This window comes from Giraffa tippelskirchi, chromosome 7 (genome assembly GCF_054371585.1).
Source record: "Giraffa tippelskirchi isolate mGirTip1 chromosome 7, T2T-mGirTip1v1.2.pri, whole genome shotgun sequence".
Lineage (NCBI taxonomy): Eukaryota > Metazoa > Chordata > Mammalia > Artiodactyla > Giraffidae > Giraffa > Giraffa tippelskirchi.
The window spans coordinates 78,675,210-78,815,141 of record NC_137281.1 but is presented as its reverse complement, the minus strand read 5'-3'; the positions used below and the strand labels follow the sequence as shown (position 1 = coordinate 78,815,141).

The following is a 139,932-nucleotide window of genomic DNA, read 5'->3' as shown; positions in this document are numbered from 1 at the left end:
ACCTCCTCCTAATCCCCTTTCACAGCCCTCCCCTCCCCTCCTCCCCACCCTGCCCCACCAAGAGTTTCCATCTCTTGGCCTTTGTTTGTTTTTGCTTTTGTCAGTCTCACCTCTGGATGGGTTTCTGTTTATTTCGAAACTGTCTGGGGCCATGCACCATGGAGACAGTGTCCTGGGCTGCCTCTAGCCCTGATCTGGTTAGAATAAGCCCCTCTCCTTCGCATGAATCTCCAACCTAACATTTGGAACATCCAAAATAAATCATAATATTCTGAAGTAAGATAGAAACCACCATCTCCACCCACTCCTGTTGGCACTCTTATCCACTTGGAAAGAATTTTTAGAAAATTTCCAGTATTCCACTGCAGTGCCCACACAGCACAGCCCTGAGAAGGGGAAGAAGCATTTACTGAATACCTACTGTATACCAATCACTGGGCTAGGCTTTGCTTCTATTAAAAATCTGGTGGTAAAAGTGATGTTTCCTGCACTAAAATTTAACTGCAAGATATTTGAGGGCAGGGCCAAGGTCATCTGTGTAAACCCAAGTATCTAAGATATGGTGGAAGCTTAAGAAAAGCTTGTTGACTGAATAAATGGATGAAAGGATGTAAGAAATTTCTTTGCCATAGTAGAGGGTAATGTCAGCAAAGATGACTGAGGTCAGACAAGAAAAAATTCACTGGTAAGCCAGTACAGATGGATGAGGGTTTCAGAGAATTTTGTGAACATTTTTCGGTTGATTTCAGAGTCTCATTCTCTGTCACCAAGAATACCTTTTGGGAGTAGATTGGGGTGGGGAGGACAGAGTCTTTTAAAAGTTTCATTTTTAAAGGCTCAGACTCAAAATGCAAATGGTCCTAAGAGAGATTAAATTATTGATTTGATATTTATTCATACACAAGTGTAAATGACTGAGGAGGAAGCCTTTCCTAAGAACAGGTTTTAGTAAGAGTTGGGAAAGTAGGGGTGCCGGAAGGGGCGAGGGAGTGGTGAGAGAGAAATTGCTGGAAGTTCAAGGGTGAGTGGAGTTTTGACCATGTGAGGAGGTAGGGGGAGAGGGCTGAGGCCACTGGAGTCAGACTTACTTGATAACTTAAAGCCCTTTGGCCCAGTGAAACCAGCCTGTGGTGCTGACAGGCCCTTCTGCCCTGGCAGCATTGGTCACTTCAAACTGCCTGCTGGTGGGGCAGGAAGGAGACAAGGCCAGTCCGAATTCCTGGCAAGTATCGACTGCATACCGTTTAAAGGTGTAGTTCTTACTGTTCTCAAGCATGTCCAGGCTATCCCAAAGAGGTCCGTAACACATCGCCTATCAGAGGTCTGTAGGGATTTAAAACTAGAACATCAATAATATTTTTAGAGGGTTTACATATGCTTGAAAAGCATTTATCATCTTAGTTTCTGACCCACTTATCTCTTTGGTTTGATATCTGTTCTTGTCCCCTGTGTTCCATATCACTCTACTGGTACCGAACCCAGCTTCCCCGTGGGGGACCAATTTCTTTCCACTCTCACTGGATTTTGGTAAAGCTGAAGGCCCCTCCCACCCACACACTCTGGGGGTGGAGCAGTGGCTGAGGCCGGAGCCAATCAGTGAACTTCAGCCCCACACCTCTGCCTCAGTTATTGGTTCAGACATGGGCATGTGACCCAATCAGACTCCCCAAGGAGATTTTTATCTAGGGCTGCTAGGAAAGAGACTTAGCATTCCTCCTGCTGCCATCTTGCTACCTTGGGAGTCTTCAGGCTGATGCCAACACAGCCGCAAAGCAAAGCCAAGAGGGGAAGAGGAACAGGGTCATGATGATGATGTTTGAGTACTGAATGCAGTTATGCCTGGAGCTGGATTTTTCACTTAAGTGACCAATGTGGTGGTTTAGTTGCTAAGTCATGTCTGACTCTTGGTGATCCCATGGACTGTAGCCTGCCAGGCTCCTCTCTCCATGGGATTCTCCAGGCAAGAATACTGCAGTGGGTAGCGATTTCCTTCTCCAGGGGATCGTCCCAACCCAGGAGTCGAACTTGGGTCTCCTGCACTGGCAGGCAGATTCTTTACCGACTGAGCTACGAGGGAAGCCCTGGTAGCTCAAGTGACCAATGAATTCCTCTTTATTTAAGAGTTTAAGATGGGCCTTGTGGGGAATACAAGGACGGAGTCCATAACTTATACCCATTGTCATCCCCAGTGCTCCGTTATTTTTGGTGTAAACCTTTTATTGAATATATAAAGATGTGGTTTTCAGATATGTGAGTCTGAATTGTTGAATTTTGACAGTTCTCACCCCTGGACTATACCCACAAGGCACTTAAACCAGTGCAAAATGAGAATTGGGCAACACACACACACAAAACACGATATTCTGGGATATTCTGCAGCCTTAGCATCAGGGTGTTTCCTTGGGTCACCTTACACTCTTCCAGAAAGTTTTCTGGCCTAGGAAAACCCAGAGTACTCTGAGGTCTGCAAGCAGCAGAGGGGAGATGAGACCAGGGCTCCAGGTTATAAATTATACTGGCACATCTTCAGTTCAGTTCAGTCGCTCAGTCATGTCCAACTCTTTGCGAACCCATGAATTGCAGCACGCCAGGCCTCTCTGTCCATCACCAACTCCCGGAGTCTACCCAAACCCATGTCCATCGAGTTGGTGATGCCATCCAACCATCTCATCCTCTGTCGTCCCCTTCTCCTCCTGCCCCCAATTCTACCCAGCATTAGGGTCTTTTCCAATGTGTCAACTCCTTGCATGAGGTGGCCAAAGTACTGGAGTTTCAGCCTCAACATCAGACCTTCCAATGAACACCCAGGATTGATCTCTTTTAGGATGGACTGGTTGGATCTCCTTGCAGTCTAAGGGACTCTCAAGAGTCTTCTCCAACACCACAGTTCAAAAGCATCAATTCTGCGGCACTCAGCTTTCTTCACCGTCCAACTCTCACATCCATACATGACCACTGGAAAAACCATAGCCTTGACTAGACGTACTTTTGTTGGCAAAGTAATGTCTCTGCTTTTAAATATGCTATCTAGGTTGGCCATAACCTTCCTTCCAAGGAGTACGCGTCTTTTAATTTCATGGCTGCAATCACCATCAGCGGTGATTTTGGAGCCCAAAAAAAAAAAGTCTGACGCTGTTTCCACTGTTTCCCCATCTATTTCCCATGAAGTGATGGGACCAGATGCCATGATCTTAGTTTTCTGAAAGTTGAGCTTTAAGCCAACTTTTTCATTTTCCTCTTTCACTTTCATCAAGAGGCTCTTTAGTTCTTCTTCACTTTCTGCCATAAGGGTGGTGTCATCCGCATATCTGAGGTTATTGATATTTCTCCCGGCAATCTTGATTCCAGCTTGTGTTTCTTCCAGCCCAGCGTTTCTCATGATGTACTCTGCATATAAGTTAAATAAGCAGGGTGACAATATACAGCCTTGACGTACTCCTTTTCCTATTTGGAACCAGTCTGTTGTTCCATGTCCAGTTCTAACTGTTGCTTCCTGACCTGCATACAGGTTTCTCAAGAGACAGGTCAGGTGGTCTGGTATTCCCATCTCTTTCAGAATTTTCCACAGTTTATTGTGATCCGCAGAGTCAAAGGCTTTGGCATAGTCAATAAAACAGAAATAGATGTTTTTCTGGAACTCTCTTGCTTTTTCGATGATCCAGCAGATATTGGCAATTTGATCTCTGGTTCCTCTGCCTTTTCTGAAACCAGCTTGAACATCTGGAAGTTCATGGTTCATGTATTGCTGAAGCCTGGCTTGGAGAATTTTGAGCATTACTTTACTAGCATGTGAGATGAGTGCAATTGTGCGGTAGTTTGAGCATTCTTTGGCATTGCCTTTCTTTGGGATTGGAACGAAAACTGACCTTTTCCAGTCCTGTGGCCACTGCTGAGTTTTCCAAAGTTGCTGGCATATTGAGTGCAGCACTTTCACAGCATCACCTTTGAGGATTTGAAATAGCTCAACTGGAATTCCATCACCTCCACTAGCTTTGTTTGTAGTGATGCTTTCTAAGGCCCACTTGACTTCACATTCCAGGATGTCTGGCTCTAGGTGAGTGATCACACCATCGTGATTATCTGCGTCGTGAAGATCTTTTTTGTACAGTTCTTCTGTGTATTCTTGCCACCTCTTTTTGATGTCTTCTGCTTCTGTTAGGTCCATACCATTTCTGTCCTGTATCAAGCCTATCTTTGCATGAAATATTCCTTTGGTGTCTCTAATTTTCTTGAAGAGATCTCTACTCTTTCCCAATCTGTTGTTTTCCTCTATTTCTTTGCACTGATCACTGAGGAAGGCTTTCTTATCTCTCCTTGCTATTCTTTGGAACTCTGCATTCAGATGGGAATATCTTTCCTTTTCTCCTTTGCTTTTTGCTTCTATTCTCTTCCCAGCTATCTGTAAGGCCTCCTCAGACAGCCATTTTGCTTTTTTGCATTTCTTTTCCATGGGGATTATCTTGATCCCTGTCTCCTGTACAGTGTCACGAACCTCTGTCCATAGTTCATCAGGCACTCTGTCTACAAGATCTAGTCCCTTAAATCTATTTGTCACTTCTACTGTATGCTCATAAGGGATTTGGTCTAGATCATACCTGAATGGTCTAGTGGTTTTCCCTACTTTCTTCAATTTAAGTCTGAATTTGGCACATCTTGGCCCTCCGGAAAACCAAAGGTTGAATCTGTAGCAACAGAAGGAATGAAGGAGAAAGGCACAACCATTTATTAAGTGCATCCTGCATGATGGGCATATTGAAAGAATTATTTGATCTTCACAATGTCCTTTCAAGGCAGATACTATCGCCTTTATTTTACAGGAGAAGAAAGAGGCATGGAGAGGTGACTGCCCAAAGTGAAATAAGCCCGAAAGAGGCAGAACCAAAGCTGACTCTAGAGCTGAAATAATAAGAAAGACAGGTAAATGCGAGACCACAGCTAGAGGAGCTGCCTGAGCAAAAAGGATCTGGGCTGATGGGTTAGGAGGCTGGAGTGGGCAGCACCAGGCTCAAAGTGTGCCAAGGGAGTTCACTTCCCAGACAAAGACTGTTAGCTCTGCAATGTCTCATAAGCAGGGTGCACCTGGATGCTGGAAGTGGGCACAGGGGAAGTCTCCCCCGACACCCACATATTAATGAGAGCTTCGGGCTCAGCTTCATTCACGTTTCCAGCCCCATCATTTCAGACCCAGTAGGTGAGCTCTGAGGGGCCCATGGCACTGCATGTGGGGCACAGAGGGACGGCCTCTCCTTTCCACCCCCACTGCCTACTCAGAGCTTCGGCCATCAGCCTGCTCTGATTCAATTGACTTCTTCTAAACCTTGCATCCAGGGGCTGCCAGCAGCCAAATCCCCCTGATTGTCTGAGATGTTCCCGACATCAGAGAATAAACAGTCTCCCCTGTCCAGCCAGCTGTGCTGAGCAGCATTCCTGTCTCCCAGCCTGCTTGGCCGAGTGGGGCTGCAGCCCTGTGTCCACCTCCAGCAGAGGCCTGGGAGGCCTCGTGAGTAGCTAGAATGGAAAGGGGAGGTGACCATCTGTGTTCAGACTGCACAGGACATTCCTTTGCCTGAGTTCCCATTTCGCCTCCCTGCCAGGCACCTCAGCCACTTCTGGCACAAGCTCTGTATTTGTAGTAATGACTCTTGTGACTTTCAGACAAGGTCAAGACAAGGCCACTGTCCCTAGGTTTGGAGCCCCTTCACCCTTGCCCAGAAAGCTGCCTGGGGAATTTGAAACTCCTACATCATTCTGGCTAGATCTGAAGGCATCACACCCATAAGGCTTGTTTTACAGAGGTGGGCATTGTGAGTCAGTGCAAAAGCAAGACAAGACCCCAGGCTTTTTTTTTTTTTTTGCTGTCCACTACGTTGGGATGTTGTGGCTAGAATGACGTGAGGGGCTCTGGGTGAGAGGGGCGGCCCCTGTTTTTGGAGAGGAGCAGAGGTGTTTTCATCCTACGCCTGTTTTGGAGATCAGTCTTGCGGCCGAGCCATTTCCTGAGGAAGCAAGGTCTCTGGAAAAGCACCGTTCACCCGCCCCTCCTAAATCATCCTGTTGGGAGTGGAGCTGGGGCAGCAGGACCTGAGTGGGGCTCTGCCACGTCCAGGATCCAGTGCCCAGTTGAGGCTTGGCCAGGGTATAGGAGGTGGCCAGGGCCAGAGGGCAGATTACTTGGGAAGGGGATGCCCCGGCCAGCACGCCATCTGCTTTTCTGCCCTAGGGCTCTGGCCTGGGACTGCGGGGGAGGAGAGAGAATACCTCAGCCTGTCTGCAGAAAGAATTCCTCTAGGAACCCCCTCTGGCCGCAGACAGTGTGGGAGCCCAGGGTAGCCCAGGGGTCTCTGGATGGCTATCTCACTTTCAGTCTGTCTTGGGCTTATTCTTTTGTCTTTGTCTAGCTGCGTGTATCAGTGTGGATTTATGTGACTGTTCCACATTTGTATGTGTAGGCAGCTGTGTTTCCAGTTGGAATTGAATTCCTCAGGGGGAAATTGTGTGCTTCTGTGTTTGTGTGCATGTGTATACATCCACATCTCTGTGTAAGCTTGAGGGAAAGTGTGGGCCTCTGTGTCTTTGCATAGATGAGTAGATCTGTCCCTGGTGGGAATACACATGAGAGCATTTAGGTTAGTTTGGTAAAAACATGCACTTGTCCTTGTTGATGTATTAAGCTGAGGTATATGTGTCTTTGAGAGCAAGGGCATATGTTTGTACTGATATGTTGGTGAGTCTCTGAAAGCGTGGATACTTGTCTGTTTACATTTACATTTGTGCAGAAGCATTCATTCACTTAGTCTTCAATTCATTCATAAAGTGATTTGCTCATTTACTAACAAACATCTTCCAAGTGCTTGCATTGTGACTGGCCCTTTGCTGGCACAGGGGATTTAGAGAGGTGTCTAGCTCAGGTCCTAACATTTGAAAGACCCCGGGGAAGTATACAAATGAAAGCTTATGTTCATGTCTAAATATTTAAATATTCTAAGTCAAAACAGCAAGCAGCTAAATGAGAGACTCCTAATAACTGGAGGGCTGGGTTTGGTTTGGAATTCCCGACTCCTGAGTTTTGTGCTGAAACTCAGCCACACAGAGCGCGTGGCGCCGGCCTCTCCTTCCCCATCCTGGCTTCACCCTGTAGCTCACATGCATGCGTAACTCTTCACACGTGTCCAGACTCCGTGTGTGTATCCCCCTTGGCCACCCTTTGCGCCTAGGGGTGCCCACACCACTGCCAAAGTCTACCTTATGGCTCTGAGCCGGAACTAATACAGTCTCATGTACCCGATTTGTAGTCTGGGAGTGGGGCCTGGGTTCCCAGTGGGCCCATCCTCTTGACCCCAGGGACTTCTCACTGTGTGAGATGGTGGGGGTCAGAATAGAGCCAGAGTGTGGCCATCTAAAAGGTAGAGCTGGAGTAAGGACCCTTCCTGCTTGTTTTCTCATAGAATTGTGGCTCTGCATGTCTTCCTGCGTGCTTGTCTGTGCACAGCTGTGGATGTGTTTTTCTGTTCATCTTTGTTTTGTCTTCTAGAGGGCAGAACCCACAGCTTTTCTCCCACTCTTCCCTCACCTGACTCAGTGAGGACTTAGGACTGTGAGACAGGCTGGGGTGGTGGGAGGGACACTGGCCTGATAGTCACCATTCTGTGCTCAGCTCAGACCTGCTCTGTGATCTGGCCTCAGTTTCCTCATCTGTTAGAATGGCGAGGTTGGATTACACGTCTTTAGTTTACAAGCCTTATTTGGTTTACGGAAAGAGTGGGATTGATTTCCTGAGTTAATTACTTTCTAGAAGTTCAAATTGGGAATGCTTAATTGTAGACTGTCTGGGTTCATATAGAACCAGGTTTGAATCCTGGCTTTGCCATATGTGCTTTGCCTCCTGTATTGTTACTCTCCCTCAGGGTTGTGGTGATGATTGAATAAGATAAACATGCGTAAAGGGTGGAGCATCATACCAGGGCCACAGTAGATGTTCAATAAACATTAGCTTCTGTCCTCATACAGGGTCTTTCCAGCTTTCTTACCTTATAAATTCTGGGCTAGTAGACATGTCTAATTGGGATAATTGGAACCTCATGTTTAGGGAGCTCAGGCACTATGTTGTTTGAGGGGGCACAGTTGGATGAGAAAGTCTGGCCCTTAAATGCCTTCTGAGAAGCTGCCGACTCGTATGTGTGTGAGCCTCTCCCTCCACTCCATTCTCTGATCTGGACCTTTGACATTTTCTTAGTTTTACGAAAAGCACTATGGAACACATATCCAACGCCCTTTTCTGACCCGATTCTACCCTGAGCCCATCCCTGATGCTGAGCTAAGTAGGATCAGGCCACAGGGAGGAGCTGGGTCAGGTAAGGCCTCAGGGTGCCCAACATGTCTGGGCCTGTCTGACACCAGCCCCAGTAGTGGGCAGCCCCAGCTAGGTGGAGGGCACCTGTCTTCCACGATGGATACTCCTGGGAAGGCATCACTCTGCTCCTGCGCACATGGCCTTAGGATCCTGGACCACTGAAGAGACTGAGGAGACCTCCATAGCTCCTGTTCCCCCAAGTCTTCCAGGATGGTTAAGTTCCAGCAGGAATGACACAGAGGGGGTTGGGAGAGGGCAGGTGACAGTGTCTCTCAGCCAGGGCTGGTGGGAGTGACCCTCTTGGGAATCCCCTGGAGCCTGTGAAAACTGGCAGCTCTTGGACTCTCCGGAAATATCCCTGACCTGGAGGGAATGAGGGAGGGGTCTAGGGCCTAGCCAGGGATTCTGAATTGAGAAATGTGCTGAGTATGAGCTCAGGGTAGCTGAGGTGCTGAGGGAGGCCCTCAAGGAGAGGGTCTGCCCTTGAGATCATCCTGGGCACCCCTCTGACTTACCCCTCAACACACACACATGGGTGATGGAGAACTGGTTTGCTGATCTCTCAGCTCCAGAGGTGACTGGACAGGTGGGAGCAACTTAAACTGCAAAAGCCCCTCTGGGAGTTATTCTGATATCCCCCCATCATCACTGGGCTGCTTTATTTGGAGCCAGAACTGGAAATTTTCCTCTTAAAAAAAAAAAAAAATGAAAACAAAGGCACAAGTGGGTTGAGCCCAAAATAATGTGTTTAAGGAAATTTCTGCTTCATGCCGGCTAGGACAGGGAATGTCTGGTCAAAGAGCTGCTGACAGCCAGGGTCTCTGTAAGTAAACAGACCGCCTCCGATGGCCACCCTGAGCTCATTTCCCTCACCGGTGTGCAAGGAGGGTGATGTCACCCGAGGAGGGCCTCCTGGTCATGCAGTTTGTCAGTGAGTAGGTTGGAGGCCCAGTGAGCGCCAGCGGTCTCGGTGCTGCTGTCCAGTTATCGCGGACAGCTGCTTCTCATGAAGGCAGTTCTGACACCCTCCTACACATGCTCATCTATGACAGGACTCCAGCCACATCCATGACCTCACAGCCGGGGGTGTTTCTGGGAAACCTGGGATTCATCGTGCAGTCCCCTGCTTCCAAGCAAGGCCCCTTCCTCAACCAGAGAGCTGGGGAGAGAGGCACCTAGGTTGGGTTCGGTTGCAAGGAGTGGCCTCTGGAAGTACAGGCCCGTGTCCTGCCCCTGTGGACAGCAGGCTTTGGCGGCAAGCACCACTGCCTGTCTCCTGGGGCCAGACAGCCAGGTCTACTGGGGGAGTTTCCATGAGCAGAGGGCCCAATTCAGGGAAGGTGGGGTGGGGAAGAAGCCACAAAACTCTCTGTGTCTCCTGAACAGGCTCTGGCTAAGCACAGCAGTCGCCAGGTAAGACTTTTATGGAGTTTGGAAGCCCTGCAGCAGTTGTTGAGGACCCGCTGCCAGAGGCTGGGTCATGCTCTGTAGCCTTCTCCCTAGTCACTCTGTACCATCCTCGCTTTCCCTCCCGGCTGAGTGGTGGGGAGCTGTGAGCCTCCAAGTAGACAGGTGGCCAGAAGCTTCTTGGCAGTGAGCCTCAGCTTTTCATTTCTTTGTGTCCCCCAGAATCCTGACCTTACAGGGGACTCATCAGTCACACAGCCCTGCCCCACAGAGCAACCCGCCCACTCAAAGCCTACCTGACTTCCTCAGGCTGACTGAGAAACTCAGACTGGCCAGCTCACAGAAGACTCACTGCCTGCTTGATGTGCAGCCTGATTGACCAATAAATCTACTTATCAACAAATAGTAATTGAGCACCTTGCTTGTGCCCACTGTTAGGCTGGGTGCAGGGGATATAGTAGTGAACAAGACAGACAAGATTCCTGCTCTTAGGGAGCTGACAGTAAATAAAACAATGACTGAGTGATATGTGTGTGTGTGTGTGTGTGTGTGTGTGTATTTTTGTGTTTAAAATTTTAAAAAGAAATTTTTGGCCATACCATGCAGCATGTGAGATCTTATTTCCCCAACCAGGGATTGAACCTGCATTGAAAGTGCAGAGTCTTAACCACTGAACTGCTAGGGAAGTCCCAAGGGTACATACATACATTTGTACATACGTATGTATGTATTATGAAGAAAATAAATAGGATTCTATAGGAGAGAGTAGCTATCAGGCCCTACCCTGGGTATAATGGTCAGGGAAGACCTCCCAGATGCATAATCTGAGAATTGGGGAATGAGAATGAGAAGGAAAAAAAGGAAACATGCAGAGAGCCTGTGGAAGAACTTTCCAGATAGAGTGAAAAGCAATGCTGAAGCCTTGAGACAGGGAAGAGCTTGGTGTTGTCTTGGAATAATAAGAAGACTGATTTGATGGAACATGGTGTGTGAGCAGAGGGCGGCATGAAGCTAAGGTTGGAGAGGAGGCCAGAGCAGACCAGACACGGCCTTGTAAGCCACAGTAAGGATTTGTAGGTGTGAGGGGAAGGCCCTGAGGACTTTAAGCGAAAGTGTGACACATACTCAAGAAGAAATAGATAGGGACTTCCCTGGTGGTTCAGTGGTTAAGACTCCATGCTTCCAATGCAGGGGCATGGGTTTGATCCTTGGTTGGGGAACTAAGATCCCACATGCCACATGGCCAATTAGTAAATAGCACCTAATGCTGGTTCTGAGGCAGAAAAGAAAAAAAAAAACAGATAACCTGGATAACACACTATCCACTAAAGAAATTGAATTTGTAGTTTAAAATCTTCCACAAAGAAAACTTAAGACCTGGATCCCTTTACTGGTGAATTCTCCCAAACATAAGGAAAAATTACCAATTTTATATAAAATTCTTCAGAAAATTGAAAAGGAAGGAATAGTTCTTAACTAATTCAGAGACTAGCATTACTCTGATACCAAAACCAGACAGACATGAACATAAATGCAAAAGCTTAATAAAAATTCTAGCAAAGTAAACCCAGCAATGTATAAAAGAATAATTCATCATGACCAAGTGGGGCAAACCCAGAAATGCCAGCTTGAAGAAACATTTGAAAGTCAATTCATGTAATTCACCATATTAGCAAACTGAAAAAGGAAAAAGCAAACAAACAACATCACCTCAATAGATGCAGGATTTGACAAAATCCAACACTTATGTTTGATAAAAAACCCTCAGCAAAGTAGGAAAAGAAGGGAAGTCCCTCAATCTGGAATCTATGAAAAACTAAAGGCTAACACATAATAGTTAATGGTTAAAGACTGAGGACTTTCCTTCATGAGACAAGAGTGTCTGTTCTTACTACTTCTGTTTAACATTGTACCAGAGGTCCTAACCAGTGCAATATAGCAAGAAAAATTAATAAAAGGAGAATAAAAGGAGAAAACAACTGAGTCAAATCGTGTGTTTCATTTCTGAGAAAGTACCATAATGTTTTCCAAAGTTTTTACACAATTTTACATTCCTACCAGTAGAGTAGGAGAATTATAGTGTGTTTTATATAGCAGATGCCATATGCTCTCCAACATTTGGTAAGGTCAGTCTTTTAATTTTAGCTTTCCTAAAAGCAAATGTGTAGTGGTATCTCTGTATTTTAATTTACATTTCCCTAATAGCCAAGGAGCACTTTTCGTGTTCTTATTTGCTGCTTGTGTATCTTCTCTGGAGAAGTGTCTGTTTAAAACTCTTTCTCATTTAAAAATAAAATATGTTTTTGTGCCTTCTTACTGAGGTGCATATATTTTTTTCTTTCTGTTTTTTTAAATATATTTTTCTATCGAAGGATAATTACTTTACAGAATTTTGTTGTTTTCTGTCAAACCTCAACATGAATCAGCCGTGGGTATACATATATCCCCTCCTTTTTGAACCTCCCTACCATCCCCCTCCCCATCCTACCCCTCTAGGTTGATACAGAGCCCGTTTGAGTTTCCTGAGCTATACAGCAAATTCCCATTGGCTATCTATTTTACATATGGTAATGTAAGTTTCCATGTTACTCTTTCCATAAATCTCACCTTCTCCTCCCCTCTCCCCATGTCCATAAGTCTATTCTCTATGTCTGTTTCTCCACTGATGCCTTGTAAATAAATTCTTCAGAACCATTTTTCTAGATTCCGTATATGTGCACTAGCATACGATATTTATCTTTCTCTTTCTGACTCACTTCTATTTGTATAATAGGTTCTAGGTTCATCCACCTCATCAGAACCGACTCAAATGCGTTCCTTTTTATGGCTGAGTAATATTCCATTGTGTATATGTACCAACATATACCACAACTTCTTTATCCATTTGTATTTTTAAATATATTCTAATACAAAATTCTTCATGTATTCTAGGTCTATTCTTTCTTAATATGTTCTAGATCTATTATAAATAGGTTTTTGAAAAGTATATTCTAGATACAAGTCCTCTGTAGGATATATTTTACAAATTTTTCTCCCAATGGTGGCCATTTTTTCATTTTCCTAGTGGTTTCTTTTAGATAGCAAAAGTGTTAAATTTTAATCAAGTCTAGTTTTTCACTTTTTCTTTTATTGTTAGCACTATTTGTAACATATCTGAGAACTCTGCCCAATTCAAGGCTATAAAGATTACTGATAATTTCACAGATGTATCCAATATGTCAAAACTTATCAAATTGGATATTCCAATTGTATCCAATTGTACATGTAATCGTATGTTAACTATACCTCAATAAAGTTGCTCAAAAAACTGCAACCTGATCTAATGTTTAAAATTCATTCTGGCTGCTATGAGGAGAAGGGGCTAGGGTGGGAGAGTGGGTAAGAGTAGGAACTGTGGGAGTTTAGGAGACTGTTACAGTCATACTGGTGAGAGATACTGGTGACAGTGGAAATGAAGAGGAGGGGCTTCCCTGGTGGCTCAGACAGTAAAGAATCTGCCTGCAGTGCAGGACACCTGGGTTCAGTCCTTGGGTCGAGAAGATCCACTAGAGAAGGGAATGGCTACCCACTCCTGTATTCTTGCTCTAGGAAATCCCATGGACAGAGGAGCCTGTTGGGCTACAGTCCATGGGTTGCAAAGACTGTGCAACTATCACTTTTCAGGCATACTTGAGAAATATTTTGAGACCTAATAACAAATGCACTAACAGATTTATAAGATGTGAGAGAAATGGAGAAGTCTAGGATGGCTACCAAATTCCCAGCTTGAGTGCTGAGTGGCTGAGGATGCCTGGTTAGGAAGATTTAGGGGTAGAGATGGGAATGGAACCAGAGTCCTCTTTTTGTCTCCCTATGAAGATGGCTAGACTTCAAGAGAAGGGTCTGAGTGGAGTAATAGTCACCCTGAGAGAATAGACGAAGAAGAAGCTTGAAAATAGCCTTGGGCATTCCAACACTTGGAGATTTCCTGAAGGAGCCAGTAAAGCTCATCAGGAAGGAACAACTAGAGAACTACCAATCATATTAATTTCCTTTGGCTGCTGTGACAAGTTACCACAAACTGGTGGCTTTAAACAACTAAAAGTTTATTGTCTCAGTTCTGGGGAGCCAGAAGTTCAAAAATCAGATCCCTGGGCTGAAATCAAGGCATCAGCAGGGCCATATTCCTTCTGGAGGGTCCCAGGAACAATGCATTCTGTCACTCTTCCAGCTTCTGGCAGCCATTGGTATTCCTTGACCTGAGCCTCATCACTCTAGTCTCTGTCTCCGTGGTCACTTACTTCCTCCTTTCCTGTCGATGTCAAATCTCCCTCTGCCTCATTCTTCTAAGGACATTTGTCATAGGATTTAGAGCCCACCCAGAAAATCGAGGATGATCTCCTCATCTCAAGATCTTTAGCTTACTTATATTCATAAAGATCTTTTCTTCCCCTAAATAAGGAGATTAGCCTGTGAACATATCTTTTTGGGGTCATTATTCAACCCACTGTACCAACTGATTGACAGACTAAAGGAGTGAATAATTAAGTAATAAAAGATGGCAGAGCTCCCTATGCCTGGGAAGAGGGACCGAGGAGGTCAAGTATAAGGTGCATAGGACCTAGGCTGCTGTTAGCTTGAGCATGTGTGTGGGAGACTGTCATGGAGAGGGGATGTACTGTGGACAGGAATCTCCTAGCCCTTCCAGACCTCACTCAGCATCTGGCAGGGGTCATCCATGCTATAGCCAAAGTGACCTTTATATTAAAAATCTGTTCATGTCCCACTCCAGTGAGTGACCCTTCAACAGCTTCCTGCAGCTTTAGGCCAAAGACAAATATTCTCACCTACCTACAAGGTCTAGGGGCCTGGTCTCAGCCCACGTCTGCAGCCTTGTCTCACACCTTCGTCCTCTGCTGTCTGCCTCCAAAGACACTGGCTGCCTCTCAGGTCCTTGCCTACTGTTGCAGGGCCATGGCTATGGTTACCTCTGTCTGGAAGGTTCTTCTTCAACTCACTTCATGGAGTTAGCAACAACTAATACTTTGGACCTCAACCCAAATAAATGTCTCTTCTTCAGGGAATTCATCCTTGAGTCCCTGGTCCAGGTCATACTAATGTGTAATATAATTTCTCATGGCTCCTCATACTCATCTTCCATAGTACTGTCAAAGTATACAGTTGTGTACATATCTGTAATATTTTATTAGTGTTTGTCTCTACCACTAGACCATAAGGGAGGGTTTGTATAACCTACCACTCTTATTACAAGTGCCTTGTACAGTGCTTGGCACACAGAAGGAGTACGTGGTAGTTTTGAAACATGTCTGCAAATTTTTTGATACTCTTCCCATCAAGAGATAGAGTCCAGTTGACCTCCCTTTAAATATGGGCTGGTCTAATGACTTGCCTCTAGTTAACAGAATGTGGCAGAAGAAATGCAGTATGACATCTAAGGCTAGGTCATGAAAGGTAGTATGGTTTCCTCCTGGCCTGATTTCTTTTTAGATGCTCCCTTTCAGAAACAGCTGCCATGCTGTGAGGATACCCACATAGAGAGGGCACAGGTAGGTGTTTCAGCTAAAAGCCCCACTGAGAACTTAGCCAACAGCCAATATCAACTGGCAGACATGTACTGAGGGAGGCTTAGAGGTGATTCCAGCCTCAGCTGCCATCTGACTGTAACTACATGAGAAACCCTGAGTGAGAATTGCCTAGCTGAACCCAGTTACTCCCGGAACCATGAGAGATGAAAAAATAACTGATTGTTGTTATTAAATATCTGATCATTGTTGCTATTGTTATTATATACAAGTTTTGGGATGATTTGTTACTTAGAAGTAGATTGGAACAGGGTCCAAGAAATACTCATTGAATGAATAGAGGTGGAGGGATCTGGCTGAGGGAATATTGCCTTTGCTTTAGCTCTGTATAAATTTTGGTTGGTAACTCTCTGATTTTCCTGCTCCAAGAGGCCTTGGAGATCCTGGAAGCCTCAGTCTAAGAGTCTGTACTCATACTTAGCCAAGAGAAGACTCGCAGAAACTCTGCCCAGAGCAGAGAGCATGGAGAGGTCATCAAAAATGAGCTCTGGCAAGAACCTCAGAGTGCATTCATGTCACTGTGGGTTATTAATCTTGGGCCATGCATGGTTTGAGGGGAGCAAAAACATACATTTCCCCTGTATGTGTATTTTCCTAGGGGGAGGGTCTCTAGGCTGTCATTTTTATCAAATTGTTTAAATGCCTATGTCCCCAAAGTGTTAAGAACTACTGATTTAGCACAGCAATCTTAATTTCTAGGTTAAAAAACTGAGAACACCTCATTTTCTAGTAAAAAGATGGACAAAGTACCCTAAATAAGCTTCCTTCTGCAAACAATTCTTGATAAAAGAGAAGAAAAACTTGTAATGCACTGATGAGCTGGCAAGAGAATGAGGAATACTCAGCCCCTAAAACTCAAGAATCCAGAGAGGTAAGTTGAGCTATTTTTTAACTAATTTGTTTGTTTATATTGTGGAGACCACTTCACCTCTCCCATATACATAATGAAATCTACATTCTTAACAAATTTTGTTTATTTATTTGGCTGTGTTGGGCCTTAGTTGCAGCACAAGTAGAATCTTCGTTGCATCACGAGGGATCTTTCATTGTGGCTCACAGACTCTCTAGTTGTGGCCCACAGGGTAAGTAGTTGTGGTGCATGGGCTCAGTTACTCCAAGGCACGTGGGATTTTAGTTCCCAAACTCATGTTTCCTGCATTGCAAGGTGAATTCTTAACCACTGGACCACCAGAGAAGTCCCCCCTCTTAACCAAAATTTAAGTATACAGTACAATATTATTAACTATAAGTACAATCTTGTACAGCAGATCCCTACAGCTTTTTCATTTTGCACAAGTGACACTTTATTATTTTTATTTCTTAACTCAGTAAACTTAACTTAGTCGTATATATTGGGGTGATATGAGAGAAATCAGTGTTGTAGTAGTAACTGGCTCTCCAACAAAACAAAGTACCCTATTTTTATTTAGTGTTTGCTGATTTCCAAGGTGTAAATATTCCTACCATAGCCAGTTTCAAGCTCTCAATGGTACCAGGAACTGACACTTGAAATTCCTAAGTATTTGGTTCTTCTGATTTGGTAGGAGCCAGTTCCAGCACACTACTGAGAGAAACTCAAGTTGTCTCTAAGGTGGGAAGTCTGATAAGACCTTTCTTGCATAAGATTGGGACTTCAGTGAATGAATGGACCAGATAAAAGCACCACCACCTCCCAACAGACTGAAAAGAAAAATGCCTATCTTAACTTCCCTCTTCTCAGGAGAAATAAAATAGCCCCTGCAAATTCACAACTGTAAGGCATATCTATGTCATTTGAAGCCCAAATTCACACTACTTGGGTGATCTGAAAAATTTCAGTCCAGCATTTAATTTAAAGTGGGCCCAGTTTGGTAACACCATGAGAATCTGGCAAATCAAATGCAAATACTATTGGAAAAACCCACCTTCACCCCAAGTCTGAAGAATTCCCACAGAGAAAGCTCCAAATAGTAGCTTCTAGCTGAAAATCACCAAACAACAGATGGTGGAAACAAGTCTGTGTTGTCTTTACATATTGGAATTATCAGACAAATAGTATAAAATGACATGTTTAAAATGCTGAAAGAGTAGAAGAGAAAGTTGAAAATTTGAGCAGTGAGCAAGATACCCTGAAAAAGCACCAAGTATATTTGAACAAGAACTAGAATGTCCCTCTAGAAACTTAAGATATCTTAACTAAATTTACAAACTCAATGGTTGTGTTAAATAGAAGATTAGACACAATTGAATATATCAGGCACAATAAAATTATAACTGGAAGATAGAACTGAAGAAATTCTCTAAAATGAAGCATAGAGAAATAAAAAGATGGAAAATATGAAACAGTAGTTAAAAGATATGGAGGAAAGGTTGAGATGGTCCAAAATACATATAATCAGAGGTTTCAGAAGGAGAGCAGAGAGATTATGAGACAGAAGTAATATTGGAATAGTTAGTGGATGAGATTCATCCAGAAATCCATCAATTCATGCATTTAAGAAACTTGGTAAATCCTCAGAAGAATTAATCAAAAGAAACCCACAAGTAGACGTATCATAGTGAAAATGCAGATTGCCAAAGATGAAGTCTTAAATAGGAGATTATTTTCAAAGAAGTGACAATTAGACTAAAATAGGTGATTTCTTAACAGCTGGAAGACAGTAGAATTGTATTTTTAATGTGCTGGGGGAAAATGATTGTCATACAAGAATTCTAAAACTAGTGAAAAGATATTTTAAGAATAAAAAAATAATGATATGATGAGATGAACAAAAACTTTATTTGCCACTGGCAAGCAGAAAGAAAGTGATTCCAGATGGAAGGAATGAAAGACAAGAAGGATTGCAGAGCAAAGAAAGTGGTACCTGCATCAGTAAAAACAAATATTGTATAAATAACACTAACAATGTCTTGTGACCTTAAAAAAAGATAAAATTCAAATATATAAAAGCAGTCATATATAAGCTAAAAGGGGAGTGATTAGAATTAGTTCTAAGGTCCTTGTTTTATTTAAGAGAAAATAAAAGATATTGGTAATGTCAAATAGGCAAAATATGCACATTAAAGTTTCTAGTCTAACCTCTAAGAATAGCAAAAATAAGTATAATTCACAAACTAGTAAAGGAGAAAAATGGAATAAGAAAAAATAATCAAGAAAACAAGAAACTGTAGAAAAAGAAATCAAGAAAAGACATGAAAAATACAAATTAATAAAGTACATATACATTTACATACATACACACATATATATATGTGTGTGTCTGTGTATGTATCAGTATTTTAATAAATGTGCATGGACTAAATGCTTCAGTTAGATGAAAAATATTGCTGGGACTTCCCTGGTGGTCCAGTTGCAGGGTGCCCAGATATGATCCCTGATCAGGGAACAAAAACCCCCATGGCGCAGCTAAGACACAGAGCAGCCAAGTAAATAAATAAATATTTTTTAAAAAGAAGAAAAAGATTGCCAAGTTAGACAAGGCAAATGAATCCAGCTATAAGCTATTATAGAGGTGTATCTAAAATATAATACAGAAAGATTAAAAGTAAAAGGATGAAAAAATCTGCCAAATACTAAGCAAAGAAAGATTATATATTTTAGCCAAAATAGACTTTGACCAAAAAAAAAGCATTGTAAGAGACAACAGGGTCACTTCATAATGATTAAAAACTCCAACTCATCAGTAAGATGGAATAAATCTTACATTTATATGTATTTAATAATTTTAAAATAGATAAAGCAAAAAGAGAAATCAAGGAAAGCAAAATAAAAACAAATTCATAATGCAGTGGGAGATGTTAACACACCTCCCTCAGTAACTGGTGGATCAAGCAAACCATCAGTAAGGATTACGAAAGTGGGGTCCCTAGAGCGGAAGTGACAGGTGATCCTTCATCCTTCTACAAATATTGAGAGCCTGAATATCCAAGATACCACAATTATATGCTTTGCCAGAGAGAAAAAATGCTTTTATTATTTTTATGAGTGGGAATTCTAATCCCATTTTATAAATTGGAAGCTTGAGAGGCTTGGAGAAGTTAAATAACTTGGGTAAGATGCTCTTGCTTAGAAATCTTTGGCGTCAAATGCTACTGCCTAACACAGCCCTTGACCTTCCTACTTGTGGACAATCTTAACCCCTCTTCATCTCCTCCTTGACCTTTTTAAATGTCCTGGAGACCTCTGGCCCAGTCTTTTTGCCCCCTCTCATCATTCGTCCTTCTTTCCCAGTCTGAACCTCTGGAGGGTCATTTGAATCCCTCTCTCCCCAGCACTGCTGATTCCTTTGCACTCCTATCCTCTTGGGCTCAGCCCATCCTTGTATTACACCTGGAGTCCACCTGTTCTGCTCCTGTGATTGGCTAGGCTGCCGAGTCATGCTGGAGAAAGATGCCCAGCTCTACAAATTCTTCCCCATAATTCTGGGATCTTGCTCCATCACCTTTGTTCACTCCCATATCTATAATACCTCATTCTCTTGGCTTTTTCTCCTTAACCCAACAACTTGCTCAAGTCTCTTCCATTCCTTTTTTTTTTCTTTAAAAAAACAAAAAACAAACCCAGAGTCTTTTATTTACTTATTTAAATTTTATTTATGACTGCTCTGGGTCTTCATTGCTGCATGCAGGCTTTCTCTAGTTACAGCAAATGGGGGCTACTCTAATTTCAATGGTCAGGCTTCTAATAGTGGTGGCTTCTCATCATGGAGCGTGGGCTCTAGAGCTGGGGCTTCAGTAGTTGCAGCACATGGGCTCAGTAGTTGCAACCAGGGATTGAATCTGTGTCCCCTGCATTGGCAAGTGGACTCCTAACCACTGGACCATTCGGGAAGTCCTGAGTCTCTTCCATTCTAAAAAGAATCTTCTCCTCCCCTTTCTGGCCACCATGTAACCACTTCTCTTCTTTCCACGTCCAAAGAGTAATTAACAATGTCTTTCCTTCCTCACCTCCCAACTTTCCTTCTTTATCCTTTGTAGGCTGGCTTCAGCCCCTATCACCACACTGAAACTTCTGTTTCTAAAACTACCAAGAATCTACTAATTGCCAAGTGCAAGAGATATTTTTCATTCTTAGAACCTGGGCTCCCCAGGCCTCAATAGCCTAGGATATAAATGGACCTACATGAATAAAAACAAAACAGTAAGCACCAAATTTCACCCATTCTTTGCATCTACTCACTGAGGTGGGTGAGGACCCTCTCTGGTCTCTGCGAAGCCCAATCATGTATTTCTGGGTCCACAGGCCAATGCTCCCATGGACTCACAAATAGCCTCAGGGCATCCAGTAGGGCCTCTCCTGTGGCCTACTTTTTCCTGCCTTGATTGAGGCAAAGAGCTCTGTGGAGGAAGAAATGCTTCTCTTTGCTTTATGAGTCCCCACAGCAGATTTATCTGCTCCTTGAAATCCTACATTTTTTTTTTTAATCACACTATTTCCATTGGTAGGACTCAGACATGAGTTCAGTGGGCCAATTTAGGAGCTGAATCTGAATACAGACTCAGAAATGAGTTCAGATTCTTCTTCCTCCCACTCTCCTGCCTCCCCAAGCACTAAGGTGTTTCCTCTGGGTCAAGTTCACACACTTGACTTCTCACAGTGAAGCGGGCCCTGCTTCCCAACGGCTACCCAATGGCTATTCCCCCTCCCTTTTGCCTAAGAGCCCCTGACTTTATTCAGGTACCTACTTTACTCTGAGAACTAGTTTAGGGAAAGTAGTTCCAGGCCTGGCCTCATGGGGAGAGTCAACATTAGTTTATTGCCATAAAAGTGGTCCTAGGCCCCCCAGCTAGTGATGTAAGCATGGACTTCTAAATGTTGTACCATTTCCATGAGGCTGAAAAACTGAGGCTAAAGCTCACTAAGTTCAAACAATGTCTTCAGACTAACAGCTCATTTCATTGGTTAAATCCACTGCCCTCTCACTTTTAGCTTTGGTTTTTTTTCTGGCCTGAGTACAGTAAGTCCCCTACATACAAAAGAGGTCCATCCCAAGAGTGCATTCATAAGTCCAAATTGTTCATAAGTCCAACAATGTACCCAACTAATTGGCTATGTAGTGTTGTACTGTAATAGATTTATAATACTTTTTATAAAAATAATACACAAAAACAAAAAATAAAGAAGATATTTTTAATCTTACAGCACCTTGAAAAGTGCAGTGGTATAGTACAACAGCTGGCATACAGGGGCATGTTCACATCTTTGAAAGTTCGCAATTTGAAAGTTTGTATGTAGAGGACTTACTATGTATTCCTGATTTCATTGCCAGTCAGGATGTGTTTTCACACAAAATTGCACTCTTTCCTGGATTCTTCCCCTTCCCCTACTATCCTGCTTCCCCTTATCCCTAACTGGTTTCTCCTGGGAACATTTCTTTACTAAATCATCTTTATCGAATCTTCTCTGAGAATCTGATGAAAGTCATGGACCTTGTCCCCAGGAGAATGCAGATACACACATTCAAAATGGTATATATACCTTTTTGCTCTGTCAAAGTCATCTATGGACCCAAGCTTAAGAACTCTGGACAAAATGATCTTTGGAGGGACTTCTCTGGTTAAGACTCAGCTTCCAGTGCAAGGGGCACAGTGGTGGGGGATGGAGGTGTGATCCCTGGTGGGGAAACTAAGATCCCGCATGCTGCATGGCACAACAACAACAAAAAAAGATCTTTGGGGCACCTCCACAGCTAACTTTCTCTGCATTTTGCACCTTGGTTACCAGGGAGTGGGAGGCAGGCTCGTTTGGGGCTGAGCTGTTTCCCAGTTCAGCTGTCCCCTGTCCTCTCTGGCCTTGCTGAGGCTGTCCATGCTTCCCTGGAGGCCACAGCCCCAGCTCTAGGTGTCCCCGTGCCTACATGTAATATACCTTCAGTTGGAAAACAAACCTGGACAAGACAGCACTCCCCGAGGTGGTGGTCGTGGCCTCCACTCTTCCTCGACTCCCTTCTGGTGGGGCCCAGTCTGCCCACTGAGCTGTCCTCTCCTCCTTCCTGACTTTTGTGCTGGGCCCCCACACCACACTCCCTCCTTCCCTCCCTCTGGCCAGAAGCCTGGGACCCCGACTCTGAGGAAACCCTACAACAGGGTCTCTGGCCTCTTCGTCCCACAACTGAAGTCTCTCACAGGGACTCTAGCTCCCCCAACCTCTGGCCTGTTTGCTGCCCCCTTGAAAACCTGGGGTCCGGGGAGGCTGAGGGCTCTGGCCTCCACTGAGGAAACTGGACTCGGGGTGAAGCTCCCAGGCAGGGGCTGTACGGCCCTCGGAGACAACCTGCTGTCTTGCCTTTGTCCATGTCTGGGCTCTGGGGGATGCAGGCAGCCTTGGGAAAAGCTGTTCTCCACTTGGCCACTCCCACCCCCAGGCGCCTGGCTCTCCTGCTGTTTTCTTCCTCTGGACTCTGGAACCTTCTGCGGATCCTCTCTCCTCAGGATGAGGAAAGCAGATGTCGCTCTCCCCACCAGGCCCCCAAACATCCTCCCCCCAGCCCCAGGGCTTCTGGCTCTCTCCTCCTTCATTCTCCAGTGACCACGGCCCTTCTCTGCCGTGACAGGTGACAGAGCAGAGTGCCCTCCACCCCGGCCCTCTATCCGGGCTCAGGGCCTGTGTCTGGGAGGCGAGGCTGGGTCTCGCTCGGGAGGACCCGGGTGCCCAGCAGAGGGGCCACCAGGGCAGGTTTGTCCGTCCCAGCCTGTGGCTGGGCTGGGCTGGAGGCTCAGAGGCATCCGTCTGTGGGCAGGGCCAGCTGGAAAGGTCCTGTCTGCCCCTGCAGGACCCTCGCCTGCCTTTTCCAAGTGCTTCCCCTCCACTCTGACGGTGGGTCTCCGCTGTCCCTGGGGTCATATTTTCGGGGAACATGGGGGAGTGGCGCTCTTGCTCTTCAGAGCCACAGCTGAAGAGCTTTCCTGACAGAGCAGTGGTTCTCAGATACGACGAGAATCACCTGAGAACTTTACAAACCACTGCTGTCTGGGCTGCACCCACACCAGTTACAGGTTTTAAAGCTCCCGGATGATCCAAATGTGCGGCATTTGAGCCTCACAAGGACCCGGAAAGGCAGGGACTGTCGTCACAGTGGGGACACTGGGCTCAGAGAAATGAAACCACTTGCCTGGGGTCAGAAGGCAAGTGAAAGGGACGAGGGTCCTCTCCAGACCTGCACCCTGCTGGAAGCACCCAGGCCTCCAGAGGGGCTTCCAGTGGGACCACGAGGCCTCAGGCTGGCTCAGGAACTTGCCCTGTCTCCCCAGAAGTGGGGAGACATTTCTGCCCCCTCTTTCTCTGCATACTGGGCTGGGCCTCCTCCAAGCTTCAGACTGCGGTGGGTCACTTCTACTCACCCAGCCAGGTCCTCTCACTGGAGAGGCGCGCCCTTTGGTGAGGGGGGAGGATGCATTTTTGAGGTGAGATATTGTACAACAGCCAGGAACGGAAAATATTAAAAGCCCATGGGCGCCAGCAAGGTTCAGGCCAGGGCCAAAATGTTCAGAAAAAAAGGAATAAGGCTCCCTGCAGTGGAAACCCTGGGGTGGAGCGGGATCAGTCACGTCACCCACACCCTGTATTCCAGGCTGCCTCCATCTTCAGGGTTAGAGCAAGCCTTGCTTGGGGTGGAGATCCTAAGGGGAAAGCCCCACAGGTGTACTGGATTTGGTCTGCCCTGCATTGCAGAGATGGGCACAGAGAAGTGGGGCCACTGAGGATGGAGTATCTTACTGGGATACACAGGTTCCGAAGGTTCCAGGTGCTGGGATGCTGGCCATGGTCCTTGTCCTCTAGGGTTTTCAGCATAGAGATGGGGCAGGCAAGGAAGCAGACAGTGTCAACAGAATGCAATAAATGCTGTGTGGGAGGAGTGGACAGGGCACAGGGCTCCTGGAGACAGGAGAAGGCAGTTATCTCAGTGCTGGGCTATGAGGAAGGGTTCCCAGGGGAGGAGGGGGTACCTGGCTGAGTTTCGCCACAAATAGATCTTTGAAGAATGTTCACAAAGCTGGAGTGTGGGTATGTGCCCTAGAAGCCTCTCTCTGTGTTGGGAAAAGAGAGACATAAGCAAATGGACCCATTCTCCCCGGGGAGGGTGGGGCCCTGTCATCTCTCCCTTCCCCTCTCCGCATCGCATACACATTAAAGTGCAGACACACTCATAGCCACACAGTTACATATAAACACATATACATGTACAAGGTAGTGGAGAATGTACCAGCCTTCTTCTCGATGAGATAGCTGTTTCTATAAGAGAAAGGGTTTTAAAAAATATTTATTTTTATATACTTCTCTGACTGCACTGACCACCTGACCTGCCTCATGAGAAACCTGTATGCAGGTCAGGAAGCAACAGTTAGAACTGGACATAGAGCAACAGACTGCTTCCAAATAGGAGGAGTACATCAAGGCTGTATATTGTCACTCTGCTTGTTTAACTTATATGCACAGAACATCAAGAGAAACGCTGGGCTAGAGGAAGCACAAGCTGGAATCAAGATTGCCGGGAGAACTCTTACACTGTTGGTGGGAAAGCAAACTAGTACAGCCACTATGGAGAACAGTGTGGAGATTCCTTAAAAAACTGGGAATAGAACTGCCATATGACCCAGCAATCCCACTGCTGGGCATACACACCGAGGAAACCAGAATTGAAAGAGACGCGTGTACCCCAATGTTCATCGCAGCACTGTTTACAATAGCCAGGACATGGAAGCAACCTAGATGTCCACCAGCAGACGAATGGATAAGGAAGCTGTGGTACATATACACAATGGAATATTACTCAGCCATTAAAAAAAAAATACATTTGAATCGGTTCTATTGAGATGGATGAAACTGGAGCCCATTATACAGAGTGAAGTAAGCCAGAAAGAAAAACACAAATACAGTATACTAATGCATATATATGGAATTTGAAAGATGGTAATGATAACCCTATATGCGAGACAGAATAAGAGACACAGATGCATAGAACAATTTTATGGACTCTGAGGGAGAAGGTGAGGGTGGGACGTTCTGGGACAATAGCATTGAAACATGTATATTATCATATGTGAAACGGAACACCATTCCAGGTTCGATGCATGAGACAAATGCTCGGGGCTGGGACAATGGGATGACCCAGAGGGATGGGATGGGGAGGGAGGTGGGAGGGGGGTTCAGGATGGGGAACACATGTAAACCCATGGCTAATTCATGTCAATGTATGGCAAAAACCACTACAATATTGTAAAGTAATTAGCCCCCAACTAAAATAAATAAATTTATTTTTAAAAAAGTATTCTAAAAACAATACAGCATTGATTAAAGACTTTTACAAGAAAAAAAAAATCCATAATTCTTTCGCCTAAATAAAAATCTCTTCAGTTCGAAAAAAAAAAAAAAGATTGCTGTGAGAAATATCAATAACTTCAGATATGCAGATGACACCACCATTATGGCAGAAAGTGAAGAAGAACTAAACAGCCTCTTGATGAAAGTGAAAGAGGAGAGTGAAAAAGTTGGCTTAAAGCTCAACATTCAGAAAACTAAGATCATGGCATCTGGTCCCATCACTTCATGGCAAATAGATGGGGAAACAGTGGAAACAGTGGCTGACTTTGTTTTTTGGGGTTCCAAAATCACTGCAGATGGTGATTGCAGCCATGAAATTAAAAGACGCTTACTCCTTGGAAGGAAAGTTATGACCAACCTAGACAGCATATTGAAAAGCAGAGACATTCCTTTGTCCACAAAGGTCCATCTAGCCAAGGCTATGGTTTTTCCAGTAGTCATGTATGGATGTGAGAGTTGGACTCTAAAGAAAGCTGAGTGCAGAAGAATTGATGCTTTTGAACGGTGGTGTTGGAGAAGACTCTTGAGAATCCCTTGGACTGCAAGGAGATCCAACCAGTCCATCCTAAAGGAGATCCTGGGTGTTCATTGGAAGGACTGATGTTGAAGCTGAAACTCCAATATTTTGGCCACCTGATGTGAAGAACTGACTCGTTGGAAAAGACCCTGATGTTGGGAAAGATTGAAGGTGGGAGGAGACAGAGGATGAGATGGTTGGATGGCATCACCAACTCCACGGACATGAGTTTGGGTAAACTCCAGGAGTTGGTGATGGACAGGGAGGCCTGGTGTGCTGCAGTCCATGGGGTCGCAAAGAGTCGGACACAACTGAGCAAGTGAACTGAACTGAACTGACTGCACTGAGTCTTAGTTGTGGGATGTGGGATCTTTAGTTGAGGCACACGGAATCTAGTTCCCCAACCAGGGATTGAACTCGGACTCCCTGAATTGGGAGAGTGGAGTCCTAGACCCTGGGACATCCCAAGAGAAAGGTTTTAATAAGAACTGGAGGTAGAAGATGAGGCCCCCACAGCTGAAGACCTGTAGGGACAGGCTGCTGCTCTGCTGAAAACAGGAAGGAAGGTTCAGAGGGAGGGGTAAGGAGCAGTTGTGGAAGAGGAAGAGGAGGGAGCTCTAGGGCCCATCTAATCCTCTCATTTAACTGTGGAGGAAACTGAGGCCCAGAGAGGGAAAGTAAAATGCCTGAGGTCACATTGTACCTGGGGGTCAGCGCTGAGTGTGCACACGGGGGTCATGACACACCCAGGCGAGCTTGCAAGCCTCCGCACAGCCAGTTGTGGTACACACTCCCAGAGCAGGCACACAACCGAGGCTGCCATTAATCACACCCGAAGCTGCTCAGATCCCTCATTCAGCTGAGCAGCTGGGTCAGCCTGCCTGTCTGCATCCCTTTCGCACTCCAGCCCTCACAGATCACGGGGCCCATAGCGGGAAGTAGACTATTTGGGAACCTCGGGTCAGGCTACCTGTAGGTCTGTTCTGAGCATCCCCTGGAGGTTCCCTGAAGCAGTGCAGGATGTTCACCCCTAGAATGGACTCATCTGCTCAGGGGCCAGGGCTGGGCCTGCATCCTCAAGGGAAGATGTGCCTCAGGGCAGAGCCAAAGCCTCACCCGACCCAGAACTGGGACTGCAGACCCCTAGCATCACATCTCAGTGAGATGCCAAGGAGTCTACTGGAGGCAGAGAGGAGCCTAGACGTTTCTAGAGGAACCTAGAGGAACAGGCGGAGAAGGCGATGGCACCCCACTCCAGTACTCTTGCCTGGAAAATCCCATGGATGGAGGAGCCTGGTAGGCTGCAGTCCATGGGGTCGCAAAGAGTCGGACACCACTGAGCGACTTCACTTTCACTTTTCACTTTCATGCATTGGAGAAGGAAATGGCAACCCACTCCAGTGTTCTTGCCTGGAGAATCCCAGGGATGGCAGAGCCTGGTGGGCTGCCGTCTATGGGGTCGCACAGAGTTGGACACGACTGACGTGACTTAGCAGCAGCAGCAGCAGCAGAGGAACAGGAGACTTGGGCTCCATCATGACTTGCCCCTCTCTCCATGAATGGCCTTGGGTAAATCCCTTTCCCTCTTGAGGATCTATGAATTTATTTTATTTAAAAGATTTTACGATATGGACCACTTTTAAAGTCTTTAATTGAACTTGTTACAATATTGTTTCTGCTTTATGTTTGGTTTTTTTTTTTTTGGCTACAAGGCATTTGGGATCTTAGTTCCCTGACCAGAATATTGAATGTGCACCCACTGCATTGGAAGGCAGAGTCTTTACCACTGGACTGCCAGGGAAGTCCCAGATCTATGAATTTATCATATTGAACCAGGGGCTGGAGACACAGAGATAAGGCACAGGCCTTCCTCTTCAGAAGTTTACAGTTGGGTGAAGGAAGGCAGCATTTCCAGGTGGAGCAAAGAGCTCAACTCAGAGTGGGGCTAAGTGGGAAACAGTGAGGCTGGGGCTGGAGTGGGGGTGGGGGGTAGGCTGGAATGCTCAGGAGGCGCATCTGCCTGTTTCAGGTATGATGATAAATTCTCATATTGTGCTTGTAAGCTTAATGGTGCCACCACACCCCGGATCCCCATCTAGGTGTAACTGTGGGCCCTTCCCTACTCAGGAAGGCACTTGTTACACGGTGTTTGGGAATGGCCACTGATTGGCTCAGTCTGAGCATCTGACCTAAACCCAGCCTATCCACCCACTGGCAGGTGACTTGTGAAGTGCGCTTCTTGGGAAAGGCTCCACCCAGCAGGGGTGGAGATAGTAACTAGCTGAGCCAATCACAATGGCTCCTGGTAGAATGTGAACTAAGAAAATACAGGAGATGGACTTGTGAGGAGCAAGGTACACAGAGAAGCTGCCATAAAGAGAGACGCAATTGCTCCACTGGAAAAACATTCAGGCAGCATGTGAGAGATTGGCCAGCCTCAGCTCAGTTTCTGACTTCAGCTGTCTTTACAAGCTTGCTTTTTATTCAGACGGGCCTGAGTGAGTCATCATTCTTGTTAAACTGTGTAACTAGCTAAGGAGCCCCCTCATCTCCCTGGCATGCCAAAAAGCAGCCAACTCTGTCTTCCATCCTGTAGAGAGGCCACTGTGAGAAAACAGAAAGATCAGAGGATGGGAAATTAAGAGACTGGGCCTGGGTTCGAGGCTGACTCAAGTTCCCAAGCATCCCCAAGAGCCAGGCCTTGGCAGAAGTCTGGAATACCTTGCATAGTGTGCTTTCTCCTTCACTCTTTATGATCTGGCTCCAATGAAAATGACAGATGAAAGCAGCCAGAAAGGTAAAGGCAGCTGCTACCTATTCAGGGTATTCTCTTGCTGTTTGATGGAAGCTGATTAGTTGGGTGCAGAGGATTCAAAGGGCTTCCCTGGTGGCTCAGTGGTAAAGAACCCGTATGCAATGCAGGAGACGTGAAGACGTGAGTTCGATCTCTGGGTTGGGAAGATCCCCTGGAGAAGGAAATGGCAACCCACTCCAGTATTCTTGCCTGGGAAATCCCATGGACAGAGGAGCCTAGTGGGCTACAGTCCATGAGGTCGCAAAAGAGTTGGACACAACTGAGTGATTAAACAACAAGAGGATTCAAACTCTCTCTGTTCAAAGGGCCTCCAGGGAGATCTGACAGTCATTGGAGAGGAGGTGCAATTCTGGACACAGCACTGTGCTTGAAAGTCTTAGCCATCTCCTGGGACACTTCTCAGTAGACCCATGTCTGGGTCCTGGGGAGAACAGAAGGGCTGTAAGTAAAAGCTAAAAGAACTGTTCCACTGAAAAGTTTGCTTATCTGGGCATAAAGAGACCTGTTTTGGAATCAGGCAAAAGAGGCATTTGTTCCTGCTGTGCTATGGACCTTTGTACATGGAGAAAGCTCTATGGTGCTGGCATCAATGACTTAAGAGCTGCAGTATAGGGGAAGGGATTGGTCCATGGAGGAAAAAGTCTTTTCAACAAATAGGGCAAAAATAATTGGACATCCACATGCGAAAAATGTAGCTTGACTCAGACTTTGCACCATGTGCATAAGCTGGTTAAAAGTGAATATAGACCTAAAGGCAAAACCTAAAAATTTTAAAAAACTCCTAGAGAAAACACAAAAGAAAATTTTTGTGACCATGGTTTTGGCAAACATTTTCAGATCTAATACCAAAAGCACAAATCCATAAAATTAAAAATTGATAAATCAGACTTCAAAATTAAGAACTTCTGCTCTTCAAGAGACATAGGAGAAAATGAAAAGACAGAACATCCCTGGCGATCCAGTGGTTAAGACTCTGCAGTTTCACTGAAGGAGGCACAGGTTTGATCCCGGGTCAGGGAAGTTCTGCATGCTGTGCTTTGCAGCAAAAAAAAAAAAAAAAAAAGACCAGCTACAGAGCTACTGGGGGAAAATACTTTCAAAATACATCTGACAAAGGACCTGTATCTATGATATATAAAGTACACTCAGAATTCAATAATGAGGAAACAGATAACTTAATTACAAAATGGCCAAAATGTGTGAACAGACACTTCATCAAAGAAGACATAGAAATGGCAAATAAGAGTATGAAAAGCTGCTCACCATCATTGGTTACCAGGGAAATGCAAATTAAAACAAGACACACTACACAACCATTGGAAATGCTTAAAAACAGCCAAAGGTGTAATTTTAACAATATCAAGTGTTAATAAGAATGCTGAGCAGTTGGAACTCTCATATTGCTTGTGGGAAAGTAAATGGAATAATCACTCTGGGAAACAGTTTGGCAGTTTCTTATAAAGTTAAGCATACTCTTCACTTATAACCCAACAGTCACACTGCTAGATATTTACTCAAAAGAAGTGAAAAACGTGCTTATACAAAAATTGGTACATAAATATTCATAGCTAAAATATATTTGCTAAAAACTGGGAGACAACCCACCTCCTTCAACTGGTGCATGAACAAAGAAACTGTGGCATATCCATACAATAGAATACTACTCGACAGTGAAAAGGAATGAATTATTGACACACACAATAACATGGATAATTATACTAAGTGAAAGAAGGTAGACTTAAAAGGCTCATACCAAAGGATTCCATTTACAGGATATTTTCATAAAAGTAAAATGACAGGAAAAGAGGACAGATCAGCGGTGGTCAGCAGCTGGGGATGGGGAAGCGGGCTGACTCCAAAGGAAGTTTCTGAAGTGAGGGAAATATTTTGTATCTTGATGGTGATAGTGGTTACAAGACTGTCTGCATTTGTAAACAATCATAGAATTTTCTACTCAAAAGTGTGCTTTCACAGAATGAAAATTATGCTTCAATTTTTAAAAATGAGAAGTGAGGGAACTTTCCTGGTGGCCCAGTGGCTAAACTCAAGCTCCCAAAGCAGGGTGCCTGGGGTTCGATCCCTGGTCAGGGAATTAGATCCCATAGGCTGCAACTAAAGATCCTGTGTGCCACAACTAAGACCTGTTGCAGTCAAATAAATAAGTAATTTTTTTTTTTTTAAGAAAGAAAAAGTAAAAATGGGATGAGGGATTCAATTTTCTTCTTCCCTTTCTTTGCCTTTCCTGTTGCTGGCCAACATTCTGTCCTCAAAGCTATTGTTCTCCTGGGGGTGGGAGTGATTTCTCAATTTGGCCACCCTGAACACTGCTTTGTTTTGGAAACAAAGAGTCAACCCACCAAGGATAATCTGTGCAGGCCCATGTCTGTCTGTGTCCTTCTGTCCCTCCCTGTCTGGCTAAGCCTGCTCACCCAGGCCTTTCTAACTTCTATTCCCCTTGCTGCCTGTTCACCGGAGCCATCTGGAGTCCCAAAATCTTTACAGCCCAGGTGTTGTGTGGGCGAAATATTCTGCTTGGAAAGAGGGAGGCTCCTCATACTCAACTTTCTGCAGCTCTAGCCCATTAAACAGCCATGAGTCCTGGGCACGTACAGTCTGAGAGGACAGCCACCCAACATCTGCCTCGTCTCAGCCCTGATACAGGCCATGCCCATCACTGCTGCAGGCCCTTCTGGTCACGGGAGACAGGCAACTGTCAGGTGCTTCAGAGTGAGATTGATGAACACCTGGGGCAAACGCATCACACTGAGTGTGACTGGTCCAGGAGGGGAGTGTGAACACTCTTGCCATGACTCCCTGGTAAGTGTGAACCCCCTAGTCCTATACAAAATTGTGAATGGGGGTGTCCCTGAGATACACGGGGGTGGATTGTGGGCCACGCTGATGTCCCCATGTAGAATATGAACTCACTGATTTGTGCAGTGAACAGAGCAATGTCTCAGTGTGGGAGACACTGTGGAAGTGTGATGAAGACACCGTGGTGACTCTGAGCACGCCATGAAAGCTTGGGGAGCACCATGGTGACTCCCACAGTCAGTGGTGAAAACACTGGGGCTTCTGTGGGTGTGAGCACCTTGTGGGGTGCACTAGAGATGCCATGCGTGAACTCAAGGTTTAGACCATGGTGAGTGCACCATAGGACAGTGAGATGATCTTTTTTAAAAAATTATTTACTTGTTTATTTGACTGCTCTCGGTCTCAGTTGTGGCATGTTAGTTTTTCTTAGTTGTGGTCTTAGTTGGGATCTAGTTCCCTAACCAGGGATCAAACCCAGGCCCACTATATTGGGACCATGGAGTCTTAGCCACTGGACCACCAGGGAAGTCCTAAGGTGACATTTTTTTTAAGTTTGAGGAGCATGAACAGTGAGCATGTTACACAAGGTGGAGGGCTCTACTGGACACGTTTTGGGGTATCTACAGACCATGCCCATTCTCAGGGTATCTGCTCCCCACCTACAACCTTTGAAGAGTAAGCACACCCTCATAAGACCAGGTGTTGACCAGCAGGCCACAGTGTGTGCAGCTACTGCGTGACTTGCATAGTTCTGAAGGTTTCTTTTTCTTCCATTTTCTAAGCTGGACTTGTTATAGTTGTTCAGTTTTGCCCAGCTCTTTTGGGAAGCGCTGATGTGGTTATAGGGTGAGAGGAAGTGATTCATGGGTAGGTTTGCCAAAGAACAAAGGGAGGGTAAATGCTGAGGTTGACAGCTATTAAAGTGGTTTTTGATATCAAGATTCAACTACTGGTATCAAGATTAGTTAGTAGTAAGAGGGATTTCCCTGGTGGTCTAGTGGTTAAGAATTTGTCTGCTAATGCAGGAGACATGGGTTCAATCCCTGGTCCGGGAAGATCCCACACGTCACAGAGCAACTAAGCCCATGCGCCAGGACTACTGAAGCCTGTGTGTCTAGAGCCAGTGCTCTGCAACAAGAGGAGCCACTGCAGCAAGAAACCTGTGCGTTGCAATGACTAGTCACCCCTGCTCACCATAACTAGAGAGAGCCCATGCACAGCAACAAAGACCTAGAGAAACCAAAAATAAATAATTTTTTAATTAATTAAAGTTGGATTTTAATCTGGATTAAAAAAAGTTTAATAGTTAGACACTTCAAGTTGACTCCTACTCAACCTGAAGTAGGAGTTGTATTTTTTGGTTTGTATTTGTGGTTGTATTTTTGGTGGGTCTGTGTCATTTTTCGCTTCCTAACATCCATTCTTTCTATCTCTGGTGACAGCACTACTTTTCTTTGGGAAAAATCAGTCCTTGTGATTCCAGTGAGATGATCTACTCCTACCTCCAGAAGTGGACTAATCAGAGCTTTCCACCCCCATGGTTACAGGGACTGGGTCAGGAAGGGGCCAGAGAGAGCCTTTCCCAGGACTTCTGCTGGAACACAGAAGTCATGCTTTTTTGATTGGAGATTTGAGACATGCTAGAAAGGAGCCTGGATCTTCTGGAAGATACCACATGGGAACAGCATCTGTTTCAGTTACTGTTGCATAACAAACTACCCCAAATCTTAGCGGCTTAAATGATGATCATTTTCTCATATCCTCAGAATTCTATAGGTCAGGGTCTCATGTAGGGCTTAACTGGGCAATTCAAAAAACAATGACTTATTTTTTATGACTTGGATTGAGGCCACTCTGTGGCACTCATCTAGTAGATGAGCTGGTCTGGCCTGGAGGGTCCAAGACAGCTACACTCACATGGTTGGTGCCTTCATGGTGAGGGGTGGAAGACTGGGCTCAGCTGGGACCTCCTACCGTAACACCAACACCAGGCCTCTCCAGTTTGGTGGTCTCTGGGAAGTTAGCTGGCTTTCCCCAGAGCAGACATGCCAAGTGGAAGTTGTATGACCTTTTCTGACCTAGCCTTAAAATTTCACCTTGTTCTTGGTTACAAGTCAGTCATAGGCCAGCTGAGATTCAAGGGGAGGGAAATTAGATTCTACTTCTTGATGGCAGAGGAAGGCAATCACCTTGTACATGAACACGTGCAATGGGATCTATTGTTGCAGCCAACTTGGAAAAATACAGACTCTGCTACAGCCTCCTTGAGAAAAAAACCATCTCAGAGAAAGCAGTTGAGACATGGAAGGAGAACAATCCTGATGACGTTATTTGAGTCCCTGGATCCAATTTTCACAACCATCGGATCCCTTTTCTCTATAATCCAATCTGAGTTGTGCTTTGTCTCTTGCAGCTGAAAGCTCTTTTACTCTTAGCATGTATGTGTACATGTGTGCTGAGTTGCCTTAGTCATGTCTGATGCTTTGCATCAGCCTGTAGCCCACCAGGCTCCTCTGTCCATGGGATTCTCCAGGCAAGAATACTGGAGAGGGTTGCCATACCCTCCTCCAGGGGATTTTCCCAACCCAGGGGTCAAACTTTTGTCTCTTATGTCTCCTGCATTGGCAGGCAGGTTCTTTAGCAGTGGCGCCGCCTGGGAAGCCCCTTAGTGTGTATATCAGTTATCTATTACAGTACAACAAATCACCCCAAAACTTAGTGCCTTACGACAATGATTATCATTTCTTGTGATTCTGTGGGTGGCCGGCCATTCTTTTGCTGGTCTTACCTGGCTCACTTATGCAACTGCTGAGGTAGAAAGTTCAAGATGCCCTCATTCACATATCTGGCTGTTGGCTGGGGATCTCAGTTCTCCTTCACGTGGTCTGTCATCCTCTAGGAGGACAGACTGACTTCTTTACATGGTGGTCTCAGGAGAGTGTTCCTAGGGAGTGAAGGTGGCAAGATCTCTGGAGTATCATTTCTGTTATTCCTTTGTTCAAAGCAAGTGACAAAGTCAGTCCAGGTCAAAAGGGTGAGTAAAGAGACTCTACCTCATAATGGGAGAGTTGCAAAGAATTTGTGGCCATATTCAATCCACCACAGTATGATAGATAGCTGGATCATATTACATAGGGACATTTTTGAAATTAGTATGTGTATGGAAAGGAGGATGTATGTGCCAGGCAGGCAGAGCCAGAGTGTTCTAGCATGTTCTCACTGAGAAGCACACGGCTGGAGTGTATTTCACCTTTCTGAGCCTCAGTTTTCCCTCTGTAAAATGGGTGTCATCATTCCTGTCTTGAAGATCAGCTGTGAGGCTGAAGATGGGATGATGATCACGAATGTGCCTTGTAAATTACAGGGTGCTGAACATCTGAGACCTGAGAAGCAATAGTCAAGGTGGGCCTGGGTGGTCAGAGAAGACAGGAGCAGGGAGACTGAGATGGGGCATTGAAAGATGGGAGACGTTCACATGGGTGGAGAGGAAGATGGGAAGCTGAGGAATAGAACTGTAAAAGGCACTGGGTAGGAGAAGTGACAGACTGTATTTAGGACAGAGAAGAGACCAACAGGGTCAGAGAGTGAGCTCTCCCACTCCTGTAGACTCTGAATATCTCGACTCCCATACATACTGGGTCAGCAGCCCCTGAGGGTTGTTCAGAGCTGCAGTGAAGTCCTCCAGTCCCCAGGGATCAGCAGTGGCGCATCCCTACCCAGGCCTGCAAAGCCTCCTCAGGCCACAAGGGGGCGATGATGGGAGCATAGGGGAGGTGCAGAGAGTTGGAGATAGATCCCCTCCTCTGGAGCCACCAGCATCATGTCAGACCCCTCCCAGTATTCCCAAGTTTCTTTCCCCTCAGCAGGGTGGAGACCCATGGCCATAGGCTTGGGTCACAGATGGCCTGGCTAAACTGGATTCCAAGCCCCTCGGTCCCCTGGACAAGGGTGGGGGTGATTGATGGGTTTCCAGTATGTTCCAGGCGAGGGCTTGGAGCTGCAGCAGACTGGCCTGGCCTGAAGGAGCCCCAGGTGGCTCTGACCCAGCTAGGCCAGGCCCTGGACAGTCTGGATCTGTGGCCGCCTCCCAACCCTCACTATCCTGAGGTCCTGGCCAAGGAGAGGAGCAGCCTCTCCCTCAAAGGCGTCCTGGGAGCAAGGGGTGGGGGTGGGCTCAGATTCCACCAGTCTAGCCCTGTGCAGTTGGAGAAGGAACTGGCAACCCACTCCAGTATTCTTGCCTAGAGAATCCTGTGGACAGCGGAGCCTGGTGGGCTGCTGTCCATAGGGTCGCACAGAGTCAGACACGACTGAAGCGAATTAGCATTCATGTATGCATTGGAGAAGGAAATGGCAACTCACTCCAGTATTCTTGCCTGGAGAATCCCAGGGACAGGGGAGCCTGGTGGGCTGCTGTCTATGGGGTTGTACAGAGTCGAACACGACTGAAGAGACTTAGCAGCAGTAGCAGCAGCCCTGTGCAGTTAGCTGCTCAGTCCATCTTGGGGACAGAAAAGGATTCTTCAACAGGAGAGATGGCAGGGCGGTTAGCAGAGCCCAGGGATTCTAGCTCAGCTCTGTGCCAACCATGACAAGACCCTCTGGCCATTTACCCTACCACCCAACCCTTGGGGCAGGGTGAATGGGGCCTGAGATGTGAGTTCCTGGCCAAGCAAGGACACCTAGGCAGAAATCATGACCTAAAGGGCTTCCCTTTGCCAAGTCCTAGGCTTCCTGCCTCCTGCTATAGAAGAAGAGAGGCTGGGGAGACCGCTTTCATGTACTCTGTGGTTCCATAGAATAGAGGCCCCGGAAAGAAGTTGATTACCCTGGCTTTGACCTCTTGTCCTCTGGTTTACCTCCCTACCACCTTCCTCTCCTGTCTACCTTGCTCTCCTTATCCAGTCTTGGTGGTCAACTGACTTCTCTGGCTTCTGGCCTAACCTCTGGTGAGAGTTTTTGGAGCTATCACTTCTTCTGTTCTCTCCTTTCTGTTGTATTCATTGTCAGCATCTTATCAAACCTTGCAAGAGCTGATGGGGGGCCTCAGAGCTCTCTCAGTTTGAACTCCTGCTGCGTAGGAGGACCAGGGTCATGTGGGTCATTACTTGTCCAAGATCACACATCAGAATTAGCAATAGAACCAGTACTATACTTTTGGCTCCCAAGTTCCTGTTTTTCTCCTGGCCTCTGATCCGGCTATTGGGGCTCAGCTTTTGTCCACGGACCAGCAGAGTTTTTAGGGTCTTCACTTGGTTCACACTTTGCCTTCACTTAGTTCAGACTAAAGCTGCTTCATGGATTGGCTCTGACTATAATTGGACCAGACTTGGTCTAGCTGGTCTGGACCAAAATCTGGGGGCCAGGAGGGCCAGGAGGGAAACCAGGAGGCTCCAGGAGAAAAAACAAACCAGGTCTGTGCCTTGGATCTGCTTAGGGGCTGTCTTTACTCAACATCCTTCCTCCACCCATCCTCTTCTCCCCCAACAGCTCCTGTCCAGGATGATGCTCAGAGAAACAGAGCTCCTAAACCCTTGCTTACACCCACACCCATACCCCCCCCCCACACACATTCACACAGAGAGAAAGACATATATATATATGAGTGAATGAGTGTTAGTCACTCAGTCATGTCCAACTCTTTGCAACCCCATGGAGTCTGCCAGGCTCCTTTGTCCATGGAATTCTCCAGGCAAGAATACTGGCTCCCCTGGAGAAGGGACCTTCCTGACCCAGGGATAGAAACCCAGGTCTCCTCTTCTGCAGGCAGATTCTGTACCATCTGAGCCACCAGGGAAGCCCATATACATATACATACATATGGCACACACACAGGCACATGCCTGTAGAGAAAGACACAAACACACACGAGCACACACGCACAGCTGAATAACTGTGCCCTGCAGCACTGTGGGATCATTTCCATACTGGGCTTTTTCCTCTGAAATCACGGACATGTCTTCTCCCTATGTCCTCCCAGTACCGAGCCTAGAGCCTGCTCCAAACAGGTGCTTGTTGATAGTGTGTGGAAAGAGGGAGCTGACACTGATGTGGAGGGCCACATGGGCCAGGCCTCCATCTCCAGGCCCCGCCTAAGGCAGAAAGCCCAGCCTAGGCCCGATGAGCCTGGGATGTAAGGCAAACCTTGGCAACTCCTGCTGTCTCCCTGGTTCACCCCCTCCCCATCTTGTGCCTCCACTCCGGACTCTCTCCTTGGGTGGTCCATTAACCAGCCCATCAAAATCACCTGGGAGCTTGTCAGAAATGCAAAGTCTCAAAAAAAAGCAAAGTCTCAGGCCTCACTTCAGATCTACTGAACCAGAAAGCCTGGGTGTGGGGTACAGCATCTGTGCTTTCACAAGCTCTCTAGGGGTTTCTAATGCATGCTACAATTATAGAACTGCTGCCTGTGAGGAGAGGCAAGCTCATGCCGCGGGGGAGGCGGCTAAAGTCTGGAAACACTAGCAGGGGCTTACGCCACCTATGGGTAAGGTGGCTGCTCATTGCTGGTGGGTGCCCATACCCGACATACTCTCACACGCACACACACTTTCACACACACACACACACACTCGTACATATATGAGCATCTGGCACGATCTCAGAGAATCCATATGCAGGGATTCCTCTCGGATCCAATGAGTATAGGCAGGTACCCAAATGAAGGCAGGAAGGGGTAGGAAAGAACTGTTCTCCTCCTTGCCCCACAATCCCTCTGCTGCTTGTCCCTTTGGAGGGTCCCTGAGCGCTCCCTCAGAGCCACAGAAGCCAAGTAGTTGCCCAATCAGGCAAGGCAGCCCTAGTTGAGAGGCCAGGTGATCCGTGTGCCTCAGAGAACTCAGAGTATGTGCTAAGGGCAGCAAAGTTCTTTCTCTGCATAGGTGGGCCGGGGCCAGGGGAATGTTGGGGATCAGCAGGCAAAGCTTAGGCAAGAGCATACCACCCCCTGAGCCATGAAGCGCTGCCCACACGTAGAATTCCCCTTGGCCCCTCCCCAGGGCTGCTCCCCATGCCCCTGCCTCCCCACCCATCCCTCTGCTCTGGCCTATGGAGCCCTGGGCAGCTGCCCACCTGGCCCATCCCCAGGCCCTGCGGCATCTCCCCCTGAGGATCTGAAAGTGAAATCAGGCTTCTGGAAGCTGCTGGGGATGTGGGGAGGGGAGGAGAAGGCTGAGCTTCCTCAGGCTCAGATCTGGTTTCGCGGCTGCTTCCCGTGGCGCACTGCCACAGGCTGAGCCTCCAGCTGTGCTATATAAGGCCCCGTGGCTGGCCTGCTGGAGAGAGGAAAACTCGGACCCCCCAGCTGAGGAGTCCTGCTCAAGACACGGTGAGCCCCGCTCCTGTTCTCCTTAGCCTGTCCCTGCACCCCTCAGCCGGGCTCAGCTACTCTGGGCACCCCTGACCACCCGCCTCACCTCCCCTGGACAAGACTCGCCTTTCTTCTTTGGAGTTGGCCCCAAGTCTTCTCCCTCCCCCACGTGAGGATAGGGGCCCTCGAAGGGCCCCAGTCAGGGTCTCTTACCTCTGGATATGCTCCCTTTTTCCTGCGGTCAGCCAGTCTTCTTTGTCTGAGCGTTCTGAGACCTGCGGACTGGGGAGTCTCACCAGCAGAGCATATGCTGAGGAAACTTCCGTGGGCTGCCAGATGGGAAATGGTTCTTCCACAAGGTGCCTCAAGCCACCTTGGCTCCAGACAGTCCCAGAGCAGTCCCAGACTGAGGGCCTTGCAGGCCCTGGGGAGCGCTCAGCCCTCGGCTCAGAGCCTGGGAGCTTGGGGTGAGACCCACAAGAGCTGGAGACCCTGGAGACCCTGAAGACCCTGCACACCCTGCACTCCGTTCTCTGGGCTGAGAAACAGGTAGCAGAGTTAGTGGCCTTAGAGCTGGATGGTCTGCAGTGTGGGCTTGGTCTGTTCTTCTGGGACAACTAAGTGTTTTTGAATCTTTTTTTCCAGAAAGGAGGAATCTCCCTTTTCTCACCACACCCTGGACTTCGGAGGTTGAAGCGAATCCCTCTTGAATTTCCAGGCACTGGTCAGAGTCTGGGTTGGCCAGAGGTCTGGAGAGAGAGAAAATTGAGTGGGAGCCTGGGTCCTGGCCCTCTTGCCAGACCTCTTGGAGAACAGGGGAGCTCCTCTTCCTGTTCCTGCAGCCCCTAACCCCCACCCAGCAGTTACTGGGGGGCCCTGGCCTCTCCCTGTGGGTCCCCTCTGCTCGCCTGCCGCAGGCTCCTGGCTGTGTGACTCCCAAGCAGGACAGAAATGCGTTCCATCTGCAGCCTGTGCACATCTGAAAATGTGTTCATGGAGCTGGTGTGTCTGAAGCATCTGCACCCTCCAGCTTGCCTGTCCTGTGAGAGGCTGCTGTAGTCGGGACAGGGGCTGCCCAGCCTTAATATGTAGCCTTGCCGTGCAGGAATGTGAGTCCCACCAAGGGCAGCAAAACAGGTCCCAAGCCTGGGTCTTGGAAGTGATTGATGAGCCACCCAGAGGCTGCTGGGGGTGAGCCCAGGCACAGCCTCACTGGCAAGGAAACATCTCACCCAACTGTCCCTTATGCCCTATCTCAAGGTGGGGTCCTAGCACCTGGACCCGGGGTTTGAATCCAGGTCTGCCTCATGTGAACTGAGATTCTGACTCTGCCTCTCCCAAGCTGCCCAGATTAGCAATGTGGGCAGGTATCATCCTCACAAGACTTCATTCTGTCCACCTTTCACCTTTGATAGGTCAAGAAATAGTTCTAGGGACTTCCTTGGCTGTCTAGTGGTGAAGACTCCATGCTTCCAATGCAGGGGATGCGGATTCAATCCCTAGTTGGGTTACTAAGACCCCACATGTGGCAAGGTGCAGCTAAAAAAATGAATGAATAAAAATTTTTTTAAAAGAAAGAAAAGAATTAGTTCTGCTCAAAACCTAAGAGTCAACTCAGAATATGGAACCTGATAAGCTTTGTTTCTTTGCAGGTCACTGATCTGAGAAACTTCTCAGGGATTGCATTCCAGGGACTCCAACTCTGTGAAGGAACCCTCACTCAGCTCCTGCCACGTTCCCCACAGGACCGGGGAAAGATGGTGGGGATGAAGGCCTGCATGTTCTTCTTGCTGGTTCTGGAGATCACCTCCACGTTGGGTACAGGCTAAGTATCTCCCGTCTCTCTAAGCTGCCACTTGCTATAGGGAAGTCGCATTTGGTCTGGGACCCAACTCTGCACCTGCCTTAAACTATAGCCATGGCAGTAAGACCTGAGGCTGGTTTATCTATTTATTCATGGTTTATACCCTGCTTGTTTTCCTAAAGGGTTTGAGATAGGTCCCAATATTAAAACTCACAGGACAGAATCTTTTAAATGAGGAGAGGGATAAGATGTCACTCAGAAGGAGGAAAAAAGATAAGAGGGTTACCACTGCCCCCTGAGTGCTAAATTTAGCTCTGAGCTTCCTGATAGCCAAAGCAAAAGGAATCCCTGAGTTCTTACATCTGGATTTAGGGTGAGATCTGATTTTAGTTTCATGAAAATTCATTTAGACCCTGTAGCCAAATTTCACAGAGACACCAGAACCCCTTCTGGTCTCCTTGTCCTTGGACCCCATTCTCTGGTGACTCTGAATTCCCCAGGAAACAGGTGGAGAGAATTTGCCGGGTGGGCTCCCCAAGGCATCTGAGCATCAGAGCTCACAGCACCGGGCTGCATACACTCTCCTATCTCCCTTTCTTTTCCTGATTTCTAGCTACATACTCAGGTAAAGCAAAAAAAGGCTCAGAATTCTCTCATAGAGCTATGAGCACTGCAGGCTTTGTGACTGCAGATGCAGGAACAAAGGCTGTCTGAGCATCTTGCCGAACCCTCTAGATGCCCACCTCCTGCCTTGCTCTTTCTACCCTGACAGCTGTTGTTGATGAAGATGATTAACATTCAGCAATCTGAAGGGAAATCAGATTAGTTTGATTAAAAGAGCTACTATCACCCCCAGTTAAGCAGCAAAGACGGAGAAGGCAATGACACCCGACTCCAGTACTCTTGCCTGGAAAATCCCATGGATGGAGGAGCCTGGTAGGCTGCAGTCCATGGGGTCGCTAAGAGTCGGACACGACTGAGTGACTTCACTTTCATTTTTCACTTTCATGCATTGGAGAAGGAAATGACAACCCACTCCAGTGTTCTTGCCTGGAGAATCCCAGGGATGGCGGAGCCTGGTGGGCTGCCGCCTATGGGGTCGCACAGAGTCGGACATGACTGAAGTGACTTAGCAGCAGCAGCAGCAAAGAGAATACTAATTTGACTCTCTCATGTGAGAGTTAATTGCCTTTTGAAGCTTTTGCAGGCCTCTGCTCTCCTCTTACCTTTCTGTTTTGGAGCCTCCAACTCAGTCTCAGGTGGGTTGGGCCTGGAGGCTCGCCGCCTGTGGCTCAAAGATCCCATACCCTTCCTCAGGGAGACTTCTCCAGCTGCAGTCAGAAAACTAAAGGACTGGGACTTCCCTGGTGGCCAGTGGTTAAGACTTCATACTTCCAGTGCAGAGGGCACTGACTCAGTCCCTGACTGGGGAACTAAGCTCCCACAGGCTGCATGGTGTGGCCAAAAAAAAAAAAAAAAAATTAAAGGACCACTCCTCCAGCCAGATCCTATGAGGGTGAGGGTGGATTCCCAAAGTCAAACTTTGCCAGGAGAAGGGAGATGGACATCTATTGTCCAGGTCTTGAGCTAAATGGAGTTGCTAATACTTTACTTGGCAAACATTGTGTGCCAGGCCTTATTCTAAGTGGATTTTATGAAGAAGCTTATTTAATCTGTATAATCCTCTGAGATGGGTACTATTACTATCCTTAGTTTATGATGAGGGGTCAGATGAGTTAAGTATCTGGCCCAAGGTCACACAGTCAGGAAGTGGCAATGTCTGGGGCTCATAGTCTCAATCGCCATGTACTTCAGAGACTTTGTGTTTCCTTATGAAATCCTCATGCCAACTGGACCACCACATGTGCAGTGGGAACTAATATCTCCATTTCACAAGATGAGGAAAGTAAGGTTCCATTCTGCCAAGAAGGATGGGCTCAGATCCTACAGGAGGAGCCCCGGCTGCCTTGCAGCATCTCATGGTCCATTTCTAGAACAAAAGTGAAAAGAAAACCGAACTGGTTGAGCATGCACTGCATGCCAGATCCCTTTACCTTCACGATCACCCTGAAAAGGCACCATGACCCTGTGATGTGGTGATTGTTGGTGCAGCTCTACTTTTTAAAAAAAATTAATTTAACTGGAGGCTAATTACTTTACAATATTGTGCTTTTTGCCATACATTGACATGAATCAGCCATGGATTTACATGTGTCCCCCCATCGTGACCCCCCTCCCTCTTCCTTCCCCGCCCCGCCCCACCCTACCCCACCCTATCCCTCTGGGTTGTCCCAGAGCAATGGCTTTGAGTGCCCTGCTTCATTTATCGAACTTGCACTGGTCATTTATTTTACATATGGTAATATACATGTTTCAATGCTATTCTCCCAAATCATCCCACCCTAGCCTTCTCCCACATAGCCCAAAAGTCTGTTCTTTACATCTGTGTCTCTTCTGCTGTCTTGCATATATGGTCAGTCATTACTGTCTTCTAAATTCCATATATATGTGTTAATATACTGTATTGGTGTTTCTCTTTCTGACTTACTTCACTCTGTAAAATAGGCTCCAGTTTCATCCATTTCATTAGAACTGACTCAAATGTGTTCTTTTTTGTAGCTGAGTAATATTCCATTGTGTATATGTACCACAACTTCCTTATCCATTCGTCTGCCAATGGACATCTAGGTTGCTTCCATGTCCTAGCTATTGTAAACAGGGTAAAGCTCTATTTTATGAGGAAACAAATTTAAAAGAATAAAGCTTTTGAGATCATACAGCCAGTCAATGGCAGAGTGAGACTCTGAACCCAAGCCCAGCACTCACGTTCCATCCCCCACATCACCTTGCTTCCCTACGTCCTGAGAGGCTAGTAGCAGGACCCTGCTGGGCCCCTGTAACTGTCTTGGGTTCTCACTTCTCCTCCTGGCCCTCAGGGAGGCAGATGATGCTCAATCAGTCAGTAAGAAGAGTCCAGCCTGGGAAGAAGACCTCAGGTGTCTTTGCCAAGCCTGCTAACCTCCTGGACAGTGAGTTGTGGCTGGAGCAGGGACTGATGGGGGTGAGGGGGTTGGTATTTACTGAGCTTGTTAAGAGAATCTCTGCAGTCAGAGGACAATGTCAGGGTTCCATAGACAAAATGCTTTGCTCAGTTGTGTCCAACTCTTTGCCATCCTTTGGACTGTAGCCCGCCAGGCTCCTTTGTCCATGGGATTTTTCAGGCAAGGATACTGGAGTGGGTTGCCATTCCCTTCTCCAGGGGATCTTCCTGACCCAGGGATTGAACCCACATCTCCTGCATTGCAGGCAGATTCTATTACCCACTGAGCCATTTGGGAATTTCCATAGAAATCCACTTTTAAAAGGCATTTGAGGACTTCCCTGGCAGTCCAGTGGTTAAGACTCAGTGCTTCCCCAGCAGGGAGTCTGGGTTCCATCCCTGGTCAGGGAACTTAAAAAAAAAAAAAGGTGTTTGGCCAACATCTCTGTCCAGGCAGAGGGACCAAGTATATAGGAATGCTCAGAAGCATAAAGCTGCCTGATAGATCCCAGGAATGCTGTAGGGTTTGCTGGGGCCAGAGCACAGGCTGGCAGGGAGAGAGCAGAGAGAGAAGGGTGGAGATAACCAGCTCATTAACACCTAAATACCTGGCTAAGGGAATTAAAGCTGAGAGTGATGTGGCCCAGGCTGCATGGAGAAAGCTCACTCTGACTGTAGTGTTGAAGAGGGGTGGGGATGGTTTGGGGAAGCTGGAGGTAGAGACACCAGGCAGGAAGTTATTAACATGGTATAGCCAGACTGCTGAGAATGTTTGGCAGTAGGGTGTGCAGAAGGGTAAGAGAGTCTAGAAATGCTGCACAGAGAGATACCATGGGGTCTGAGACCAGTGAGGGGTGGGTGAGGGGTAGCGGGGATGACTCCCAGGGGTTGAGCTCACTCGGCGCTCTGGGGCCCGGTTGGCTCCCACCTGGCTCCCACCTGGCTCTCTCTGGCTCTCTTTCAGGTCCTGGGGAGTGGACGACCTGGTTCAACATTGACCACCCAGGTGGGCAGGGTGACTACGAACGGCTGGATGCCATTCAATTCTACTACGGGGACCGGGTGTGCGCTCGGCCCCTGCGGCTAGAGGCTCGAACCACCAGCTGGATACCCGCAGGCAGCACTGGCCAAGTGGTCCACGGCAGCCCCCTCGAGGGCTTCTGGTGCCTCAACAGGGAGCAGCGACCCGGCCAGAACTGCTCTAATTACACCGTGCGCTTCCTCTGCCCTCCAGGTGAGCCTGGCCAGCCCCCACGCCCTACTTCTCACCAGCCTCCGCACAGCGGGAGGCCAGGGCCTGCATCTGGCCATGGAAACTCTGGACGTCGCATACATACACGTGCTTCAACTCCATAATAACCCTTTAGTTTCATGAGCGCCATAATGTTCCCAACAGTGTTCTGTGTTGATGGATAGTTTCCTTTTAATCCACTTTACTGATGGGGAAGACCACAGGCTCTGGAGTTGGACTGCTTTGAATCTGGGCCCACTGTCTCTACTGTGCTCCTTAGGCAGATTTTCTGAAACTCTCTGAGCCTCAGGTTTCTCACGTGTGGAAGAGAGATATTAATATACCTTCATGGGGGGTTTTGGGCTTCCCTGGTGGCTCAGACAGTAAAGAATCTGCCTGTAATTCAGGAGACCTGTGTTCAATCCCTGGGTCAGGAAGATCCCCTGGAGAAGGGAAAGGCAACCCACTCCAGTATTCTTGCCTGGAGAATTCCATGGACAGAGGAACCTTGTGGGCTACAGTCCATGGGATCGCAGAGTCGGATGTGACTGAGCGACTAACAGTTTCACTTTATGGGGTTTTTTACGAGGATTAAATTAGATAGTAAATGCAGAGGGCTTAATGCAGGTGAATGCCCACTAAGTTTTCATTCCTATTTTAGTTCCTCTGTGCCAGACGCTGCTAGTTAATCTCCATTACTCAACTTTCACAACTAACTGTGAGGAATCTCTATTTTGACAAGCTATTCCAGGTTCAGAGAGGTTAGGGAGCTTCTTGGAATGACACAGCTGGTCAATGGAATGCTGGGATTTAAACCCAAGCCTGTGTTTGCAGAGTCCAAGAGTTCATGCTCTTTCTGTCCTTTCTCCCCATACTGGGTAATTCAGAGCCAGCTGTAGGCCTGTCCATTATTGACTGTGCATCTTCCATTCCTGGGGTTCTGCCAGTGCACACGGCCTGATCCTGCAGGCTCAGGTGGCAGTGGCAGTCACCTGGATCAGGAACCCAGGCTGGGTGATGTCTCAGGGTGAGGTTCGAGGCCCCTGTTTTCTTGCACACAGCCCTCAGATCAAGGATGAGGAGTGTAGGCAGAGGGGGCTTGATGTTGCTGAGGCCCCAGGTCTTGACTTTCCAGGGCCCCTTCTGCAGGAGCAGGGGCTGTTTGCACACTGGGAGAGAGTAAAGATGGTGCTTTCCTCCACACCCAAGGACAGCACATCAAAGTCCCAGCGCTTGGCCAGTAAGTCCCTTTCAGGGGCACCTATAGCCCATTTGGTGGTGTCATTGTGAAAATTAAGAGACACCACTTCCTCAAGTCTCTTGGTGTCCATCTGTTGGAAAAATCCTTGTAGGAAATATAAATATCAAAGACATCTAGGATGTACATGGAGGCCTGGATCTCTGAGAAAAAGCAGCCTCAGGGTCAGACATCCTGATGGGAGTCCCCTTGGGAGGGAAGTCAGACCACCTGCTGGTCTTCTTTGTAGGATCCTTGCGCCGAGACACAGAGCACAGCCTCTGGAGTCCGTGGTCTCCCTGGAGCAAGTGTTCTGCTGCTTGTGGTCACCCTGGGGTCCAGACCCGAACACGCACCTGCTTGGCGGAGTCGGTGTCGCTGTGCAGTGAGGCCACTGAGGAGGGCCGGCACTGCATGGAACAGGCCTGTTCAGGTACCACCCCTGCTCCTGGTACCAGGTAGGGCATGCGGCTGGGGCTGAAATAGCCTAGAATAGGTTAGAGGATCAGACTGAGACAGGTTCATTCATTCATTCATCCACTCATCAAGTAATTATGTGCACTGATGGGGGGTGTAGGGGATAATGTGGGAGCACAGAGCAGGGTCAATTATCATCACTTAGGGGAATCAATTAAGTCTTCCTAGAGGAGGTGTCCTGAGCTAGGTCTTGAAGGATGAGTAGGAATTAGTTACGCAGGCTGATGAGGGAGGTAACAAAGTCCTAAGGATGAGAGGGAGCATATGGGACTCCACAGGTGGGACATGGCTGAAGGAGGGCCAGAATCCATACATGCCTTCCTGATGCGGCCTCTTTTTCCACAGCCTGTGACCTTACCTGCCCCATGGGCAAGGTGAATGCTGAGTGTGACGCATGCTTGTGTCAGGACTTCATGCTGTATGGGGCTGTCTCCCTCCCTGGGGGTGCCCCAGCCTCAGGGGCTGCTGTCTACCTCCTGAGAAAGACACCTAAGCTACTGACCCAGACGGACAGCAGTGGGAGGTTCCGAGTCCCTGGGTTGTGCCCCGATGGAAAAAGCATCCTGAAGATCACAAAGACCAAGTTTGTGCCTATCCACCTCATGGTCCCTAAGACTAGACTGAAGGCAGCCACCATCAGGGCGGAGTTCGTGAGGGCAGGTACTTAAGTTCTCTGGGGTAGGGCTGGGGAGGAAGGCTGGACTTTTAAATAAAAGGATTCTAGTACTCAGAGCTGGCCTCCCAGCTTGCCCAGAGTAAAACTAAAAAATCCACAAGTTCCAACATCATCTGGCTCCCCACCCTCCACCCATTACTTACCTTCTCTTCTCTCCTATTACACTCCCCACCACCCCCACTGAGTCACTCTACTACAGTTGCAAAAGCTTCCTATCTATTTGTCAACTACACAAGCACACTCCTGCCTCAGGGCCTTTGCACTTGCTATATACTCTGCTTGGAGTATTCTTCCCCCAGATAGTGGCATGGCTTGCTCCCTCAGATGTATAAGTTCTTTCCTGCCACCTTATCTAAAATAGTCAATGATAGTATAGTGTAAGGCTTGGAGGTTATAGAGAGAGAGGCTGGGGAAATTCAGGAACAGTGCAGAATGGCCAGAAAATTCTGCTGGAATCAGAAGAGAAAGTACTGCACTATTTGAAACAGCCAGCTCTGTCTCAATGGCAATGCTTGGGAATCTTGCCTGGTACAGGGTCCCCTTGGCTCGCTGCTGCCTCACCCAGATACTGCCCAAGAGGCTATGGGAGCAGGTCCCATCTTAGTGGATGGAGGGAGTGGACTCCATTAGGACCCTTAGAAGGGGGCTAGGGTGTGTGTGTGAAATTGTACAATTTTAACACATGTCAAAATACTTGAGGGAGCAAGGCTCTGGAGAACCTGTCACAAAGAAAAACCCCAAACACCATTTCTCATCCCTGTCTCAGAAACGCCGTACATTGTGATGAACCCTGAGACAAAAGCACGAAGAGCTGGGCAGAGCGTGTCCCTGTGCTGTAAGGCCACAGGGAAGCCCAAACCAGACAAGTATTTCTGGTGAGTATTCTGCCAGCTATCTGGCCTAATTCTCCTCTTGGAAAACCAGAGCTTTCTTGCACCGGGTCTGGAGTTATTAATCATGACAATAACCAGCAGAATAAAGTTACAAGTAAGGCCCTAGTGTGGCTTCCCAGGCAATGCAGTGGTAAAGAACCTGCTGCCAGTGCAGGAAATGCAAGAGATGTGGGTTCGATCCCTGGGTCAGGAAGATCCCCTGGAGTAGGAGATGGCAACGTATTCCAGTATTCTTGCTTGGAAAATTCCATGGACAGAACAGCCTGGAAGGCTACAGTCCATGGGGTCACAAAGAGTTGGACATGACTGAGTGTGCGTGCGTGTGCGCACACGCACACACACACACACACACACACACACACACACACACAAGGCCCTGGTGCATCATCGGGGAATGGGCACTTAAAAGTGGGGGACGGTTGGGGACTTCTCTGGTGGTCCAGTGATTAAGACTGCAAGGGGTGTAGAGCAGGGAACTAAGATTCTAACACGCAGCATGGTTTAGCCAAAAATTTAAAAAAAAATTTTAAAAAGTGGGGGCCAACAGGATTGAGGCCACTCAAACAACCAACAAGCTCTGTTGTCCTGTTGAAGCTGGGGTCCCTACAGAGCAGCTGTGGTCTTAGGGCCCTGACTCTATATCTTTGGGACACAGAACCAAGTTTCCCAGTCCTAATTTCCCAAAGGCAAACAAGGTTAGAGTCCCCAGTGGCTGTCCTTTACCCTTCACAAACATTTTACAGCCATTATCTTATTTCACCCTCTCAACAATTCTACGGATCAGCTAGGAATCATGGCATCTATTTCATATGAATGGAACAGGAAGTTGAAGCTCAGAGGTGAAAGGATTCCTCCAAGGGTCCATAGCCAGTCAGCGGTGGGGCTGAGACCGAAAAGCAAGTCTCCTGACTCCCAGGCCAGTCAGTGCTCTTGAACGAGCCGAGTCAGTTGTAGAGTTGGCATCTGCAGGGTCCTGTCCGTCACCTGCCTGGCTCTGACACTGTCCTTAAGGATACCAGCCCTTCCATTGCCCCTCAGTCTGTCTCTCCATCCCTTGCAGGTACCATAACAACACACTGTTGGATCCCTCCCTCTACAAGCATGAGAGTAAGCTGGTGCTGAGGAATCTGCAGCGGGACCAGGCCGGGGAGTACTTCTGCAAGGCCCAGAGTGATGCTGGGGCTGCAAAGTCCCGCATCGCCCAGCTGACTGTCATAGGTAAGCCCAGCAGGGCCCCTGGAGAACCCCTGCCACAGTGGGCATAACCGAACAGTCAAAACTTGGGCTGTCCTGGGCTGTGCACAGTGCTGTGCTTTCTGGGACACAAAGATGGCACAGACCTTGATCCTATCCTCACAGATCTGCCACTTCAGGAGGGGTGGAGAAATAAGAGACAAGTCAGTAGAGAGAGAAAAAAAATGCAGCTGAAACAGGAGATAAGGAGTTGTGGATGTTACGGATGAGAAACAGAGAACTTCTAGGTGGGAATGACTGTTGTGGCTGGTTGCTGGAGGCTTAAACAGTGGTTTTTAGCTTTGGCCACCCACTGGGATCAACTGTTGCGTTGTTGTTTTTTTTTTTAACTTTTAATTTTGTATTGGGGTACAGCTGATTAGGGCTTCCCTGGTGGCTCTATGGTAAAGAATCTACCTGCAATGTAAGAGTTGCAGGAGATGCCGTTTTGATCCCTGGGTCAGGAAGAACCCCTGGAGGAGGGCATGGCAACCCACTCAGTATTCTTGCCTGGAGAATCTCATGGACAGAGGAGCCTGGCAGGCTACAGTCCATAGGGTCGCAAAGAGTCAGACACGACTGAAGTGACTTAGCATGTGTGCACAAATAACTGATTAACAATGTTGTGGTAGTTTCAGGTGAACAGTGAAGGGACTCAGCCCTATATGTACATTTATCCATTCTCCCTCAAACTCCCTTCCTATCCCAGCTGCCACATAATATGGAGCGGAGTTTCCTGTGTTATACAGTAGGTCCACCTGTTGAGTTTTTAAAAAATATTTATGCCTGGGTTTTACCTCCAGGGAGCTTGATTTTATTGGTTTGGGATGTGGCCTGGGAACACTCAGGTTAAAGCTCTGCCTGGTAATTCTAATTCATGGTCAGTATCATGAACCCCTGATCTTAAACAATGGCCAGGGTCTATGTGTATGGAGGTGGGGGCGTTCCAGATCAAGGGCCAGCGTGAGCAAAGTTTGAGAAGTGGGAAACTGAGGGGGCTTTACAAGAAAGGGTGACCTGATTAAAGCTGGCTTCTAGAAGTGAGCTGGAGGAGGGGAGACCGGAGGCTGAGACCAGTCAGGAACCTGTACTTGCAAAGTGAGGGGGAAGGAGGATAGCTTAGTAATCGGCCTAAACAAAACCAAGCAAAAGGCAGGAGGAAATTTGTTGGGAGGATTCTTGAATATTTCACAGACTCCAAGAAAGTTGAGCAACACAGCTCAGGACAGACAGGACACAGGGCGCTTGGACCTTGGCAGATGAGATGTGGAACCCTGTCAACCGTGGTTCCCAGCTCATTATACCAGTGCTCCCTGCTTGTCACAGTTATTCTTAATACTTTATATGTTTAGTATTTTAAACTAAAAAGTAGTTTACTATTCTCAAGTTAAATTTATAGGTAATAACTACATGTGATTTTAAGATATATATATGGACATGCTCCTAATGACATAAAATGGAAATAGAAAAAAAAATTTTAATGCAAAATCATATGTATTTAAATATGTAAGTGTTAATGACACAAGAACACCCACCAAGAAGTCAGACACTTGCACTTGAATCCAGTTACCATGAATGTGACCACAACTAATACTGACACGTAGAGGGTCACTGTTTCACATTCCTTGGGCAGTTGTAGGGAGGTGGTTTTTCTGAGACAAGAAGCAGTTCTTGGTATTTTACCAAGCTAAACAAAGTACAATCTTAGCTCAATTTATATGGTAGTTGCAGTCTTCAAAAATTCAATGCACGGTAAAACCATGTATAAAATACCAGGTTCTGATCATTTAAACTTGCTTTCCATGTACATGAATGTCTATAGAATATGTGAAAGCAGAATGCAGAAAAATTCTTTATGTCACACAGTGCCAGATACTGCAGAAAACAGAGCTGCAAGCCCGTCCCACCCACGATAAGCCAGTAGCCACTCCCAGTTTTGGTGCTAACTCAGAACACCCTCACAAATTTTCAAGATCCCTCCAATGAGAACCATTACTGTAGTGGTCTCCGCAAGGAACTCTGTTTCTCCAAGGATAAAATGGAATTAGTAATGGCTATCCATTCTCCCTCAGAGGAGTTCTGTGAGAGTTGGGACCATGCCAGTGCTTTGAAAACCTGAAAGCACGCAGAGAGGTCAGAGAGGTGAGGTTGAGGTGCCCTTTGTGTAGGAAAAGGACTTGCATTTAATGTCTGAACTATTTCCCTCCATAGCCCCTGATGAGATTCCTTGCAACCCAACCCCCGAGAGCTATCTTATCCGGCTGCCCCATGACTGTTTCCAGAATGCCACCAACTCCTTCTACTATGATGTGGGTCATTGCCCTATCAAGACCTGTGCAGGGCAGCAGGATAATGGGATCAGGTGCCGAGATGCTGTGGAGCACTGCTGTGGGATCTCCAAAACAGAGGAGAGGGAGATCCAGTGCAGCGGGTACACGCTGCCCACCAAGGTGGCGATGGAATGCAGCTGCCAGCGGTGTACGGAGACTCGGAGAATCGTTCGGGGCCGAGTCAGCGCAGCCGACAATGGGGAACCCCTGCGCTTCGGCCACGTGTACATGGGGAACACTCGTGTGAGCATGACCGGCTACAAGGGCACATTCACTCTCCACGTCCCTCAGGACACAGAGAGGCTGGTGCTCACGTTTGTGGACAGGCTGCAGAAGTTAGTCAACACCACCAAAGTGCTACCCTTCAATAAGAAGGGGAGTGCCGTGTTCCATGAGATCAAGATGCTTCGGCGGAAAGAGCCCATCACCTTGGAGGCCATGGAGACCAACATTATCCCCTTAGGGGATATGGCTGGTGAAGACCCTGTGGCTGAGCTGGAGATCCCATCCAAGAGTTTCTACCGGCAGAACGGGGAGCCCTACATGGGAAAAGTAAAGGCAAGTGTGACTTTCCTGGATCCCCGGAATATTTCCACAGCTACTGCTGCCCAGAGTGACCTGAACTTCATCAATGATGAAGGAGACACTTTCCCTCTTCGGACATATGGCATGTTCTCTGTGGACTTCAGAGATGAAGCCACCTCAGAGTCCCTTAATGTTGGCAAGGTGAAGGTTCATCTTGACTCGACCCAGGTCAAGATGCCAGAGCATGTGCCTATGATGAAACTCTGGTCGCTCAACCCAGACACAGGGCTGTGGGAGGAGGAAGGTGACTTCAAACCTGAAAGCCAAAGGCGGAACAGAAGGGAAGACAGGACCTTCCTGGTGGGCAACATGGAGATCCGTGAGAGGAGGCTTTTTAACCTGGATGTCCCGGAAAGCAGGAGGTGCTTCATCAAGGTGAGGGCCTACCGGAGTGAGAGGTTCTTGCCCAGTGAGCAGATCCAGGGGGTTGTGGTCTCTGTGATCAACCTGGAGCCCAGGACTGGCTTCTCCTCCAACCCCAGGGCCTGGGGCCGCTTTGACAGTGTCCTCACAGGTCCCAATGGGGCCTGCCTGCCTGCCTTCTGTGATGACCAGTCCCCCGATGCTTACTCTGCCTACGTCTTGGCCAGCCTGGCTGGGGAAGAGCTGGAAGCGGTGGAATCTTCTCCTAAATTCAACCCAAATGCAATTGGTGTCCCTCAGCCCTACCTCAACAAACTCAAGTACCGCCGGACAGACCATGAGGACCCACGGGTCAAGAAGACAGCTTTCCAGATCAGCATGGCCAAGCCAAGGCCCAACTCAGCTGAGGAGGGCAATGGACCCATCTATGCATTTGAGAACCTCCGGGAATGCGAGGACGCGCCACCCAGTGCAGCCCATTTCCGGTTCTACCAGATTGAGGGGGATCGGTATGACTATAACACAGTCCCTTTCAACGAGGATGACCCCATGAGCTGGACTGAAGACTACCTGGCATGGTGGCCCAAACCAATGGAGTTCAGGGCTTGCTACATCAAGGTGAAGATTGTGGGGCCATTGGAGATAAACGTGCGATCCCGTAACATGGGGGGCACCCACCGGCGGACAGTGGGAAAGCTGTATGGAATCCGGGATGTGAAGAGCACACGGGACAGGGACCAGCCCAACATCTCCTCTGCCTGTTTGGAGTTCAAGTGCAGTGGGATGCTCTATGACCAGGACCGTGTGGACCGCACACTGGTGAAGGTCATCCCCCAGGGCAGTTGCCAACGAGCCAGTGTAAACTCTATGCTGCATGAGTACCTGGTCAACCACCTACCGCTGGCGGTCAACAATGACACCAGTGAGTACACCATGCTGGCGCCCTTGGACCCACTGGGCCACAACTATGGCATCTACACTGTCACTGACCAGGACCCTCGCACAGCCAAGGAGATCGCACTCGGCCGGTGCTTTGATGGCACATCCGATGGCTCCTCCAGAGTCATGAAGGCCAATGTGGGAGTGGCCCTCACCTTTAACTGCATAGAGAGGCAGGTGGGCCGTCAGAGTGCCTTCCAGTACCTCCAGAGCACCTCGGCCCAGCCCTCCCCTGCAAGCACTGTCAGGGGAAGAGTGCCCTCAAGGAGGCAGCGGGCAAGTCAGGGTAGCCAGCCTGGAGGGGTGGCCTCTCTGAGGTTTCCTGGGGCTGCTCCGCAGCCTCTGAGCGACTGAGGCTTGTGGTACTTCTCTTCTCCTGCCATTTCACGTGACAGCCTTGCGGGACTGACGCCCAAACTGTCACTTGGTTAATTTAAGCCCATCTGTTCTGGTGCAACTTGCCTGTTTGTTTCTTCATTTCTTTACTTACTTATTGTCTTTGTCCTGTGATACTGATTGGCATGAAGCCCCTAAAATGTCAAAATAAAGCCCCGCTGTCCTGTTCTCTCTCTACAAGAAACACAAGAAATTGGCCATGGGCAAACTCTGTGGCTTCAAGTGTTCATTTAGTGCCGTACCTGGAGATGTCTTTCACTTTCTTTTTGGTGTGGTTTTGCCCACCTCTAATGACAATCTGATGTTGAAGATCAAATAACCAATATAAAGCATATTTCTTGGCCTGGCTCCGTAGGATGTAAGCAAGGCTTGCATCACAGTTCATACATATAAAAGGTGGTGAAATAAAGAAATAAACTATATTGTTACTTGAAATGTTACTAACATTTCTTTGCTGAATCTGGAACTCTAGTGCATGTTCAGTGTTACACTGTTGAATATAAGGTAATCATATTTCCTCTGCCAAATCTGGAAAAAACATCACCTGGTATCTACAACCGCACTCGGTTGCTAACTATACTAATGTGTTTCCTTTTATATTTGATATTGTTCTTGATAGAAGCCCAGTGTGGCCCAGAACAGATGTCAATAAATGCACATTTTGTACTTGATTTTGAGGTCACTGACCTGTCTTTAAACTATTAAAGTGAGCTAACTGCTCAGAGGGACAGAGGGGTCTCTGGAAAATGGTCACAAGGTGGCGTGAGGCATAGCGCCCCTAACCCCAAGTTACAGAGCTGGGTGACTAGGCACATGTTCTAGTGGTCAAGTTTGTTCTCATGGGTCATATTTTCCATTTGCAGAGAAGAGCAGAGATTCCTGGAGTTGAAAGCATGTTCTGGGCCCCTGAACAAAGCTGAAAACATGTCCTGATTTTTTTTCATCCCTTCCAATACTCAGGAGCTTATACAATGGTTTGGCCCAGGGTCTGGCAAGCTGGCCCAGTGGTCCTTTGGCAACCCCCCACAGTGTGCTGTCTTCTCCAGCTGGGTTGGCTGGCCTCACTCAGAAGGATGGGCTTTTTATTTTTTTCATTCCAAGCTCTTATAAAGATGCTCAGCTTTTCCAGACACCAGACCTCTGTTGTGTATAATAGCCTCTGTCCCTTGAGTAAAATGACTGGTCCAAATGGACAGTTTTTTTTTTTTTTGGAAAAGGTGTTTGGTTTAAAATAGTATATCAGAGGTCCTAGATGGTGCCAGAGTGATCCTGGAGGCATCAACAGCCAAGGTTGAGTAAGATGCACTGATTGCCTCTTTCCCAACCTCTCCAGAATCTGTTACGGAAGAGGCCAAGGGGTGAGGAGAGGGCATCACTTACAATCAGGACAAAATGCTCTCCCTGATCCCCTGGCAGGCCTGGTGCAGCTCCTTTTGGCCACCTCCAGTCTGGCCTGGATTTGTACTCTTGGATCAGCATCTGCCCAGTTCCCAGGGGTTTGGTTCATAATTGACTAGAAATTTCTCTGGCTAAGCACCCCACTCCCATGACCTCTGAGAGTGAGTGTATGCAGGGCTAGGGCCTCGTAGTTTTGTGATTGCTCCTTAACCTACTTCCAGGCTATACTTCCCAGGGAGTGGCTCCCACTGACTACACTGGGTGGGATGACAGGGGGAGAGGTTTTGACTGGAGCAGGAAATGGCAACCCACTCCAGTATTCTTGCCTGGAGAATCCCAGGGACAGAGGAGCCTGGTGGGCTGCTGTCTATGGGGTCGCACAGAGTCGGACATGACTGAAGCGACTTAGCAGCAGCAGCAGCAGCAGCCAAGGAATCAGTGCTCAGCTATCTATAGCACAACTGTCTCACTGCTTCAACCTGATCGTCCAGTTTCCTGCAAACTCATCAGAAGGGGTTGCTGGGGAAAGTGGGATGACTGGGCTCCCAATCCCTGACCTTCCCTTTCTGTTCTCCATTGAGGACCTGAGTAAATGGACTCCAGCAAGTGGCAGCTGCTGGAGTCCATTTTTTTTTTCTTGCTCATCAAATATTTACTGAGTGCCTATTCTATGCAAAGCCATGTGTGCAAGTAGACAGGTCTTCATGAGTATATAAAATATACTACGTGGACTTTCCAGGTGGTCCAGTGGTTAAGAATCTGCCTTACAATACAGGGGACGTGGGGTTCAATCCCTGGCCTGGGAACTGAGATCCCACATGCCACAGGGCAACTAAGTCTGCTCACCACAACTAGAGAATCCCGCATGCCGCAACTAAGACTCAATGCAGCCAAAAGGAAAAAAAAAAAACAAATGAGCAAACCTACGCATAGTGGCACCCGCTCTGGAGGGGGTGGTGGCCAGAGGAGGCTTCTTAGAGGAGGTGACGTCTACTTTGAGGTCTGAATGTTAGGAGCTGGCATGCTGAAGGTGTGGTTTGTCAGGAGCAAGGGCCAAAAGCAGAAACAGTTTGTGCAAAACCAGGAAGGTGGAGGTTGGGAGGGGAGGGCAGATACCTCTCTTTCAGACAAGGAACACTGTTGAGTTGAGCTCATGACACCTGCTTTTTAAGCATTTTGCTTCTGAAGACAGATAGGCTCCTTGCTAGCTGTCTGACTTTGGTTAAGTCATTTTCCTCACTTGTAAATGAAGGGGTTGGAGGACTTCCCTGGTGGTCTAGTGGTTAAGACTCTGCTTCCACCACTGGGAGCACGGGTTTGATCCCTGGTCAAGAAACCCACATGCTACTCTACACAGCCAAAATAAATAAATCAATAAATAAATGGGTTGGTTGTATACCTAAAACTAATATCTAAATTATAAGTAAATAGGAAAAAATTAAATGGAGGATTTGTCTAGACTGACTCTAAACCATCCCTAAAGTCCTTTCCATGTTCTTCACTGAGGCTAAAGAGCACAGTTCCCAAGATACCTTTGCTTTAACAAACAGCGGATGATTCACTGGGTGTTCCCTTCCCCTGCGGAGACTCTGCAGACTGGATGGACAAAACGTTCATTTCAGAAAAGCCCGGGGTTTTGGGCTCAGCCTGCTGTACCCTGGCGGATAACCCAGTTACTGAGAGTGAACTGTAAGAAGACAGACGCCAGATGGCAGGGAGGAAAGGCACAGACAGGAAGAGAGAGGGGCCGATCAGACAGTTTCTGCTTCCAACCAAGGAAGCTCCAGGCAGAAAACTTGCTACAGTTTGGAGAGTTCCAGCAGCTGGATTGGTAGAGAAAAATGTCACCAAGATGTCAGGATAAGAACAGAGGCTTGAAAGACTGAGAGAACTTAGACAAGTTGGAGGCAGTGCAGAACAGGAGGAATTTCAGGCAAAGGGATATCAGCTAGAGCCAAGGAGTAGTGCTGGGACTGCACACTGGAAGGCTTTTGGTTGGAAGTAACAGGGGTGCCAGCAGACAACTGGAAGGGCCAGAACCAGGGACTGCAAAGCCTTCAGAATCTAGGCCATCACTTTCTGGTTTTCCCCTCCAGTTAATTATGAATTACAGCAATTTGGTAAATTATACCTTTATAAATAGAAATGAAGCATCTATCTTTTCCCTCTACCTGATCCCTCCAGAAACTGTAATTTCTTAGTTTGCCAGTAACTTTATCAGGCAAGTAAGGAAAGTGAAAGTGGCTCAGTCGTGTCCGACTTTTTGTGACCCCATGGACTATACAGTCCACAGAATTCTCCAGGCCAGAATACTGGATTGGGTAGCCTTTCCCTTCTCCAGGGGATCTTCCCAACTCAGGGATAGAACCCAGGTATCCCGCATTGCGGGCGAATTCTTTACCAGGTGAGCCACAAGGGAAGCCCAAGAATACTGGAGTGGGTAGCCTATCCCTTCTCCAGCAGATCTTCCCGACCCAGGAGTCGACCGGGGTCTCCTACACTGCAGGCGGATTCTTTACCAACTGAGCTATGAGGGAAGCCCAAGTAAGGAAGGCTACTTCCAAAGTCTTAAGGTACTTGGGGGAAAATGAGAGGAATTCATCCAAATCTATAGATACCACAGGCAGAATCTTGTGACAAAGCCTTGGCATGGCTTTCCTGCCTTTGAGAGGTCTTTTAAAGCCTTTAAAAGCTTAATCTGAGATTCCTTATGAAAAGTTCCAGCACAGCCAACTTAAAAAGAGCCTATGATATCAGTAGCATGGGTGTGTGCTGAGTCACTTCAGTCGTGTCTGATTCTTTGTAACCCTATGGGCTGCAGCCCACCAGGCTCCTTTGTCCATGGGATTCTCTAGGTAAGAATAGTGGAGTGGGTAGCCATGCTCTCCTCCAGGGGATCTTCCCAACCCAGGGATCAAATCCAAGTCTTCTACATTTCGTGCATTGACAGACAGGTTCTTTACCACTAGTGCCACCTGGGAAGCCTATGTGATCAGTTACACTTATGTAGATAATCAGGCCAAATTTATGAAATTTATGATTTATTTCACAAACAAATTAGTCTTAATTTGGCCATATTTGGTAGAAATGAGGGTATTTTAGAGAGAAAAATACATGTTTCAGTGGATATTTAATTCTAGTTTTGTTAATTGAGGTCTGTATTTACTGCTAAAGACTCACTTCTCAGATGGCTCCTTGTTGCTATATTATTGTCTGTAAAGTTTGGTTCAGAAGCTTGTCACAGTCATCTATCTTTGAATGAAGATAAGTGCCATGACTTGCAACCAGCAGATTATGTATACTGGAAAAGACACCAGAGAAAGAATTCTTTACAGCCACTTTCATTCTTCTGAATGAACTGCAACTCCTATTTCTGATACCCAACTTTGACTAGGATTAACACTACCAGACCAGGACAAGAAGAAGATGACATCTGAAGTAGACAGCTGACCCAAGATGCTGGACCACGTCGGTATACTAATTACTTAGACAATTACTCATACTTTTACTTGTGAACCAAATATATTTTTTTCCTTGGGCTCAATTATTTGCAAGTTTCAAAACTCAATCCAGTTTCTGGGTTTGTGGCTAGTTACTTCTGTCCAGTACTCCTAGGTTATCTTGGTGGATTTCTCTTCTCTAAGGCTCTAAATAAATGGCCCCTAGCAATTTCCTTTTAGAAGGAAAAAACTCTAGTACCATGCAAGTTAATTTTACTGCCAGTATGATGAAGTGGAACCCTCTTAGCCAGTTAATGACAACTGTTCTGAACCTTGTCATAAGTAATAGTTTTCACTAGATATTAAATATTGGGTAGCTCCAAACAGGATCCAGTGTATTTATGGAACAAGTTTACGGCCTTGACTCTCCCCAGGTTAGTTAGAAAGATGCACAATTGCTTTCCCTTGGCTCAAGGTCACCTATGGGTAGTCTTGGAAACAATCCCTTCACTCTGCCTTTAATGTGAGCATATTGAGTTCTCTCAATTTTCCAATGGTATGACCATGTGACTGAGATATTTGTTAACTCATCTTATGACACATGAAGAATCAGATTTCCGCTTTGAATGATTCTCTTCCTAGTTTAGGAAAAATACTGTGAAAATGTCTTGGTTTAGGAGAATCTTGGCTTAAATCTTTACTAATGACATTGTTACTCTGTCAATTTTGATCACATCTATAGTTCTCTATAAATTATTGAGCATGCACAATGCACATGCAAGATAAAATAGGCATAAATTGCATTGGAAAACTTGGAATTGACTACTAATCTTTGCCAGACATCTTACCAGTACAACCCCCTAAAAGGAAAAATGAAACAGAGATATGAAGACCTGACACGGACAGACATGATAGACCCAGGGCAGGTAAGCAATCCCCTTGACATTGAGGGGCAAAATATTTGATCAACTAATGCTTTCTCACTAAAGATTAATGATCAAGGGACTGCCCTGGTGGTCCAGTGGTTAAGACTCCACACTCCCACTGCAGAGGGCACAGGTTCAATCCGTGGTCAGGGAACTAAGATCCTGCATGTTGCACAGCAAAAAAAAAGAAAAAGGAATATTATCACATAAGGAGTTCTGGTTAATGCAGATGTACAATACACACTAAAAGGGAGAGAAGAGGCCCAAACAGGCAGAGAAAAAAATTTGCTTAATTTTTTTTTGCCATAAAATCTGAATTTTATTTCATCAGTCTCAATTTAACTCAGTCTTGCTCTATATGCTCTATAAATACTCTCTGTTTCTTTTTAAATTCCTCTCTCTAATCAGTCTGTTTTTCAATCTCTCCCTCTTACTGTGTGGTCTCTCCTCTCTGTAGGAACCCCTAGCTTCTTTGCAGCTCAGCTTTCTCTGCTCCCCAGGGCTTATAGAAGAGGTGGGCATCTCTCTTCAAGCTAATGAAGACTGGTAACCTAAGCCCAGATTCCTTGGAGAATCTGATTGGCTCATTTTGAATTAGGGCTCTACCTCTACTCCAATCACCTGTGGCCATAGTGGGGAGTGGAGTTTAAAGGGCAGTCCTATTATACAGTTATGATTGCTGGGGAAGTGGCAAGGAATCTTGGACAGCTGGGGAGGCAACCTGAAAGGTGAATACTTCAGTGGAACAATGAGCAGATCACTGTGGGTGCATGGTCAGGCCACTCAAGATGGCTGTTCTCTTGTTCTCTGTACAGCCGCTGCTCAACCAGGCCCGGCTTCACTCACATGAATATCCAATCATCTTAATTATAGGGCTTAATTAGTAACTATGTGCTTGCCCCCTGCCCCGGCTGCTGGTTTCCCTGGTAACTGATGAGTCAACCTGACTTCAATTCCCTTCACCCCCAAGTATCGAAGATTACTGCCATGTCTTCTCTGCTGTCTGCTGTACACAGTGGGGCAGATCTCCAGGACCTTTTGGTTTAGACGTGTAAGAACCTCTGGCCAATAAACCATTAACATCTGTTACTGTCTCTCAGCTCTTTGGTCTTAAGGCTAGGCTACAAGGCTTACTAGGCCTGCAGGTACAGCCCAACAGTGGGTTTACTGGGAGTTTAGAGTTTTCCATTTTCAAACATCAGGAGGTTTTAAATACAACAAATGAGATCTGTGTGGCATCAGTTCTTTGAAATCTGTTGTGTATTACTTTGTGACCAATACTTGGTCAGTTTTTGTAATTTCTATGTGTGATTTAAAATTTTTTTGAACTTTAAAAAAGTATTTATTTATTTCTGACTGTGTTGGGTCTTGGTTTCAGCATATGGGATCTTCACTGTGGCATGTGGACTTTTCTCTAGTTGCAGAGCATGGGCTCTAGAATGCGTAGGCTCTGTAGTTGTGGCACTGGTCTCTTTCACTTAGCATGTCTTCGAGGTTCATCTATATTGTAGCATGTATTGATATGCCATTACTTTTTAAAAATTTATTTTTAATTGAGGGATAATTGCTTTATAATGTTGTCTTGGTTTCTGCCATACATCGACATGAATCAGCCATAGGATATGGCATTGCTTTTTATGGCTGAATAGTATTTTATTCTATGGATATACCACCATTTATCTATTAATAAGTTGATGAACATTGAGTTGTGTCCAATTTTTGCCTATTTTGAATAATGTTGTTATAAATACCCTGTACAAGTCTTTGTATGAACGTATCTTTTCAATTCTCTTAGGTATATACACAGGAGTACAATAGCTAAGTCATGTAATATTTTTGTGTTTAATCTTTGAGGAACTGCCAAATTGTTTTCCATAGCAGCTGCATCATTTTACGTTCCCAGCAGCACTATTTGAGGGTTGTAATTTCTCTACATTCTTGCCACCACCTGGGTGATTTCTGTTTTTTTGAGTTATAGTCATCTAGTGGGTGTGAAGTGGTATTTCACTGTGGTTTTGATCTGCATTTTCCTAATGGCTAGTGATGTTGAGCATCTTTTTCCATACTTATTGGCAGATGACACCACCCTTATGGCAGAAAGCAAAGAGGAACTAAAGAGCCTCTTGATGAAAGTGAAAGAAGAGTGAAAAAGCTGGCTTAAAACTCAACATTAAAAAAACTAAGATCATGGCATCTGGTCCCATCACTTCATGGCAAATAGATGGGGAAACATGGAAACAGTGACAGACTTTATTTTCTTAGGCTCCGAAATCACTGCAGATGGTGACTGCAGCCATGAAGTTAAAAGATTCTTGCTCCTTGGAAGAAAAGCTATGACCAACCTAGATAGCATATTAAAAAGCAGACATTACTTTGCCAACAAAGGTGTGTATAGTCAAAGCTATGGTTTTTCCAGTAGTCATGTATGGGTGTGAAAGTTGGACTATAAAGAAGGCTGAGTGCCAAAGGATTGATGCTTTTGAACTATGGTGTTGGAGAAGACTCTTGAGAGTCCCTTGGACTGCAAGGAGATCAAACTAGTCAATCCTAAAGGAAACCAGTCCTGAATATTCATTGGAAGGACTGGTCCTGAAGCTGAAACCGCAATATTTTGGTCATCTGATGTGAAGAACTGACTCATTGGAAAAGACCCTGATGCTGGGGAAGATTGAAGGTAGGAGAAGGGGACAACAGAGGATAAGATGGTTGGATGGTGTCACCGACTCAATGGACATGAGTTTGAGCAAACTCTGGGAGATGGTGAAGGACAAGGAAGCCTGGTGTGCTGCAGTCCATGGGGGTCGCAAAGAGTCAGATACAGCTGAGCTACTGAATGACAACAAATTGGTCATTTGTATATCTTCTCTGGAGAAATGTCTATTCAAATTCTTTGCTCATTGTCTTAGTCTATTTGAGCTGCTATAACAAACATATCAAAGACCAGGTGACTTATAAACAATAGAAACACATTTCTTACAGTTCTGGAGGTTGGGAAGTCCGAGATCAAGGTCTGATATATTTGGTATCTGGTGAGGGTCCACTTCCTGGCTCATAAGGTGGGAAGGGCAAGAGTGCTCTCTGAGGCCTATTTTTTTAAAATTATTATTATTTTTAATATAAATTTATTTATTTTAATTGGAGGCTAATTACTTTACAATATTGTATTGGTTTTGCCATACATTGACATGAATCTGCCACGGGTGTACATGTGTTCCCCATCCTGAACCCCCCTCCCACCTCCCTCCCCATCCCATCCCTCTGGGTCATCCCAGTGCACCAGCCCTGAGCACCCGTCTCATGCATCAAACCTGGACTGGCGATTTGTTTCACACGTGATAATATACATGTTTCAGTGCCATTCTCCCAAACCATCCCACCCTCGCCCTCTCCCACAGAGTCCAAAAGACTGTTTTATGCATCAGTCTTTTGCTGTCTCACATACAGGGTTATTGTTACCATCTTTCTAAATTCCATATATATGCGTTAGTATACTGTATTGGTGTTTTTCTTTCTGGCTTACTTCACTCTGTATAATAGGCTCCAGTTTCATCCACCTCATTAGAACTGATTCAAATGTATTCTTTTTAATGGCTGAGTAATATTCCATTGCGTATATGTACCACAGCTTTCTTATCCATTTGTCTGCTGATGGGCATCTAGGTTGCTTCCATGTCGTGGCTATTATAAACAGTGCTGCGATGAACATTGGGGTACACCTGTCTCTTTCAATTCTGGTTTCCTCGGTGTGTATGCCCAGCAGTGGGATTGCTGGGTTAGGCCTATTTTATATGGGTACTGATCTCCCTAACGCAGGCTGTCATTACTTCCCAAATGCCCCAGCCCTTAATATCATCACACCGAGGATTAGGTTTCAACATATGAATTTTGTGAGGACACAGACATTCACCCCCTTTTAAAATTGAGTTATCTTTTTACTGTTGAGTTGTAAGAGTTCTTTATATATTCTGAATACTAGGCCCTTATCAATACTTGATTTGCAAATAGTTTCCCCCATTATATGGGTTGTATTTCACTTTACTGAGAGTATCTTTTGAAGCACAAAAGTTTTTAATTTTGATAAAGTTCAATTTATTTGTTTTTGGTTGCTTATGTTTTTGGTGCCTTATCTAAGAAACTGTTGCCTAATTCAAGGTCATAAACTTATATCTTTCTTCTCTTCTGACAGTTTTATAGTTTTAGCATTTGCACTTAGGTCTTTGACTCATTTTGAGTAAATGTATATATTGGATACAGGTAGAGATCCAACTTCATTTGTATGTGTATATCCAGTTGATCCAGCATCTTTTTTTTTTTTTTTTTGGTGAAGATTCTTCTTTCTTATTGAATGGGCTTGGCACTCACTGAAAATCAATTGACTGTAAAAGTGAGGATTTGTTTCTGGACTCTCAATTCTATTCTATTGCTCTGTATGTCTATTCTTATAACAGTATTCTCTGTCTTTATTACTGTAGCTTTGTAGTAAGTTTTGACACCAAGAAGTGCAAGTCTTATAAGTTTGTTCTATCAATTTTTATTATCTGAAAATGTCTTAATTTTGTCTCAATGCTTGAAGACTGTTTGCCACTACATAAATACTAATTCAATTTTATTCATATAATTTTAACACATATATTTTTATTTATTTTTAAAAAGATTTATTGCTTATTTTTTGGCTGTGCTGGGTTTTTGTTGCTGCATGTGGGCTCTCTCTAGTTGTGGCGAGCGGGAGCTACTCTCTAGTTGTGGTACACAGGTTTCTCATTGCAGTGACTTCTCTTGTTGTGGAACACAGGCTCTAGGTGCACGGGCTTCAGCAGTTGCAGCACGTGGGCTCAGATTTGTGGCACATGGGCTTAGTTGCCTCACAACATGTGGGATCTTCCCAGACCAGGGATCAAACCAGTGCCCCTTGCATTGCAAGGTGGATTCCTAACCGCTGGACCACCAGGCAAGCTCTATTTTTTAATTTTTTAAATTAAAAAAAATTTTTTTGGCTGTGTCGTGCATCATGTGGGACCTTAGTTGCCCTGTGTGTGTGTATGTGTTTTAGTCACTCAGTCGTGTCCGACTCTTTGAGACCCCATGGACTACAACTCGCTAGGCTCCTCTGTCCATGGGGATTCTCCAGGCAAGAATACTGGAGTGAGTTGCCATGCCCTCAGGGATCAAACCCATGCCCCCTGCAGTGGAAGCATGGAGTCTTAACCACTGGACCACCAGGGAAGTCCCTGCTCTTCCCTCCCTTTCTTCCCCCTTATTTGGTTACACCAGGTCTTAGCTGTGGCATGTGGGATCTAGTTCCATGACCAGGGATTGAACCCAGGCCCCCTGGATTGGGAGCATGGAGTCTTAACCATTAGTTGGAAGTCCCTACTCTGGTCACTTTTGATGGCCTCTAATTGCTTGCTCATTTTAAAAACAATTCCTGAGTTTATTTTGATTCTTTAAAACGTTGCCTGACAATTTTCACCTTATTTAGTAACATAAGAATTTGCATGCATGTTCTTGGAAAATTTTATTTTTTAAAAGCCTAACAGTGCAATAAAAAGTGTATTTCATCCAAGACAATCTAACAGTGAGTTCTGTGGAGTATAGTGCAGTGTTTAAATGCATGACTACCGAAGTAGAGTGCCTGGGTTCAATATTGGTTTTTTAACTTACTGGCAGTGTAATCTTAGACAAGTTGTCTAACCTCTGTGTGCTTTGGTTTTCTCAACTATAAATTTGAGAAAATAATATGTATCTCATGGAAATGTTAAGATCACCTGAACACAGTGTATATCAGCAATTGGAGGCTTGCGCCTTTTAATCCCCTTTACCTATCTTCCCTACCCCCAAGCCCCCTCCCTTCTACTAACCAGCCATTTGTTCTCTGCATCTATGAGACAGTCTTCTTATGGAGTTCATGCATCCACTTTTCTGTTTCCTCCTTTTTGTCAGGTTTCCTCCATTTTTGTCAGGCTCTTGAGAACCCTTTGACGGTGGTTAATATGCCTGCTTCTAGCACCGCTCCCTTTTCTAATTTACTCACCCACTTATGGTCATAAGGCTCCATATAATCAAATCAACATTTAAAATGAGTAAATAAGGACTTCCCTGGTGGTCCAGTGGCTAAGACTCTGCGCTTCCAATTCAGGGGGCCTAGGTTCAATCCCTGATCAGGGAACTAGATGCCATAGGGTGCAACTAAAAGATCCTGTGTGCTGCAACTAAAATCTGGTGCAGCCAAAGAAATAAATATTTTTCTAAAAAAAGATGAGTAAATAGGCACAGAATGTGATTCTAAAGGCCTGAGTATGAGCAAAATACATGAACTTTGAATTGCCAACATTGCAACATTTATTCTGTTGGCTAAGACGCTTTCTCTCATTTTCTCTTTCTGACTTACTTACCAACAGGTACATATTTTACACACACAGCCCAATGGGTGCTTGCAAGTAATTTGTTGTTGTTGTTAAGTCACCCAGTTGTGTCTGACTCTTTGCGATCCCATGAACTGCAGCACACCAGGCCTTCCTGTCTCTCACCATCTCCTGGACTTTGCCCAAGTTCATGTTCACTGCATCAGTGATGCCGTCCAGCCATCTCATCCTCTGACACCCTCTTCTCCTTCTGCCCTCAATCTTTCCCTGCATCATGGACTTTTCCAATGAGTATCTATTCGCATCAGATGACCAAAATATAAATGATTACAACTGTTACTGAAACATAAATACCTCTTATTGTCTAATAATATGGCTAAGGCAAATTAACTGCCAATTGTAAAGGACTTCTAAACTAAGGGTCTGTATTCTCTTCTCTTTCATCTTTCTTCTTCAAATTTGCATTTGAAATCAAGCAAGCTCCTTATACTGCTAAGGTATAGTGGAATAGGGTGAGATCATCAACAAGCTGAAGCATAACTAAAAAGGAACTTTTTATAGGCATAAAAGGAAAGACTTGTACAGTAAAAAATTATTTATTAAGCACCTACTGTGTACTATCACTCAGAATCATTTATTCACATTAACCCTAGGGAGTCAGGAGCATCCCAACTTATAGTTGCAAAAAAACAGGCTTATGAAGTAACTTGCTGGAAGTCACACAGCTGGTTAATGACCCAGCTAGGAGCCACACACCATTCCTCCTACCCCTGACATCTGTGCTCTTTAGAAAATACTAAACAAGCCTTGCTAGCACTGTCTTCAAGATTTAGTATAACAAAAGTTCCAATGGATTAGCTTTAAAACTCTTTAAAACTCTTTTCCCTCCACTCTCTACTCCATGGATTCAAAGAGGGAAGGCATGGTGAGCTAGTGCCATCTGCTGACCATCTCCCTCAACATCAGGATGAAGGACAGTCCTTGGGGTGGGGGGAACATTGTGCTATCTTAGGTTACGACCAGACCCCAAGGACAGGCACAGGAGGATGGTGAACATCTTCCTGTAGAATCCTTGGTCTCCCTACAATGCCAAGGCTGAACAGTGATTCACTGAGAGAGAAAGTGGTAGTAATTAGAGGGAGAAAGTAGTAGTAATTAGTGGTGGTAAATTAGAGGCCTTGAGAAGTAAAGGCACACACTTCCACCACCACAGTGAAAACACACCTTATTCATTTTTGCAAATAAACCTTAGCATTTCCTGATTCTAGTATTCTAGCAACAAAAATAGATCCCTGAGCCCCACTCCAGAGTATTTTATCAAAACCATTAGGAAAAGGGCCTAGCTGTATTTTAACAAACACTCCAGGTCATTCTTAAGAGAAGGAAGGATGGGGGTAGGGGTGGTCACTACCTCAATAAAACGACAGCATTTTAGTCCCTGATATGAGATGTTGCTGGATAAAGAGTGAAGACTCTGTGAATCTCTAAAATCTTACCAGCTTTTGGAAGAAGATATAGGGAAGTAATGTAAACAATAGTGGAGATTAGGGTGCAAATCCTGGTTGTGCATTGGCAAGTCACTTAAACTCTCCGTGTCTTGATTTTCTCAGCTGCAAAACCAGAATGCAGATAACAATACCTTACTGGGTTGCTGTGAGAATCTGATGAGAAAGTAGATGTAAAAGCACTTTGTAAAGTTCTATATAACGTTCTTAGTATTACTTTGCAGAGAAGGAAATGGCAACCCACTCCAGTGTTCTTGCCTGGAGAATCCCAGGGATGGAGGAGCCTGGTGGGCTGCCGTCTATGGGGTCGCACAGAGTCGGACACGACTGAAGCGACCCAGCAGCAGCAGCAGCAGCAGCAGCAGCAGCAGCAGCAGTATTACTTTGAGTCTCATACTACTTACAGACGTGAGCCTTTTTTTGTTTTGTCTTTATCTTTTAAAATATACATTTTGAGTTTCTGTTATTGCCTGGCAGGATCAATGTCTGCTGGTCTGAAGGACTGGTGTTCAGCTATGAAAAAAGAAATGTCATTATTCAGAAGATACAGTGATTCTCAAATGAATGATGACTCTCTGAGAGGCTGTATGAGAATCTATGGTAGAGGAGAAGAGTTTTTCTGTTTATAAAAAGGAGCCTTGGGCTAAAAAAGAAAAGACTGAAAACACAGTTTTAAAATCAGCAGACTTGGGCTCTATTTCTCTCTTTGTCTCTGACTCAGTATGTGCCCTTTGTCAAATCCCTGTTTTTTCACAGGCCTGTTTCCTCATCTGAAAATCCAGTGCTAGATTGGATGACTCTGACTCTAACCTGTAAAATATTTTTCACTTAGCAAGTCACAGTGTTCACAATCCTGTGAGGTGGAATCAAGTATAAAAGGAAAAGTTAATGTAAAGTGGAGACATAAAATATTATGTGCCTTTAGTTATGTAGTTCACAAAAGGTAAATAACTCAAGAAGTCAACTCAAGTGAAACTATTTGAGCTGGAAAATAGCATTTGACTTTCTTCTTTTTTTTTTCAGCTTCAGCAAAATTTTAATATTTCACTGCATATTTTAGACTATTATTTGCAATCATTATAGCCCAAGACAAATAAATCTCCCTTTCCCAAGTCTCCTACAGCTTTCCTATTCAAGTGTCCTTCACTATCCTCTTTCACATTTTGGAACAACCTAGATACTTTAAGTACAAAATGAATCTTTTCCCATTAATAAACAAGAACACAGCCATTCATTGGAGAAGGCAATGGCACCCCACTCCACTACTCTTGCCTGGAAAATCCCATGGATGGAGGAGCCTGGTAGGCTGCAGTCCGTGGGGTCGTTAAGAGTCAGACACGACTAAGCGACTTCACTTTCACTTTTCACTTTCACGCATTGGAGAAGGAAATGACAACACAGTGTTCTTGCCTGGAGAATCCCAGAGACGGCGGAGCCTGGTGGGCTGCCGTCTATGGGGTCGCACAGAGTCGGACACGACTGAAGCGACTTAGCAGCAGCAGCAGCAGCAGCCATTCATTACTTTGTATTTGACTGTCTTTTTAAAGCAACATAAGCCTATCAGAAAAGTGCTGAAAGTTGATATGATATGAAAGTATTTTGTTCCAAAGAGCTGATAAGACCACAAGTACTTGCCATCACTTTCCTGACAGAAGATCTGTATTACCACAGGGAAAATCTCAAATGACTCTGTGCCTCCAAATCCAGAGTTGGGAGGGTAGCCTGATAGAAACTTGACCAGAGGATACCTGGAAAGTACCAAGTGAGAGAGAAGGGTCCTACTATGGATCTAGAGCCCCTCTGCTCTTTCTCATGGCTCTGCTCCATCTCATGGCTACCTAGTCACACCCTGGAGCAAAGACATTGTCCCAACCTGAAACTCACACAGGTTGGGACAATGTCCTTGCTCCAGGGTGTGACTAGGAACAGACTCTTGGAACACTTGGGACAGACTCCTTTAACTCTTGGAATACTTGAAACAGACTCCTTTATCATATAGTCAAGTGGTTCCTTTCAGGTTTGAACCCTTTCTAGCACAGATGATACTTTGTTTAAACTCAACATTCCTCTGTGCTCAAGTACCAAATGGAAGTCTTGGTATATTCTCATGTATGCTACTGCTACTGCTACTGCTAAGTCACCTCAGTCGTGTCCGACTCTGTGCGACCCCATTGATGGCAGCCCACCAGGCTCCACCATCCCTGGGATTCTCCAGGCAAGAACACTGGAGTGGGTTGCCATTTCCTTCTCCAATGCATGAAAGTGAAAAGTGAAAGTGAAGTTGCTCAGTCGTGTCCGACTCTTAACGACCCCATGGACTGCAGCCTACCAGGCTCCTCCATCCGTGGGATTTTCCAGGCAAGAGTGTATAAGTTTCCCAATTTGAATAATGGCTCAGATGGAAAAGCATCCACCTGCAATGCAGGAAACCTGGGTTCAATCCCTGGGTTGGGAAGATCCCCTGGAGAAGGGAACGGCTACCCACTCCAGTATTCTGGCCTGGAGAATTCCATGGATGGAGAAGCCTGGCGGGCAGGCTGTAGTCCATGGGGTTACAAAGAGTCAGACAGGACTGAGTGACTTTCACTTCACTTCATAAGATTTATACCATCAAAGAACCTAACACAAAGTTCATATCCCAATCCAGGGAGTGGATTTGTTGAGGGCTGATCCTAAAAATCCTGGTACACTGTGACCCACAGAGCATAGTTTGGGGGTGATGTATCGAAACTACCAAATAAATGTGGCCTGTGTGATGAAACCATTACCAGTCTGATGCCAAAGCCACATGACCTTTGCTCACATTTGAGAAAAAGTTAAACTAAGTTGTATACAGTTCTGCTTGTTTTGTACTTTCTGGGACAAAGTCTACTCTGTTAATTTCTAAGAATTCCTTCTGGGATACTCAATTAGTTGGATCAACCATAGTATAAATTGTAGAATTTGTATCTATTAACAACTTTATTGTCAGTTATAATTTGCTCTGATTTTATGTCATGTTTTCTGAAGACACCATCCCAGCTTTCTGCCAAGCTAAAGAAGTTAGAAGATAACTACTTAATCAAGTATTTACTGAATTTATACTGTATATTCAGCCCATGTATACAATGAAATACTTGCCTTCAAAGACTCATAGTACAGTTGGGAATACAGGCTAAGTACACAAAACATCAGCCCATAAATAAAATCAAATACTCAGCTATTCTGAGAATGATAGAAGAATACATTACAAAACAGGACTTTATTTCTATGATGAAGAATGTCACCACCTTCAGCTGAAGAAGCTGAAGTTGAATGGTTCTATAAAGATCTACAAGATCTATGAAGATCTTCTAGAACTAACACCCCAAAAAGATGTCCTTTTCATTATAGGGGACTGGAATGCAAAAGTAGGAAGTCAAGAGATACTTGGAGGAATAGACAAATTTGGCCTTGGAGTACAAAACAAAGCAGGGCAAAGGCTAACAGAGTTTTGGCAAGAGAACACACTGGTCATAGCAAACACCCTCTTCCAACAACACAAGAGAAGACTCTACACATGGACATCACCAGATGGTCAATACTGAAATCTGATTGATTATATTCTTTGCAGCAAAAGATGGAGAAGCTCTATACAGTCAGCAAAAACAAGACTGGGAGCTGACTGTGGCTCAGATCATGAACTCCTTATTGCAAAATTCAGACTTAAATTGCAGAAAGTAGGGAAAACCACTAGACGATTGAGAAATGACCTAAATCTAACCCCTTATGATTATACAGTGGAAGTGACAAATAGATTCCAGGGATTAGATCTGATAGACAGAGTCTCTGCCTAGAGAATTATGGACAGAGGTTCATGACATTGTACAGGAGGCAGGGATCAAGACAATCCCCAAGAAAAAAGAAATGAAAAAAAGCAAAATGGTTGTCTGAGGAGGCCTTACAAATAGCTGAGAAAAGAAGAGAAGCTAAAGGCAAAGGAGAAAAGGAAAGATATACCCATTTGAACGCAGAGTTCCAAAGAATAGCAAGGAGAGATAAGAAAGCCTTCCTCAGTGATCAATGCAAAAAAAATAGAGGAAAACAATAGGATGAGAAAGACTAGAGATGTCTTCAAGAAAATTAGAGATACCAAGGGACCATTTCATGCAAAGATGGACACAATAAAGGAAAGAAATGGTATAGACCTAACAGAAGCAGAAGACATCAAAAAGAGGTGGCAAGAATATACACAAGAACTATACAAAAAAGATCTTCATGACCCAGATAACCATGATGGTGTGATCACTCACCTAGAGCCAGACAACCTGGAATATGAAGTCTAGTGGGCCTCTGGAAGCATCACTACGAACAAAGCTAGTGGAGGCGATGGAGTTCCAGTTGAGCTATTTCAAATCCTAAAAGATGATGCTGTGAAAGTGCAGTACTCAATATGCCAGCAAATTTGGAAAATTCAGCAGTGGCCATGGGACTGGAAAAGGCCAGTTTTCATTCCAATCCCAAAGAAAGGCAATGCCAAAGAATGTTCAAAGTACTGCTCAATTGCACTCATCTCACATGCTAGCAAAATAATACTAAAAATTCTCCAAGCCAGGTTTCAACACTACACGAACCATGAACTTCCAGATGCTCAAGCTGGATTTAGAAAAGGCAGAGGAACTAGGGATCAAATTGTCAACATCCGCTGGATCATCGAAAAAGCGAGAGAGTTCCAGAAAAATATCTACTTCTGCTTTATTGACTATGCCAAAGTCTTTGACTGTGTGGATCACAACAAAATGTGGAAAATTCTTAGAGATGGGAATACCAGATCACCTGACCTGCCTCCTGAGAAATTTGTATAGAGGTCAGGAAGCAGCAGTTAGAACTGGACATGGAACAACAGACTGGTTCCAAATTGGGAAAGGAGTATGTCAAGGCTGTATACTGTCATCCTGCTCACTTAACTTATATGCAGAGTACATCATGAGAAATGCCAGGCTGGATGAAGCACAAGCTGGAATCAGGATCGCCGGGAGAAATATCAATAACCTCAGATATGCAGATGATACCACCCTTATGGCAGAAAGTGAAGAAGAACTAAAGAGCCTCTTGATGAATGTGAAAGAGGAGAGTGAAAAAGTTGGCTTAAAACTCAACATTCAGAATACTAAGATCATGGCATCCAGTCCCATCACTTCATGGGAAATAGATGGGGAAACGGTGGAAACAGTGACTGACTTTACCTTTCTGGGCTCCAAAATCACTGCAGATGGTGACTGCAGCCATGAAATTCAAAGACTCTTGCTCCTTGGAAGAAAGGCTATGACCAACCTAGACAGCATATTAAAAAGCAGAGACATTACTTTGCCGACAAAAGTTCATCTAGTCAAAGCTATGGTTTTTCCCGTAGTCATGTATGGATATGAGAGTTGGACTATAAAGAAAGCTGAGCACCGAAGAATTGATGCTTTTGAGCTGTGGTGTTGGAGAAGACTCTTGAGAGTCCCTTGGACTGCAAGGAGACCCAACCAGTCAATCTTAAGGGAAATCAGTCCTGAATATTCATTGGAAGGACTGATGCTGACGCTGAAACTGCAATACTCTGGCCACCTGATGCAAAGAACTGACTCATTGGAAAAGACCCTGATGCTGGGAAAGACTGAAGGTGGGAGGAGAAGGGGATGATAGAGGATGAGATGGTTGGATGGCATCACTGAATTGATGGACATGAGTTTGAGTAAGCTCCAGGAGTTGATGATGAACAGGGAAGCCCGGCGTGCTTCAGTCAATGGGGTCGCAAAGAGTCAGACACTACTGAGTCACTGAACTGAACTGAACTATGTCCTCATAGCAATGTCACATATTTTTGTTTACTTACCATCTTATTTTTCCCCGCTAGAAGCTTCATGAAACTTTTTTGTTTTGTTCAGTGCAGTTTCCTCAGTGACTGGCATGTAACTGGTGCTCAATAAATACTTGCTGACTGAATAAGTCAAGTTCTTAGAACAGACAGAGAAAGGGAAGTTTTCGTAGGGTGCCCCCAGATGAGACCTGGCCTAACTAATGCTTTTATTCATCTTGCTTTATAGCAATCTATAAATTTTAGCAAACAACTTCTTTATATAATAATAAGAAAATGTGTATATAATCAAAATAGAAGGTAGAGTGGAATGAAAGGAATTTAAATTGGGTGTTAAAGACTCCAGGAGACCTACTTAGCTTACTGCTAAAAGAAGTTTGTCCTAGAATCAGTGGTTTTCAAACATTGTTTTAAAGCAGAATAACTGTATTTTCAAGCAAAACCTCAATAAATCAAACAGTTATTAAAGCAGAGCTGCTCTGATTGAGTTCGGCAGTGGCTTGAAGGAGGATTTGGGAAGTTCCACTCTCTTAGTCCCCTCATACCCACAAAGAGCTTTGGCTTCTGAGGGAATTCTAGAAACACAGTTTGAAAACACTGGGATGAAGGAACTTTAGAGTCTATGCTCTCTGAAAATTCTATTCATGAAGGCAGCTGAGTTAAGACCTGGGCTCCCTTTTGGTCTCTGTCACTTCAAGCTGAAGGAGTACTAGGAGTTAACACCCAGAGAGATAAAAATCACATGTGGCCTGGGCCAAGGCCAATGCCCCTTCTCACGGCCAGACTTGGGAAACTGTAAGTCACCTTTCTCTGATCCAAGACTGATGATGGTTAAATAACTTTGACTCTGGCTTGCGTGTCGTCCTCCCCCTACCCTCTCCTTTCCCTCCCTCCTCCCCCAGCTCAGAACTGAAGATATCCAAGCTGACTTGGCAATTTCTGCAGGTTTTGGAGTTGATCAGAATCTTATATACAAAGTAGTCTGGTGCCCACCCGGATGGGAAAAAGAGTCTGATTCATTTGTCACCATCCTGCACCTTGTCAGCTAGCTGGTTGATTTGCTTTAGATATCCAGAGAGGAAGCAGCCATACACACGCAGGGGTGGAAGGGTAACAGAAGAGAGCTGAATGAAGTAACTATTTACCAAAGTGTGCTCAGCTTTAAGGGGACAGACAGAGGATTGTAAAGAACCCCAGGACTAGCAACGGCTGGAAGTTATCACCACTCAGTTCAGTTCAGTTCAGTTGCTCAGTAGTGTCCAACTCTTTGCAACCCCATGAACCACAGCATGCCAGGCCTCTCTGTCCATCACCAACTGCTGAAGTCCACCCAAACCCATGTCCATTGAGTCGGTGATGCCATCCAACCATCTCATCCTTTGTTTTCCCCTTCTCCTCCTGCCCTCAATCGTTCTCAGTATCAGGGTCTTTTCAAATGAGTCAGCTCTTTGAATCAGGTGGCCAAAGTATTGGAGTTTCAGCTTCAACATCAGTCCTTCCAATGAACACCCAGGACTGATCTCCTTTAGGATGGACTGGTTGGATCTCCTTGCAGTCCAAGGGACTCTCAAGAGTCTTCTCCAACACCACAGTTCAAAAGCATCAATTCTTTGGCGCTCAGCTTTCATTATAGTCTAACTCTCACATCCATACATGACTGCTGGAAAAACCATAGCCTTGACTAGACGGACCTTTGTTGACAAAGTAATGTCTCTGCTTTTCAATATGCTGTCTAGGTTGGCCATAACCTTCCTTCCCAGGAGTAAGCATCTTTTAATTTCATGGCTGCAATCACCATCTACAGTGATTTTGGAGCCCCCCAAAATAAAGTCAGCCACTGTTTCCCCATCTATTTGCCATGAAGTGATGGGACCGGATGCCATGATCTTAGTTTTCTGAATGTTGAGCTTTAAGCCAACTTTTTCACTCTCCTCTTTCACTTTCATCAAGAGGCTCTTTAGTTCTTCTTCACTTTCTGCCATGAGAGTGGTGTCATCTGCATATCTGCTGCTCCTGCTGCTGAGTCGCTTCAGTAGTATCTGACTTTGCGCGACCCTACAGACAGCAGCCCACCAGGCTCCCCCGTCCCTGGGATTCTCCAGGCAAGAACACTGGAGTGGGTTGCCATTGCCTTCTCCCTGCATATCTGAGGTTATTGATATTTCTCCCGGCAATCTTGATTTCAGCTTGTGCTTCCTCCAGCCCAGCGTTTCTCATGATGTACTCTGCATATAAGTTAAATAACCAGGGTGACAATATACAGCCTTGACGTACTCCTTTTCCTATTTGGAACCAGTCTGTTGTTTCATGTCCAGTTCTAACTGTTGCTTCCTGACCTGCATACAAGTTTCTCAAGAGGCAGGTCAGGTGGTCTGGTATTCCTATCTCTTTCAGAATTTTCCACACCTATCATCACTAGGCTTGAAAAAACAAGGAAAGAGAGCTGTCATCCAACAGTTGCTTGAGAGCTTGTTAAAAAATACCACCACTTCCGTGTTCCTAAGGATAAGGATATGGAAAAACCGGAAGAAGGAACTTATCGACTCTTACTGAATCGGCGGCTTTCAAGACTTCTCGAGGGCGGCCAAGCCACCAGTCTCACTTAGACCTTCCCAGCCAAGAGTCGAAAACTATGTTTACTGCGACGAGTTGGGACTACAACTCCCAGCATGCATCTCTCCGCTTCTATCGCAAACTTTTCAACTCGGGAGACTTCCCAAAGAATTGTTTGTCGGGACTTGTAGTTCCCCAGTTCGGGTCGGCCGTCTGCCGTAGGAGCCTGCTCATTGGAGCCCAGGTCACCGCCCCTTTCCCCTCGCCGTACGTCGGTGTCCCGCGCACGCAGGCGCGGCGCGTGCCTGCGCCTCTCCCGAGTCCTAGGGCGCAGGCGCGCGCACGCTCCCGGGGCCCGGTGGGCGGGGAGGGGGGGAGCTGGGGTACGAGGAGGGGGAGAGGGGGTTAGGTGTCTATTGATTAGACGGCAGTGGGGCACGAAACGAGCGGATGTCCTGGTGCCAAGCGGGTTAACGCTGCATTGGGCCTAGAGCGGGCAAGAGAGTCCGAAGCTAAGGCAGCGAACCTTGCAAGGAAGAGTCGGCCGCTGAGACCCAGACGGCCGCTGGGGGCGAAGCCCCGGCCTAGGCCCCGCTGAGATGTCGGGCTGCGGAGCTTGTACTTGCGGCGCGGCGGCCGCGCGAATCTTTAGCTCATCGCTTGTCTCCGCTCAAAGAGGTAACGAAGTAAAGCCCTTGATCCAGGAGTGTCCTGGGGGGCGGTAGAAACTCCGGGAGGGCAAGAGACCGCCCCCACCACTCGGTGCTTCTCCTGGCAACCCCCCCCCCCGCTTCCGTGGCATGGAACTCTGCCAACCTCTGGAGCAGCTGTTTCTCACATTTAGGGTGAACATATGTGCTCCCCAACCCGCTGGCTTTCAGGCCTTTGGGGCTAGAATGTGGCCGCTTCGCAGAAACCCTGAAAGCGAGGGACAGATTGCTCCGTTTGTTAGAAAGTGTCCCCAGACCCGACTCAGAGCTCCTCCGGGGACTGCCGGCTGCTCTGATTGCGGCCCCTCTTCCGGAGCCCGGCCGGGTTCCCCCTGGCCTGTCGCGGGCGGCGGGAAGGGCTCGGATGAAGGGCTGCCACCGTTGGGGTCCCCTGGGGCCTCGGGGCGCCGACCCGGCCGTCCCGGGCGCAGGCCGCGCGAGGCCCGGGGTGTCACAGGCATTGTGCGGCCGCTCGCGCCGGGACGTAAACCCGACTCGTGCTGTTTCTGGGCGGCCGCGGGAAAGCGTCTGAGGAGGTGCCAGTTCGCTCAGCACTTGTTTTGGAAATACTTGGGTGTCTTAGCAGTCGTTTGCCGGGTTTCCTAACTTGACAGTCGCAAATAGTTTTTGAAGGGTGGCGCTTGTTTACCTCTCCTTTCTGTTTATCAGGAGCTGCGAAGGGATGGTACCCTAGCCAAGAGATTCCGGAAAAGAAACCATTTTTCTCTTCCCTAAATCTCTGAATAGCTGACGACAGGCTAGATCCTGTTTTAATCACTAAGTTCTAGGCAAATTCGTTTTGTTTTGGATTATCAGCTTGTGATCTCAGGGCGGAGGGGGAAAGCCCCCTGTTCCTAATATTTAGCGTCATTGTAAAATCCTTACAGTTTACTGAATGTTTATTTTCTGACAGTTTATTTCACACAGTGGTTAAATGAGGTTGTGTGGGCAGAAGCATTTTCTAAAATGGTACGTAAATATAAAGGAGTGAATTTAGTCCCCAGACGCTGTTAAACCTGAACAAGTAGACATCCATATTCTGGGAATTTTGAGTTGCAAACACTTGAAAGTGACAGATAGTTAAATTCATTTATCTGACACAGTTGTTGACAGCCTCCTGTGTGCCAAGCCCTGTTTTGGTGCTGGAGATGCAGGGGGGAATAAGTCCTCACCTTCAAGTTTAGAGAACTAGACAAACACTGGGCCTGTATGAAATATGTGGGTGTTCTCCTTGGGTAGGGAAGGCTCCTTTTGACAAAAATCTTCATTTCTATCAATTGTCTCTGAAAACTAAATGATAGGAAGTGTGCAGTTGTTTATTTTTCTTTTCAAAACAACAGCAAATTTAAAAATTAAATTTAGTAAAGCGACTATACTCCAATAAAAATTAATTAAAAAATTAAATCTATCCTTAGGTAAGTAAAAAATTAATGGCTTATTTAGGAATTATCTGTTTGTTTCTCAGTTAATACAGGTTTACTAGAGCTTTTCAGAAATACCAAACCATAGCTTTTACTGTAAAGGAGTAAATCAAACTTAAAATGTGAGATATTACCCAATATCATCATAGAATTTAATATTTTTATGTGACAGTGAAACATCAAATGGTTTTCACATGGATTTGAGACTTTCCCAAGGCTTAATTACATAAAATGTTTCTTTTCCATGGTAGAAACTCTATACATAAGTCTACAAAAATATAATTTTTTTTAAAGCCTGAAAAACCTCCAAGAAGGTTATTTTTATTTAGAATTCCTGGAAAGAGGAAGAGAGTGAAAGATAGAAAAATTAGAGTTGAACTTTAAGTAGTGTATTATTCTTATAATTAGAGTTAAGAATTTCAGCCATATAATTAAACAAATAATTTCATCAATAGAGTCTTCTAACAGGAAATTGTGCAGTGATTTAAGAATAAAAGGGGAGATGTCATAACTCCTCTGAAGTACAAAATGCTATTCTCTGTTTCTGTTGCTTTATCTGTCATGTTATACTTTAAAACTTTTAAATGGTAGTTTGAAAAATTACTTGATAAATTGTCATACTAGGCACTGAATCTGTTTTCTTTTCCTGTTGGGCTATATGTATCCAATGTAATGTTTTCTTCACTGTTCTCTTTGAATATGAAATGTATATTAAAGTAAAAATTAAATTTTTTGCTCAAATTGCTGGTGTTTTCAGTATATTGGTGTATGTCTTCTTAAAATGTACTTTGCATATATAACAGTCAGTTTGCATTCTAAGTATGTGCATTCAAAAATGTTTGATTCCATTTAAAAATTCCTCAGTGACAATACTTGGTCTGAATTTGGTTGTGAGAGTTGTGTGATTCTGTATAACTCCCTTGATTTCTGGATGCTTTCTGTTCTTATGTATTGAAAGGGTGTCATCTCATAAGGGTGTAAATGAAGATTTGAAGATGCTCAAACTTGTTGGTTAGCATCCATAATTCTCATGATGGTTACATAATGTGCCTAACTTAATAGTTTTTAGCTAGATTTTAGTTCCCTCCCTCTCTTGTGATGGAGAAGGAAATGGCAACCCACTCCAGTATTCTTGCCTGGAGAATCCTAGGGACGGCGGAGCCTGGTGAGCTGCTGTCCATGGGGTCGCACAGGGTCGGACACGACTGAAGCGACCTAGCAGCAGCTCTCTTGTGATTAAATCCAATACAAATTAAATAAGACAAAATAAGTGATAGAGCATCTTTATTTCTGGAATTACACACTATTTCCTAATCAATTCTCTTTTCTTGGCATGTTCACCTTCAGACCAGTAGACTAGTAGCTTTAGTGAAAACCTGTCAAACATTTTTAAACTTGAGGAAAACTATTATAGGAGTCATGTTATTTTTCTTTATTAATAAGTATTCAGAATTCCTGAAGTAATAACTTGGACATAAAGTAAAAAGTTGAGATTATTAAAAGCAGTAAGTACTAAATTGCAAGCACTGTGAGTGTTTGTTGAATTTTGTTTCCAATTTGTGTTAGGGGTCAGGTGTTTAAGAGAGTATCCAACTTGATTTGCCATTTCATAAGTTGTTAAACACTTAAATATGTCATCACAAATAGCTAGTTTTAAACTAGCTAGTTCTTGCACTCTGTTTCTAAAATGCAAATTAAAGATCAGTTTATCTTTTAAGTTGAATCATTGGTGTATTTTTGGAGAATGCTTAGTTTAAGATTTAATATAGGAAGTTAAGTATTTAGAAATTGAATAAAATATTCCGTTGTTAAAAGCCCTAAAATCATTATACCTTATTCTAGTATATATTTTTTAAAAAACTGCTCTGAAACTCAAAGCTTTATCTTTATGACAGAAGTTTGTAAGTGGTTTAACTTTTAACTGTCTTTTGTCATTACTGCCAAGTAGTCTTTTGAAATATACTTCACATAAATACTTTCCCTTGTTTGGCTTTTAGGTATTCTTCACCTGGGTTCACAGGCTTCCAAAAGGCCCAGGGATAAATTTCAGAGGTTCTTTGAACTATATTTTCACTAGTCTCTGAGTGAAATGTAGCATTTCCTTCAGTTATAAATATAGGCAAGAAACCATAGTAGTATTAGCAATACCTGTGGAATTGTCACCAGTCAAAATCACAGATGTTTTCGTTTCACATTACATTGCTGATAGCCCAAAATACTGTTTACACTTTTCACTACTTTGAAATCATGGTTATTTTAAAAGCTGTTAGATCTTGTTTAATTTTGTTAAGAAGTATATTTTTAAAATATATTAATAACTACTTCAGGATGATTGGGTTCCTATATAGTTTATTCTGTACATTTAAAAATGTTCTGAATAGGCTTCACCAGCGTGCCAGAGGACAGAAAAAAGGGTTAAAAATTCCTAATTGGCTTGCTGCAGTGCTTTCTGTGAAGATGTTAGATGATTGCTGAATGACTGGTCATTTACATTGTTTTGTACAGTGGTTTTAAAAAGTGTGGTCCTCAAACCAGCAGCATCGGCATCATCTGGGAACTTGTTAGAAATGCATTCTTGGGTCCCACCTCATACCCTCTCAGTCAGAACTAGGGAAGATGCCCTCCAATCTGTGGTTTAACAAGCCCTCCATGTGATTCTAATGCATGCCCAAGTTTGGGAACCAGTGGTTTAGTGTTTATAGCATCATGTTGGTGTGGCCCTTAGATTATAGAATGTTAAAACAGCACTTCAGTACCATACTATCAGGGCCAGCAAAGAAACTCTTAAATTTAGAAGTCTAAATGACATGAACATGTTTTTTAAATTGTATTTTCTGTGGTGACTGTGTAGTTTGGTTTCATATGTTACCTCATAAGTTATTTAAAGTGAAGGACTTATTTTTCTTTCTACTCAAGTAGATTTTAAAAGAATCATGTTCATAATTTTTATTTCTCTTAAATTCCCAAAGATAATTTCCTTTCAGCTTATTTTCTAATAGTATTAGATATTATACATTGTTAAATACTATTTTAAAAGATATAAGTGGAAAATAATACACTATATGTGAAACTTCAAGTATAAATTTTGTTCTAAACAACTGAGTACAAATATAACATCCAAGAACAAATATAAAAGTTGTTATAATTGTAGTTTTCTTTGTGAATACATCATAAAAGTTAAAAAATTACACTTGTTCTGGAAGGGGAAAACATGTACACCCATAGTGGATTCATGTCAATGTATGGCAAAACAAATACAATATTGTAAAGTTAACAAATACAAAATAAACTAATTAAAAAAAATTACACTTGTTACATAGATTATAGTAGATTATTGTATTGTGCTGTCTTTCATTTAACGGATGTTCTCAGGCACACACAGAATAGAACACTGAACTCCCAAATACAGATCACCCAGCCCCAAGGTACATTCAGCTTTCTGCATTCTTGATTTCATCTATCCCTCTCCCCTATAACTTTGTCTAAACTTGCCTTTTATAGGGACGTAGTCTTTAGCCTAAATTTCATAAACTGTATCTCTTTCTAACAAGAGTCAGTTCAGTTCAGTCACTCAGTTGTGTCTGATTCTTTCTGACCCCATGGACTGCAGCATGCCAGGCGTCCCTGTCCATCACCAACTCCCAGAGTTTACTCAAACTCATGTCCATTGAGTCATCACCAACTCAGTGGCATCACCAACGAGAGAGTAATGGCTAACATAATTTACTGCAAAACATGGAAATGTTACACTTGAGAAAATTTGAAATGTCTTGAAAATGTTACTTATAAGGAATGCATCAATTTTTTTTCCCCTCAATATTCAAGCTTAATAGTGTTAAGCAAAATTTTACACTTTTTGGGTTAGGGACTGGGATGTCATAATCCTTTTTGGTGTTCTTTGTGAATTTAATGAAAAATTTTTTCCTATTATTTGTATCTTTGCTGAGTAGTTTGGTGGGTTCATTTTTGTTTTTTATGGAACTGGAGATGGCCTACGGTGATAAGTTATTCAGTGTAAAACGAGTTGGAAAATGGGAGGGAGTTGTTAATAAAACAGTTACATAACTAACTAAGCAATTGTTTTTGAATTGTTTTAACTACATAATTGTAAACCAGTTTTTGCATTTGAATACAATATATACGTATGTATCTGTTAAAAAGCCCTAACAGGTATAGAAATTAAATCCTGAGTTGTGAATTGTGCAGGGAATAAAATGAGGGAGGCAAAATCAGTTTCTTAATTTTATCTAAGTGTTCACCACCACCACTGCCACCACCACCACCACCACCACCACCACCACCACCACCACCGGCCTTGCCCCCAGTGGTTGTTTAATCATCTCCTAATAGCAGTCTGGTAACTGCTGGGAAACTTGCTTCATGGCAAATGTACATTGTTAGCTTTTGCAAGATTCTAAGTAGCTCTAGGTTATTGAGGTCTGTGGAATTTTGTTTAACTTATGACCATTCAATTTTCTTGTGTAGGGAGCAGTCTTTTAAAGACCAACTTGGGAAATACTGCCTCACAGTATGGAGTATGGCTCTTTTGCCATTGACGATAATTTATTTGGGGGTTTATTTTGTATTTATATGCAGAGAAGCAGGAGTCAGCAAACAAAGATCCCATAGGACAGATCCAGACACCTATTTGTTTACATTTTGTTTGTTCTTGTTGGTAGATATAAGACATATAACAATATGGAACATAAATGCCCTTGTTCCCCTACAAGTGAGGCAAGTGTTGAACTACTTATCTCTCACACTTTGAAAGGGTCATTAATTGTTATATCTGGTCTGTCTTCACTTCCAAAGCACAGGTCTGGCCAGTTTTTGAGGATGGTGTCACCAGTTTGTACCATTGCTGTGAAAACTGTAACTTTTTCAACTTCCTTAATGCTTAAGGGATTTTTGTTTCCAGGGGATTTACTGAAGGCTTGTTAATACTTGATGTGTGGACTAAATAAATTTCACTGTATTTTCAGGTATTTCTTGTAGTCGTATTCATATACTGGTTTTAGGAAGGCTTGGGACCTTTGAAACTCAGCTTCTACGAAGAGCTCCTTTTAGAGCTTTTACAGAAACACCAGCATACTTTGCCTCAAGAGATGGGATAAGTAAAGATGGCTCTGGAGATGGAAATAAGGTATTTTATCTTTATTGACATCTGTATACATATTTGAATTCCCTCATTTAAGCAAATACAATAGTACTCTGTATTTCATTGGTTATATGTTTTCGTTGTTGTTTGGTTGCTGAGTTGTATCCTACTCCCTGTGACCCCATGGACTGTAGCCCACCAGGTGACTCTTCCCTGGATTTTCCAGGCAAGAATATTGGAGTGAGTTGCCATTCCCTTCTCCAGGGGATCTGCCCGACCCAGGGATCAAACCTGTGTCTCCTGCATTGCAGGCAGATTGTTTACTGCTGTGTCAGCAGGGAAGCCCATATTTTCTGTAGGAAATATAAAATGATATGAAGAATTTTATGTATTTTTATTTTGTGTATCAGCCTGAACCATAAAATTATTTGATAAGCATTTCGTTGGTAAGCAGTAATTAAAATTTCTAACACCCCAACACAGTAAAGAAGCTTCATTAAATAATTTATGTCGTCAGTCTGATGGTTGGTTGGATTAAGAAGAGCCATCCTTTTCTGCTTCTACACAGCTCTTAAATCTCATGATAATATAAACCTTACTTCATCCTCTGCCTAAAAATCTTGGATATCTGTATGACTTAATGGTGGGCTACTCTGTAGCTCATTTGAAAAGACCCTGATGCTGGGCAAGATTGAAGGTGGGAGGAGAATGGGACAACAGAGGATGAGATGGTTGGATGGCATCACTGACTCAGTGGACATGAGTTTGAGTAAACTTCAGGAGTTGGTGATGGACAGGGAGGCCTGGTGTGCTGCGGTTCATGGGGTCACAGAGTCGGACACGACTGAGCGACTAAACTGAACTGAACTCTGTAGCTAGGAAGTAGATGATTGGTAACTTTATTAGGTCAGTGAATAATCATGTTTTTTATTATGCAAATTTGACTAACACTTGAGTTATTAATATGTGTGAGACCAAATGCTAGGTGTTTTCATATACACACTTAATCCTAACAATGCCCCTCTAAAGTAGGTGAAATTTTCTCCCCCGCCTTTTTTCTAGAGATGACAGAAGTTAGATTTAAGAAAGTTGAGTCAGTACTTGTCATGGTAATAACTCTCAATTCAATTTCATAGTAAGTTTTTTAGTTACTAGTGATTTTTTTCCCCTCTAGTATTTACTGCCGGAGAAGGCAATGGCACCCCACTCCAGTACTCTTGGCTGGAAAATCCCATGGACGGAGAAGCCTGGTAGGCTATAGTCCATGGGGTTGCTAAGAGTCGGACACGACTGAGCGACTTCACTTTCACTTTTCCCTTTCATGCACTGGAGAAGGAAATGGCAACCCACTCCAGTATTCTTGCCTGGAGAATCCCAGGGACGGCAGAGCCTGATGGGCTGCTGTCTGTGGGGTCGCACAGAGACGGACCCGACTGAAGAAACTTAGCAGCAGCAGCAGCAGTATTTACTGTCATTGAAAAAAAGCTAATTATTATACAGGCTGGATCATACCATGTAAAGAAGGGAAACAGTAAATATATGTTTTTACTAAAACTGTTTTTTTTGTAAGATTAATTGCAAACAATATAAACATAAATTTAAATACAAACTTAAGTTACATGGTGGTTGCCTGAAAGTAATAATTGACACTTTTTCGTTTCTTGCACAAACATTAGAAATCAGCAAGTGAGGGAAGCAGTAAGAAATCAGGCTCTGGGAATTCTGGGAAAGGTGGAAACCAGCTTCGCTGTCCTAAATGTGGTGACTTATGCACACACGTAGAGACCTTCGTGTGTAAGTATTACTTCTGTTCTTTTTCCCTGCCCTTTGTGTAAATCATTAATTGCACAGAAATATATACATTATACCTTATATACATCAGAATTATTTTTTTCCTGAACTTAACAATAGTCTCTCTTATAGTTACCAGATACTAAAAATCTCCTGGACTAGTAATACTTTGAACTATTATGGTATAAGATAATTTAAGAAAACTCTTTCCTTCCTTGTTTTGCTTGTGTGTGTTAGTTGCTCAGTCGTGTCCAACTCTTTGCAATGCTGTGGACTGTAGCCCACTAGGTTCCTTTGTCCATGGAATTCTTCAGATAAGAATACTGGAGTGGGTTGCCATTCCCTTCTCCAGGGGATCTTCCTGACCCAGGCATTGAACCTGGGTCTACTGCATTGCAGGTGAATTCTTTACCATCTGAGCCACCTGGCAATTTTAATTGATGAACAATTCTTAATAGTTAAGCTGTGTTCAGACGAGCCCTGAGAGGCAGGCTATATGCTTAGGAATGGAGTGGCTGGGTGAGATGGTAACTGTTTAGCTTTTTAAGGGACTGCTGTAGATGTTGCTAACAAGGTATAAGGGCTTCCCTGGTAGCTCAGCTGGTAAAGGGTCTGCCTGCAATGTGGGAGACCCCAGTTCTATTCCTGGGTCAGGAAGATCCCCTGGAGAGGGGATAGGCTACCCACTTCTGTATCCTTCGGCTTCCCTGGTTGTTCAGATGGAAAAGAATCGGCTTGCAATATGGGAGACTGGGGTTTTATCCCTGTGTTGCAAAGATCCGCTGGAGAAGGGAATGGCAACCCACTCCAGTATTCTTACCTGGAGAACCTCCATGGACAGAGGAGCCTGGGCTACAGTCTGTGTGGTCACAAAGAGTTGGACATGACTGAGCTACTAAGCATAGTACAGCATGTAGATGTTGTACCATTTTACAACCCCACTAACAAGATAGGTATAAGGGTTCTAATTTCTTTACATCCTCAACATTTGTGTCTTTTTTTTTTATTATAGCCATCATAGGAATAGAAAGTGGTATTAATATCTCATCATGGTTGTGATCTACATTTCCCTAATGACTAGATGTTAAATATCTTTTCATGTGCTTATTGACCATTTGTATGTCTTCTTTGGAGAAGACTAAACTTTCTGTCCATTTTTAGGTTGGGTTATCTTTTTCTTTTTTTTTGTGTGTGGGAGTTATCTGTTTATTGGTGAGGTGGAAGAGTTCTTTATTCTGAATGCTGGGCCCTTATCTAGATTCGTGATTTGCAAATATTTTTCTTATCCTATGGGTAGTTCTTTATTTTTAAATGCTGTATAGGAGTCAGGTAACTTTTACTATAAAGACCAAACAGTAAATATTTTAGACTTTATGGGCCATATGGTCTCTGTTGTGACTTTTCTCCTTTGTTACTGTGCAAGAGCAACCATAGACAGTGTCAAGGAGTGAAATCGGCTGTGTTCCAATAAAGTTTTGTGTATGACACTGAAATTTGAATTTCATTAACTTTCATTGTCATTTTTTAAAATGTAAAAGCTGTTCTTAGCTCATTGATCTTCCTGTACATATTTCATCTCACAAATATGTTTATAGTGATTTTTATATTTTCTTATAGTGGTATTACTGTTGCTTGACTGACTTTATTGAAATAAAATACCATTTCTGTTGGTCCCATTATAAGTATTTAGAAAATCATCAGAAATTAAAATAATATCTGATTGTTGATTATAAGGATATATATTAATTTTTTCTTTGCCCTTTTAAAAAATAACTTTATGAATAGTGTCCCTAGTTTTATTTAAGGTAAGGCTTTAGTTGTGGGGTTTTTTATTTTGGGCTTTTCTTGGGATTTTTAAAAAAATTTCTTTCTTATTTAACTTAAGGGGGAAATTGAGGTATAATTTATATACAGAAAAGGAAAGAAAATGCATGGATTCTAAATGTACAGTGTGATGGATGTACATACCAGTATTCGCAGCACTCCAGAAGGCTCCCTCATGTTCTTTCCCAGTCACTAACCTCTCTTCCCCCAATGCAACCACTACCTTGACCTTCATCACTGGAGATTGGTTTTGCCTGTTTTTGTACTTCATTTAAACAGAGTCATACTGCATGTTCTCTTGCTTTTGGATGGAGCTTTTAGTTTTTATTTTTATGTATATAATACTTTTTGAAGGCTTACTGTAATTATGTGTCTCATAGAGTGAGGATAAACTTTTATGCAGTGGTTGGAGATTTTATGTTTGACTCTGAAACTTTTTCAGAATTATGAAGAACTTTCATTTAAACAAATATACTGAAAAAGTTTTTACTAAGGTAGTCTTTCTTCTGTTGTTGGTATACTATACAAGCATGTTTATTGGCATCAGTATTCTGTTTGTGAAGGAACATAGAATACCTGTAGTAATCATTTCAAGTAAAGAGGTCTATTTATCCCCTGAAAATTTAACAAAATCAGATTTTGCCCCTTGTTTTTAGGAATAAAAAGTATGCATTGCAATGCTTGTTTACTTGTTTTTCTGAAATAGCATTTTGATAAGTAGAACTTGGATATATGTTGAACATGTTTCAGTGTAAAACAGTATTGCAAATATTCAGGTAGAATTTAAGCACCCTTAAAGAAGCATGAGGAATAAGCAAAGAGGAATGTTTTTGTTGGTGTTTCTCTTTCCCTTTGACCTAATTTCTTCAGAGAAATATTTTGTTCTTGTGTTCTCAGGCCAGATTTTCCAGTGACACAGCCTGAACTAGATTAGAGGCTTCCCTGCCCTTTAATCCTTGCCCTGTTTACTACCATCAGTAACAATTATAAACTGGTGCCTGGTCATAAGATAAAGCCACTATCTTTTCCATTGATGGGAATTGGTGATAATGAATTTTGACTTGTGTTAATCAAAAGTACTTGAAATAGCTTGATCTTTTTCTTTAGGGAAGCCTTACTAGGTGATTGATGAATGGAATACCCAAGTGATCCCTCATCTAGTTTAAAATTTGTGGCTAGAATTTGTCCAGAATGTATATTTTTGATTGGCTTTTTGTTTAAGAGCAGACATGTAATAATTGGTTGAATTAATAATTTATTTTTTAAATATGGAATTGTCTTTTTTTTAATGTGGACAATTTATAAAGTCTTTTGAATTTGTTACAATATTGCTTCTGTTTTATGTTTTGGTTTTTTTGGCCATTCAGTATGTGGAATCTTAGCTCCCTGACCAGGAATAGAACCCGCACCCACTGCATTGAAAGGCGAAGTCTTAACCACTGTACTGCCAGGGAAGTCCATGTCTATTTTTTTTGAACTTCGATTATTTTGTGAAGATTGAGGTGTGCTTGCCAGTGCAGTTTTTTTGTAATCTGTGGATAGGTAGTTATAATATTCCCAAAGGACAGAGATTCCCATAGTTTTAAAAATCATTTTTCTTTGCCTTTTTACCTGTTTAGTTAGGTTACACAAAAGTAACACAAAAATATATTACTAGACCTACCAACATGTAACTAATTCTTGTGTATATTTTGCTCTGAATCTGTTAATATTCTGTATGGGATTCTCTACCATGCTGCTTTCTGAGGTCCTTGGTTACCATTAGTGGAATTAGGCTTGGAGAAGATTAAGAATATGTTCCTGTATCCAAGAGAAAAGAGAAAATCACTTTTGTTTTAAACACAAGATATCTATAGCTGATGCCTTGGAATTGAGAAACCTATTTCATCTTCACTTTTAACTGCCCTGCCCTGTTTCCAAAAGTTGTATGATTATATTTTGTTAGTTTCTCAGTGGTTTTTTTTTTTTAATATTTATTTATTTGACTGTGTTGGGTCTTAGTTGCAGCATATGGGATCTATGTTGCATCATATGGGATCTTGCATTGTTCACGGACTCTCCAGTTGTGGTAGATGGGCTTAGTTTCTCCATGACATGCGGGATCTTACTTCCCTGACCAGGGATTGAGCCTGTGTCCCCTGCATTGCAAGGCAGATTCTTAACCCCTGGACTATCAGGGAAGTCCCAGTTTCTTAATGGTTTTTAGGTCAAAGAAATAGGAATTAGTGGAATAAAGATAATAAGAAAGGTATAAAATAATTTTATATATTTACCAAGTCAAGGTCTTAAAAATGCTCACAGGTTTGAAAAGAACCTTAAAATATATATATATTTTACATTTTTAGGGATTAAAATGGATTTTTCTCTTTCAACTTTTGTGTTTGTAATTTTTTGTGGTAAAATGTTAATTTTATTACAGATTAATTTATTTGTACTTTACTTTTTTCCCACAGTTTATTCATTCTAGTATTTGAATAAAATAACTACTTAATGTAGTGGTAGTTTTTAAAATTAACTTTAGGGAATTCCCTGGTAATGGTTAGATGACACCCCGCTTTCACTGCCAAGGGCCTGGGTTCAGTCCTTTGCTGGGGAACTAAGATCTTGCCCCAAAAGAAAAACCCAAAACTTTAGTGAATGGAGAAGTCAAAAGAATTTCAACTAATCTTTTCTCTAGATAAAATCTGTCACACCTAGCTGAAATGAATAGAATGTAGTTTATTGAACTCACATTTATCATCTATTTTAGGTACAAATTAGGCTGGCTGTTGTGGCTAGTGGAGTGAACTACAAGCTTTTCGTCAAGTACGTAGGTTTCAATTTTCAATGAGTCTTTAAAGTTAAATAGTATTTGAATTATTTTTCTCTGTCCTTTTACAGCATCCACCCGCTTTGTGAAGTGTGAAAAATGTCATCATTTTTTTGTTGTGTTATCAGAAGCAGACTCAAAAAAAAGCATAATTAAAGAACCTGAATCAGCAGCAGAAGCTGTAAAATTGGCATTCCAACAGAAACCGCCTCCTCCCCCCAAGAAGGTATAAGTCCTCGCTCAGTGTTATAAACATTTTATCTTGAAAGCATTTCATTGCTCCCCTCTCTCTAGTTTATATTGAATCTTAATACTAGTATCTAAACAAGTTTTGTAAGTTCTTTATAATACAGGCTGTGTTTGGCTAAATTGTTACTGATATTTGATGCTTGAAATTTAAGTATGGGGTCCATTGCTGTTTTCCCATGATCACTGTATTCATAGCAATGAAATACAGCTGATGATTATTCAGTTCAGTTCAGTTGCTCAGTCGTGTGTGACTCTTTGAAACCCCATGAACTACAGCATGCCAGGCCTCCCTGTCCATCACCAACTCCTGGGGTTTACCCAAACTCGTGTCCATTGAGTCGGTGACACCATCCAACCATCTCATCTTCTGTTGTCCCCTTCTCCTCCTGCCCTCAATCTTTCCCAGCATCAGGGTCTTTTCCAATGAGTCAGTTCTTCACATCATGTGGCCAAAGTATTGGAGTTTCAGCTTCAGCATCAGTCCTTCCAATGAATATTCAGGACTGATTTCCCTTGAGATTGACTGGTTGGATCTCCTTGCAGTCCAAGGGACTCTCAAGAGTCTTCTCCAATACCACAGTTCAAAAGCATCAATTCTTCAGCACTCAGCTTTCTTCACAGTCCAACTCTCACATCCACACATGACCACTGGAAAAACCATAGCCTTGACTAGACAGACCTTTGTTGACAAAGTAATGTCTCTGCTTTTCAATATGCTGTCTAGGTTGGTCATAACTTTCCTTCCAAGGAGTAAGCGTCTTTTAATTTCATGGCTGCAGTCACCGTTTGCAGTGATTTTGGAGCCCAGAAAAATAAAGTCAGCCACTGTTTCCACTGTTTCCCCATCTATTTGCCATGAAGTGATGGGACCGGATGCCATGATCTTAGTTTTCTGAATGTTGAGCTTTAAGCCAATTTTTTGACTCTCCTCTTTCACTTTCATCAAGAGGCTCTTCAGTTCTTCTTCACTTTCTGCCATAAGGGTGGTGTCATCTTCATATCTGATGTTAATACTAAGTTAATCTAAAATGATATCCTTAAAATAGAACAGCTAGGGATTTGTTTTTGTTAGTTTGGGTCCCTAAATAACAGCAGCCTACAGTTTTTCCCTCTTAAATTAATCTACTTTATTAGAGGTAAAACAGCCTCAGGCTAACAAATGAAGCAAGTATTTTTTTCATGACCAATTTGCCAGGGTACTCCTATATAACATTGTGACTTTTGTGGCGTTGGCTCTTTCTTGAAGTCTCAGGTGGGTGGTGATTTAGCCATGTGAGACACAGCAGAGTATAGCACCAGCTTCATTGGGTACTTGGTGTGTGCTTTCTGGTGCTTGTTATGTACTTTCTGGGCTGTGTTATTATCTCTGGCCATGTCTTAGGTGGTGTTTGCACACTTGTTATTTCTCACCCTCTGCTTTCTTTGACTGTTTAGATACCAGTGCATTTGTTTCTGCAAATGTGCTAAATCGTGGGTGTAATTCGTGAGGAATGATAATTTTTAAAAACCATAACAACATATATATGGTCAACCGTTATAGAATTTGTTATGTAAAAATAAATAAAGTAATGGAAAATATAGCTGTTAAGCTTTATGTTCCTCACTAATTTGTGTAGACTTCAGAATCTGAGTCAGAGTTCTAGAGAATAAAGTTCTAAAAAATAACTGTTTTCAGGAGTTGGTGAATATTAGCAGTTAACTTCTGTTAACTAAAAGCTGAAAGAATTTACCCTAGGTGCTAAGCCATTGGCAATAACCAAATTTCATATAGAGCTTTAGTTTCTACCAAGAATAAGAGTTTTAGATTGCCATTTAGATAAATGCATAGCTTTAAAGTTAATATCGGAGAAAAAGCTAAATGTTTGTGAGTATTAAAGCACATTGATACAGGTGGTATAATGATTTTTGAGCATATAATGCCTATTTTATTCTTAAAAATTCTTAAAGAGATAGGAATGCCAGACCACCTTACCTGCCTCCTGAGAAATCTGTATGCAGGTCAAGAAGCAACAGTTAGAACTGGACATGGAACAATAGACTGGTTCCAAATAGGAAAAGGAGTACGTCAAGGCTGTATATTGTCACCTGCTTATTTAACTTATATGCAGAGTACGTCATGTGAAATGCCGAGCTGGATGAAGCAAAAGCTGGAATCAAGATTGACGGGAGAAATATCAATAACCTCAGATACGCGGATGACACCACCCTTATGGCAGAAAGTGAAGAAGAACTAAAGAGCCTCTTGATGAAAGTGAAAGAGGAGAGTGAAAAAGCTGGCTTAAAACTCAGCATTCAAAAAACTAAGATCATGGCATCTGGTCCCATCACTTCCTGGCAAATAGATGCAGAGACAGTGACAGACTTTATTTTCTTGGGCTCCAAAATCACTGCAAACGGTGACTGCAGCCATGAAATTAAAAGACACTTGCTCTTTGGAAGAAAAGCTATGAGCAACCTAGATAGCATATTAAAAAGCAGAGAATTACTTTGCCGACAAAAGTCCGTCTAGTCAGAGCTATGGTTTTTCCAGTAGTCATGTGTGGATATGAGAGTTGGACTATAAAGAAAGCTGAGCACTGAAGAATTGATGCTTTTGAACTGTGGTGTTGGAGAAGACTCTTGAGAGTCCCTTGGACTGCAAGGAGATCCAACCAGTCAATCTTAACGGAAATCAGTCCTGGGTGTTCACTGGAAGGACTGATGCTGAAGCTGAAACTCCAATACTTTGGCCACCTGATGCGAAGAGTTGACTCATTAGAAAAGACCCTGATGCTGGGAAAGATTGAGGGCAGGAGGAGAAGGGGACAACAGAGGATGAGATGGTTGGATGGTATCACCCACTCGACGGACATGAGTTTGAGCAAGCTCCGGGAGTTGGTGATGGATAGGGAAGCCTGGCGTGCTGTAGTCCATGCGGTTGCAAAGAGTCGGACGTGACTGAGCGGCTGAACTGAGCTGAACTGAATGCCTATTTTGAAAAAATTAGTTTTATAATGTTATCTTTGTGAAGAATATTATTCATATGATTGAAAGAGGTGTAAAAAAGATTTTTAAAATTGATTTCATTAATGATAACAGCTTTAGACTCATGGTAGCAAGTGTAGGTATTCTAATTGACTTTAATATTAACTTTGGAAAATTAGGATCATTGGCATTGTTTATAGAATAGAAACTGGCATAGCACTGGAAAAGTACAGGAATACTTTGTTAAGCTAGAGAACAAATGAATGGTGTGTTGTATCTTTAAGGTTTGGGGCCTCTGAAATCATTGCTACATAGTGTATCATGCCCTTGGCATTTTGTTTTGAATGAGAGTCTTTGTTCAAATTTAAAACTGTAAGCAAATGAGTTCAGTATATAGGACTTCCCTTTTGTCCCGTGGTTAACTCCACACTTCCAGTGCAGGGGACCCAGGTTCCATCCCTGGTAGGGAAAGTTCTTTGTGCTGTGTGGTGCAGACAAAAAAAAAATATGCTCAGTATATAACTCTAATATGTATATATTGTGATGCTTATAGTAAATTGTTCATTTCTAATCATTTTTCAGATTTATAACTACCTCGACAAGTACGTTGTTGGCCAGTCGTTTGCCAAGAAGGTGCTTTCTGTTGCTGTATACAATCATTACAAGAGGATATATAATAATATTCCAGCTAATCTGAGACAGCAGGCAGAAGTTGAGAAGCAGACATCATTAACACCTAGAGGTTAGTGTTTTGATAATTGACCAAAATAGAGATTACTGTGCTTAGAGGTAATCCTTATTTGCAACTCTTTGCTTTTGTCTTAAAATACTTTTAGTACAGTACAGCATTTTTCAAAATACAGGTTGCTTCCCATTAGTGGTTCATGAAATCATTCCAGTTCATTTCCAACAGCATTTAAAAAAGAGAGTTAATAAGTGTGAGTAGAAAATACCAGAGTCTGTTAACTTGTTAAGTATTATTTCTTAAAATTTTATTTTCAGGTGTATGTGCATGGGTTCTCGTGTACAAATTGAGACATCATTTTTGAGTTGTAGACTTGACCACAGGTAGTTCTTGTTGACTAGATCATTGCAGTGTTCTGTACACACCTCTTGAGTTCTTCTCTTTTGGGTTCAGGACACAGAATTTAATTTTCCTAACTCAGAGATATATGGAGATGGTACCTCTAACAGAACATATTCAGCACTCTTTCTTTTTTTGGCCTCAGCTACACAGTGAAGGGTTCAGGGCAAATTTGTAAGTGATTCAAAGTATAATTCCTATTAATGATAGATTCTAATGCACCAGTATACTGTGTAATGTCAACTTACTATGGACAGTGTGTGTGTTATATTAATAGAATGATTTTATTTAAAAAACTATAAATACAATAAAATGGAAATATTTTAAGGGTTTTTTTTTTTTTTTTTGGCTAGGGAGCTGTAATTTTGGAGTTGTCCTACAGATATCTATTGTTTACATTCTTTTAGTTATCATTTTATAATTTTATGGAGTTTTGCTAAGTACTTTTAGTATTAAATTACTTTTAGTAGGCACTAATATATAATTTATTGCCTTAATGAAGACACTGGTTCACTGCTTGAACTTACTGCAAAATATTTACATAGTAGGATCAATTACTTTTTTAGAAAGTATAAATTATAGTAACTGATGAAGGACCTGGAACCTTTATGACTATAAGGTCCAAATCTTGTTGTTTAGTTATGGAGCAAAATAATTTTTTCTGATTCCTTCAGTCAACAAATTAATAGTTGTGGAATAGTTTCTAGGTGCTGGAAAAGCAAATGGTTATATGGTCTTTATAATATGAGGGATTTAAATTCTTATTGAAGACCTAAATTACTACAATTCTTTTCTTAAAATAGATAGCAACTTTGACAAATGCGAATATTAGCAACTATATAGCCATCATTAAGCATGGTGGGGTTTTTTTTTAGTACAGAAAAGAGGTAGCATATAAATTCTTTCATAATGTGAAAAGCTGAAAAAACATTAATGAACGTATTCTTTATATTTGGAAGAGGGCAAGAAGTGGAATACTCCTTGTTTTTCCTCTAAATTAAGCAAATATATAATATTTTCATGTTGCCATTTTCATCCTCTTTCTTAGAGTTAGAAATAAGAAGACGGGAGGATGAGTACAGATTTACAAGTAAGTGACCTCTCTTCAGGTCCTCCTCTGTAATCATTCTTCTTTTTAGATTTACCTCAGTGAAGTTTGTCAGCATTAGTTGTGATAGATATGTACTTGTTTGTGTGTTACTAAGAAAGGCATCGTATATTATCTAAACCTGTTTGTTATACATGGCATATATAACTTTGGAACAGTTTCATAGCTAATTTGTGTAGTTAATAGATGTTGGGTTGTCTTAGATATTTGATTTTATCTTTTCTATTGTGATATTTCTTATAACGTAAAGAAATAAGTATTATATGTAGTTTGCCTCTATAAATCTAGATCTGCATATTAACAGAAGTTACATTTTTAAAAATTTGTACCTTGAATGTTGTATCCTTTTTTTTCCTTAAAAAAACAAAACCATACAATTAAAGTTGATCTGCCTGTAAGTGACAGATTTTAAAGGAGGTGTATCATCTTTCAGCTAACTCTGTGCCAGAAACTACATTGTTTATTTTTTGGTGTTTATGAAACTTAGTGTAGGCTTACAAATTATGCGTAACCCCCAGCTCACTGTTGAGAGCTCTAGACTGCCCCTAAAAGCAGCAGGTGGTCTGATGGAGGGTATGGGACGACCTGATACACCGATGATAGTGGCCATTCTGATGTCTTGCACTCATTTCTTTGGAGGTGAAGAGAGCTGCTACACAAAGAAAGGGTGAAAGTTCCAAAGTTACCATAAAAAGATTCATGTTGTCACAGAAGACAAAAAATACTAGATAAACCAGTGTGAAATTTTTCACTTAAAAGTTTGATAAGTTAACATTTGCCTTTGAACCAAACAGTATTATACATCTAATATTTGAACATCAGAATATTGTACTGTATATTTAGGATGAGCCATGAGAACATAATGAGTTCAGCAACTCTGGCATGAGATTTATTACATGTAATAAAATATGCTGTCATTATAATTCATAATTTTGGGCAGGTGGCTGGTGAAACTAGTATGAATTAGTAAAGTCTATCATAGTGATTTAATACAAATGTTAACAAGTAACAGTATTTAAGGATGTAAGCAAAATAATTTGTAATTACATATATTGATTGACTTAGAAATTAATATTTTTAGAGCTTATGTAGAATTTACTTTCATGTATAGTTTAGTCTTCTCCTATGTGGGATATTAGGTTCTAATGTTAGGACATTGGGCCAAAGTCATATATAATTAAAATATTCTTGGAAATTCCTTTGGAATCACATGTTAGGGATCAACATGTGTCTCTTTAACATTTTAAGACTGATGGTTTCTTCCCCTCATCATTGGAACATAAACTTTTCTGATGTTAAATACCAGATGAACTAGTTGGCTTGCATCTAAGGGCTATGTTATACAGATACTTACACACTAGGAAAATAGTAATACTAACAGTAAATTCTTCCAAAGCACATGTAAAACTGTCTGCCAGGCACTGTTTTAAGCGTTTTACACTTATATACTCATTTCATCTTCCCCAAGCCTATGAGACAGAGATGATTATTTTCACCACCATTTTACACATAAGAAAGTTGAAGCACAGAAATTTTAAGTTTTGCCCAGGGCCCTATTGCTCCATACAACTAACTATTCTAGCCTGCTTACTCGTAGTCCTCATTATAAAGAGCTGCTTAGGCAATAAGAGATATACACGAACAGAGACTTAAAGAACAGGAGTGTTTTCTCAAGTTTACCCTGGGGCATATTTTCATAAATGGAATGACAAACATCATTTATTCTATACTATTTGAACTGTTCCTCTCTTTTAAAAAACTTAAATCATAAAGTTGAATATATGTGACATGTGATTCCACTGTAGGTAATATGCTTCTTACAGTTTTATTCAAGTTACCTAAATCATCTTTTCCCCATTGGGCAGACCTAGTCTTCAGTCAAGCACCTGCTTATACATCACAATTCCTAACTAGATTTTGCTGAAATTAAAAAAAAAAGTTTTTCTTTTTTTTTTTTGTTTGGTAGGGGACAGCTAGCTAACTGAAGAGTGCATTTTTTTTTAACCTGATGTGAATTGTAGTGAGGCATAGCATTGTGAATTATTCACTGACCATTAACCCTCAAATGTAGTACAGTTTAATTAAATTCAAATATTTATTTAATGCCTGTTATTTTTGGTGAAGAGAATAACCCTTTACCAAAGGATGTGACCCAAAGATAGTTTGAAAATGACAGCCAGATGGAATAGGATTTCAGTAATATGTTTGCTGAACATCTATCTTTTGGTTTGCTTAAAATAATAAAGCATTGGAAAATACTGATATTCGTAGAAACAAGCTACAACTAAATCTAGAAAATATAAACATATGATACGAGCCCAGGTACCTTAAATGCTGAGAGCCAGGAGCAATGTGGATATTTACAAATCTAGCTAGTTGAAGAGTATTGGGATTCTTTCCTTCAGCTGAGAGGGTGAGAATAAGATTTTTTTAAAAAGGGATCCAGCTGATAAACTCTTAGTTCACCAGCACTATGATTCCCATATAATTAACACTGTATGTCTGATAAAGGAAATGCAGTGATCCAGTTGAGATTCTGTAAATCAGAAATTCAGGTAGGGCCAGGGATAATGAGTCTTACCATACTTGGTTTCTCTGGTAGACTCACAGCATCATTTTTAAGTGTGGAAGAGATTGTAGAGTAATTCACTAAGGAAGCAGGCTCAGTAAAGCCAAGCGACTTGCTGTGCTCCTATGATAAAGCTGAGACTAGAACCCAAGCTTTCTATTCCTCAGTTCAATGTTTTATCCTTTCTCTACAACACTGTTTCTTTTCATTTGTACAAATATATGTACATGTACCTTTGTCTTTCAGAGTCCCTCCAAATCAATTGCATTTTGTTCTTAAACTTCCAGTCATGTGGAGAAGGCAATGGCACCCCACTCCAGTACTCTTGCCTGGAAAATCCCATGGACGGAGGAGCCTGGTAGGCTACAGTCCATGGGGTCACTAAGAGTCGGACATGACTGAGCAACTTCACTTTCACTTTTCCCTTTCATGCACTGGAGAAGGAAATGGCAACCCACTCCAGTATTCTTGCCTGGAGAATCCCAGGGACGGCGGAGCCTGGTGGGCTGTCACCTATGGGGTCGCACAGAGTTGGACACGACTAAAGCGACTTAGCAGCAGCAGCAGCAGCAGCATGTGTTTAAAATTGATAGGGCAGGTGTTAGTCATTTTATAGATTAGGGCACAGAAACACAAAATGTGTATGATGATATAGCTCAAGATCATATAGCTATTCAGAGGCAAAGAAAGGACCAAATTTCTGAAGCGTTCTGACTCCTGACACTGTTCTCCTTCTGTTATACTGCCTTCTTTTCAGTAAAAGGATATTATTCATACAAGTTTATATAAATAAGGAAGGTAAAAATAATATATTTCCTTTGCTTGTGGTTCTATGAATAATCATCATGTATTATACACATTTGTCATTAGATAATTTGAGGCTTCCTTCCCTTTTAGGTAAGACGAAAAATGTCAGAATATATACTTATTTTTTTCTAAACAAGTAATTGGTTTTAGATGTAAAGTTTTATTGGGCATTTTTTCAAGTGAAAGCAAATGAAGCTCTAATACCTTTGGCATTTTTTCAGAGTTGCTTCAGATTGCTGGAATTAGTCCACATGGTAATGCTTTAGGAGCATCAGTGCAGCAACAGGTCAATCAACAAATACCTCAGGAAAAACGAGGAGGTGAAGTTTTGGATTCTTCCCATGATGACATCAAACTTGAAAAGAGTAATATTTTGCTGCTTGGACCAACTGGGTCAGGTAGATAAACTTAAAAATTTACCACTCGTTTAAGAAAATAGAATATAAATGACTCTGTAACCTGTGTCTTATGACTGGGGAATTCTCACTCTTAAGAAGAAAACCTAAGGCCCTTGTTACTGTTTCTATTTATAGGTAAAACTCTTCTGGCACAAACTCTAGCTAAATGCCTTGATGTCCCTTTTGCTATCTGTGACTGTACCACTTTGACTCAGGCTGGATATGTAGGTGAAGATATTGAATCTGTGATTGCCAAGCTGCTCCAAGATGCCAATTATAATGTAGAAAAAGCACAACAAGGTATGTTTTAGCAAGTTTATCTGTCCTCAGATATAGTCTGTTGAGGAAGCAGTCTAACAGCAAGAGATAATACATTTTTTGTTTTGAGTCAAGGAGTAAAATTCAGTAACTCTTAGAAAGTAGCTATGTTTAAGTTTTCTAGCATACTAAGGGCCACAGAGTTTGCTTTGTCTTATTGTCATAAGATGGCAATACTACTAGAGCGAAAACAGGCCAAATTATTTATTTCATTCTGTTCTAACTTTCCTCCAGACTCCTAATGCTGAAATGGGTTGGGGGAGGGGGAAAAGACAAGTGCAAGAGAGTGCAAGGTGTATATAGAAACATACTAACTTGTCTACCTAGGGAGAGTCATAGATGCTACATTTCTCCTTTCCTTCCCTGTCATCTCTCCTTGTTTACATGAAGAGCTTGACAGCTTCCTGTCTAAATTCCTTTAAGACAAGAGTATAGATGGAAAAAATAAGCTGAAGTTTAGCTAGTACCAGCCCTGTATCCACCTTTTGCTTTCACACTGTACCTCTATCTCTGCTTCTTAGAATAAAGAACCTGAAAACATTAGTGGGGTAGCTAACTATAATAGTCATAGAGAATTGGTAATCTTACCCAAGTGATATTTTTACCCAAATGATGTAAGAATAAATTATAAGACGTTTACACAAAATGATGTGTGGAAAACTTGGCAGTATATTTTTATTGTATTAAACTATTGCGTATGTTGTGTTAAAGATTAAATACCTTTCTCTCTAGCTGCCTAGCCTTTTAAAGCTTAGGTTGTCTTGTGTATATCTTTTTCATATTATAAATAGAATCCTCCTTAAATTATAGGAATTGTCTTTCTGGATGAAGTAGATAAGATTGGCAGTGTGCCAGGCATTCATCAGTTACGGGATGTAGGTGGAGAAGGCGTTCAGCAAGTAAGCAGTTGAATATTTTGTTCAAGCCCACTAAAAGGAAGGGAATACATCAACCTCCCAAATATTGTACGTTTGGTTTCACATTCAATTAGATTCTGTTTTATTTCTCCCACTCTAAACTTCCCAGACTATTTAGTTCAGATCCTAAGAGAAAGCTGTTGGCAATTTTAAATACCTGATTACCTTTGTTAGGAAGTTAAAGATGTTTTAAAGAAGTAAATGAAATTTAATTTTTGTTGACTTACTCCACAAAGACCCAGTTAAACATTTCTAAAGGACGCTTGAAGAAAGTTCTGATTCTAACTAGGCATAAATGAACTATGTACATGTATTTTATTCTTTTCACTTAGTTAGAAGATAAAATAGTGCTCTATTCCTTGTAGAGTCATGATTAAAGTCATAATGATCTATTGATTAACTTGACTTTTTACTGGTAACTAATTATGACATAAACTACAGGGTAAGGAAAATTGCTTTTGTTTTTTGACCATAAGAGAGGTCCAATCACACATATAAAATGTGCTAGATAATGTTTTTTTATAAAGGCATTTCAAAATACAGCTATTCTCAAAGTTTAACACTTAAAGTAGAGTAGAATTTTAGTAGAAAGACAAATCTTCGAATATTTTCAAATTTTGAATGTTCGCACGTGGTTGGATAGCATTTTATAGAGTCCTAATTCTGTCTTTATGTTAGAATTATGTCTTTACCATCAAAAACAACCTCTCAGGTTGATTGTTTTCTGAATGCATCAGGAGTCCTATACTATTCCAAATAAATTTATGAATAATTAAATATTAGATTTTCATGTTAGTTATAGAAATGTGGAGGTGTTCTTCAGTTATGCTCATTGACCATACCCACATATTATTTTTCCCATTGAATCCCATTATCTAAAGTATAATAAATAATACACTTATATGATGATGCCATAAATCATTTTTTCTTTATTTAGGGCTTATTAAAACTATTGGAAGGCACGATAGTCAATGTTCCAGAAAAGAATTCCCGTAAGCTACGTGGAGAAACAGTACAAGTAGATACAACAAACATTCTGTTTGTTGCGTCTGGTGCTTTCAATGGTTTGGACAGAATCATCAGCAGGAGAAAAAATGAAAAGGTAAGTTTTTCTGAATGGTTACTAGGAGAGCATTTGAAGTTAGAGGATACATCCTCAGTTTCTAATCTTGTGTCTGCTTTCTGCCAGTTAGGTTTTCTTAGAGTCTACCAGAAATATGTTCTTAGTTATTTTTTAAATTTCAGAGTAGTGATTTGGAAGATTTCTAAATATCATCTTTATATTGGCATTTTTAAAGTGTGACTTGATTTTGATTTTATATTCATCTGAGTTTTTTTATTATTTGAGGTAACTGCCAAATCAATAAAATTTCTACTCATTTCTCTTTCCCAGTTTACTAGAGCACAATAAGAGCTTGTCTCCATTGCCCCTGCCCATAGAGTCCTCATAGATCACTGCTGACATTCACAAGTGGAGGAAAGTAGTTTGGAGGTTGAAGGAGGGTTGTGATCTCACCTAGTTTATAGATATTTCTTAAACATTCTTATAAGTCTTGATTTTAGCTGGAATTTATTTTTTCATATCCTCAAGGTTCATGCCCAGTACCTACTTATGATAAAATATAATATCAGCATAGTGGCAAGAAGCCCAAAAACATGCCTGTTTTCCATGCTTTTGTATTTTACATAATAGCTACAAATGATACCTTTTATATAATATGTTCTACCTAAATGAATGTATCATAGATCACCTCTTTTCCATATTGCTTGCTCTAAGTCTCCTTGGCCTTACATGTTTAGTAGCAGTTTACTTGAGTTTTTTAGTTTGGTAGTAGTAGCTACTAAAGTAGCAGTTTAGTAGTAGTAAAAAAAATAGCTCTGCTAATGGAACAGTTGCCTGTGGTCATTCCTTTGCATAGCCTAGATGAGAAACCTCTTGTAAGGCTACCAGCTGAGCCATGTAGTGCTGTTGCTTCTCAGCATCTGACCTTATTCAGCATGGATAAGGTTAGATTTTTATTTTTCATATTAATTAATTTGTGTTTTTCTTGCTTTTGAAATTCTGCACAAGTTAGCCTAAAAAAATTAGAAGAAATTATTTCTTCGTGTGTGCATGCACATGTGTGGGTATGAGAGAGATGTGGGAGGGTGGGAGATAGAACTTTATATTCGAAATTCCGTAACCAAAAGCAAGGACCATATTCTTACATTTATTTATAATTCATACTTGCAAATAAAATTGAAACTAGAAACATGTGGAAAAGAACAGTTAAAAGTAACATTAGTAAAGAGATCAGAAATGGATAGAAAGAAGGTTTACATCATTTCAACTTAGTGGAAATTAAGTCACTGTTTGTTTATCTTTGAACTTCTTAATGAAATTAGGGAGAAATCATGAGCTAGTTTTTATTCCCTGAAAGAGGAAGGGTATAATCTCTTCATGAGAGACAAAGATTTTAAAAGATAGATTTTTATGAAAAGAAGACAGTGACACGAGAGAGTCTTTAGCAGTGATTTTATGAAGGATTAAACACTTCCATTTGGCTGTTGTTTTTATCAAACCTCATTGAAAGCCAGGCTTACAGTATTAAATAATATACCTATATCCTAACCATATGAAACTGCCTGCAGTCCCAAGTTTTACTCCTATTGCCTTTGCTCATGTTTTCCCCTACCTCAGTTCAGTTGGCAGATACGTGTTCATTCTTTCAGATTCTGTTAAATGATGAGTTACTTCCTTTATGAGGACTTTCTTGGTCACCTCCTACCCTCCCTCCCCAGAATTGTGCCTCTTTTCTTCCTTTCCACTGTTAAGGTTTCATACACAGTTGTCCTTCATTGCAGTTATGATGCTTTAATATCTTCATGTGTTCTCAGACTTAGAGAACGAACCAGAGGGGAGGATGGGGGTAAGGAATAGTTAGGGAGTTTGGGATGGACATGTTCAGTTCAGTTGCTCAGTTGTGTCTGACTCTTTGCGACCCCATGGACTGAAGATACTAGGCTTCCCTGTCCATCATCAACTCCTGGAGCTTGCTCAAGCTTATGTCCATTGAGTCAGTGATACCATCCAACCATCCCATCCTCTGTCGTCCCTTTCTCCTCTTGCCTTCAATCTTTCCCAGCATCACTGGGTCTTTTCCAGTGAGTTAGTTCTTTGCATCAGGTGGTCAAAGTATTGGAGTTTCAGCTTCAGCATCAGTCCTTCCAATGAACATTCAGGACTGATTTCCTTTAGGATTGAGTGGTTTCATCTCCTTACAGTCCAAGGGACTCTCAAGAGTCTTCTCCAATACCACAGTTCAAGGCATCAATTCTTCGGCACTCAGCTTTCCTTATAGTCCAACTCTCACATCCATACATGACTACTGGAAAAACCATAGCTTTGACTAGATGGACCTTTGTCGGCAAAGTAGTCTCTGCTTTTTAATGTGCTGTCTAGGTTGCTCATAGCTTTTCTTCCAAGGAGCAAGCATCTTTTAATTTCATGGCTGCAGTCACCATCTGCAGTGATTTTAGAGACCAAGAAAAATAAAGTCTCTCACTGTTTCCATTGTTTCTCCATCTATTTGCCATGAAGTGATGGGACCGGTTGCTATGATCTTTTTTTTTTTGATTGTTGAGTTTTAAGCCAACTTTTTCACTCGCCTCTTTCACTTTCATCAAGAGGCTCTTTAGTTCTAATTCACTTTCTGCCATAAGAGTGGTGTCATCTGTATGTCATCTGGATGGACGTGTACACACTGCTATGTTTAAAATGGATAACCAACAAGACCCTACTATATAGCACACAGAACTCTGCTCAGTGTTATGTGTCAGCCTGGATGTAAGGGGAGCTTGGGGGAGAATAGATACATGTATGTGTGTGGCCAAGTCCTTTTGCTGTTCCCCTTAAACTATCACAACATTGATAATCGACTACCCGAAAACAAAATAAAAAATTAAACAATATATAGATATTTTTATGTGTTCTCACTATAAATAAACACCTTTAAGTTAGGATAAGGACTGTCTTTAGATTTGTATCCCCAGTGTTTTATAATAATGCTTAATAAATGTTTATATATATTTATAATATATATAAACCTTACACATGGACATCACCAAATGGTTAATACCAAAATCAGATTGATTACATTCTTTGTAACTGAAGATGGAGAAGCTGTATACAGTCAGCAAAAAGAAGACTTGGCTCAGATTATTAGCTTCTCTGCAAAATCCAAGCTTAGTCTAAAGAAAGGGGAAAACCAACAGGCCAGTCAGGTACAACTTAAATCTCCTGTGAATAATAGTGGAGGTGATGCATAGATTCAAGGGATTAGCTCTGGTAAACTAGAGTAGCTGAAGAACTATGGACAGAGCTTGGTAATATTGTTTGGGAGACAGTGAACAAAACCATCCCAAAGAAAAAGAAAAGCAAGAAAGTTAAGTGATTGTCTGAGGAGGCTTTACAAATAGCTGAAGAAAGAAGAGACACAAATAGCAAGGGAGAAAGGGAAAGGTACATCCAACTAAATGTAGAGTTCCAGAAAATAACAAGAAGAGACAAGAAGGCCGCCTTCAATGAACAATGCAAAGAAATAGAGGAAAAACAGCAGAAGGGGAAAGACTAGAGATCTCCTTAAGAAAATTGGGAATATCAAAGGAACATTTCATCCAAAGATAGGCACAATAAAGGATAGAAACAGGTAAAGATCTAATAGAAGCAGAAGAGTTCAAAAGAGATGGAAAGAAGACACAGAAGAACTGTACAAAAAAGATTTGAATGACCCGATAACCATGATGGTGTTGGTGTGGTCACTCACTCAGAGCCAGACATCCTAGAGTGTGAAGTCAAGTGGGCCTTACGAAGCACTGCTGCCACTAAAGCTAGTGGAGGTGATGAAATTCCAGCAGAGCTATTTAAAATCCTAAAAGATGGTGCTCTCAAAGTGCTGCACTCAATATGTCTGCACATTTGGAAAACTCATCAGTGGCCACAGGACTGGAAAAGGTCCATCCTCATCCCAATTCTCAAGAAGGGCAGTACTAAAGAATTTTAAACCACTGGACAATTGCACTCATCTCCCATGCTAGTAAGGTCATGCTCAAAATCCTGCATGCTAGGCTTCAGCATTACGTGAACTGAGAACTTCTAGATCTTCAAGCTGGATTTAGAAAAGGCAGAGAAACCAGAGGTCAAATTGCCAATATTCACTGGATCATAAAAGCAAGGGAATTCCAGAAAAACATTTACCTCTGTTTCATTGACTATGCTAAAGCCTTTGTGTGGATCATAACAAACTGTGGAAAACTCTTAAAGAGATGGAAATACCGAACCATCTTACCTCTCTCCTGAGAAACCTGTATGCAACAATTAGAACCGTGTATGGAACAACTGACTGTTTCAAGATTGAGAAAGGAGTATGACAACACTATTTATTGTCACCCTGTTTATTTAACTTACACACAGCATATCATGTGAAATGCCGGGCTGGATGAGTTACAAGCTGAAATCAAGATAGCGATAACCTCAGATATGTGGATGATACCATTCTAATGGCAGAAAGTGAAGAGGAACTAAAGACCCTCTTTGCCGGAGACCTGCTCCAGCTGGTCAGGGTTCCCTCAGGATGGACGGCGTCGGCGATAAGAATGAGAAGACACAGCGAGTCGTGGTGTTCCAAGTGTCTTCCGACTTTATTGTTTTCAGGGCAGCTTTTATATTTTTAGTTATACATAGAGACAAATGTAAAGTGTAGAGTCACGCCAAATCAAATCAACGGGTCAGCAGTTTTTAACCCTTATCAGAACCAGGGCACTGTTTGTGTTTTTCAGTTACAAAAAGTTTAAAGTTGTTTACATCATCTTCTGGCCTGGAGGCCTGCTAACATCTGGTGACTCTTATTGATAAGAGTGTCCTCAGCCAGGACACTTTTGCATCAGGCACAGAAAGTACCAGGGTTACATTTTTTTAAAGAATACAGGCACAGCAGATTATGACAAAGAATTCATAAACTCAAAGTTTCAAGGTAAAACCTGTTTTCTGTACTCTATCTTATGCCTTGAGCCTAACAGAGAAGAATGTGGTCCCATAAAGTCATGGCACAGCAAGCTGAAAACAATGTAGCGCCAAGGTCAGTGCTTAGCAAAATCACCAGCTGAATTAACAATCGTCTTATTATTTGTATTAAAGCTAAACTTCTATTTATATAAATCTCTAACTGTTATGTTTTCATTATATAGGCTAAATATGTTAAGAATAAAAGGCATAATGAGTAAATAGAGACTAAGTAACAGTTTTATAAAGCAACATTTCTTATAATGCTTAACAAGCCTTTCTTTCTTACAAAGGGCTCTGTGCCCACTGGGGCTTTTTGTGTGGAGGCTCTCAATGCTGTTTTGTTTTTAAGGAGTAGTCAAGCACATTAGCTCCTAAGGCACAGGTACATTTATTAAACAAACCAATATGCTAGTAAGAGGAATTTAGATTAGCATACTCTATATCCTAGATAATTTTATTAAGGTGCTACCGTTCAGGGGCCTTGTCGATTGAGGTTTCAGAATGATCTATTTTAGAAGAGAATCAGGAAAGGCCTTTTGCCTAAGTCACAGAAAATAAGAAGAGGTTTATTGTAACAAACATCAGAAAGACAGATATTATCTTCAAGGTGAGCGCTGAGGCAGCCTTCCGAGAATCCCTGAGGGCTGAGAAGCCATGCTCAAATCAGTCCTCTTCCTCATGACTCTGTCACAGGTGGGATCTCGTGGGCTGGCTCCCGGCACCTCTTGATGTGAGTGAAGGAGGAGAGTGAAAAAGCTGGCTTAAAACTCAGTGTTAAAAAAACTAAGATCATGGCACCCAGTCCCATCACTTCATGGCAAATTGATAGGGATTAGGGAAACAGTTACAACTTTCTTTTCTTGGACTCCAAAATCACTGCGAACGCTGACTGTAGCCACGAAATTAAAGGATGCTTGCTCCTTGGAAGAAAAGCTATGACCACCTAGACAGCATATTAAAAAGCAGAAACATCACTTTGCAAACAAGTTCTGTGTAGTCAAAGCTATGATTTTTTTCAGAAGTCATGTACACATGTGGGAGTTGGGCCATAAAGAAGGCTGAGAGCCAATGAATTGATGCTTTTGAACTGTGGTGCTGGAGAAGACTGTTGAGAGTCCCTTGGACAACAAGGAGATCAAACCAGTTAATCCTAAAGGAAATCAACTCTGAATATTTGTTGGAAGGACTGATGCTGAAGTTGAAGCTCCAGTATTTGGGCCACCTGATGCGAACAGCAGACTCATTGGAAAAGACCCTGACGCTGGGAACGATTGAAGGCAGAAGGAGAAGAGAGTGACAGAGGATAAGATGGTTGGATGCCATCACTGATGCAATGGACATGAACTTAGGCAAACTCCCAGAGATGGTGAGGGACAGGGAAACCTGGCGTGCTGTAGTCCACGGGGTTGTAGAGTTGGACATGACTTGGCGACTGAACAACAGCAAGCCTGCAGAGCAGAAGTGGAGACACAAACACTGAGGACAGACTTATGGACATGGCTGGAGCGGGAGGAAGGAGAGGATGGGATGTATGGAGAGTGTAACATGGAAACATACATTACCATTGGAAAATAGATAGCCAATGGGAATTTGCTGTATGATTCAGGGAGCTCATACTGGGGCTCAGTAAAAACCTGGTGGGGTGGGGAGGGAGGTGGGAGGAATGTTCAAGCGAGAAGGGACATGGGTGAACCTATGGCTGATTCATGTTGATGTTTGGTAGAAACCAACAGAATACTGTAAAGCAATTATCCTTCAATTAAAAATAATTTTTTAAAAAAAGAAAAGGTACATCCTAAAATTTTTTTAATGTTTACATTATTGAATGCAAAGTATTTTGCTTTCTGTTAGAGTCACTGTCCACATACACAGCTTGGAGTATTTAGAATGAATTTTTAACTTAGACTGTTTTCTCATATATCATGTACTTTTCTTGTACTTTTGACAAAAGCTGTATGACATATAAAAATCAAATTTTATGATAGTTACCTGGAGTATAGTTCCTTATACTGAGTAAAGCAAGGTCCATACATCTTAGATACACAACCTTTTGCAACAAAGTTACCATTTTTGTTTGATGTCATCCTTACATGCTCTTTTATAAAATCTAACTGATACAATGTTCTAACTCATCCTATAATCTGATAGTATGCAACCCCAAATCATGATTTTAATAGAATGCTTAGCAATGACTTGAGACACTTGTGGATAATTTACTCGTAAGGCTGCTTGTTCCATAGGCCCTACTCCTGTTTGCAGTATTACAGAATTGACTTTGGTTACAAAATAATTACTATCTCTACTTTCTTGCACATTTTGGAAGTTATACTAGTCTAAAGGTCTTGCACAGTTTGGAAGTTATACTAGACTAAAGGTCTGGGAAATGTCCTGCAGTATCATAATCTGAGTTCTAAGGGACTTCCCTTCACAGTTCTTACCTATTTTTACTAGAATTCATTCTTCTGAGAGTTGGTTGGATTCTCAGTTCTGAAGGCAGATAGACCTAAGTTTGAATCCTAGCTGTTAACCACTAGCAGAAATGAGAGCTTGGTCAAGGTACTTAACCTCTCTAAGCTTTTTTATTCATTGTAAAATATAAATGATAATACTTTCTTCTGTTGCACAGATCATGTGGATATGCATGCAGAATGCTGAACATTGATGCAGCTTCTTTCTGTTATTTGTAATCGCTGTGTTTTCTTTGGCAGTATCTTGGATTTGGAACACCATCTAATCTGGGAAAAGGTAGAAGGGCTGCAGCTGCTGCGGACCTTGCCAATCGAAGTGGAGAATCAAATACTCACCAAGACATTGAAGAAAAAGATCGTTTATTACGTCATGTGGAAGCCAGAGATCTCATTGAGTTTGGCATGATTCCTGAGTTTGTGGGACGGTTGCCTGTGGTAGTTCCTTTGCATAGCCTAGATGAGAAAACACTTGTACAGATACTGACTGAGCCACGTAATGCTGTTATCCCGCAGTACCAAGCCTTATTCAGCATGGATAAGGTTAGAGCTTTATTTTTTATACTTATGTGGGTTTTTTTGCTATTGAAACTCTGCATATGTTAGCCTAACAAATTAAAAAGCAGTGCTTCTCATCTGGAATACCAGCCTGTGTGTGTGCGTGTGCACTCAGTTGCTCAGTCGTATCTGACTCTTTGCCACACCGTGGGCTGTAGCCTGCCAGGCTCCTCTGTCCATGGAATTTTCCAGGCAAGAATGCTGGAGTGGGTTGCCATTTCCTCCTCCAGGGGATCTTCCCAGCCTAAGGATTGAGCCTGTGTCTCCTGCATTGGCAGGCAGATTCTGTTAGCAGGAACAGGCCAGCCTATTACTCACTGAGTATGGATCTAGGGAAGGCATGTTGTGTTGTGTTAGACACTTATGAGTTGGCTTAATTTTTTTCTTAATTAAAGTCAGCATTGTAGCTTGAAGCCTAAGGATAGATATTGAGAGAAATTATGCTAGCAGCCAACCGCTAACCCCTCAATCTAGGCACACACAATTGTCCTTTCAGCCTTGATATTCTAAATCCTTTCATTATGACATGCTAGGTATATTTTTTCCTAAAGTTAGCTCTCACATCTACTTCTGCGTAGTCAGACACTTGGTGCCATATATCCAATCAGATAGCAAATGTTTGGGTTTTATGAACTTAGTGTCACAAAACGTTAGTCTCCTTCTCTCCATTGCCACTCTTTCTACCTCAAGTCAGTCTCCTTTATCATTCTTCACCTTGACCCATGCATTTGCTTCCTAATTGGGTTTCCCTACCTAAAGTCTGTCTCTGACCACCACCACCAAAATACCATCTCCCACTTTACTTCCAGAATGGATCCTTTTAAAATTATTGAACATAGTGTTCAACAAATAGATATTAAGTGCTTAATAAATATTTATTGAATGAATAAACGCAAAGCTAATTATTTTACTCCTCTCCTTAAAAATGCTTCAGTGGTCCCCTAGCCTTATTTAGATGTCCCCACTTTTATTGTTCTCTTAGCACCATGTGCAAACACGATGCTGTAAATGCTATTTTGCTAATTTGTCACCATCCGATACACTTAAGTTTCTGGAGGGTAAAGGTGCTGTCTGATTCATCATTCAGTTTCTAATATTTAAACACACCTGGGTTCAATAAATGTTGAATAAAGTCCTAGAAAGTCCATGTTCATCTAGAAAACCTCTTCAGGAACTAAGGACAAACTTTGATTCATGCTGTTAACTGTCTCATAAGCTAATTCATAGAAACAAGTGCTTTTTGAAAGCAAGATTCTAAAACATCATGAGAGACAATTAACCTTGTGTAAGTTTTACATTTTCTGGAGGTAGAAATTAATAACCAAAAGTTTTTTAGTACCAAGATCTTATTTTTTAGGGGAAGGTATATTAAATTCTCAGTAATTTTTTATATTTGTGGTAATTTAGAGAGACTTGTGTTAAAATTGTACCTTTGTTCTATGGCATGAGAGGGTTAGTAACACTTTTTAAAATGAGTATTTTTTCAGAAGCTTAAGTTACAATCTAAAAATACTTTAGTTTGAAAGGAGATAGGATCAGTCAAGACACAAGATTCTGTGTTTTTAAGTATTAGTGAATCAGTGTGCTTAACTCTCTGGAACATTTCTTTACCTGTAAAGTCAGGGCATTCATCTCTTGTTATAAAAAGACCAATAATGGTGATAGGTAGTAATAGTTAATAGATCAAATACTGCATGGTTTTATTAAGAAAATATCATCATCAAATATTATCTGAGTTATTTCTTTTGAATGTATTTGTAGTGTGAACTGAATGTTACTGAAGATGCTTTAAAAGCTATAGCCAGATTGGCACTAGAACGAAAAACAGGTGCACGAGGCCTCCGGTCCATTATGGTAAGTTGGCATAAATTTACAAAAACTAGATTATTTCTTGGTCTGAATTTTGAGACTATTAAATCTCCATGTTTTTCCTTTGGAAATATATCTAGGAATTTGGTCTAATATTTTTTGCGATTTTTTTTTTTCTTGTATATTTTGGCCACACTGTGCAGCATGCAGAATCTTTGTTTCCCAACCAGGGTTTGAACTCTTCCAGTGGAAGCACTGGACTGCCAGGGAAGTCCTTTTTCTTTCTAAAATGGAACTTCAAGGTGTTTGCAACAAAGGACATATACTTAATGTGATTAATGAAATAGAGGAAATCAGGATCATGGGAAGGAGGTTTTTAGAAAACCCTACACAGGCCTTTTGACTAAGCTCCAGAGTGGCTCCTTAAAACCATTGAAATTCTCATTGTTGTTTTATGTTTGAAATTAAGTTGTAGATATTATAACATTTTATTTCTAAATTCTTCAGTATACTATGGACTCACTATTTTTTTTGTTACAAGTCCTGGAGACCCAGCCTACTTTTCAGCCACCCTTTCTTAAAGGTCTTTCCCCTCCCTGGTGTGGCTGTACAGTGGGTCACTGTTTCCCTGTGTGCTGCAAAAGCAAGCACATGGTCTGTTCTCTGAGGATTTCACTGCCAAGTATTACTTCTCTCATCTAAGTAGGACTTTTTGAACAGAACTACACATCTGTCACAATTTGAGATAATACTTTAATAAAGGCATCAACTTCAGGTGCTGTGACAGATTTATAAAGATGTAAAATAGAAGAAAAGGTAATATAGTTGACATTTTTAGAAAATTTGATATATTCAACCAGTACTTTCCTTAAGATGGAACATAATCCAGCTGCTACCCATAGGTAAAACTAGTTTTCTTTAGTAAATTAGTTTAGATCTACTGCAGCACTTGAGACAAATGCATATTTGAAGTCATAGCTTGGTATAGATGATTTAAGATTAAGTCATTTTCAAATTAAGGACTGCCAGTTGACCTCCTTTGGTGATAAAGTATGTCAGAAATGCTTCTTGAGTAACATCTAATCACATGCAAAATGAAAGTACAATCTTTGTAGGTGCAAGGTGACCTAAGTAGGCAGAATTGCAGACAAGAAGCTTTCCCTTATAGAATGACTTCTGTCCGAATTTAGTTAGAAGCTGTTTTAATATGAAGCATATGAAAGCTTTTTACATTGACTTTTCTTTTTTTTTTTAATAAATTTATTTATTTTAGTTGGGGGCTAATTACTTTACAATATTGTAGTGGTTTTTGCCATACATTGACGTGAATCAGCCATGGGTTTACATGTGTTCCCCTTCCTGAACTACATTGACTTTTCAAAATTCAGTTCCTGATGCATAATAGGGACTCCATAATATTTGTTGAGTTGATGAATTTGATTGATAACCTATAGAATACAAGTATTTTGTATGTAACCTCAGTTTTCCATGTAATTCATTATTTTTTTACTCTTTAGGAAAAGCTGTTACTAGAACCAATGTTCGAAGTCCCTAATTCTGATATTGTATGTGTGGAGGTTGACAAAGAAGTAGTAGAAGGAAAGAAGGAACCAGGATACATCCGGTAAAGTTTATTGTCAAACTAAAACAGGTCTAAAACTTAAGATCATTCTTTATTGCTATGGTTTATTGGTCTGTCATACAGTTGTGTGAAAATCTTTATATTCATAAAGGAATCAGTTATCTCAAATATTCCATAGAAAAATTTTCTAATTTTGGTTTATAAAATGATATTTTGAGTCTTCTTGAAAATTGATCTTCAAAACTAGCCTCCACTTTTTTCTCCTAAAAGAAGTATCAAAAAAGACATAAAGTAATCTAAATGAAAAGATTTAAATGAACTTTACTTCTAATTCTGTAAGTTATTTATTACTTGTTTCATGTCTTTCATAAGACCAAAACTTTGTTGACATAATTTTCCTCTTAGTTGTATCTTATCAGTTGACAAATTTGACATATCTTTCACTGCTTTTATTTAACTATTCTAGGGGTCAGTAAACTGTCCAATACAAGGCTATTTTAATACTTCAGGGTCATATAATTTGTATGGTAGCTACTCTGCCCTTACAGCATGATAGTTCCAGTCCATAAATGAATGATCCATGTGTGTGTTCAAATAAATATTTACAAAAACAAATGACAGACTTTATTTGGCCTGCAGGCTGTATTTACTGACCCCAGTCTATACAATAAATATTTATTAAACAGTGCTTGACATGAATGTTACATACACAAAAAATAGGCTTCTGTTCCAAGGGATGTTACATTTTATCCTTATCTTCTAAGGTAACTTATGAGGCAGTTGATCAGTTTTGAACAACCTTTACTTATTCAAAGAGGTATAATCTCTCATTTTATTGTTTACTATTAATATATAAAAGAATTGTGGTCTAATCATAATAATGGCTAATTTGAGTCATATTGGTTTGATCAGAAGCTTTCAACTTCTTTCCATTGACATATACTAAATGTCAAGTATTTTAATTAAAATAATAGATTCTACTTCTTTTGCTGGAGAAAAGGCCTTCACTATTGAAGCCTGGTTGTTGGTTTGTTTCAGTTAAAAAAAATTGTTTGGGAAATTACGTATAGTTTTTGGTTGTGTGCTTGAAATGTTTCTCATATTTTATCATTAAGCAATCTTAATACTAGAAGTGCTCTTAATATTTTCTTTCTTTCTGCAGCTTTTCTAGCTAGGTGGATTAATTATTTTTTGAGAAGTTGTATTCACCCCTAATTCTTATTAAAAACAAAAAACACTGATGACTTTTCATTATAGGGCTCCAACCAAAGAATCCTCTGAAGAGGAGTATGACTCTGGAGTTGAAGAAGAAGGATGGCCTCGTCAAGCAGATGCTGCAAACAGCTAAACTGTCAGACTTCTGTTGTGTATATAAAGTTGTCCTTCTTTTGTTTAGGATCATAACTGTTTCTGCGGTCTGACATTAAAAGCATTGGATCTATCTTGGATATCATATACATGGTCAGAAGGTTTTAGGATAAAAATCAGATCATGTATATTATGTAACATCACATTGATTTATACAGACTGACATTACATGGACTTTAATGACACAATGTTCTGAGAGAATATGTACATTATTTTGTTTCGGTTTTTAAAAAATATACTTTAAAACAAATCTTAGGAGTTCTTTTAAGCAATGCAGGTATTGCAATAACTGTGGATTTTACAATAATGTTACTCTACAAATGGGAAAATAAATTCTTTAAAATTGAAGATTGGGATTCCATTCTTTAGCTTAACTTTGTCTACTCATGTTTATTTCCTGAAAAATGTTAGAATTTTATTCATCTTAAAAATTGGAACAAGAGTTTCCAAGTAGTTAAAGATTTCATGGAAAAGGTACCCTGAAGAGCCATACTTTGATGATTTGTTTAGCTGTGTTCTTAGTCTTGTCCACTGATGCATGACACTGACTTCCCGTTGGTACTATAAGAAAAGACCATTCTCCTGCTAACTTGTCTTATTTATTTGCCGTCTTTGATCCATTTTAGTACCATGAGTGAGCAGATGAAATTAAAAGTCTGCCTTAAATCTTTAGAAAAAGAGTACATCTAATTCTAAAAGTAGCATGCAGCATCAGTCATAACAGCCATGTGCTGAACTAAATAAAATATCCTAATATTGTACACTTACCTAAAATACTAGTTTTTTGTTTTCTGGTGCTGAATATTTGTCTAATTCTTTGGCTTCATGGAACATTAAAGAAAATCTATGCTTTACTATCAGCAGAAGTGAATGTGTTCATACTAAAATATAAGTTATTAACTTTCATTATATAGAAACAGTGGGGGAGGTTTGGGGGGCTTAATGAAAATTATTTCATTTGATGCCATAAATATTAAAATACTTGGATACCTTTTAAATTTTTTTCTTTCCCTCTATATTGATACAAGTTTCTATACTGTTCCTTCAGTTTAGCTTTATTGAAAATTGTTTAAATCAGAGTACCTTTAAACATTTGTTTTCAATTTTTGGTTTATAAACTCGTGAGCTTTCCTTTTAACTGCACCCTACCCCTTTTCTTAGGGAAAGAACCTTAAACTATTAGCAGATTCTAAATCTTGTTGATGGAGTTGGATTTTCTGTGATGTAATAAGAAATATCTACTTATAGCTTGGGTAGGACCAGAAATGCACTTCTGCAAAGTGCTTAATCCTGGTTGCAATAGTATGGAACAGAAACAGGTATCCTTGGTCTTCCTAGTAATGGTTAACATTCTCAGGAAGGGTTTCATATCATAACTGTTCATTATCTTTTTCTTACAGGCTCATCATTTTCCTTTTTGTAGAGTGAAAATTGGAGTAGCTACTAAATGTATTAAAGGTAGTCCTCCAGAAATGGACTGGGAGACATTTTAGTCATAACAACTTACATTTAGTTTTGAAAGTTGTTAACAAAGCATAATTGATGTTTTTAAATTAAACACAACTACGATTTGTATCTTGAAACTTGTTTTGGCATTTGAATAAAACAAAAGGATTAAATGAAAGCCCTTGTTGTGGTGTGTCCATAATGCAGTGCATTTTAAAAGGGACACAGGTATCACGAGCTGGTTTATCTAGAGACTGATTAACCCTTGACACTTTCATATTCCTCTAATTCTCCTAGTTGTGGATTCTAACAACAAAAAGTCTGTTAAACATTGATTAATGTTTACCATTAAATGTGATCCTGCATGGGCCCCACACTAGGGGTACAGGCCAGGCTTTCAAAGAAGCTTAGTCTATTAGGGAAAGCAAATGCAAACATCAGTGTATTATAATAATGGAAGTGAGGTAGGTACCAGCTGTGAGTATACTATATGGTAATCTCAGAGGAGTAACATGAAGTCATACTGGTTGCCTATTTCTCAACTCCTAAAGCTCCCTAGTTGTTTCACATTTCAGAGATTTTAATTTTGATATTCCTTTCTGGAAAATCTGGAAAAACAAGTAGGAATTTGCCAGAAAGGAATCATGAAAATTAAAATCTCAGAAATGTGAAACAACCAGGGAGCTTTAGGAGTTGAGAAATAGCCAACATGTATGACTACATGTTACTCCTCTGAGATGACCGTTTAATATATTATCTCCCCTCTCCATCTTACTTGGCCTTTCATTGAGGAACCATCACAAGATGGAACTCATCTTCCCACCATCATATCTATAAATCTATCTGTTTTAACACCCAACCTTTCTCTCCAGTTACAGCTGAAGAATCCCTTTTATCAAAACTTGGTTGCTCCACATTATTATGAAGGGAGCCCATCACCTGCTGCAAACGTTTTTAAAAATACAGAATATGCCAGGTCAAGTTGTAATTTTATGCAGAAAGTAGTGAAGAGCTATAAAAAGGATTTTAAGCAGGAGAATTGAACATCACTAGATACATGTTTTAGATTGTTGGGAAGGTTCTGCGGTAAATTGGAGGAGATATAAATAGAGATCTACTTGCAAACATTTCTCTGTCACTTGCCCTTTATCTCCTACCTCATTGCTTTCCTTCCATCTGATCAATTCTTTTTTTAGAAATTGGAGTATAGTTGATTTACAGTGTAGTTTCAGGTGTACAGCAAGGTGACTCAGTTATACAGTAAGTCCTCAACATGAACCTTCAAGTTGCAAACTTTCAAAAATGTAAACGTGCGTTCACATGTCCAGGTACATAAGTTAGTTCATGTGTCTGGCGAACATCGTCATGTTTGTGCATCTTGTACAAGTGGTGCTTTTGTGTACTGTACAGCACTGTATAGGGCACAGTAGTATCTTTATTTCAAGCTCAGGATGTGTGGAAGCAAGCATAAAAGTGGTAAAAGTAGCTGGTACCTCTGTGAAGTGCCAAACAATAATGATGGAAAGAAAGAAAAGTGAAACTCATCGGGATAGCAGAGGGAGGTGAAAAGATGGTAGACGTCACTCATTCTTATGACATAAACTGTTCAACCACTGGCACAATTATAAAGAACAAGGATGAGATCATGAAACATGAAGTCGATGCCGATAATGTTGACAAATATCAAAGAAATGTGGGAAAGTGGTGGAGGAGATGGAGAAACAGGATCAGCATCAGCGTCAAGTCCTGCTCAGCTTAACACTGATTCAAGAGAAAGCTAAAAGCCCTTATGAAGACTTGAAGAAGAAACAGAGAATTGGTTCAAGATGAGCTGACCTTCACGATGTAAAGGCAAGTGGTGAGGCAGCAACTACAGATATGGTAGCTGCCTGGAAATTTCCTGAAACATTTTGGGAAATTATTGCTGAAAGTGCACATTTACCCTAGCAGATTTTTAATGTGGATGAGACAGGACTGTACTGGAAGAGGGTGGCCGACCAAAGTTACATCAGTAAGGAGGGAAAGCTGCTGCCTGGCAATAAAGTAGAAAAGGATAGGCTAACTGGTGACAGTGCTTCCGGGCATATGAAGCCGAAGCCTGTCTTAGTTTATTGTTCAGAGAACCCAAGAGCCCTTAAAACCATAGCCAAGGGCCCTCTTCCTGTTATGTGGAAGCGTAATGCCAAAGCCTGGATTACACAGGCCGTTTTCCAGGTGGCTTTAACACCATTTTATCCCAGAGGTAGAGAAATGTTGCTTGGAGAAGGACGTCCCACTCACTCTTTTGCTACTCAACGATGCTCCAGGCCACCTCCCCATTTGTGGGTGACTTTCACTCTAATGTCAAAGTAGTGCATCTGCCACTGAATACTACATTGCTCATCCAGTCTATGGGCCAGGGGGTTATAGCAACTTTGAAGAAATATTTATGTCACACTTTTCATCAGGCAGTGAATCAGGAACAACTTTGGGACAGTTTTGGAAGGACTGTCACATCTACAAGGCATAAAAAACTGCTTGGTATGAGGTTACAGCTATCACCATGAATGGTTTGGAAGTACCTTTGCTGGTTGTGTGTTCATGATTTCCATGGGTTTGAGAAGGCGGTTGAGGAGTCCAAATAGGTCTTCAGCAACTTAGTGGTCCCTCAGCAAGAAATTGGGTCTAGATCTGCAAGGGGGCAACTTCATTGAACTCCTTGCTGTGAAACACACGCTTGCTAATGACCCATTAGTAATTGATTGGGGTCCAGAGAAAAAAAGTAACTGAAGAACCCAAGAGATTGATGACATGGGAAATGGCAAGGGGGTTTTCTTTATTTGAGGAGGTACTGTTTTTGAGGCACGGAACCTGAACGTAGAATGGTACACAAAGTTCTCAGCAGCCGTTCAGAAATTAATCCATGCTACCATGTCATCTATGGCGAGAGGAGAGCTACTACCCAGACATCACTGGATTGTTTTTGTCCAGAGGGTGGATAGAAATGAATCCAGCAAGGAACCAGGGCCTGTGCCATCAGCGTCAGGCATGAGTGCAATTGCAGCTTGCCCTCTGACTCCAGTTGCTGACAACCCTTCAGCTCTACCATCTCCCACCTCCTCTCCCTCTACCAGTCAGTAACTCTTCTTGCCTGTTCACTTGATGCCAGCCCGTGTATGCCAGCTGTTGTATTTTCAAAGTATTGCACTGTAAGATTAAAAATGTTTTCTTTATTTTTTGTGTTTGTTTTTAATGTATTATTTGTGTGAAGAGTAACATAAACCTATTACAGTACAGTACTATACAGCTGATTTTGTTAGTTGGGTACCTAGGCTAACTTGTTGGACTTAACGAATGCATTCTCAGAATGGAACTCGTTTGTATGTAGGGAACATACTATACATATATCCACTCTGTTTTAGATCCTTTTCTTATATAGGTTATTATAGCTCATTGAATAGAGTTCGCTGTGCTATGTGGTAGGTTCTTATTATCTATTTTATATACAGTAGGATGTATATGTCAAGTGGATCAATTTTTTCTTTTACAAACACACCTCAAATGTTTTAACAGAATTCAGCTTTTCCTTAAACTGTCTTTCCATAGTCAAAACAAAAAAAGATCCAATGTTAAAATCACTTAATAAACTTACAAACTTGAAAAATTAGACACTTCAGAGAGGCAATAAATTTGATATTATGAAAGCAATATATTCCAAGTTTCAAAGATTTCACAAATTCTGTACAATGTCTTTCATCAGTAGATGGAAACTTTCAAACTCCTCAGTCTTCTGTCAGGTAGGACTGGGTGTCATTCACTGGTCTGAGGTCGAATCCATTTCAAGGCATGTTGTGGTGGTACAGTAATGGTGGGATGATAAAATGTACAGTTGGTCGTGTACACTGAGTGTTAAATCTACAGTGTCTCGGATGATAGGGACATTCCATTTTCTTATAAGCTGGAAAGGAACAGCAGAGCTGACTGCTGGAGGGTGGTTCTAACTGGTTTTGGAGGCAGTCCTGGGGTTCTTCGGCCCATGTGAGTGAAGGGACAGTCTGGTTTAGTACATTTTGCATCATATTTACAATTTGGATGAACAGACACTTCTCAGCAAATTTACAGTTGGGAAAGGCTTCGCAAGGTGACACAGGATGATGGCAAGCACACTCGTCCCTGTTTTTGCAGGCAGGCCAGTACTTGCAGTGCTCCAACAGCTTTTCTGGTTTCTGTGCCAGGCTCAGTTCACTCATCTCAGCGTTTGAAAAGCTACCTCAAGCTGCCTGCTCAGCAAGTGTAACTGCTGTGGATGGAGGAGACCCATGAGTCCCTCATATGAAGCTGCAGGGTGGTGTGTGGGTCTCATTCCTCAAAAGCACATGTCCTCCTCTTGATCTTCATGTATCCTGTGGGGGGTGGGTGGGTAGGGGTGCTGGGGACAGCATCCAGCATCACTGTAAACTTGGGACTTGCAGGTTTATCTGGTTGTACAAGATCTCAGGTCTGCATAAGTTGTCCTGAAGGTACCTGAAGGGTATCTGCAGTCTTCATCCCCAACTCCTGGTTTGGTGCCACTACTAGTTCCTCAGATAGCTTTGGCTTCTTCAGAATAGATGATCTTGTGTCTGCATGGACCATGGATTCCATGTCATAGTAATCTTGACTGATCTGCAGAGTCTCTGCCATTACGGGGTCAATTTGCAATCAGGATTACAACTACCTCTTGAGTTCCTTGACTTTTGTCTATATTATCTCCTTTTGCTTCCTCTTCTTTAATGGGAGAACTTATTCTGGGGACTCTCCCTTGTCCCTGGACCATTTCTGCTAGCAGTTCTTCTTGAGAAGTTTAAGTTCTGGGAGCAACTGGAAGTGTCTGTTTCTGTGGAACTGTAGAATAGTTGTTTTTGTTACAGATTCTTGAGCTTCAGATATAGCCTTCGAAATTAGATTCTTGTTAGCTTGTTTAGAAGGTGGAAGGTCTCTGTTCAGGTTTTGCTGGCACTGACACACTGGTGGAGATGCTTCCAGTATGGGTCCCACAATCATCATCTTCCTCCTCCTCTCCTCCATCGTGACTGAATTTTTCTACTTTAACAACTGAATTTACCACAGGCAACTTTCTCTTCCAAAAGTTTTCTTCCTCAATACTCATCTTTTCTGAGTTGTTTTTGAGGAAGGGACTGTAAGTCTCTTCTAAGTTAAGCTCTTCTGGTTCACACAAATGTCCTTTCATACACCTGGCTACTCTGAATATCAAGTTGCTTGGCAGCTTGAATACTGTTTTGCTGCTGTTGAAATTGCAACCTGTTTAAATGAGTACCACTGTCTGCATTTTGACTTGCGGGTGGTCGATAAATTTCAATAGAAGGGCAAGAAGAAATATATGTAAGTGTCACTGCAGTTTTTTTCTGAGATAAGGGTTTCTCCTGCACAAAATTGAGGTCTTCCTCAATGAGATCATCTGGTTCTGGCTTAATAGCATCACATCTTCAGAGGGTGCTAGCTCCCTCAAAGGTTTCACTGTTGACATTAGTCGGGTTGCAGCTCTGTCATCATAAATCTGTCTGACATTAGTGGCTTTCTGCTCCTGTGAACTTGTAGAAACTCTAGATTCTCTTTTTTCAGGTCTAGTGCTAGAAACTGCAAGAGGTGGCACTGCAGCCTTGTGGCCTTCTCTCATCTCCTTGACTGAAACTGCTCTTGTTTGAAGGTACGTTACCATCAAAGAGGTTGGTATCAGAAGACTTCAGACTAGAGGGGTCAGTTGTTACAGAACTAAGTTTATCTAATACACCATGAAGCCATATGGTGAATCAAATTGTGTTGTTCCCGTGAAACAGGGACAGGTCCTCTGTCATTCGGTCCTGACTTTTCTTGTTGGCCACCACCACCGTAATGTAATCAGGAAGTTCTTCATCTTAAATATTCATAACCTTTCTATGTAGTCAGGAAGGTTCATTTCAGAAGTACTATCAGACATTTGTTTCAAATATCAAAAAATCCAGTTCAAGAAAAGCACAAATATAATGTGAAAGTCAATCAACATAAGCTCCTAATTCTTGCAATTTCCCCTTAATGGCACTTGGGATCTTATGGCTGATCTCTGTGCCGATCTCCATGACTCCGGGGAGAGTGGCGGGCACTGTGAGGTGTCCCGCTTACCAGGAGCCAGATGCCAGCTCCCAGCCCACAGCCAGACCACCACCACTGCTCCTGGCCTGGGTCAATGCTTATCAACATATAAAACACAACTCCCTCGAACCCACATCTCTTCCACAGTAAACTAAGAGTTGATCCTGCTGTTTCCGGTTCCCTTCCAGGTTTTGATTCTGAGTGAGATGAGAAGCTGTTGGAAGGTTTTGGACAGAGAAATGACATTACAAGACTTTTTAAGTTTTAAAAGACCACTCTGGCTGTGGTATAAGAGACCAGACTATAAAGCAGTGGTCTCCAACCTTTTCTGCACCAGGGACCAGTTAATATTTTCACAGACCAGGGAAACGGGGATGGTTTGGGGATGATTCAACTGCATTACATTTATTTATTATGCCACTGCTGATCTGACAGGAGGCGCCACTCAGGTGATAATGTGAACAATGGGGAGTGGCTGTAAATACAGATGAAGCTTTGCTGGCTAGCCTACCACTCACCTGCTGTGTGGCTGGTTCCTAACAGGCCACAGATCAGTACTGGTCCATGGCCCAGGGGTCCCAAACCCTTGATCCCAAAAGGATCAATGGTTAAACCAGGGTCACTCGGGGATATTACTAGATGATGATGGATTGGACTCAGATGATAGCAATGTAAGCAGAAGAGTGGATGGGTAGGTATTTTTGCAAATCTAATGAAAAGTACAGAAGGAAATGGCAACCCACTCCAGTACTCTTGCCTGGAAAATCCCATGGAAAGAGGAGCCTGGTGGGCTATAGTCCATGGGGTCACAAGAGTCAGACACAACTTGGTGACTAAACCACCACTGGTGAAAACTGGGATCCCATGTTCTTCAATGGTAAAACTTAGCATTAAAAGGGTGTCTGTCATCCATATGCTAATTTATTAATGTAATATTCCAATAAAATGCCAATAAGTTTTTAAATGAAATCAGGCAAATGTATTCTAAAGTTCATATGGAAAAATAAGCAAGAATGGTAAACAAGTAAAATGATAATGCACACTCGTAGTACTTACTCTGTGTCATTCTGTGCATTTAATGCAACAACCCTGTGAAGTACTACCCTTATCAACCCTTCTAGATGAAGAAACTTGAGCCCAGAGTAGTTAGATAGCTTTACCAAGGTCACACTACTAAGTAACAGCCAGGATTAACCCCAGGCAGACTCATTCTGAAGCCTCTTGACCTAACCAACAAATGAAAGAAGAATGAGGGGGGAGTGTACCTTCTATTTTAAAAATATTATTAACTTTTAAATATCTAAGTCTACCAGTGCACGAATGGACAGACCAATGGAAAAGAAGGTAAAAGTACACTAATAGGTCCTAAATATATATGGAGATTTAGTGTTGAAAAAGGTGATATTTCAAATTAGAAAAAGAAGATTCAATAAATGGTATTGACAACTGAGTTACCATTGGCAGCAAAGGATGAGTTAGTTAGATAGCATCACAGACTCAAAGGCATGAATTTGAGCAAACTCTGGCAGTGTAGGAAAGAGGAGCCTGGCCTGCTACACTCTGTGGGATCGCAGAGTCAGACACGACTTAGCAACTAAATAACAACATCCATCTAGAAAGTATAAAGGTATATCCATACCTTACCTAATAAATTTTAAGATGAAAACTGAAGACTTCAAATATTATGTACAATATTACATATTACTGAATACATAAGATACAAGTAAATATGTAGAATGTTACATTACAAAGTTTCTGAGAAATATTAGAGATCCCTTGGGAAGTGAGGTCAGGCTCATCTTGGTTCTTCTCATGGTACAGAGCTGGAAGTCTTAGCCAAGGGATCATCCATCACTTTACAACTGTGAAATTCTAATCATGTGATACTGGAGCAAATGGATACCCAAAAGGGTGGGGTGAAGGGCCTCAAACTAAGTTTTGATACCTGACACAAAAATCAACCCAAAATGGATCACAGACTTAAATGTAAACCTAGAGAACTTTTAGAAAAAGCACAAGACAGAAGTTTTCAGGATCTAGGGCTAAGAGTTCTTAGACTTGACTCCAAAAGCCTAAGAGGAAAAACTGGTAAGTTGGACTTCATCAAAATTAAGGATGTTTGCTCTGAAAAAACAAAACAAACATGTTAGGATGAAAGGACAAGCTATAAACTGGGGGAAAATATTTGCAATCCACATATAAAGGAATAGTATCTAGAATATACAAAGAATTCTCAAATTTCAACAGTGAAAAATCCAGTTAGGAAATGGGCAAAAACATGATCAGACATTTCAATGAAGAGGGTATACAGATGGCAAATGAGCATATGAAAAGATACTTGACATAAATTAGCTATTAAAGGAGTGGAAATTAAAACCACAATGAAATATCACTACATACCTATCAGGTTGTCTAAAATAAAAAAATAGTAACTACACAAAATGCTGATGAGAGTGCAGAGGGACTGGATGATTCATATATTGCTAGTGGGAATGTAAAATGGTACAGCCACTCTGGAAAACAATGTGGCAATTTCTTTAAAAACAAAACATGTAACTGGCTTACAACCCTGCAATTACACTCCTAGGCATTTATTCCAGAGACATGATACTTTGTGTTCACACAAAGATGTGTATAGATATGTTTATAGTAGCTTTATTCGTGGTAGTCCCCAAATGGAAACAACTCAAATATCCTTCAGTAGGTGAATGACTACACAAAGTATGGTTTCATTTTATCCACAACTTTTTATTTTGCACACCTTTATTGCAATAAAAAGGAACATGGATACAAGAACTTGGATGTATCTCTAAAGGATTATGCTAAGTGAAAACAGTAAAAAGGTTATGTACTGTATGATTCCATTTACACAACATTCTCAAAAGGAAAAAATGTTACAGAAATGGGGGATTAGTAGTTGCCAAGGGAAGTGGGTGTAGCTATAAAAGGGCAAATGAGGGCTCCTGGAAGTATGGAAATGTTCTGTATCTTGACCATCAATATCAACATTCCGGTTGTGATATTGTAATACAGTTTTACAAGATGTTACCACTGGAAGAAACTGGGTAAAGAGTACACAGGATTTTGCTGTACTATATATTACAACATACGAATCTGCAATTCATATGGGCTTCCCTGCCCCTCCTGCTTAACACCCTCCAGTGGTTTTCCACTGTTCTTAAAATATCAGATCCTGGAGCCTATGATCTAGTCCGCCTCCCAGGATCACTAGGTTCCCTTCAGGCTTTCTGTGGTCCATCAACACTGGCATTCTTCCAGTTCCCACACCAGACCTACTCCTGTAATCCACTAGAGGGCTTTTGTAAACATTGTTCCCATCTGTACTGCGCGTCCCTCTCTCTCTCCGATTTCTATTTAACTCATAATTACTCTTCAGACCTCAGATGAAGTCTCAGATCCTTAGGACGACCTTCCCCAACCTCTTTACATCAAATTTTCCTATAAGTGCTTGCCTTCTTTTCTTCCACATCCACGACAGCGCTTTTGCATTTGATTGAATGATTACTTGATTAAATATGTAGTTTTACAAGGAGAGGAACTGGATCTGTTAATCTCACTGCAAAGCTGCTAGCTCCGCACGTGGAATGCTCAGAAGGACAGTGTGTTTGAAGGATTGAATGAAAACGCCCAGCCTTGCGGGGAGGTCCCTGGGCCGCAGCGTCACGCGAGTGTCGCGCGTGGTATGCGTCACTTCCTCCCGGAAGACTCGTTCTCCGGGAACCACTCAGATTCCTGTCACTTCTCAGAATCCCTCTGTGGTGGCCATGGCTCTGCCACCCTTCTTCACCTCTGGTCGCCCCGGCCCGCCGCCCCCGCAGCCGCCGCCTCCCGCTCCCTTCGGCTGTCCGCCACCGCCACTACCCTCCCCGGCCTTCCCGCCGCCTCTTCCCCAGCGGCCTGGCTCCTTTCCGGGGGCCTCCTCCCCCTTCCTCCAGCCTCCGCTGGCTCTGCAGCCCCGAGCCCCCGGGGAAGTCTCTCGCGGGGGCGGTGGAGGTGGCGGCGGCGGCTCCTTCTACCCGGTGCCGCCACCGCCGCTGCCTCCGCCGCCGCCCCAGTGCCGGCCCTTCCTAGGGAACGACGCCGGTGAGCGCCCGCGGCCGCCGCCTCCAGGCCCGGGGCCGCCCTGGAGCCCGCGCTGGCCTGAGGCACCGCCGCCGTCCGACGCGCTCGGGGACGCGGCCCTGCAGCGCCTGCGCGACCGGCAGTGGCTAGAGGCGGTGTTCGGAACCCCGCGGCGGGCCGGCGGCTCGGTGCCCCCGCGCGCGCCCGCCGGGCCCAGCCTGGGCGAGGTGCGCGCCCGGTTGCGGGGGGCCCTGCGCCTGGTGCAGCGGCTGCGCGACTTGGGCCAGGCCCTGCGCGAGGCCGAGGCCGACGGCGCGGCCTGGGCGCAGCTCCATGCACAGGCACAGCCGCTGCGCGCCGAGCTGGCCGAGCGACTAGAGCTGCTGACCCAGGCCGCCTACGTGGGCGAGGCGCGGCGCAGGCTGGAGAGGGTCCGGCGCCGCCGGCTGCGGCTTCGCGAGAGGGTCCGGGAACGCGAGGCCGAGCGGGAGGCGGAGGCCGCGCGGGCAGCAGAGCGCGAGCAGGAGATTGACCGCTGGAGGGTCCAGTGCGTGCAGGAGGTGGAGGAGAAGAAGCGGGTAAGAGCAGCGGACGCTCGCGGGGGCCGGGATAGTGGTGTTTGACACCTGAAGGGGCGTGAGGCTTTGCACTGTCATTTCTCAGCTTTAAGCCTCTTTTTCCTCATCCGTAAAATAAAAAGATAGTTTGCCTTTCCTACCATATATCTCCATTTTGGTTGCATGTTAATGGTGTATAGTGTACACAATACAAATACTCTATAGAGTGCGCTGCAAAGTAATACCAAGTATAGCATTACGCAATGATCTTACGGGGATGACAGATCTGTTTCTTGCTCCATCCTTCTGTCCACTTAGTAACATTCACAACGAACAAGCGTCTGGGCCTTGCGTCTCGTATTGCTCTAGGTGATTTTAAGAATACAAAATAAAAAGAACTCTAGGCCGTTTCTCCAGGAACATATACCCCGATTGGCTGATGGGCCAATAGTGGTGATTTCACCAGATTCCTTTGTTTACAAGTTCAACTGTATTCTCAAGGTCAACAATGGTATTTTTGAGCACTTGCTATATACTAGACACTATGCTGCCTAAAGTCCTCACTTGCAAATGCCAGATCTTGTAACAACCCTGAGAGGTAGGCGGTATTATCCTAATTTTGCAGATTAGGTAACTGAGGCATAGAGAGGTTAACTTGCTAACGGTCACACAACTGGTTTGGGGGCAGTTTCACTCCAAAGCCTACTGACCTCAAGTTCTTACATAGAGGGTAAGGATGAAACTGGAAAGTGGTCAGATATTATAATTAAGGCATCCTCATTACTTTTGAGTTCCTCAAGGAACTTCCCCTCTCCCTCTGCTCTCCACAACCAGCTAGTATTTCCTCCCTCCTCTTAATCTGCCACAGCCCTGAGTCTGACCTGCCTCCCCTGTAAAGTATATTGATAGCAAGCTTTATCTTCACACCTCCAGGAACATATCAGTGCTTTAAAGGAGAGGCAGTGCCTTAATCTAAGGGAATATGAGCCAGTTCAACAGACATTTAATGAGGACCTACTGGGACTGGCCCACCACTCGGTGCTGGAGACAGAGATGAATAGGACATAGAGCTTATTCTTGAGGGGCTTAGAGGACAATGGGGGATCGTGTCTGTATAGCATGGTGTGTGTTAGGATTTCAACTGGAGATTGGGGGAAAGTATCAAGGAAGGCATCCCAGATGATCCAGTGACATCTCAGCTGAGTCTTATAGGAAATGTCAAAGCTAAGTGAAAGCAACATGTACAGTTCCAGGAACAAAAGAGTGAAACAGCATGGTGTATCTGTAATGGTGAAATTATAGTGGTCATTTGACAGATGGGAAAGAGAGCTTTAGTCAAAAGGATCCTCCCTACCACCCACTGCAAGGGCACTATAGAGGGAGTCCTGTGAGTAGTGACTTGAGGAACCAGGGTTATTTAGTCTACATGTGAAGCAATTTAAGAAGAGTAAGAGTGGGTTTTCAGATATTGGAAAGGCTATCAAAGACTTTAGAGCAGTGGGGCTTAGTGGCCCTACTAAGTGGCTGTGTTTAGGTGTTACTGAGAACACTGTGGAGTCTGGGCCTTTCCAACCTCGTTCCTTATCCTCCCTGCTAGTCTGAATCTTTGCATCCAGGAGTCTGCATTTTTAATGACAGAGCCCCAACTTGACAAGGTAAGTTGGATGCAGATATTCCTTGAACAACGCTTGAGAAACTCGGAGGAAGAAACAAAGACAAGGGCCCACGTGGAAGCTGCAGAGAAGATAATCCCTGGGCTGGAGTAGTGTAGAGAGGAGTTGTGCTTGGCCCAGGAAACTGGGATGTTGATACAGTGGAGTCTTTCTTAATCGTGGGACTGCCTGATCTTCTGAAATCTCAAGCCCAGGCAGCTTTTCTCTGTTGTAAGGTTGTTCCTCTTTAGGTTCCATACTAGGTCTCATGGCTTCTCTTTCTCCTTCAGGAGCAGGAACTTAAAGCTGCTGCTGATGGTGTCTTATCTGAAGTGAGGAAAAAACAAGCAGACACCAAAAGAATGGTGGATATTCTTCGGGCCTTGGAGAAATTGAGGAAACTTAGGAAAGAGGCTGCAGCAAGGAAAGGTAAGCACAACTTTGCATTTCTTCTTTTTCTTTACCCTGGCACCTCCCCCTCCCCAGCATTTGATGGAAAAATGCTTGATACTTCATTATTTTCACCCACTAGGGTAACCTAAGCTTGTCAACAGTACCTCAGAACTTTTGAAGCAGGAAGCCTCAGATGTTTAGCCCTGGGTAGCCGAAATTGAAAAGGATGTGGAAACCCACTGCCATATGTTCCTCTTGACTCATCATTCCCACCCCAGGCATTCCTGGCCACACTTTTCTGAGTGAGGTTGGCATGGCTGGTCAACTTTGCCCGTATACCAAGGCGAAAGCTACCCTGTCTTTACTTGGTGCTTCAAAAGGTGTGAAAAACTTATCATGCTCCTTCAGATACATTTCAAACCTGAAACATTGCTATTTGAAAACATATGAATGGTTAGATGGGGCAGGGAATGCCCTGCAGATTGCATGGGTGTCCCTGACTTACCTGCAAGTCACTTTTGGACTTAGAAAACCTCAGTAGTCTCCTCTGGACTCTAGAGGGCGCCCTGGTTTTCTAGAAGTTCCCCAGTTTGCTTTCCATTGGCCTGCCTGGATCTTTGCTGTTGCCAGTCTGCTTGTCTGGAGGGCCCTCAGTTCTATCTTTCCCATTTAAACTCTCACTATCCTTCAGAAGTAAATACAGATGCAGCATCATCCATCCTTCCCTGATCTGGGTTGAGGTGACCTGCTGCCTCTTTTCATTTGCACCTGGCTGGGACAACATGCTGCCTTATTTAGTAGGCCATTGTCATTCACCAGGGATATTTGAGAGTGCACAAATTAGCAAGTACCACAGTAGCAAAAGATTTGCCCTGTGTGGTTTAAAATATGATTGAAAACTGCAACTCAGACCCTTAATAAGATTTCTTTGGGACATGTGCATTCTGTCTGCTCATTCACTGGCTAAGTAGTTAGCTTCTGCGTGCCAGTCTGCAGACTGGCTGATTCAGATTTAGATCTCAGAATCAGATGACCCCATTCAAGAGTCAGAGTGGAGTTTGCATCTGCTGTGTCTACCTCTTTCTTTTCCTTACAAAAATGCAAAACCTGAGGGCTACTATTTAATATTCCCCTACTTCATGTCCTCCGTGAGGTATGTTCAGTAAAATTTCATCAAATGAATTTACCAGCATAATTTCTCAATATTAGCCTTCTTCACTTTCCAAAAGAAGGGAGAAATTTTAGGAGAAATTACGATCTAAAATAAGCAGACTTTTTGGAATTAATTGTCTTGAGTATAAAACAAGTTAGTGTCTAGTAACTGGTTTTGTGGGATGCTTTGAAAGAAGAAGTACAGCTTTCTAACTTCTCTCTAAGGCATGTGCTTCTCCAATTACGTACTGAGAAAACGAAGCTGGTTATGTAAGCAGGGACAAGTTGCAAAGAGTCTTTATGGACTAGGACTAGATATCTCACCTATGCTTAAAGCTGAGTGGAACCATTGAAAGACTTTTAGCAGAGAGTGAAATGATGACAAAGATTAGTGCTGGCAGAGCAGAGGAAGGTTTGGGGCTTCTAGGAGTGGGGAGAAAACCGAGACTGATAGGCTGCTGTTGTCTGGGCCTGGATAATATGGGGGTGCGAAATAAGGGTCAGATGGCGAGCAGGAGAAAAGTATATGGATTTAAGAGATGTGAGTAGTGTGTGTGAAGTATGTGTATACACATAAGTAAATAATTGGGGGAGCTCATGTGGGAGCTGAAGGAAAAAATGACTTTCAGGTTCTAGCTTGATCTCTTAAATGAATGATGGTACCATTCTAATTGACCAGGAAAACAGGAGCAGGAACAGGCTCAGGGCTGATGAGTTTGGTTTAGGACCTATTGAGTTTGAGGTGCCCTTGGGGCATTCTGGATAAGAGTTTATGAGCATGTAGCCGTAAATTGGAATGACCTTAAGGAGATTGTGTGGTATGAGATGAGGATCAAAAAGACAAAATCCTAGGAAATGTCACAATCAAGCTGGGTAAGGGGGAGACTTACAAAAGAGATCAAGAGAGATAGGAGGAAAGTGTAGACCTTCTGGGGCTTCCCAGGTGGTACTAGTGGTAAAGAATCTGCCTGCCAATGTAGGAGATGTAAGAGACACAGGTTCGATCCCTGGGTTGGGAAGATCCTCTGGAGGAGGGCATGGCAATTCACTCCAGTATCCTTGCCCGGAGAATCCCTTGGACAGAGGAGCCTGGTGGGCTACAGTCCATAGGGTCACAAAGAGTCAGACACAACTGAAGTGACTTGGCACGCGCCCACGTAGACTCCCTACTTTCTTCTGGAAAGTTGCAAATGCTGAAAGAGATTGTGTAATAATGGGCAGGTTACTTGAACTTCTCTGTGCCTTGATTTTCCTCACCTGTATGAAGCAAAAAGTGATAGTACCTATCCTTGGAGTGTTGCAATGATTAAATTAGTAAACTTACATAAAGTGTTTAAAACCATCCTGGCAAATGTTTTAAGTGTTTCTTCCTATTGTTATTACCATCACCATCAAGTAATATGAAGATCAAGGGCCATCCCTAACAGATCGTTAGTGACCTGTGCAGGGTGCATGTCAGTGGGGTGGTATGAGTAGAAGACAGACTAGACAAGATCAAAGAGGGAATAGGAAATCAAAAAAACAAACAGTGAGTCCAGCTCACTAAAAGTTTGCCTGTGAAGGGAAGCAGGAGAGATAGTTGATGGCTTGAGGTCCTGTAGAAAGTAGGGAGATTCAGATCCTGGCTGGAGGCATTCACATCAGTGGAGAAGGAGCCATTTTCCACTGGAATGAAAGTGAAGAGGGCAAGGATGGGTAGTAAGGCAAATGAGCAAAGTTAGGGGAAAAAAATATTAAAGAATTTCCTGCCTGATGGCCTCTTTTCCTCTAGGGAAAATGCTAGATGGGTTGCTTAGAGTAGAGAAGGAAGGCTTTAGGAGAGCAGCTGAAGGTTTGAAATACTTGCTGTGAAGAACGAATGAGAGCCAACCAGAGAGGCATGGGAATGTAGCTGCAGAGAGGTGCTGTTATGGGCAGAGCTGACAAAAGTGTACACTGGCACCAGGTCACATAGTCACAGGAGTGCATTTGGCAGGTGAGCACAGAGCACAGGGCTGTTGGGGTTTTGCTTTGTGGGTGACCACACATTTTGGAGAAATCTGATAGACTGGAGGGGTGTTTTTGTTTGTTTGGGTTTTGTTTTGTTTTGTCTGTTTTTAATTTTTTTGGCTGCACTGCCTGGCGTGCAGGATCTTAGTTCCCCAGCCAGGGATTAAACCCAGGCCCCATGCAGTGGAAGTGTAGAGTCTTAACCACTGGATCACCAAGGAGTTCCCACATTGGAGGTTTTAGTGAAACTGATGGAGTCTCAGGTAGAAAGCCAGAGAAGAGAATAATTGGATTTAAGACTTCAGGGGTGGAATCTTTTTTCTAATTATGCCAAGGTCTGAAGAGTGGGTGAGGCCCTAAGGCGTGGGTGGCCTCAAGGGAAATAAAGGGAAATAAAGGAGAAGGCATTGGCATCTGGGAGCTGCCTGAACTAGAGAAGTAATGGTAAACATGGAAGTATCTCATCTAACCCAGATCATGTCAGTGCAGGTTATCTGGAAGAGGGTTGGTGGGGAGTGCCATTTCAGAGGGAATGTGGTGAGAAGTGATCCATGAAAGGCTGAGGAATGTGAGCGTGAGTGGTGCGGCCCAGCAAACTGAGATGGGAGCAGGCCACACCTTCTCATGGGTCTGGAGACACTTTGGGGCTGATGGATTAGCTGTATATTTTTGCTGTACTGGCAGATTTTAGTTTTTGTAGCAGAGATTGTATGATCCACAAGCCTAAAATATTCAATGTCTGGCCCTTTATAGAAAAAGTTTGTCAATCCTTGGTCTAGGTAAAGAAATGAAACAAAACCATGAACTCATTACAAAGCAACAAAGTGACAGTTTAAATTTCTCAGTACATAAGAATTTTGTGTGTATTTGGAAAATAATTATCAACTTAGTAGAAGATGGATTTGAGTTTTAGAGTTTCCATAGGTGGGAATGAGTGGATGAAAACTTGTTCAAGCAAAGAAATCTTACCAAAGTGATCTGAAGAACCATTAGCCTTGGAGATGAAGTTAGGAGAGTGAATTCCACAGCCATTTAGTTACAGTAGTTGAGGAAGAAAAGAATCAGACCTCCAAATCAGGGTGACCAACCATCCCCAGGGCTAAAACCATCCCCAGTGCTAAAACTGGGCAAATGAAATAGTTGGTTATACTACTCTCATTAGCAGCCTGTGAGGATATTGTGGTTGGTTAAGTGTATTTCTTTCTCATTGCTCAAGTGTGCACTCTCAGAAGTTCAGACTCAATTAGAGGGAGAATTATTTATTAATTGGGTCTAGGTGTCTGTGCTGTTTTTGCAATGAAGAAATAAAAGACAGTTCCTCCCTTTAGTAAAGGAACTGTCCAGGTGAAGGGTCAAAAACATTAGAAATAAACAAAATCAAAGATTAAGTGGTGTGATACAGAAAGAGGAGTTAGTGAAACTCAGGGTAAGGTCAAATTAATTGAAGACTCAGAAAGGTCAAATTGAGCCTTGAAGATTGGTTGGAATTTGTAAACCCTAACCAAACTCATACTGGAAGTAGGACTTTGAGTCTGCTCCTTAGAACATGGATCTGGGGATAAGAAGAGGTTGTATCTAAACACCATTTGGATCTTGTTACCCAGGGGTCTGTCCTCCAGCCTCAGCAGATGAGACTTTTGAGCATCACCTTCAGCGACTGAGAAAACTCATTAAAAAGCGCTCTGAACTCTATGAAGCTGAAGAGAGAGCCCTCCGAGTTATGTTAGAAGGAGAACAAGAGGAAGAGAGGAAAAGAGAATTAGAAAAGAAACAGAGGAAAGAAAAAGAGAAATTTTTACTTCAGAAGCATGAAATCGAGTCCAAGTTATTTGGGGATCCAGGTAAGTTCCTCTGTAGCCAGTAGAGAAAAGAAAAATACTAGATTGACAGCTCCTTTGCTCATGGATGATCTCCACCTAAGCTAAGAGGTGGTAGACGACAGGTGACACCTTTAGGATTTGAATTCTAAACTATATCATGCAAATGAGGGATGAAGATGAGACACATTTGATCATATTGTATAATCACAGACTAAGTCACTTTGCCTTGAGAAATACGCTCTACACACTAAGCATGATGACGTGGCATGGTGCCTTTTCTTTTTCAGATGAGTTCCCGCTCGCTCATCTCTTGCAGCCTTTCCGGCAGTATTACCTCCAAGCTGAGCACTCCCTGCCAGCACTCATCCAGATAAGGTCAGAGGGGCATTATCTACGTCTTCCTTCCCTTAGGTAGCAACAGGCAGTGCTTATGTTGTTGGGGTCTATTACTATATCTTTTTTTCCTTAGTTCTTATGAATTTATGTAATGTTTCCAAGTTTGAAGGATGCCGCTTACATCTTGTTTAGTCCTCATCAACTCTTGAGAAGTACATGTCCCTATTTTAACAGGTGAAGACACTGAGACTCGGGTTGTGACTTGCCATCTGTGTTATCTCATGCTATAGCTGTTACGTTGACTTAAAACATTGACTTCCTTTTCCTAATTCTCTTCTGTGGCTAAACAGGCCAAGGAAAAGAAACCCTCCCTGTGTACTTACTTACCTGTGGAGACTGTTTAAGACCCACACTGACTTGTGAGTTCAAAGCCAAGAGAGCTAGGAACAAGGAGTCTCACCTTAATCTGCAGTTACTAATGAGCTGGGTAAAGTTTTTAGCTCTGAGCCTCACTTTCCTTACCTGCAAGATGCAAATGGAGGATTAGACTGTGGCCTTCAAACGTGAACAGTAGTACCCTCCCAGATCCAGTGTTTTGAGAAATCAGTTTGTATAACAGAATGAATGAATGTGCTCCACAGGCAGCTTAAATCTGTTAGTGACTGGAAGCACCTTGTTGTTTCTAGACTCCCCAGAGCATCTCCTTGGATCTAAGGGTCTTCAAAGCCCAGTTTGAAAAACCACCGAACCAAGTGATCTTTGAGGATCCTTCCAAAGGTCCAACAGTGCAGTTCAGCAGTGTTCTGGGAAAAGTGTATTTCTGGCTAATATACAAGTTTTAGCCTTTAGATATATTACAGTTGATTCTCATTATTCATAGGAGCTGTGTTCTATAAAGCTGCAAATGCTGAATTAGGGAATGTTGAACTGCTGCTCCTAGAGGAAAAATAGAATTAGATTCCTGTGAGCCTCTGCCATAACGTTTCATCAACCAATCAATATATAAATTTTCTTTCTTTTTCTAAAGACAGCTTATTTAATATATATTTTTGATCCATTAACATTGAACTCATTAACATATAACTCATGCCTGAAGGTAGCTTATCTAACATACATATATTCTCCATAAGGCATATTGCAGCCTTCTCACACTAGCTTTAGCATTCTAGCACTATACTTGGGAGCCATTTTAAACAACAAAATACCAATAAAAGGCACAAAAATGTGAAGAATGTTGTACTAAATAGACTACAGAAAGGACATTTGTTTACAGTAGGAGAGCTGAAAACAAGAAGGCAGAGTGTCACCATGCTCCACTGCAGTTGGGAACATGCCCTTTGGTGACTCAGGTTTTCACTGCTCTGTGCATGTCAGCAGGTAACCATGGAAGCACCATGAGTAATGATTTGGGAGGTTACAGATAAATTTTAGTGAGTAGGCAAATTTGCAAATACAGAATCTGTAAATAATGAGGATCGACGCTATATTCTTTGTTTGGTTATCCATAAAATACAAGTTCTTTGGAGTTTTTTCCCCATTTGTATGTATATTAAGAAGTCGTCTTTTTCATAATTTCTGGAAATTAAGTTCTTTAGTAGATTCATATCAGTCATTTGAAAGCAGAGTCCTGAAATAGAATACTTAGTTGCTAACATCTTGCTTGGAATAAAACAGAAATAAACAGTTGTTCTACAATGTTCTTGTTAAGGCATGATTGGGATCAGTACCTGGTGCCGTCTGATCATCCCAAAGGCAGCTCCATTCCTCAAGGATGGGTCCTTCCCCCGCTCCCCAGCAACGACATCTGGGCAACTGCTGTTAAGCTGCATTAGTAAAGATGTTCCAGGAGTGTCATCCAGCCAAGGCTCTTTCCAGTTCTAAGTATCAGTGATCCTGCCATCTTGTACAGTAGACCAAACTCCATGTGGCATTGCCCTACCCAGAAGTTACATTTTTCTTCTGTACTCTGTCTCAGCCAGGAGATGAATACAATTCTTCAAGAAAGGACCTTGGTGGACTGAGGTTATCATGACAGGCAGTGGCCTTGGTTCACCGAATTTGCCTCTGTTTTGAGGGGCTTCGTCCAGAGTGACTTGCAAGTTTACCCGTACTTTTCTTGCGTGGTAATGGGTAAGAACACTATACACGCATATCCTTGGCACAGGTGTGCTCTGGGTAGATTAGCAGTCCTTCCCCCAGTACTGCTTGTTAAGGCAAGCTTGATGCAAAATCTCCTTACTTTTCTTACCCAAAGACCCCCCTAACTTCCCCAAAAGTCAGGAAGGCTTTATCTTCAGTTTTGTGAATTCTACTTTGGTGCAGCTGGAGAGGATCAGTTCAGTTCAGTCGCTCAGTCGTGTCCGACTCTTTGTGACCCCATGAATCGCAGCACGCCAGGCCTCTCTGTCCATCACCAACTCCCGGAGTCTACCCAAACCCATGTCCATCGAGTCGGTGATGCCATCCAACCATCTCATCCTCTGTCGTCCCCTTCTCCTCCCGCCCCCAATCCTACCCAGCATTAGGGTCTTTTCCAATGAGTCAACCCTTCGCATGAGGTGCCCAAAGTATTGGAGTTTCACCTTCAACATCAGACCTTCCAATGAATGCTGGAGAGGATAGGCTGCCAGAAAAGCTGGTGGCTTCACTGCTAGTCATGTGGAGAACTTGGAAAGGCTGCAGAGTACTTGTATCCAAACTGGATTGTGTTTTAATGGATCCTGGCTGCATTTCCCCAATGTTAGAAGGATCCTAATGAAAGCACCTGCTTTTTAAGTTCCTAAAGGTCGGGTTGTTCAGAATCCCCAACGATAAAAATTAATTTCCTTATGGGATTGGGACCCTGATTAACTTCACTCAGTCACCCTGTGGGAGCCAGTATTGTGGAAATTGTGGAATTTTCTTAGGAACTCAAAATTCCAAAAATATACATGTAGTTGAAGCGAGGGGCAGAGGGGAAGTGGATTGAAATAATAAAATTTATTTTTTATATTCATTAATAAATGCTGTTGTGCCTGGAGATGATCAATCATATAACATTGTCAGGTTTTTTTGTTTGGTTTAGTTTTCCTTTTTTGTCATTTATTATTATTTCCAAAAAGCTAAATAAATATTTTTATTTTTTAGTTTGAGCCTTTGCCCTCAATTTGTTGCCTCCCAAATCACTGTACACTCTTTCTCACTGCTGAAACTTACACACACTATAAAGTTCACATTTAGTAACTAGGCATTTGCTCCAGGAAGGCAAACCTCAATCACCAGACTTTGTATGTAGAATCCAGCTCTGGATAAGCAGGAAAGGACGCCTCAACTTTGAAAGTGATTTCATGTAATTGGAAGCACTTGGGTACAAGATACTAACTAACACATTTGTCCCCTTTTTGTTTCATTTGCACTGTTGAGTGTCTATATTATGCATTACAGAGTTAACAGATAGGGTGTGAGTGCCGTCACTCCTCCAAAGTGTGTCTAAGCTCATAAACCTCAGAATCTGATGTGATCAGGCTCACATAACCCCACAGGCCTGTGTGCCATTTTGTTATAAATCATCACCATTTTCTGGTGAGCTGCAGGACAAGTAGAAATAAAAAATGAATTGTACAATATGTATTTGGTTCCAGAGAGCCTTGCTTTGAAGATACCTGCATTGATGGGCTTAGGGAGTGTGGAGCAGGGACTCAGGAAAACTCAGGCAGCGGAACCCAAGGAAAAGAAGATACAGTCTCAGGTGGAAAAAACAATTCCCTCTTTCCTCTCATTTGGCTTCTGCAAAGTTTTAATAAAGTGAGCATTATTTTTGTTATTTGTTTGGTTTTTTGGTTTGTTAAGTTTTTCCTAGTTTATTGCCCTGTGTTGTGGTGGTGGCAGCAGCCATTGGTACGTCATGAGTTCAGAAAGAAGACTTATAGTAGTGTCTTTCATGAACTGTACTTCTGACAATATGGACAGTATCTCTGTAATCTTATCCCAGGTCTTCTTTTCTTTCTTTTTTTTTTTTAATTGTGGAAAATTTCAGACATTGAAAAGTAGAGAGAATGGTATAATTTTTTTCATCATCTGGCTTCAAATAATGGTCAGCTCCTGGCCAGTCTTGTTTTACCTGTACCCCTACCAATCACACTGGATTATTTTGAAGCAAATCTCAGATGCCATATTACTTCATAAGTGTTTCAGTATATGGCTCTAAGACATTAATAAATTTTAACCATAGTGCTGTTATTGCACCTAGAGAAATGAGTAACTCCTTAGTGTCATCAAATATCCAGTCAGTCAGTGTTAAATGATCTCATAAATGTGTGTTTTACATTTTGTTCCAAATCAAGATCTGGATGCAATCTATGCATCGTTGTTAGTTAATGTGTCTCTTAAGTTTCTCATAACCCGTAGGTCGTCTTCCCATGTACTGTTGCACTTTCACTCTTTCTCTCCCTTGCAACTTATTACTTGAGGAAATCAGATCATCTTTTTTCTAAAGAGTTCCCAGTCTGGATTTAGCTAACTGCATCACTGTGATTACATATTCCTCTCTTGCTGTATTTCTTATAATTTAATGATCAGACAGAACTGTACTGTAGCCATCTATGGCTATTGGGCACTTGAAATTGAGTTTGAACTGAAACTGAGTTTGACTTGAGATGTACAGTTACACATGTGGCTCATATATTTCTATTGGACCATGCTAGAGATTTGATCACGTTAAGATCAGGATTTTCTGGCACAAGTATATCATAGACCTGGTACTACATTCAGGAGGACTAATCGGTTGTCTCCTTTTGTGATTTTAGCAGCCATTGTTATTCAAGACCTAGACTCACTTATTTGGATTTGCAAAAGACTGACAGTTTAATTGTGCCCTTCTTTCTTTACTTCAGCTGGAATATTAAAAGGAGAAGCATCACCTCATCAACTGTTTGATTACACAGGACCACAATTTGTATAGGAAAGGCAAAAAATAGACACATGATTTTATTTGCTAGTATTCAAAATAATGAGTTGCATCCTCTAAAAGTTACTAGTAAATTTTGTTTTTAAGTGTCATTATGAATTCGGATCTAAATGGATTTTTCTTTCAATCCATTGTTATTATTTTTTATTGATTGCCTCATCTTTGGCCAGTGGGAGCCTCTAACTCCGATCCTGAGTTCCCACTCAATCCCAGTATTCTGTTCCAAGTTTACCTTATAGGTGTGGCCTATACTGGGCTTCCCAGGTGGTGATAGTGGTAAAGAAGCCGCCTGCCAATGAAAGAGACATAAGAGATGTGGGTTTGATCCCTTGGTTGGGAAGATCCCCTGGAGGAGGAGTGGCAGCCCACTCCAGTATTCTTGCCTGGAGAATCCCATGGACAGAGGAGCCTGGTGGGCTACAGTCCAGTCCATAGGGTTGCAAAGAGCCAGACACAACTGAAGCACTTGCCACACAGCACAACTTAGCATGCAGCATATAGCCTATATTCTCTATGTATTGAACATAAATAAATGAAGATAGAGAATTAAAATCCTTCAAAGACTAACCAGAAATGTGTTGATTCATCATGTCCTATATACAAGAAATTTATTTATCTTGACAAATTAACAGGAGACACTAGATTTGTGAGAAACTCTAATAAGAGCATTTAAGAAATTAGATAAGTACAGGGAAGATTGGGAAATGAAAGAGATTAGTTGTATGTTAAATACTAAGAGTGTTCAGTGGGAGTGCCTGAGTTTATGACGTCAAAGAATTTGCTATAGCCAACCAATTTAATCACTCTAAAGCCATTCATGCTCCTATGTCCACGTGATTTTTGTGCAAGGATTATCAAGAAGCTTAGCTGGGATTATACCATCTGTTGTAGCAATTTATTTCTACAAATTTTGTCCTCAGAGAAGCTGTCTTTGGAATTACAAGGTAAGTGCAAAGTATGTCTTATTCTATTCAAATAAGAATAATATATAGAAGGAGTGTGAATGCTGTGAAGTATTAGCTGTGACATAATTTAGGGAGTAGATATTACATGAAGCATTTCCAACTAAATTTAAAAAAAAATTACTTATAACAAGATATTCCCACATAATAAGCTGTTTACTTTTGGGTGTATCCATTAATAGTTTCTGATTTGCCACACCTGACTATCCATGAAGAATTGTTTCCAGTGAAGTTTCCATTTTCCTTTTGGAATAAACTGGGTTTTTCTTTTTTCTTTTTTTTTTTTTTATAAAT

At 42.8% G+C, this 139,932-nt stretch overlaps 3 protein-coding genes, 1 long non-coding RNA gene and 1 pseudogene across 9 annotated transcripts; 3 read left to right on the top strand and 2 right to left on the bottom strand.

Moving 5' to 3' along the window:
• The first annotated feature begins 38,928 nt into the window (after window positions 1-38,928).
• CILP (cartilage intermediate layer protein) lies at window positions 38,929-54,969 on the top strand. Of its 2 annotated transcripts, XM_081513761.1 has the most exons (10): window positions 39,019-39,643; window positions 39,740-39,818; window positions 40,747-40,912; window positions 43,835-43,927; window positions 44,903-45,172; window positions 46,657-46,839; window positions 47,229-47,543; window positions 48,326-48,434; window positions 49,513-49,670; window positions 51,897-54,969. In XM_081513761.1, the coding sequence occupies exons 3-10, from the start codon at window positions 40,852-40,854 to the stop codon at window positions 54,254-54,256; spliced, it is 3,549 nt and encodes a 1,182-aa protein (XP_081369887.1). In that variant the 5' UTR covers window positions 39,019-39,643; window positions 39,740-39,818; window positions 40,747-40,851; the 3' UTR covers window positions 54,257-54,969. The 2 variants fall into 2 exon arrangements, with proteins under 2 accessions (XP_081369886.1, XP_081369887.1); XM_081513760.1 differs by lacking the exon at window positions 39,740-39,818 and having other exon boundaries at window positions 38,929-39,112.
• Window positions 54,970-76,653: 21,684 nt separating this feature from the next.
• Window positions 76,654-115,819, top strand: CLPX (caseinolytic mitochondrial matrix peptidase chaperone subunit X). 4 transcript variants are annotated; one of them, XR_014060504.1, is made up of 14 exons: window positions 76,654-76,981; window positions 83,417-83,577; window positions 85,209-85,326; window positions 90,028-90,182; window positions 93,752-93,911; window positions 95,302-95,343; window positions 98,959-99,135; window positions 99,271-99,435; window positions 100,264-100,352; window positions 101,308-101,472; window positions 109,122-109,447; window positions 111,173-111,290; window positions 112,763-112,869; window positions 114,085-115,819. XR_014060504.1 is itself a non-coding variant. In XM_081513757.1 (14 exons), the coding sequence occupies exons 1-14, from the start codon at window positions 76,903-76,905 to the stop codon at window positions 114,173-114,175; spliced, it is 1,902 nt and encodes a 633-aa protein (XP_081369883.1). In that variant the 5' UTR covers window positions 76,654-76,902; the 3' UTR covers window positions 114,176-115,819. The 4 variants fall into 4 exon arrangements, 2 of the variants coding, with proteins under 2 accessions (XP_081369883.1, XP_081369885.1); XM_081513757.1 differs by having other exon boundaries at window positions 109,122-109,421; window positions 111,198-111,290; XR_014060505.1 differs by lacking the exon at window positions 95,302-95,343 and having other exon boundaries at window positions 114,085-114,543.
• On the bottom strand, window positions 114,084-116,503 carry LOC145514852 (uncharacterized). Its single transcript, XR_014060506.1, has 2 exons — window positions 116,360-116,503; window positions 114,084-116,127 (listed from the first exon to the last, which is right to left on the bottom strand). It is a non-coding gene; the product is annotated as an uncharacterized LOC145514852 (long non-coding RNA).
• Window positions 116,504-119,430: 2,927 nt separating this feature from the next.
• Window positions 119,431-121,736, bottom strand: LOC145514850 (zinc finger CCCH domain-containing protein 14-like; annotated as a pseudogene).
• A 3,756-nt stretch (window positions 121,737-125,492) lies between these two features.
• PDCD7 (programmed cell death 7) lies at window positions 125,493-136,854 on the top strand. 2 transcript variants are annotated; one of them, XM_081513753.1, is made up of 6 exons: window positions 125,493-126,410; window positions 128,332-128,470; window positions 133,180-133,416; window positions 133,683-133,770; window positions 135,005-135,108; window positions 135,440-136,854. In XM_081513753.1, exons 1-6 carry the CDS (start codon window positions 125,535-125,537, stop codon window positions 135,610-135,612), a joined length of 1,617 nt encoding a protein of 538 aa, XP_081369879.1. In that variant the 5' UTR covers window positions 125,493-125,534; the 3' UTR covers window positions 135,613-136,854. The 2 variants fall into 2 exon arrangements, with proteins under 2 accessions (XP_081369879.1, XP_081369880.1); XM_081513754.1 differs by lacking the exon at window positions 135,005-135,108.
• Window positions 136,855-139,932: the final 3,078 nt, after the last annotated feature.

Excerpts from the sequence above, each read along its gene's own strand:
- CLPX (XM_081513757.1), top strand. The coding sequence starts at position 76,903 with ATGTCGGGCTGCGGAGCTTGTACTTGCGGCGCGGCGGCCGCGCGAATC. Across the intron at positions 76,982-83,416 it reads GCTTGTCTCCGCTCAAAGAG|GTATTTCTTGTAGTCGTATT; the intron begins GTAACGAAGTAA and ends CTGTATTTTCAG. Across the intron at positions 99,136-99,270 it reads GCTTGGACCAACTGGGTCAG|GTAAAACTCTTCTGGCACAA; the intron begins GTAGATAAACTT and ends TTCTATTTATAG.
- PDCD7 (XM_081513753.1), top strand. The coding sequence starts at position 125,535 with ATGGCTCTGCCACCCTTCTTCACCTCTGGTCGCCCCGGCCCGCCGCCC. Across the intron at positions 128,471-133,179 it reads AGAGGCTGCAGCAAGGAAAG|GGGTCTGTCCTCCAGCCTCA; the intron begins GTAAGCACAACT and ends CTTGTTACCCAG. Across the intron at positions 133,771-135,004 it reads CCAGCACTCATCCAGATAAG|TAGGAGAGCTGAAAACAAGA; the intron begins GTCAGAGGGGCA and ends ATTTGTTTACAG.
- CILP (XM_081513760.1), top strand. The coding sequence starts at position 40,852 with ATGGTGGGGATGAAGGCCTGCATGTTCTTCTTGCTGGTTCTGGAGATC. Across the intron at positions 45,173-46,656 it reads GCGCTTCCTCTGCCCTCCAG|GATCCTTGCGCCGAGACACA; the intron begins GTGAGCCTGGCC and ends TCTTCTTTGTAG. Across the intron at positions 46,840-47,228 it reads CATGGAACAGGCCTGTTCAG|CCTGTGACCTTACCTGCCCC; the intron begins GTACCACCCCTG and ends CTTTTTCCACAG.